At 37.2% G+C, this 144,179-nt stretch overlaps 3 protein-coding genes across 9 annotated transcripts; all 3 read left to right on the top strand.

Moving 5' to 3' along the window:
* Positions 1–18,392: 18,392 nt before the first annotated feature.
* On the top strand, positions 18,393–30,865 carry KERA (keratocan). 4 transcript variants are annotated; one of them, XM_001492740.5, is made up of 4 exons: positions 18,393–18,557; positions 23,684–23,734; positions 25,012–25,905; positions 29,873–30,865. In XM_001492740.5, exons 1-4 carry the CDS (start codon positions 18,506–18,508, stop codon positions 30,043–30,045), a joined length of 1,170 nt encoding a protein of 389 aa, XP_001492790.3. In that variant the 5' UTR covers positions 18,393–18,505; the 3' UTR covers positions 30,046–30,865. The 4 variants fall into 4 exon arrangements, with proteins under 4 accessions (XP_001492790.3, XP_023487130.1, XP_014592227.1 ...); XM_023631362.2 differs by having other exon boundaries at positions 18,399–18,723; XM_014736741.3 differs by lacking the exon at positions 18,393–18,557 and adding an exon at positions 23,179–23,520.
* Positions 30,866–56,225: 25,360 nt separating this feature from the next.
* On the top strand, positions 56,226–109,107 carry EPYC (epiphycan). Of its 2 annotated transcripts, XM_023631350.2 has the most exons (9): positions 56,226–56,436; positions 68,519–68,651; positions 72,478–72,567; positions 74,911–75,088; positions 96,784–96,958; positions 102,398–102,556; positions 103,405–103,607; positions 104,878–104,973; positions 108,584–109,107. In XM_023631350.2, the coding sequence occupies exons 4-9, from the start codon at positions 74,924–74,926 to the stop codon at positions 108,752–108,754; spliced, it is 969 nt and encodes a 322-aa protein (XP_023487118.1). In that variant the 5' UTR covers positions 56,226–56,436; positions 68,519–68,651; positions 72,478–72,567; positions 74,911–74,923; the 3' UTR covers positions 108,755–109,107. The 2 variants fall into 2 exon arrangements, with proteins under 2 accessions (XP_023487118.1, XP_070110664.1); XM_070254563.1 differs by lacking the exons at positions 56,226–56,436; positions 68,519–68,651 and having other exon boundaries at positions 72,503–72,567; positions 74,916–75,088.
* Positions 109,108–118,629: 9,522 nt separating this feature from the next.
* CCER1 (coiled-coil glutamate rich protein 1) lies at positions 118,630–127,296 on the top strand. 3 transcript variants are annotated; one of them, XR_011433789.1, is made up of 4 exons: positions 118,683–120,354; positions 120,964–121,104; positions 122,507–122,623; positions 125,575–127,296. XR_011433789.1 is itself a non-coding variant. In XM_023631349.2 (1 exon), exon 1 carries the CDS (start codon positions 119,176–119,178, stop codon positions 120,373–120,375), a length of 1,200 nt encoding a protein of 399 aa, XP_023487117.1. In that variant the 5' UTR covers positions 118,630–119,175; the 3' UTR covers positions 120,376–120,527. The 3 variants fall into 3 exon arrangements, 1 of the variants encoding a protein (XP_023487117.1); XR_011433788.1 differs by lacking the exon at positions 122,507–122,623 and having other exon boundaries at positions 125,575–126,364; XM_023631349.2 differs by lacking the exons at positions 120,964–121,104; positions 122,507–122,623; positions 125,575–127,296 and having other exon boundaries at positions 118,630–120,527.
* Positions 127,297–144,179: the final 16,883 nt, after the last annotated feature.

The following is a 144,179-nucleotide window of genomic DNA, read 5'->3' as shown; positions in this document are numbered from 1 at the left end:
GCACTCATTGGGGAATAAAGAGGCCTGGGTTACAGTTGTGGTTATGTCACTGAGTATCTGGCTGAGTGATTACTTCTTTGATCTTTGGCTATCCTCATGTATAAGTGAAGAAGACTGGACTAAATGAGCCACAGTCCTTTGAGCTCTAAGATTCTGTGCTTTTTAACTGATTCAAGGCCACAGAGCCATACATAGAGATCACCAGGGGTGCCTTACTGAGTATTCTAACTATTGGGCCCCCTTGATGAGCAGGAAACAGAGAGACAGGTAATCCAGGAAATTGTAGAGAGCAGGGCTAGACATACACTATCCTGCAAAGAAAGTAAAGCCGGCCTTTGACTCACCCTAGGTTGTCACCTGTTTCACCATCTCTCTATAACCTATGGTCTCCAGACTGTCCACTTAATCTCTAGTAGCCTTATCCTTCCTGAAGGCTGCTCAGAGACACTAAGAGGGACACCTTAGGCAGAAAATAACCTCCTAGGCTCTTCTCCATTTTTGTATTCTTAAGAAGAAACAGGTTACTCAATTTTGTAAATACAAATGGGTTACTCTCTTTCCTTAATTCAAAGTCTTAGTCCATATTACTTTCCCTTTTCCAATGACCTCACCCCTACAGAATCTCCTCACCCCCATAATATACTTCATTGGCTTCACCTGGTCATAGTTGATTTTATTATGACCTGAGATGAGTCAATAATTTTCTCTCCCCTAGGAATATGAAAATTCCAAGGAGACAGAGAGATGAATGTGGTCATCCCAAGGCAATGAACTAAATATGAAGTCCATCAACTCCTGGGGCAAAGCCCATGAGCATCTCTTTGGTAGTTTCCTTCTAAAACTGTGAAGTACTTGTTATTTTTGTTTTTGGTGTTTGTTACATATTTACTTGTTTGTTTTCTCTTCCTTACTTATGCAAGTAAACCGGTATCTTTCTAATGAATCTTCCTCTATGTTTACATTATCCAGAGTTGATTTTGGTTGTAACTCAAAGACTCTAAATTGATTCAGGATGGTTTGCCTCCTTCAGATCCTTATAAAATATCACCTTGCTCAGACTCCTTTATTAACTTTTGAAACATATCCTATCCCACTCTCCCACACTTGTCACTTCCTAACACATACATTTTACTTATTTACATTCTCTTATTATTGTTTTACCCTTAATAGAATAAAAGTTCCTTGGAGGCAGATCTTTTAGGCTTTTGTCTCCAATGCTCACTCTTCAGGGCCTAGAATAGATCCTGGCACATACAAGTCATTTAGTGAATATTTATTCGATGCGTGGATGTTCATGGGACTAAAGTGATGGGGTATGGTTTATCTCTCTCACTCAGGAGTTTGAATCTTCTAATAAACTCTCCTCTCTTCTCTTTTCTTCCCTTCTCTTTCTCTGTCTCTCCCTCTTTCTTTCTCTGTCTCTGTCTCCTTTCTACAAAGCCATTTTTGCTTGTTAGTTTGCATTTTTGCTGACTGACAGATTTGTAGGATGACACGGGGTAAACTTTTCCTTGCCAGAAAGGAAGGGCTACACGTAGGGCTCACCATTCTCACCTTTATAATAATATAGATTAGAAAAATAAAGATTTGGGTGTTGGCCTGGGGAAAACTCGGGCTGCCTTCAGTGTTGTTGGCTTCTGATGTCTGACTCTAATCTAGGAAAAGGGCTTCTTCCAGGTGGACCAATGTTGTCATGGAGTAACATTGAGGAGAAACAAAGTCTTAAAGAAATTTTGTTTGTATGGCCTTGATTTTGTGCATTTATTGACCAGATGCCTGTGGTGGAAACGAGGAGTGGAATGCAGGACATGACAGAGATGTGGCGAGCCCTTTGTCTTTGCCATCACTCAATATCTTTTACTCCTTGCATATGGGATATTGAAAAGTTAAGAGAATAAACAAATGTCAAGGAATTACAATAAACAGAAATAGCTTGCTGGAGGCCAGATTCCTTATTCCACGTGTAATCCATCAGGATTTCTCACATTATTGAAAAAAGGCACTCTAGAAGTTTCATCCAAAGAAAGAAAATAAGTTTCCTGTAAATTAAATATGCACGAATTCTAGAAGATGACATAAAACTTTTTCTTTTGTTTGGGAGATCCTCTGTAATGATTTTTTTTCCTTAAGTTGCTCTGGATTTATTTCAAGAATTTTAAGTCAAAGAAAAACATACAATTCTAAAGGAATAAGAATTTAGTTAACACAAAATCTTAAAAATAAGCTGAGAAGTTACTGATCAGTTATAGCACTATTGCACATGATTCCTTTGACATTTATCTTTTTTTAACTTGGGTCACATTAGTTTATAACATTATATAAATTTCAGGTGTACATTATTATATTTCAACTTTTGTATAGAGAACATCATGTTCACCACTAAAAGTCTAGTTGCCATCCATCACCATATAAATGTGCCCCTTCACCCTTTTTGCTCTCCCCCTGCCCCCTTCCCCTCTGCCAACCAGCAATCATTCTCTTTATGTATGTGTGTGTTTGTTTGTTTATCTACCACATATGAGTGAAGTCATTTGGTAACTGTCTTTCTCCGTCAGATTTATTTCACCCAGCATGATACTCTCAAGGCCCATCATTTTCCTTGTGTTTCCATCTGCCATTTCAGTTTGGTGGTTTTCTGTGATGTGGTTCTCAGTTTCCTCTTTTTTATGTTTTACAACTCTGTTCTAAGTTTTTGTTTTGTGGTTACCATGAAGTTTGTATAAAAGATCTCATAGATGAGACAGTCTTTTTTTTTGCTGATAGCCTCTTATCTCCATTTGCCCATGCAGGTTCTGTCCTTTTCTGCCTCTTCTGTGTTTCTGTTGTCACAAATTCTCCTTCTTTGTATTGTGGGTTTGTTACTAAATTGAAGTGGTTACAGTCATTTTTAATGCTTTCTTTCCCTTTAGGCTTTGTGTTATAATTGCTGACTAACTTATTCTGATATAGAGTCTCAATTTTCTGATTCTATTTATTATCTTGTTCAAAGCTTTGTATACTTTTGCCTTTTCGTTTCAGGTAGGAGGGCTCCTTTCAACACTTCTTGTAAGGCAGACCTAGTGGCAATGACTTCCCCCAGCTTTTGTTTATCTGGAAAAGCCTTTATTTTTCCTTCATATCTGGAGGATAACTTTGCTGGATAGAGTATTCTTGGCTGACATTGTTTTCATCTTTCAATATTTTGACTATATCATTCCACTCTCTCCTAGCCTGTAGAGTTTCTGCTGAGAAACCCTCTGACAGCCTAATGGGGCTTCCTTTGAGAGTTATTTTCTTCTCTCTGGCCACTCTTAATATTCTTTCTTTGTTGTGGACTTTTGACAGTTTTGTACAACATGCCATTGAGAAGGTCTTTCTGTGTTGAGATAATCATGTGTCTTATTAGCTTCATGTACTTGTATATCCAGTTCTTTCCCCAGGTTTGGGAAGTTCTCAGCTATTATTTCTTTAAATAAGCTCTCTGCTCCTTTCTCCCTCTCTTCTCCTTCTGGGATACCCATTATTGTTATGTTGTTTTTCTAATTGAGTCAGGTATTTCTTGTAGAATTTGTCCGTTTTAAAATAAAAATCTTAGTTCTCTCTCCTCTTCCACCTGAATCATTTCCAGATTTTTATCTTTGAGCTTGCTAATTCTCCCTTCCATATTGTCTGCTCGCTTTCCAATGCTTTCTACTTTATTCTTTATCTCATTTATTATGTTCCTCCTCTCCAGAATTTCTGTTCGGTTTCTTTTTAGAGTTTCAATCTCTTTGGTGAAGTACTCCTGTTCATTAATTTTTTTCTTTTCTTTTTTTTTTTTTGAGGAAGATTAGCCCTGAGCTAACTGCTGCCAGTCCTCCTCTTTTTGCTGAGGAAGCCTGGCCCTGAGCTAACATCTGTGCCCATCTTCCTCTACTTTATATGTGGGATACTTACCACAGCATGGCATGCCAAGCGTTGCCATGTCCACACCTGGGATCTGAACGAGCAAATCCCAGGCCACCAAGAAGCGGAACACGTGAACTTAACTACTGCGCCACCAGTCTGGCCCCTTCTGTTCATTAATTTTATTCTTGAGCTCATTGAACTGTCTTTCTGAGTTTTCTTGTAACTTGCTGAATTTCTTCATGGCAGCTAGTTTGAATTGTCTATCAGATCATAATCTTCTGTGACTTCAAGTTTGGCTTCTGGAGAGTTGTCATTTTCTTTTTGTGCTACCATGTTACTGTATCAACTGTATCATCTTCATGATGCTTGATGAACTGATCCTCTGCTGGCACATTGTAGTAAACACCTTTCTTATTTGGGTCAGGCTTTGTTTACTTTGATTCTGAGCTGCTGATGATTTTATTTGAGATCCTGCACTTTTCACCCTCCACTACCTCTGCTAGAGGCGTCATCAGTGCTCCCATTGTACTGCTTGTGCTTCTGAGGTTGGATGCCTTGCTGCTTACACTGTCACTACACTTGTGAGTGTTGCCACTGGGGTCATCAGGCTATGAGCACTTCTGCTGATTCCAGGGTCACCAGTTCCCTTACTGCAGTGAAGGGGACAGGGAGAGTGGGGCAGGAGCTGGGGTCACAGGTACTTCCACCACATCCAGGTTTGTTGGGTCTGCAGGCACTGCTGCTATGAATGGAGGGGCCAAAGTTGCAGGTGTCTCTGAGACTGCGGGGACTGGGATGATGGGCTCTGCTGTCACTGTGACCTGGCTTTCCATGGGTTCCCCATGGGCCTGGGTGCTGCTGCTGCCTGCACTGCTGCTCCTAGGTTATCTGAGTGTGATGGCAATACCACTGCCATGGGCACTGGGTTCAGGGATGTCACCATTGCTTGGGGCCTAGGGTCTTGTAGGCATCCCCTACTGCTGGCAGAGCTTGTGTAGAGGGCGCCACTGCTGGGGGCTGGGTATCAGGCACTGCTGGGGCTCCTGAAGCCTCACATCACAGGCACCACCTGCCAATGCTGGAGGAGGGAGAAGAACTGAGCTGTGAATGCAGCTGCAGTTCTATAGCCTCTGGTCTTCGGTGCTAGCCAATTCCTGGAGTCTCAGGTCATGGGCACCGCCGCTACCAGGGCTGTCCACACCTTGGATGCATCCTCACTGCTGGAAGGGCTGGTGTCTGAGGTGCTACCATTGGGGCAGAGGGAGTGGGTTGAGTCACAAGTATCAGCAGGGTTCCCAGAGTCTCCCATTGTGGGCCACAGTGATTCCTGGTGCCTCTAAGAGTATGGGCTGCCTGGATTCCTGGGGTCTCTGTGGGTGTTACCACAGTTCCTGCAACCTCTTGTCTTAGGAGCTGCTGCCATTGCTACACTTGTTCCACTGACTTCCAGGGGTCCAATCCACTCACGTTCAGATGTATAGATGCCTGGATCTCTCAGGCATTCTGGTATGCTGGGCAAATGGTTGTTGATCTATGGATTACCTACTGGTTGTAACTTAGAGGGGAGAGACAAAGGGAGCAAGTCACTCCACCATGGTGTTCACTTTTTTCTTTCTTACAGGAATCACAATAGAATCAGTAAATTGTGAAATCAAATAAGATGTGTTTCCCTTTCCTGAAAGCTAAACTATAACTGAAGAGGAGGAAAATGTAACACCTGCAAAATCTCTTCTAAAAGACTTCCTTTTTGGAGATTAGCCTTGGCTTGCTTTTTATGTTTTTGACTTGAGAGCAAAGAAAACTTTGTGACTTAGCATCTTAGATGATTAGGTAGGAGAAATATGAGAAGTAAGTTTAAATGTTACCAAGGGCCCATTGTTTCTTACAAGTATTTTTCTGATCTCAGGAGCATTTCTTATCATTAGTTTACTCCTTCTGAACTGAAATCTTTGCTTTCTTAGCTCTACATCCCCATTCTGCATCCCAGCACTCCCTCTACTCCCCGTGGACTTGATCCTTGTAGAATCTTCCTAGAAGGTGGAAATACTGTTGGAAGAAATTTGATGGAAACATGAAAAGTGTTTGAAATCATCTACTTAGATTGTAAAATGTGACACAGTTCTAATTGTTCTCAGATAATGTAAAGATTGCACATTTTTGATCAAGATCAACATTATTGACAAAGATAAACTTTGAGTGTCATCTCATGAAAAAACCTACAACAGCCAAGAAATTTGAGTCCTTGTCATTACCTACTCCAAAACATAAAAGAAAGAAGAGTTTGCCTTTTATAATAAACTCCAAAGTTGCTCAATGCAAGCTGCTTTGTTTACTACTCTCTAGCTCTGTCCAACTCATATTTCATGCCCTCGATAACCTCTTCTTGGCTAAATACAGATTAACCAAAGACAGTATCTGGTGAGATGTTCCTTAGCAATAATTCTAGCACCACTCCCTTAAAGACCCAGTCTGACGACTCACTGCTCTTAATACATCACACTTTCCCACACCTGTGTCCAAATTGCTTTGGGGGGCTGCAAATGCCATTTGTTCTGTAAAGTCCTTGTTGTCTGCCACCATGAAATCAAATCACTCGCTCTTTCCATGAAAGTCTTCCTTCCCTCTCTCCCTCTCTATTTCTTTCTTTTTTCCTTCATCTGAGCCCTGACATTACAGCTATCGCAAGCCGCACACTCCTTTGTATCTTGCGTTAAGCTTATTTACACACCTCTTAACCACTCATTTAGAGTTCTGTAGAAGAGGAATTTACCTCCATTTATTCAAATGATTACTGAGGATCACACTTTTGCCAAGAAGTGTGCTAGGCTTGGGGGGCAAAAAGTGGCTCCCCACCTGTAACTGAAGTCTGCTGAATGTGCCAAAGCATCTGTTGTACTAGACCAGTTGGGAAAAGAGTAAAGTTTCCTTTTTCTATGCCCAGGGAATAAGTTCATGCTAACAAATAAATTAGGAAAATGAATTAACAGTAAAGACTAATTAATGCCATTTGCACTGACGTTCATAAGTTTCCCAAGAGATAGATGCAATACCTAGAAATAGGGATGCTGTCAACACTAGAACTGACAGTTTGTCTACAGCACACCCCACCCAGCCCAAGGGGCTTTTAAAGTGGATTGCTATGATAGATTCCATCTGGGGAAAATGGAAAGAAAATGATGCAGGTTTTTCATTTCAGTCCCTACATTGGCATAGCAGCCAACTGGCAGAGTGTTAATCCAATGTTTCTCCATTTTTATCTCCCTTCTCATAGGCTATGGAAAGTTCTAAATTTTAAAGGGCAACAAGACTATATTTCGGAGGTGACAGAGTGAAATTCTGTGTTGTTCTCTCCACTTCAAGCTGAAGTAACTTCTTAACAATAGATTACGATATAGCTAAAAAACTGCCTGGCTTTGAATACCTCTGCCATCGGTCTTTCTCTCCTAGGAAGTACAAGGGAAAAGAAAATGGTTGAGGGTAAGTATTACAATTTAAGAAAAAATATAAGCACATTTGCTCAGAGTGTTACGCATGGGCAATCTGAATCGGCATACCCTGGAGACACGATAAAAGTGCAGCTTCCTGGGCTCCATCTCAAACCTACTGAATCAGAATCTCTGAAACTAGGGCTTAGGAACATCACATTTTTGACAAACTCCCTGGATAATTCTAAATTTTAAGAGTCCTTTAGGTAAGAGTATTGAAAGGATAGTGAAAGAATTTAGAAAGAATTTCATTTAAAAATGTGTTTCTTTTTTATCTTTTTGGATTATTTATAGAAGATATTATTTTTAAAATCTGAATTTAGATCATTGTTCTTCTAAGAATTTAGAAATGGGTAGGGAGTATATTTAAAATTACTTTAGGACACTTTCCTTAATATTCATAGAATGAATATGTTAAAAGCAATGCAATTAGTTGGCCATTAAAGAACTTAAAATCATAAGAATTCACATACTCTTGCATAAAGTTTATGAATTTCAGCTAAAATCCTAGAAATGAGTGTAGGGAGTGAGTTGTCAACTTATGAGGCCAATAGGTTGGAGGCTTTTTGAGCAGTTGAAAATGAATTTAACAGTGAAAATATTCATTGTCCATTGGCTGAAAATACTATGTGGAATTAAATTGTTTGGCTTGGGAGAAATCTGTGAAATGTATAGTGGATTATGTGGCCAGTTCTTTTTAAATTTCCAATATTTCAAACAAAATCTGCAATTCTCTACCTAAGGGAAAAAATGCTTGGTGGCAAGTACTCCTGGCTAAATCACTTAAGATTCCAATAGCTTTGCTTTACTTTACAAGAATTCTTTTCTATAAAATGTGTATGCTTGCTCAATTTTCCCCATGTTTTTTTTCTCTCTAACAATTCTCTTTAGCTAAATACCAAGCAGATGTAAAAATAGCTTTGACTATAACGGAAAATATACAATGGTGAAAATAGGAACAAAATCGTGTCATTTTGGTTATGGATCTCTTTCTAAACAAAATGCTTGAGCTCACTACAAAATTTCAGCTAAATGTGAAGAAAATATTTTGTAGTTTGGGGAGGCAAGCAAAAAGATATTTTGAGAAATTCAATGTCTATCCATCCTTCAGTTAAGGTGTGAAGCTTGATTTCAGTGTTCAAAGACTGTATCAAAGGGCTTCAGATAGAAATTTGATACTGTGCTATCTCACGTGGCCCAAGTGATCATGTGTCCCCAGGCAGAACTGGAAAATGTAAGCTTTTATAAAATTTTAATTTCATACTGGTCTTTCCCTTCTGGTTTAGCAAGGTAAATCCATCTTTAGGAATAGCAATGCCTCTCACTCTCTTTCTCTTATACACACACACACACACACACACACACACAGACTGAAATGTTAAGGATAACAGAAATAAGATTTTCAGAATCAACAGACAGTTAAAATGATGTGATAGATATCATTCCATGGATCTTCATAATATAAAACTCAAATAGGAGAAAACACAACTATTCAGATTGGATTTGGGGAAAAGTTTTGGTTATGTGACATTTCACTTACAAAGTCTAAGAACTGTCTCAGGGAAGATTTCTTCCAAGCTCTTTTAACACCGTAGCACACAATTTTTATTTATGCCTGTAATTATTTCAAAATAGTTTGAAATACAAATTATGGCACAGAGACTTTGAGTGGGTTTATTAGAGTGAAAGAGTTTTTGGGAGACTAGATAACTGGCAAATGGATGAGGAAGTAGTTTGACACCTGAGTTCTTAGGGATTCTGGATAGACTATCTCTTCTATATCACTCATATCTTTTATAGCACTTAGCAACGCATATCATGGCTATGTGTGAATGATTGTTAACTTGAGCGGATATTGATCTAGAACTGAAATACTGTGACATTCCTCTGCTTGAAAACATGCTCCCATGGCCACACACTGAAAACCGTTCCCCATTATTATTCTTGATTCAAATCTTTCATGCTGTTTTTCTCCACGAAATAACAGCTTATGTTAAGGTCATCAGTTATTGCCATCAAATTCTAAATTAATTGCAAACAAAGTAAGTGACGAAAGACAATGACCATTTCAAAAGCTTTATCTTCCTTAAACTTGCTGAAGCATTGAACACCGATAGGTAATTGGTATTAAAATATCAATAAATTAAAATTCCTTTTTTTCTTGAACCTCACTCACACAAGTTCTTTCTTCTGTTTGTTCTTTGGTTTGTGTAAATACTACTTCATTTGTATTTTCACTGGGAACAAAAAGTTAATTACACTGTACGAAATTGTAAAAACCAGTTTGATCCTGAGAGGCAAAAAAGCAGTGATAAGATATTTTTAAATGTAAAACAATAGTTAATAACTTTTCCCTCATGCTACTAGCAAGTGTCTTTGGAAAAAAAATTGGATAAAGAACAAAAGGCATCAAACTGAGGCTTTCACAATACATTTGCAATCATGTTATTGCTGCTTCCCTGATTCAGCAGAGAGAGGGTGGAGGAAAGTTGGCTGTATTACCGACAGTGCAGTTTATTTCTTCAGATTCAATAAATGAAATTCACAGTGCTTTCTGGAATCTCCATTACTATACACTGGCACCAAACTCAGAATAACAAACACATATTTTATTTGGTTTTACTCGAGAATTACACATCAGAAAAGTAGGTTTGTGTTACACTTCCTCAGTACTTCAGCCGTCGTGGCCTTACTCTAGCATCAAACATTTTTTCTTTATAGTTTCCTAGATAACTTCTCTCTTGATGCCTCAATTAGGAATTATATCCTTTTAATAGAAAAAGAAAAGAAAAAGCATTTTATCCAAAATTATGCATACGGAAAATATGGAAGTGGTCTCTAGCCAGGAACATGCATTACCATTCCAACAAGAAAATGAAAAGAACATTGTTATACAACATCTTAGCTGTTTCTCAAAGAAGATCTCCTAAAGAAAACGTCAAGTTCTTGATCAGAAGTAGCGGACAAGATGTACACATTGTAAAGTTGAATCATAAAAATAAATTGCTGGTTAAAAAAATAAGAAACAATGAGCTGTAACCAGTAACATTTATATAAATTAAAAATGCATTCCTACAAAGAATACACATTTTACAGGAACAAATAAAACAAAAAAGTTTGTGTTAGTTATGTTAAAAGTATTGTGCATGAGGAAAGGCACAAGAAAGGTGAATGGTAAAAAATACAAAATATCAGTAAAACACAAGAGGCCTTTATGGACTATTAACACAATCATTACATTTGAAGTCTGGCTAAATAAACAAACAGAATGCCAATTTCCTGATTTCATTAAGATGTGTTTGAGGGACATTTCGTGACCCAGTTTTTCATTCCGACTCCAGTTAGATCTCTTGGTTCTAGCATTCTGACTCTCCAATTCCTTCTGACAGGAGTGATATTAAAAGCTAACCTTTGATGATTGCCTATGTTCTAAATATTTTACTTCTTGAATTTTGCCTAATCTTCAGAACAACCAATGAGTTCAGTGTCATCATTGCCTCTCTTTTACTAATGAATAAGATTAGGTGAACCATTGAAAATCACAGCTAGTTAGGCATGTGACTTGAGCCCCACCTGGCCACCATACTCCAGCTCCCACTGAAATCTTGGGTATAATTGAAGTCAGTGTTAAAATTTAATTACATACTATCTTTAGTTGTCCTATTAAAAAAACCTAATTTTACTTTCTAAAGAGGCAATTACTATAACGATGTTTGTATTTAAAACTATTTCGTTCCAATAAATTTAAATTTTGAGGAAAATATATGAAAGCCCTATTCAGAGATGATTTTTATTCTAAAAGTTTTAAGAAGTTGAAGTGTTTGGCAAAAAAAGGAAAAATCTATCCATAGGGAAATAATTAACTACGGTATCCAACCCCACAGAGTAGTTATAATCAGTGAAACAAAATTCCTATTGAAATAAAGGATAAATAAGCTAATCATTAATAATACGGAAGAACCTCTTTTTCAGCAGTTTCACTTTCTGTGGTTTTAGTTATCTGTGGTCAACCAAGTTCGGAAAATATTAAATGGAAAATTCCATAAATAAATAATTCATAAATTTTAAATTGCATGCCATTCTGAGTAGCATGATGAAATCTCGTACTGTCCTGCTCCATTCTGCCCAGAATCATCCCTTTGTCCAGCGTAGCCATGCTACCCACCCATTAGTCACTTAGTAGCCGTACCCATCAGATCAACTGTCTTGCGTCACAACCTAGTATCATAGTTCTTGTGTTCAAGTAATCCTTATTTTACTTAATAATGGCCTCCAAAGTGCGGGAGTAATGATACTGGCAATTTGGATATGCGAAAGAGAAGTTATTGTTGTTATTCTCTTACTGTGCCTAATTTATAAATTAAATTTTATCATAAGTATGTATGTATAGAAAAATCACAGAATATATGTGTAGGGTTTGGTACTGTCTGTGGTTTTAGGTATCCACTGGGGGTCTTGAGATATATCTCCCATGGAGAAGGGAGGAGTACTATATTAAATAAGTTTTCTTCATAGCCAATACTCACAGTGGAGAAAAGAGTTAAGAATTAGAGGTTTAAAATTCAAGGGAACAGGGGCTGGCCCCGTGGCCGAGTGGATAAGTTCTCGTGCTCCGCTGCAGGCAGCCCAGTGTTTCGTTGATTTGAGTCCTGGGTGTGGACATGGCACTGCTCATTGAGCCATGCTGAGGCGGCATCCCACATGCCACAACTGGAAGGACCCACAAGAAAGAATATACAACTATGTACTGGGGGCTTTGGGGAGAAAAAGGGAAAAAAAAATCTTCAAAAAACAAAATTCAAGGGAACAGGTCACTTAAAATTATTTTATTGGGGAGTTAAAGGTTGACTAAGAGGGCTATGAGAGCTATTGACCAAATTTAATTCCTCTTCCTCATCACACAATCATCTATTGAGTGCCCATGATATGTCAGCACAATGCTAGTCAAGGAAACAAAAAGCAAGAAAAAATTGCCTGGTTTTAAGAAGCTTATACCCTAAAAGACAGATATAGAAACAACCACAGGTTGTTTTAGTTGGAACTGAGTCTATGTTGGTATGGTAGTTTCTTACAGGATCGTGGACTTTTTCTATCGGTGAGGGACAGGAGATATGAATGTCTTCCCAGAGGAAGTAGTGCTGCATTTGAGTGTGTGTTCTATGGACAGACGGGTGGTAAGAATTCTGGTAAAGGAAGCATCACAAGCAAGGCTTGGACTAAAGATATAACAGATGGTTCAGAAAACTGCAAACTCTGGGTAAGGCTACAGCAGAGTGCCTGTGGATGCAGGATGGGGGTCTCATTAAGAGACACTCCTTGGGTAAGCAAGGGACAAACCATGGAGAAGACTCTTATGACAGAAAAAGTCTAGTTTATGCTTTTAACTAGGCAATTATATATTCCTAGGCAAAAGACAGTCACTTCTCCATCTGTCCCAGCTCTGAACTCTTTTCCTATATGTAGAGAGCTGCTCTTGATTGTAATCTTAGTGGGGTTCAGTAGCCCTAAGTATCTATTCTGTCTCTATTCTTGTAAAGGCAGGGTGCAGCTTGTGACAGGCTTAGCAGAGTAGATGCTTGTTCTTGCTTGGAATTCATCTGCAATGGCCACCAGTGAAGGCCCCCAGTGAAGACTGTCTGTGGGACCCTCTGGTTCCAGTGATGTTTAGCAGCAAATGCAATGGCTTCCTGGCTAGATTATTTCTATCTATTTTTTTAGGAGTCTCATTATCTTTGGTCTGTTTTCCAAGCTCAGTCTTTCAGCCTCTTCTCATTTATGTGCTTCTACCTATCACCTTCAAGGCAACCCTGTTTTTTGGTTAAAACACGCAGAGTTGCTATCTGTTGCTTATAGCTTAGGAGTCTGGTACACAAAGACATCAATAGCAGAAATCCATTATTGACATCAGATTGCTGAGAAATGTGGGGAACTTATGATTGGTTATTTGCTAGCCTAGGTAAAAGGGAGTCAAAACCCTGAAATTATTCAGGGAGGAGAGACTGGAAGACAATGACCCATAAAAATGGGACATATCATCTGTAGTTACCTGAAAATGACACATCTCCTGAGGGTGAGGCTTTGAAAGATCATATAGCTATTGTTATAAGAAAGTATGAAGGGCATAAAACAGGATTTAAGGGCAGAGTGGCTGCTTCTAAAAGCCCACAGAGCATCTGGAAAAGAAAGAATTGCAGGCTCAACTCCCCAAATTCTCTGCTCAAGTTTAGTGCTTGAAATATAGATGCTTTATAAAATTATTTTTAAAACATAAAGATGTTATTTCTTTCCATCGCAGGATGAGACAGCTAAAACAAAATGCATTCTGAATGGGAATTAATGCACTATTCATCTTGTCTCTTTCTAAAAAGTTAGAGCATTGATCTGGAAACAAAGAGCCCCCCAAGAATTGGACTAGGGATTATACAATAAGATCCAGATGAGTGGGAGTGCCTATGAACCCCAAGCCCACTGAATCCCCTTTCCTCCCCAATAGAGCCCCACTTTCCTTGACTTGTAAAGCAATTCCTACCTGTTTGAAGATGCTGCTACTTCCTCAACACAGGACATTAATTTTAAGAGAAATTTCATTCTTTTTGTTAATGCTCCATTCCCCTTAATCTTCAGTGATTCCCCATGTATAATAAAAGGTATCAACTGGAAGGTGAAAGCTAGGGATGAAAATATTACTCTAAACAAACTGAAGGAATTTCCTCACTTTGGCCAGCTTGGCTAAACATGAGGGAAGATAGATAGATTCTCAGGGTACTCAATCAAGGAGGGAGAATGATAATATTAGAACAGGCTGAATTTAGTTATATGAGTGTACTTCCAGAGATTTTAGATTCATTACATAAGTGTAAGCAGTTGGGAGTCTGTCTGTTATTTTGCTGAAAAACTTACCACAAAACGGAACTCAGTGGAAGCGTACATTAAATGAAGTTCATTCCTTGGTATATTATGGAGGCACAAATCAAAACTTCTAAAAAATAGAACTCTGCATCTTTTCACAAAATGCAACTCTCATATTCTATGATAAAATGGATTTGTCATGTATAATCCATCCATCCATCTTCATCAAGCATTGAGAAATACATTGGGGATAGGAGTATCAGTATCTTTAAAAAGACTTCAGTGATGCCTGTAGTTTGCTGGTGGAAGGCATAGCAGTGAAATTTGATTCCTTGATTTCTATGAGCGAGGGCAAATCTGGAGTAGAAAAGATCAAGTAGTGTCTGTTCACTGCCAATGAGTAAAACAGATATATTTTCCATTACTAGACATTGGGATCAACACAAAATTAGAATGGTCTGATCCAAAAAGAACTTAATAATGGCCAATTAAGAATCAGATTTCCAGGAATGAAAGAGATGTGAAGTACTCTGTGAAGCTATTTTATTTTTAAAACAAAAACCCTGCAGAACTGCTCATCAGAGCCTTGGATGAGCCAATATGACAGATAATGCAGAATTTCTGCCTTTTACTGAATTTCTAAATCTTATTTAAATCATGGACCTAAGCTACCAGAATGAAAGAGAGGGTATCTTGTCTTCAAAAAGTACTGCACCTTGGGGCCAGCCCAGTGGCACAGCGGTTAAGTCCGCACATTCCACTTCAGTGGCCCAGGCTTCGCCAATTTGGATCCCAGGTGTGGACATGGCACTGCTTGGCAAACCATGCTGTGTCAGGCGTCCCACATATAAAGTAGAGGAAGATGGGCATGGATGTTAGCTCAGGGCCAGTCTTCGTCAGCAAAAAGAGGAGGATTGGCAGCAGTTAGCTCAGGGTTAATCTTCCTCAAAAACAAAAGAAAGAAAGAAAAGTACTGTACCTTGATTGATGTCACAAGTGTGTGCTACTATTTTTTTTTTTTTTTTTTTACCTAGGCTTCCCCTAAAAGAACCAGAGGTCATTACCAGAGTAATGTGCCCCGAGGAAGAAAACATAATTTTGAAACAAAGCTAATTCCTGCGGGCATAGGACACTTCTGCAGTCCAGTAGTGAGGGTTTTTTGATGTTTAGATGACAAGTGGAGAAGTTTACTTTTATCCAGCCTATATCTTTTGCATATCTATTTCCCAAGTTCTTGGATGTATAGTTGGAACAGATGACCTCAGACACTGACAGTTTTCTCGCACTGGCTCTGTAACCCGTGAAAGAAAGACCATACTGTTTGGAAAGACCAAGCCAAACATTGCAGAGCTCTCCACCCCTACAAAAATATTAAATGAATAACAATACTATTTCAATAAAAGAGTCAGAAATATTAGTGCCACCTTCAATGACTTAAAAGTGCAGGGCTAATGATTCTCAGCACATTCTCATTTAAATCTAGCGTTTAGTGGTGGAAAGATAGTTTTAGAGGATAAAAATGGATTTTCCAAAGTTTAATTAGATGGCAACTACTGTTGTAACGGCTGTTCCATATGTAATCCAAATCATTATAGCTCTTAGTACCTTGTATGAAGCAACTCATCTGAATTATGTCTTTTTCCTCTATTCCAATTAACAAAATTACAAAAGCAGTCTGTTTTCTTTCACCAAACAGGAACAGCAATATAATCTTGCTCTACTGTTCCGGGATTGTGTTAACTCCTTGGCTTTGTACCACGTTTTAGTCTGCAGAAATACCATCTCACAAAACATCATGGCATACAATCTAGAGGGTAAACTTTATTAGCTAGATACATTGGTTAGACACTTGAATGCCGGAACGTGGAAGGCAAGCATAATGGAAGACCAATGGTTGCCAAGTCATTGACTTATTACTGGGATTTAGAGGTCTGAGGAAAGTTGGACTACATCTCCAAACTGAAGACAATTTTGTGAACCATGTATCCACTACCACTAACAACATGGATAATCTCTGAATTTTGAAGGCCAAATATTATTCCACTTGAGTTCAGTACTGAGAAGTGTAAGATAGAGAAATCTTCACAGATAGTTGAGGTCACAGTGATCCTGCTATTTATCACTTAGATTAAATATTATTTAGAGAGTGTAAGACAGGTCAGGTCATTATAAGGAGCATGTAGTAAGCCTTACTAAGAGAATTAAACCCCTACCTTGCCAAAGCAAGATTATGTTCTATTGAGTAAATAATTATTATCCTTTTGAGAAACTAAACCCAAGGAGAGGCTGAACAACAATTTGACATTTGCTTCCCATGAACTCAGTATTATCTGATTTATCTAGCCTAATCTGAATTGCCCAACAGTGCTTATTTAGCAAGTACATGATACAAATGGGAATGGGTTCAAATAGGTCCTAGTCCTGTGGCATAGCACTGCTGTCCCTCCCTTCAGTCACACTTATGATCTCACAAGGGCTTTCTCTATGACCAGCTGACTGAGAAGAGTATAAATACAATCAAACTATAATTGATGCTATATGATATGAGGGAGCCAACTGAGAGTGGACTGCTGCAACAATATAGCTCTGATGGGCATGGCCTGGAAGGGCAGTTTGATAAGAAGCTAAGGATAACAAGCATACAGAATTATGATTCAATGAATCTCCTCAAGATTACCAGAGACATTATGAATCTGGTAGTATTTTCTCAACATTCTGACGAAATGTTGTCATGGAGGAGACCTCTTCCGAAGTGCTACGGAGATGAGCTTTAAGCTAATTGGCTTTCAGACCGCTCACCTCCTGTTATCTTAGCATTCTCTGAAGGCCAGTGGTGCTAAAGCTAACTTGGTAGAAACAGAAAGGGCTTAAAAGCTGGAAGAAAGTGACTCTAGAGCAGAGTGGCTCTGGGTAGTTGGTAACAGAGCTCACCCAAGAATCTCAGAGCTGTTTTTATTTTTATTTTTTGATGAGATAATGAAAGTCTTCTAGTAGTCTTGGAGCAACGGGTACCAGAGAGAGTCATAGGTATCAAAGTTGAATCAAAACATAAATCGCTTATAAGTGACAGGGTTTATTGCTAGTTTCAGTTCAGTTTTAGACAACATAGCCTCAGGATGCACCAGGTGCAAAGGCTAAACTATGAATAGAAGGTTATTTGCTATCTATTCACAAGAGAAAAACCTGCGTGCTAGCAGTATTGATAAAAAATCATAGTTATGAAAATACACTGACTAAGCATTGACTTTTTCAATTTATACCCAACACACACACACGTGTCTGTACATATGTATATGTATAAATATATATATGTGGAGAGAGAGGGAAAGAATACCTGGTCATTAGCCAACAAGTGCTATCGATTCTCATGGGTCTTCCAATAAGATTATTAGTGCTTTCTTCTTAAGCATCAAAGTTCAGCAAAGCATCATTACATATGTGAGGAAAACCTCCAATATGAAACACCTCTAATAGCCCAAATCAAACCAGGAAAAAAGAAATCAAAGAAAATAAAATTATTGCAGGGAGCAAAAATAACTCACAATACTACAAAGATCTTATAGTTTTTCATCTCATTTTGAATGCAATAAGAGAAGTTAACAGTTACATAAAACAAAAGAATGCTTTAGAAAAGGAACAACCAGAGGACAGATTCCCAAAGTGAATATATGATATATGATATAGAAATGTTAAAGGTCAGGAGAGAAAATTAAGGAAATCTGTCAGAAAGCATAAAAATCTTTTGAGGGGGGAAGTGGAAAAGAAGAGCTAAGAGAATTAGACAGCCTCACCAGGGGGTGCCCTATCTAAGATTCACAAAAAGAGGAAGTAGAAAAAATTGACTGAATACATGGACATCAAGTTCCAAATTGAAAGGACTTGTTGAGTACCTGGTGGGTGAGTCAAATACATCTCTATGTTGTAAAAGTTCAGAAACTTAAGATCAAAAGGAAATCCCAAAAGTTTTCAGAGAGCAAAAAGAAAAGGTCACATTCTGAAAACTGAAAATCACGATTTTATCAAGTTTTTTAATTTCAACTCCAAAAGCAACAAGACAATCGCTTATTCAAATACCTTCAAAATTTGAAAGGAACATTATTTCAGATTAGAATTCTATCCAGTCAAAGTATCAGTTAAGTGGGTGGGCTGAATGAACACATTTTTATACATGTGAGTTCACACACAAAAAAGTATCTCAGATGCACAGGAAGTGATCCAAGGCTGCACTCTGCCAAGACTGTGGAGTTAACCAAGAAAGAACAGAACACAAGATCCAGGAAGTAACAAGGGATCTAGCACAGGAGATGAGTGAAAGAAGTCCAGGACACGACAATCTCAGAGGCTCAGAGAACAAAGGTTGTATTATCCTTAATATACTTTAAAAGATAGTACTTCAGCAGAGACAGTGCGATTTTTGTGTGTTTTAATTTACATCTTAGTAAACTTAGTTAATGCTGAAAGAAACATAATGAAGATTCAGCACGAATTTTTTTAGTGCCTGTTGCAAATAATTGCCTCTTAGGTAAGATACAACTGTGCTTACTTTCATCAAACATAACACCTCTGTGTAGGTTGAAAAGGAGGAATCCTGTAGCCGTCATTAACTATCAGACAACTGAAATGTGCCACAAAAAACCTGAAGATTATAGTCTGCCAGATTTGCAAATCTAGGCTTGCAACAGCATGCAAACTAGATTGAAGTAGGAGAATATAGAATTTCAGGGAAAATACCTCCCAGGAGAAAAAAGTGTACCTAATATGTCTAATTTTACTTCTCAACACTTTTATCACGTCCTAAGTGCTTTAGAAAATTAACTCATTTAATTTTTACAACAGCCCTATGAGGGGGTATTATTGCTATTACTGTTATTATTATCCTCATTATTATTATCCTTAATTTACAGGTGAGGAGACTAAGGCAAAGATAAATAATTGTTCAAGGTCTCACAGTTAGTAAATGGCAGAAATTTACTCAAACCCAAGCAAATCTGGCTTTTAACCAGCACACTCTGTTGCTCCTACTCACTGAGTGCAACAAGTTTTTCAAAGTAATTTTACAGTTCTGTTTGAGATTTTAGAACATATTAGTGAAATAGTTGTATATGTATATAGAGCATACTACATATAGTTACATATATATGATTATAGCAAATAAACGTGGTACAACGAAGGAATTAAAATAATTTTGCAATGATTATTTTAGCAGTAAATAATATTTATACTGCATAATTTAACTTTTTTCACTATGAAATTGTATGCAGACAATATTTACTTAATCAAAGTTGGTGATATTCATGTATTAGGAGTTACTGAAGGGAATCATGGCTTCAGGTGGGATAAGGAGTGGGACTGGGAAAATGTGCTCAATCCTTATCTGACAAGAAAATACTTGACGTTTAAAATTAAGAAGTCAAACAAGAGAATACAAACAAGACTATTAAAGTAAATACTAAAGGAAATCCATGATAAAGTTGAAAGTAATGGCCTCTTGGGAATAGGACTTATGTTGTGTGTGGGGTTGGGGATTGTTATCTTCATTATCAGTTTTGTAGTAGTTTTGACCTTTAAAATGTATCATTACTAATACAGTAATTAATGTTATTATAATAATATTTAATATATTAAATGTATTATTTTGACAAAGTTTTTCAATAATATATGTATATGCTTATGTGTCAGCTATATACTTTAGTGGATTTCTTTTATATTTTTAAATCTTTTGACAGAGTTTAGTCACACAAAGCTAAAATCAATCTATTAAGAGAAAATTATTTCTCCTAGTAAAAGTCCAGTCAACTGTACGAAAACAAAGCTCCTGGGATCACAGAAGTAGTCCAACATTGCTAACATTGATGTGGAGACACACACGCCAACAAAGTTGAAATCCTGCTAGAGTTTCACATCTTTTATACCCTCACACATTGCCTTCTCTTTTAAAATGTCAATGGTCTTCAGGAAAGCCGAGATGCCGACTGTCACACTTTCTGCTGAAAGAAATTTCTGGGCCTCATTCTCCTCATAGGTAAAAGGAAGGAGTTTGAAGAGATGATTTGTGAGTTCTCCTTGAGCTTTAGCTTTTTTCTCTATGAAATTTTCCTACACTCATCTGACATGTTCACCTTCTTCGTCTCATGTAATTCTCAAACACCACTTTGTAGTAGTCACAGCAGATGCAGTCTGGGTAGACATAGGCGTATAGTGGTTAAATAGCCTGTGCGCACTCAAACAACTAGTAAGTTGCAAAAGGAAAACTGTTCTTTCATTTTACTTTATATTATTTTTACCATATATATAAGGCTCTCCAATAGGTTTCTATTTACATAGTTTATCTGATAAAAAAACTCATGGCTATCAAAGAGGTACATCTGCCTTGTGTATTTATTTGTTCATTCACTCAATCAGAAAATATTTACTAAATACCTACTATGTCCAAAGCCCCAAGGGCTTCTAAAATATCAACCTGTCATTAGAGAGACAATGCCAAATCCACATCACTACACCTTAGGCTTCTGCTGTCTCTCTTAGCAGAGTCAGATCAGACTGGGCAGAATCCTTCATTAATTCTTGGAACAGCTGACATGACTCAGACATTCTCACAACCTTCTTAATTTAATTTACTGAACTTGCACTTAAGCAATTCCAACGAAGGGTTTAAGTCCTCGTCCTCCAGGCATCACTCATCAAACGAGGGTAGATTGGATCGTTACAGGAAAAATCAAGATATAGACAGACAGAGATTATACCAACAGTGGAAAACATCCTGTATTTTTAGTCTAGAAACAACGATACCAAATCTAGCAAGCATGGTAGATGTTTATTTTTATTTATATCACGTCTTTCAGGATCCTTCAAATGCGATTGCTATCATATGCTCACAAAATGAGAGGGAAGAGTTAAGAATGATTTCCAGATTTCTGGTTTAGGAGACTGAATAAGATGATGGTGTCACTCGAAAGTATAAAATGATGAGAACAGTTAGAAGTACAGAGAGAGAGTGAATTTCATTTTAGATATATGTCTTTGAGGCATGCAACAGGAAATTTCTACAAAGTAGGTATATACACACACCGGAGTCCAGGTTTTCTTCCAGAGGCTGGGCTGGAGAGACAGACTCAGGAGTCATCATCCCAGAGGAGTGGTTAAAACCTCAGTCTCTCACAGGACCTGTGCATAGAGCGAGAACAACACAGAACACAGGACAGAATCTCAAAGGGCTCTAAAGGTTAAAAGCATTTTTAAAAAAATGTTAGAGGAAACAGAGAGTTTCAGGATATAGACAGAAAGAAGTCAATAGAAAAGGGGGGCAAAAACTAGGAGAGAATCATGTCAGAGAAACTAAGAGAAACATTTAAGAAAAAGGATAGGTCAGAATTGTCAAAAGACAAGTCAAGTGAGCTAAACACTAAAAGACTTCAATAGATTAGTAAATGCGACAATGATTGCTGAGTCTTGTCAGAGCAGTTTTAGGAAGGTGGAGGGATCAGAAGCCATATTTTGGTGGGTGGATCATGGGCGGAATGGCGAACAGAAGATGAAGACTTGAGGTGGCCAGGGTACTGCTCTGATGTTCCCACGATGAACACGTAGCAACATTTGTGTAATAGAATTAAGAAATGACTGAAATAAGTGGCTAAAAAAAGAAAATTAAGAAATAGGAGAGTAGCTGAAGGGAGCCACACAGATTTGAAGATCATCTGTTGTTTATATCCTGAGTGTTTAGAAAAAGAAGAGAAAACAAAAAAATGCAGAAGAGAGAGATCATTGTTGTGAGAAAGCAAACAACACTTGCTTTTTTTCTTAAACTATGATGTGAGTGTCCCTGTAAAGCTACTAAGGGATCATGTCTGAATCAGCTCCTGGTCTATAAAAGCCGGCCAGTGGCGTAGCAGTTAAATTCAGGGTTCCCTGGTTCAGATTCCTGGCGCAGGCCTAGCACTGCTTATCAAGCCATGCTGTGGCAGCCTTCCCACATATAAAATAGAGGAAGATAGGCACAGACATTAGCTCAGGGCCAATCTTCCTCAGCAAAAAAGGGAGGATTGGAGGCAGATGTTAGCTCAGGGCTAATCTTCCTCAAAATAAAACAAAATAAAAATATAAAAGCTCTATTAAACTCAAATGAATTTTCGAGTTGAGAGTGTAAAGACAATATCCAGTGCCCCCTCCTCTTCCCTCTGTTCTATCTTTGGTAATGCTTCTTCTTTTTTTCTTTTTTAACATCATGCCCATCTTCCTCTACTTTATATGTGGGACACCTACCACAGCATGGCGTGCCAAGCAGTGCCATGTCTGCACCCAGGATCTGAACCGGCACAGCCCAGGCCCTAAAGCGGAACATGCGCACTTAACCTCTGCACCACCGGGCCTGCCCCTTGGTAATACTTCTGTGAGCACTGTTCAACGAGTCATATCAATTAAACTTCTTGATCCCAGAATAAGACAGATTTTGAAAAACAAAATGATTACAATCAATCAACAGAATAATGTCTGAAAGTGAGATTATTTTTACATCTTTACTCAAAAGGCACAATAATTACTTTTTCAAATATAAGACAGAAGACACATTATCTTAGACTTATATGTTAAAGTAAAAAAATTAGCAGTGCAACAGAATGCCTTGCAATGGACTAAATGCAAAACATCTGTTATAATGAGAAAAAAAATCTCATTTTAATAATTACTTGGAATAAAGCTCCCAGTCAAAAATAGAGAAACAAAATCAATTTTGTTAAAAAAAAGCGTAACACCATATTTAGTGCCAACATAAGGTATAGCTTCCCAGATTTCATTTTTAAATTCTTCAAATATATTTTTCAATCTCTTTTCCCCTTAATCAAATACATTATATCTAAATAGAATTCTGGCATCTGTTTTATATGAGAAATGAACTAAATATTTCCCTATAAACAGAGGACATTGACCTTTATTTCTTTGTATTCAATTTTTTAAAAACAGATCATCTGGAGTAAAACACTTTAAAATCCTTTTTTTTATATACTTGAAATCAAAACCACCTTCAGCTTCCTTCTGGTAGATGAGTTTTAGGTATCAGTACATTAGAACATTTTTGGAACTGTGAATTCAGAGTGAAAATTGCCCTGAATTTTTGCTATAGGTTTTTGAGATTAAGTCAATTTCCTGTGTTGGGCTGCCTAGGTACTGAGATGCTGTGGTTGTTGGAGGAGTTAAAGTTGGCACCACAGATGCATTTATATTAGGGTGGATTCATAAAAATACGACAGTGGAGCCTGGGACAATCCATTACTGTGATTGAGCAGGGACCAATAGAAAGGGAGGAAGAAGATCCAAGAAGATTGAGGTAAGCGGTCTTCTGAAGCCCTGTCAAAGTGGAAACAATAGATCAAAAGGTGCTCATGGTGACTGGGCAGAGTAGGTTTTATTTTTTCTCATACACAGGAGGCTTGACAGCATAATCGCATTAGTCAAACTGTTTTTTTTTTTTTTTCTTAACCGATTTTTAGCAAACTTCAGATCCAGATACAGGACTCAACGGTATATTCCTGGACAGCAAGGTAAACTATTTTGCACTTTTAAAAACTCTTAAAGTTAAGATTGCAAAGTTCTGATTCATCAGAGGCAGGGTTACAGCTTCAATAGCTAAAGCAAAGCCCTATTCTGAAAAAAAGAATGTTTTAACGTGTCTCAATTGGAAGGTGACCAGAGCAGAATTCTGCAATCGTAGGAAATTTGACAGCTTGCGGAAACAGCTCTGCACTTGTCATTTCCCTCAATTTAGCGGCACAATTGAAAGATCAGCATTTCATAAATGACACTAATTTGATCATTTTCTAAGGGATCAGTAAAATTTATTCCGTCTTTATTATCAAGTGGTTGAACTAAATGTACATTGATCAGAAAGCTGCTGTTATATATATGTATTTTCTTTCCTGTTAGAATAGTTCATTGTACCTGTAACCTTGTTGATTCAATGGGGAGGGTTTATGTCTTATACGTATCGTGTATCAGCAAGTTTAACCTGTTCTTTCTTAGCAGCCATACTGAAAATATGGAGCTCTACTTGTATCCTAAACATGTTGCTTCTTATCAACCATAGAAATGCCATAGTTGAATATATTACCTACCTAATTGTGATACATACTTATATAGAGAGAGAGAGTTTATAATCTAAATTTCTTGGCTGAATAACTTTATTGTGTACCTATAATATTAGAAGTCTTTCCCTATATCCCCAAATAAAACTTACCTGAGAAGCTGAGCAACAGAGAAAGAGATTAATCACACACTTTTCTTCAGATCTTAGAACCTTCCTTCACAACAAACTGCTAAAATGTTCTTTGATCTCTCTGTTTCTTTGGCTCTAGGGCCAAAGAGCCTGGGAAATCTCATCCAGATGGTTTGCTCATTTAGGAGTAAAAGTAAAAGCATATGCCTACTTCTTAGGAACAACACAGACTCTCCGTTTGAGTTATTAAAAGATCACTTTTTTGTACTCTTGCATTCAACTCTGAGTTTCAGTAAACGTCCTTGCATTAAATTGCTTGAAATGGAAAAGCACTTAGAGCTCCTAAAATTTGCTTTCCATTTCTCAGTTTTCATTGTGATTGGGTTAAAACCAGAAAGCTACACGTTGGTGAGTCAGTTTCAGTGTTTGCAAAATGCTTTGCTATAGAGATTACTAAATAGATGTGTATTAACTGATATCTATGAATAAAATTTTAACGTTTTTACCTTCCTTCCAAAGAAGTAATGTTTACTAACCATTTTGGTGCATACAATTATCTAAAGGTCAAGATCTCCAAACATTTAACAGTTGTATCCTTTATTCTAGGTACTATAATGGCAACCACAATCTGTTTCATCATCTGGGTATTATTCATAACAGATACTGCATGGACTCGAAGTGTGAGACAGGTCTATGAGGTAAATGAGCCAGAGGATTGGACTATGCATGACTTCGATTGTCCCAGAGAGTGTTTCTGCCCACCCAGTTTCCCTACTGCTTTATACTGTGAAAATCGAGGTCTCAAAGAAATCCCTGCTATTCCTTCAAGGATCTGGTATCTTTATCTTGAGAACAACCTGATAGAAACCATTCCTGAGAAGCCATTCGAGAATGCCACCCAGCTGAGATGGATAAATTTAAACAAGAACAAAATCACCAACTATGGAATTGAAAAAGGAGCCCTGAGCCAACTAAAGAAGCTGCTTTTCTTATTTCTGGAAGATAATGAGCTAGAGGAGGTACCTTCTCCATTGCCAAGAAGTTTAGAACAATTACAATTAGCTAGAAACAAGGTGTCCAGAATTCCTCAAGGGACCTTCAGCAATCTAGAGAATCTGACCCTTCTTGACCTGCAGCACAATAAATTATTAGACAATGCCTTTCAAAGAGACACCTTTAAGGGACTCAAGAACCTCATGCAGCTAAATATGGCCAAAAATGCCCTGAGGAACATGCCACCAAGATTACCAGCCAATACAATGCAACTATATTTAGACAACAATTCTATTGAAGGAATACCAGAGAATTATTTTAATGTGATTCCTAAAGTGGCCTTCCTGAGGCTAAACCACAACAAATTATCAGATGCAGGCCTCCCTTCAAGTGGTTTTAATGTGTCATCAATTCTAGATCTTCAACTGTCGCACAATCAACTCACAAAGGTTCCCCGAATCAGTGCTCATCTGCAGCATCTTCACCTTGATCATAACAAAATTAAAAGTAAGTAACCATCAGCGTGTGTCTTTAACTAAAATGCGCATGGGCATTAAATTTACCCTATCTCTTCTTTGAAAGTAGCAATGGTGTTGGTTTTTTACCCCCAACTAATGTGCCCTTAGATATGTTTTAGTTTATTTTCGATTTTCAGCATTGTTTTGTCTATTCACAGATAGTGTTAATGAACCAAAAAGTTCAAATTGTCACTTGCTGATTAAAAAGTGGACTTTAATAATCTGCAGAAGGCTATTTCCTATTGGAGAAATTAAATGTCTCTATTTCCTTTTACTCCAAGGATATTCCAATATTTCTGAGTCACTAGGTAGATTTATTTAACAAAGTGTACCAGGTACAAACAACCTCATGAATAGTAATAGAAGGAATATGATTTAGGAGGTATCAGGAAGGCACCTCTGTCCTAAAAACTGTAGGACAGCTCATGCCCAAGACCAGCCTCATTGGAGTCTCTGCTTTAGATCAGTGGGTTTCTCCAACTTCGGAGTGCATAGATTGATGACACCACCCCAGAGTTTCTGACTGAGTAGGACTGGATGGGGCCTGAGACTTTTCATTTCTAACAAGTTCCCAGGTGATGCTGAGACTGCTGCTCTGGGGACCATGCATTTGGGAACCAATACTGTAGTTTCAGGCTTTGCTCAATTGAAATGGAAACAAATGCCCCTGGAGGTTGGCATCTCCTTAGGACTAATGGCAATCAACAAGGTAGAATACCTGCTCCATTTGGAAACTAACTTTGATAAGGGAGAGACAGATGAGTGCAAAGTGCATTGGAGGCAGAGGTACCAGCAAGAAAATTAGTGGGTACAGAAAGAAGAGGCTGGAGACATTCAAAGCAAACTTGGTATCTTCACAACTGAGACCAGGCTGAACCTAGTGTAGAAGTGGACAATATCTTGGTCCAGCCACAGGGGTATTGCTACCAGCCTGGCATCTATCCATGCATCCTTGACACCAGCACAAGCCCTTTAGGAGTATAATCTTGAGGATACTCCTCCTGAATAACCCTATAAAATACATTCCTAAAGTGAGAATCAGTCAGATGGTTTGTAGGAAAATAACACACATAATTGTCAGAAGGTTGTGCTGCCCAGTTATTACTCACTAAAGTTTCATTTAAGCAAATAATCACATAAACATCCTGTTTATAACAATAGCCTATTTTCCCACTGAGTACTCTTCAGTTATTCAAGGTACTTTTTGGTTTTTCTAACAGCCTACTTGAGCATAAAGTCCAAGAACTAACAAGGAGGCTGCTGCCACAGCAATTATTTTTCCATGGTGATGAGACATCTTGTTTAATCCTGTTGTCAAAAGCAAAAGATGCAGCAGGAAAAAAATGATAATAGCTGAATCTGTTTCACTGAAACAAATAGGACAACAAACAATATTGACCCAAACATATGCAATATTTTTCCTGATGAAAGTTCTGTGCTTTAACAGGTACATTCCTTATCTGGGAACAAAAGCCTCATGGACATTTGATGTGGGAAGTTAATTTAAAGGAATTCCACATAGATCCCTGTTTGAGAATTAGGGATTCCCCTGAGAATTTGAGAATAAGTGTGTTTAAGAGTGAGGTAGCAAAATTCAAAACACATTTGGGCACATATGCTGGACACTTAAATTCTGATACAAGGTACACAATAAAACTATTCTTCCTCTACTCACATTTTAGAGTTTTCAAAGTGTTTCCTCATATATTTCTATTTTTTAATTGTTTTTATATCTTAGTGTGCATCAGAGTCACCTGGAAGGCTTGTAAAACACAGGATGCTGGGACCTACTTCCAGAGTTCTGACACAGCAGGTCCAGGGTGAGCCTAATAATTTAGTTCCCAGCTAGTATTGATGCTGCCGGTCAAGGGACCACACTTTGAGAACCACTAATTAATCCTCACAAGCACCTTGTGTGCTATTATTAGGGATTTCTGAAGGAAGAGAAACTGAGGCTCAAGTAGGTGAGGATATTTGCCTGAGGACAAAGAGTAAATGTAATAGCCCAGACCTCAGCCCAGCCATTCTCATTTTAAATGTTTTTTTTCCCACTCAGAAAGTATAATCATAGCACATTATTCTTCAATCCCCACAATGCAAGACTTTAGAAAACATTTTATCAGTAGAGGTATGCTAAGATAATAATATTAGAATAATTTTAATAGCAACAACATCAACAAAGAAAGATTGATTTGTTTGGTTCTTAATGTAGATACCAAGCACGGTCATTTCTATATTCCAAAAATATAAATGTAAAATAAAAATTTTCCTGGCTAGAATTATTGGCTCACCATTATATCACACTGTGTTATAATAACCGTTAAAATACTTAGTTCTTCTGGCCACATAATCTATTCTACTTGTTAATAAAGTGGTCTCCAAAAAACATACATTTTATATGAAGAGTTCTCAGAACTTACTGGACTGTGAACTTTTCTTATGAAAAATGATGGAAATATTTATTTCTTCTGAACAACTTAAGGGACTTTACATTTGGCAAAAATGCTATCTATTCAAATAAGTCGCTGCTTGGTGCTCTTTAAGAAACACCAGAGTTAATTCGTGAAAATATAATTAAATAGAACACTTGTTTCTCATATTTCATTTATTGAGACATGCATTGATTATGGGGCATGAGGGTGATAAGAATAATGAGATAGCACATCGAAAGGGAAATGACCTCTCCAGTAGACATGGGACCCAGTAGGAAAAGGACCAGGCTGGGACTCAGTCTGCCACTTGCCTGTTGAAATACCTTGTGTGCATTGCCTTACCTCTCTGGACCACTATTCCTGTAATGCTCAGGTTGAGAGAAAAAGAGGGTGTATGATGATAAAGTGATAATATATGTGGAGAAAAATAACTTGATGAGAACAAAACTGCTATATAAATATGAATTATTATTTTTAGCTGGTAGAATTCACAAAATGGCATAAGATCAGAGCAAAGCAACTTCTCAGTAAGCACAAAATCCTTCAATACAACATAAATCCGTATGCATCAATAGGACACAAAGGAAGGCCATTGCCAAAGTTAGGTGGGTCTTATCTTCTAAGGAAAGATCTCTTGCTCAAAACATCTTCAAAATGAGATTTAAAGGCAATATACAGATTCATGGTTGAGATCAGCTAATACACATCTTTCTTTGAGTTTTGCTAGTTTAACAGGCCTTCTCTCCTGAATGCTCCTAAATCTCAGTATAGTCATGCATGCCAAGGGCTCTCATCCAAGGCAGGTGCATGATTTCTCACATCCTAACCATGTGAAAAGGCTGATGGGATGTTTCCTGGCTTGAATACTTTGTAATTCAATTCTTGGCAAATGTTTCCTTTCCAATTAAACACACTCATGGATGGAGATTCCAGGTTGTTTTCTAACTATTATATATGCAAACTTATGTTAAATGTACTTTTTAAAAAACTATCATCATACACTATTAATGTGAAATTTGCATTTTAAGGTAATTTTCAAGCACTTTCTCTAGTGATAGACTGAGTTTCCACCTACACATCCATCTATCCATCCACCTACCCATTCTTTCAGTACCAGATCTGAACTGCTGTCTCCACCTCTAATACCCTAAATACTACCTGTCTCACCCTATAGTAATCTAAGCATGGCTTATCTCACCGGCAAGCTTAGAAGACAAGTGATATCTCTTATTCACCTTTGTTTCCACCACAGCTTTTAGTGATACGTCCTTTCTAGTGCTCTGTTCTAAATATCACTGAATTTGGAGTGAGATAACTATACACATGCTGCACATATCTTCAGGGTTACTCTTATAAAACAGATATTCACGATCCCCAACTTATACAAAAATAGTTCATGTCTCTGCCACTTTCATAGATCAGGCCACTAGGCCCTCCATTGGACCATTGCAATACTTCTTGGTCTTCCCATGCCTAGTGTCTTGTGTTCCAATTCATTCATTCATGCTTTCTTTGTCTCCGTAGATGTGAATGTCTCCGTAATATGTCCTACCACTACTACACTGCCTGCAGAGCAAGACATCTTCAGTTATGGACCTCATCTTCGCTATCTCCGTCTGGATGGAAATGAAATCAAACCACCAATCCCAATGGATTTAATGACCTGCTTCAGGCTCCTTCAGGCTGTCGTTATTTAAACACATCTTCAACAATCTAAAATTGGTTTAATGAGCTAATATTTCAGACATGAAATTTGGTTACCATTCATAAGTTTAAGTCAAAAACCACATTTCCAATTGTTCTTGGTCATCACTTTCATTTGTGCAGCTTAGTTTTTCTATCCAAAGATGCTTCCGCCAGTTATATGTAGCATAGCCTGCTTTTCTTTAATTAATAAAACAGACACAGAGTTAAGATAGTTTATCAACTCAAAGATAGTTTTTTTGGTCTCTTTCACAGCTTACTAATACCAAATAAAGGAACTACATTGTTATGCGATAGAAAACACGTATTTGTTTATGTTCAAAATTACTTATGCATATACTATATTTACAGTATAAATACAGTAATCTAATAGGAGGCAGTAAGATCTGAAGAAAATGAAAAAATGAGATATTTCTTTACCATAATTATAAAGAAATTATTAAATTCAGATTGCTAAGTAGCTTTTGTAGGTATAAGTTTGCTATTTAGTTCAAGAACGGATATGAAATGCATCAAATACTTTATAACAATAGAGTTCTAGTCATTTAATACCAAATAACAGAGCAACAGTCAGTTTTAGATCATTACTATTTCCTACAGCTGCTGTTCCTAGATATAGTGCAATGTACTCTAGCAACTAAACATCTTAAGTTTCACATTTATTATAACATATTTCTAACAGAATCTTAGTGTTTTAACACTTGAAATACACTTGAATTGCAAATTATTCAGCTCTCATATTTGCCAATGTTTTTTGGATTTTTTAAATAAAAAGAGTGAATGCTTTCTAATAAAACAGAAGTAAAATATTTATTTCTGATGCATTATTCGCAAGTTTCGTTAATAACATATTTTAATAAAAAGTGTTATTGTAACAGTTATTTCCATTTTTCTGACTTGAATATATGCACATATGTTTTCCCCTTACCTTATTTTTCCTTTCTTTCCAGTAAATATAAGAAAAAAATTATACTCTAATCAATTAACATAATACACCTGTTTCTCATGAGTTAGAAAGATAACCCAGGATTTCATTAAGTAACGAAGTGTGGTTTACTTTAGACTTCTGATTTTGTAAGACATATGCTATAAACAATAAATATTCCATAAAGATTAACACATAACTCCATATATTTTTTCCAGATAGTATTCCAAAAAACTCTATAAAATTTGATATATTTTCCTAGCACAAGATCATATAAATTTGTGAAACACTAGATTAAAGAAAGTCCAACATGATACTTTACTCCAAACCTTCTTAGAAACTTAATATGTTATTCTATAATGTGTATTCCCAAGAAGAGAATATAATGTGTGGTGTTGCTTACCTATTTTCACACCAAAGCTTATGTGTGGGTGGGAGGGAAAAACCAGTGAATGTGCTTTGAGTATAACTTTAAAAATGCTGGCTGAAGGCAAGAAATCAAATTACTATCATGTAAAAAAATTATATCATATATAATTGTGTCATAAAAATATAGGTAATCAGATATCCCCATGCTGGGGACAAAGAATGTGTTGAGAGAAATATAATAATTTTAAATACTTGAAAACTTGCCATGTGAAAAGGGGATAAAATTTATTCGAGGAAGCTCCAAAGTGAAGAGTAGAACACACGGGTGAAATGTATAACGAGCCATGTTTTAGCTCCACCTAAAGAAGAATTTTCTAATAGTTATTCAGAATCACAGAACAATGGAAGCAACTTTTCTTGAAATAGAATTACCCACCGCTGGAACTGTTCAAACAGAGAATGAAGAGACTGAGTGATGATTCAAGAGAAAGGATATAAAAAGGATTCCTGTTCTGGAAGCAAAGTCGTGAAATGTTCCTCTTAGACTTTTCCAACTCTAAAATTTCTAATTCTTCCTTCTTTCCTTTCTTCCTTCCTTCCTTCCATCTTTTTTTTTTTATTCCAGAAAATATATATTGAGTACCATATATATACCAGACTATACTACACATTGAGGATATAATAGTGCATACACTTTATACAATAGTGGATGAGACATAACTTAGCTGAGTAATCACAAAACTTACGTAAAACTTTATCTGTGATAAGTGCTAATAACAGAGAGCTCTATGGTGCAAAAGGATTACTAATAATGATTTGATAGAAGAATTCCCTAGAGAAATAATGGTTAAGGAAATGCGTAAAAAATAATAGGTATTTGACAACACAGGTTGGGAGGGAAGACTATTCTAAGTAGCATTTAAAGACTCTGTAGTCCCCAGGAACAATTTGGAAGTCACTGAAGAGTTTTAAGTCAGAAGGGATTAGATTCATTAAGGGTTAATATCGTGTGGCGGTAAAGAACATTAACACTGAAGCTAAAATTACTAAGTTCAAATCTCAGCTTCACCACCATGTGGTCCTGGGCAGAATCTTTAAATTCTCTCTGCCTCACTTTCTCCTTATTTATATGCGGACAATTAATAGCACCTACCTTATGGTAAGAATTCAATAAGTTAGAATGTGTAAATGCTTCGAATAGTGCCTGACACATGGTAGGTGCTGAATAAGCGTTAATTATTATTATTGTGTGCATATGTATGTGATATATATATAGGTAGATGAAGATATATACTAGATACATACGATATATACATATACACAAAAGTTTCTTCTTGGTGCAGTGAGCAAAACAATTTGGAGGAAACCAAGACTGGATGTGAGGAGATTGGGTAGGATTTTAATCTTACAGTACAAATCAGGGGGAAAAAAAGGTAGTTTGGAATATAAGGGCACTGTGGTGGTGGTAGAAATAGAAAGAAGTGGACAAATGTGAGAGAATTCAGAGGAAAATTGTCAGGATTCAGTGGTTGACTGGATAGATGGGAGTGAGAGCAAGGAGAGTGTTAAGGTTTCTGTTTGCATAATTGAATAGATGGCAGTACATTTTCTAAGAGAGACTCAATTAGAAGAGAAGATCATGAGTTTGTTTTTAGACATGGTTAATTTGAAACTGTTTGATTCATCCAAGAGAAGATGTGTAAGTTGTTGAATGAGGACTAGAGTTAAAAGGAGAGGTCTGGGTAGATGTATAAACATGTAGGTGAAATTTTCTAGATTTTAGTAATATTTCCAATAATTTTGGAAGACTTCTAGATTTAAATCATTAAATATTCATACTCCTAGGAGATAAGACTGAGTCAGGGACAGGGGATGGATCAGGAGAAGCAAGGACAACTCTAAGTATTGACAAATAAGCTATGAGGAATAGAATGAGCTTTCTATTAGCAATTCTTTTTTTTCTTGATTATACTCACAAAGTTACTATAAGCCTCTAAAATTTACAAGTAATCTGCTGTTCTCTTTCTTGATGTTGTATATATTTTGACTACTACCAAAGAAATCATGAAAAAAATAACTAGGAGACAAGCTCAAGCCATTATTGTAGTAATGTGATCTTAATAAATGCTCAATCCCTCATTTTATGGCCCTAACTAAAACACAAAACAAAACAAAACATTAGCCATGACTACTCCACGTAAATATCATGAAATTAATTCATACGAAAGAAAAAAGGGCAGAGATCAAAGAAAAGGCAGTCTCCTATGATAGTGAGGAATGTATTCCCAAATGATAATTTTTTTTAAAAAAAAGAAATGGACTTTTGTTGGTAAAAACACTGTAACAGATTGTTTTATTTGATTTCTCTAAACTTTCTTGAAAAAAACAAAAAAAAACTAGACAAAACTGGCATCTTGAAGAAAATTCCCGATGACATCTTTGATAAGATTGGTATCAAAAAATCCAATGAACTCCACAAAAACAATTGAATGTAAATGTGCATGTGTGGTGGGGGGGCAGTTATTAACAGACAGATAACAGATGGTTATAGAGATATTTAAAATTTAAAGTGTTCTAAAAACTATGCATTGGCCAGGAGAAGTGTAAAGTTTATTGATTAGAGTTAATATTGTATGTCAAACAGGAAGGATGAATTTTTTTTCAAAGTTAACCACAACATATAGGTAAAGAATGCATAACTGGCAAACTAATAAAGAGAAAAACAGAATAACAAAAAAAGATTTATTAAGTCCAAAAGAAGGCAAGAAGAGAAAGTAAAAAAAAAGCAACAGTAGAACACATACAATGAAATAATACATTTGAAGCCACATATTGGTAATTACATGGTACAGTGGTTAGGAACTTGTGCTTTAGAGAGAAAAGATTGAGTTTCAAATCCAGCCTGTGTCATTTACTAACTCTTTGATCTAGAATGTCTTAACATTTCTAAGCATTGGATCCTCCACTGCAAAATAGGGAACAATATCAGCTATCTTACACAGTTGCTGTGAGGATAAGAGAAAGAACAAATCTGCACTTCTTATTATACAACACATAGAAAGTACCCAATAACTAGTAGCTTTGAATCTTATTGCTAGCAGAGACTCCAATACACATAATTACACAAATTTTCTCTAGACTAGACCATTTTTCAAATAAGGAACTGAGACAAATGAATGGCGGAACTGATCCAAGTTAAAGGTTTTAATTTCTGGTGCAATGGAAGGATAAACAATCAACTGGAATCGAGAGTTACGGAATGGGGCCAATGAGCCACGAGCATGAAACTGGATAGTGAAAGAAATGAAATTAGGAGGGGATAGATAAATTGGGAGAAAAAGACTGAAGATTCCCTGGGATGAAATACAGGTTTGAAAGGAATTAGAGCGCACAACCTGGAAGGAAGAGAGATCTGAGCCCAGAAGGCTACAGTTTCAAATGTCTTAAGTAGCTCAGTGCTGAGAAATGAAAAGGTAATGCATGTGACCATGTGAAGGAATTGCCAAAATAAATAAGAAGTGAACGTTACCAAGATAAAAAAGGTCAAGGAACTATGACTTAGTAAGAATCTCAGACGTAAGTGCTTATGGCACCCTGGAAAGAAGACTCAGCACAAAAATCCTAAAACTTTTAAACAATACAGATAGCTTCAGTATCTAGTTCAGTGTCATGTAGCTGTTGGATGACAGACACAGGATTCAAACCCAGGTCGTCTGGCTTCAGTGTTCATGCCTGAAATACTAGGTTATACCATCTTTCATGATTAAGTATGCCATTATAGCTGAAAAAATTTAACAAAATTGTTCTAGGATAATACGTATACATCCACAGCAATTGATTATTAAAATGCTAGTTTAAAAATTATTCTGTCCCATGGAATGATATTTTGCACAATATCTGAAGTATTGGATATATTGATGGTAATTTATGATTTAGCAAAACAGTGAAATGTCACATTTAGCAAAAACTATAGAAAATTTTTCTTCTTTATGCATCTGAGACAGATCTCAGAAATAACTTGCTCACAATATTTCTTTACTGGGAAAAGAAGGAAAGTGATATATAAGCATATTGTAGAATTCAAAACTATTAAGTGAATATAACACATAATTTGCAAAATCACAGGATTATTATCTTGATGTTTGAATTTATTGTTCTACCTTTGGAAAAATATCACTTCCCTTGTGACATCCAGCTGAATAAGCAAGCTTCAAGTTTAGAAAGAGACTCATTGTCTGAATTCTTAAAGGTTTCTGAAGACAAGTTAAAACTGTCCTGGAAAAAGATCAGAACAGTAAAATGACTAGCAGGAATGTCTTTTGCAAAATCCATCTGAAAAGCTGTCCATAGGGTATGTTATGGCGCCAGGATTTGTTTCCAGCAGGGCAAAAGCCCTGCCATATATTCCATTTGCTGGCCTCCCATTTACGTTAAAGGCGACATAACAAAGCTGTTGGTTAGTGGGAATATAGCTGGGAATACAGTCCAGGTGGAAAAGTAGAAAAATTGCCTTCCGAGAAATGGAAAGAGAGATGGAACAAATATTTTTCCTACACAAGATTAGCAAATAATTGTATGCACTATATATGTTTTTATATAGTTAGGAGGAAAGGGAGAAAGTGGTTTGGGAGACCTAGTAGTTACTGATGTATTAAAATCGAAGATGGTGAGATGTAGTAATAAAAGCACTGAGGATGTAGAATCCAATACAAATAAATCTGAATCCTTGATCTGCTAAGGGAAACAGCAAATTACTCAAATTCTTTGATTATTGGTTCTTTAATTATAGTAGACAGAGAATAATATGTACTTTATATGATAGATCTCTGAGGACAAGAATTAGTATATTTAAGATGCCTAGAATATCATAGAAGCTCAATAAATAAGATTATTATCATTAATATTATTGGTATTATTATTATTTGAGGTTCTTTTTTTTTTCTTTCTTTTTGAGGAAAACTAGCCCTGAGCTAACTGCTGCCAATCCTCCTCTTTTTGCTGAGGAAGACTGGCCATGAGCTAACATCCACACCCATTTGCCTCCGCTTTATATGTGGGACACCTGCCACAGCACGGCTTGTCAAGCGGTGCCATGTCTGCCTGCGAGATCTGAACCTGCGAACCTCGGGCCATCGAAGCAGAACGTGCACACTTAACAGCTGCACCACCAGGCCAGCCCCATATTTGAGGTTCTTAAACAAAGATGTTCTAAAGAAAATTTTTGTTGTTAGTGCCTTTGAGTTGATTCCAACTAGCACCCCTGTATACAGCAGACCAGAGCCTGCCTGGTCGTTTTGCACCATCCCATCACCTTCTGGAGCTGTATCAGACAATGCTCCGATGCCATTCATGGAGTTCTCACGGCTAATTTTTTCAGAAGTGGATGGCCAGGTCTTTCTTCCTAGTCTGTCTTGGTCTGGAAGATTCCACTGAAACCTGTCCACCATGGGTGACCCTGCTGGTATTTAAAATACCGATGGCATAGCTTTCAGCATCTCAGCAACACACAGCTGCCACAGTATGGCAACCGACAGACAGGTGGTGTGGTTCCCTGACCCAGAAATGAGACCGGGCTGCGGTGATGAGAGTGCTGAATCTTAATCACTAGACCACCAGAGCTGGCTAAAGAAAAGTCAGACAGTAATATATCTGGAAGAAATAAGTGATAAAGTAAGAATAGTAAAATGTTAATGTTAGAGTCTAGCAGTTCGGTGTATAGGTATTCACTGCAAGATTCTTTCAATTTTGTTGTTTGAAAAACTTTATACTAAAATTTTAGATAAAATATCTAGAGACAGAAAAAGGGTTTCATAATTTATTAGTTCTTTTTAACTTACAATATCCTAGTGGTTTATTGAGGCTCCAAAATACTAATCAAGGTACTAAACGTATCTAAAATCTTTAAATGCAAGTTTTATTTTTATGGAGAGGTCCAATGTTCACCTATAGCTTTTCTTCTCTTTGTGGGTACACTGAAGGATTAAATTTTCCTGTCCCCTTGAAAGAAAGCAGAGAACCCATAAGACAATTTCTGGCCACTGTGCAATGATTGGAAGTGACAAGTATCACTCAAGGCCAAAGGATTTCATTGCTGGTGTGCAGCCTTCTTTTTGCATCCCACCACTGTGACGAGGGGAAAATTGCAAATGCTCCCTGGTCCAGGTGGTAGTGGTTCTGTCACTGTCAGCTCTCTGTGTGTCTCTCTGAGGGAATTATATGGGCCAGAGCTGCCCCTGCTAACTGGTATAGGGACAGATAGCGTTTGAGAGAACCAAGCTTTTGGTTTTGCATGAAGCCAGTGAATGTGTGGTATTTGTTATTAAAGCATAACAGTCTATCCTTAATATTTCATTCGTATTTTGCATATGTTTTCAGTGATGTGAACTGATAAATTCTCAAAACTTAGTGTTATATAACCAGTATGATATTTACAATTTAATTTTTATCTAAATGATACGTGAGCTTGACAAAAATCAAATAGATAAGAAAAACTTCCAATGAAAATGATTTCCTGCACCATCCTTTCCACTCCAGTCCAATTCTCTAGAAACAACACTTTAAATGTTTACCAGTTTTATTTTTCTTGTGGTTATCTCCATATTGCTAATAACACATGTTCTTATCTCTCTTGATTTAGCAACTTTAAGCAACCTGTATGAACTCTGTTGTAGAAGATTATTTAGCATCCTCAGCCCTATCCATTCCCTTCTTCCTATATTTTGATAGCTATCTTATTATTTGTATTTCTTAACTTAGACAGTAAACTTGAATAAAAAAACTCACTTGTATTTATAATTTCAACAACTCTCAAAGACCATCTCAGGTTTTCTCTATGTGAGATGAGGTTATTAACATCCTAATCCCTCCCTTTCTTTTGTTTTCATCTTCTCAGATATACATTTAATTTCATGGTGAAAGTTGTTCAAGTTTGCACTTTCTTAAATGTTAGCAATGTCTTCCATGCATTGCCTATAAATTGATTCTAAAATATGAAAGTTAAAAAGACAGTTTACATTTTTTCTTGAACTGCAATAAGAGACAGGCTACTCCTTTTCTGTATCTATCCCTTTGCAAATGTTGAACCATAACTTTGTCCTCTTTGTTTCACCAGTCAACACATTCATCTTCTTTCCGCTCTCATCCAAAGAGATGTTGAAATTCGCCATCCACAGTTGGCTTCCTCCTCAATTCTCTTTGCTGTAATGCATTTAGTCCTTTTTTAAATTCTGCACAATGATTTCAATGGGATCTTAAGAGGAATGTGAGACAAATATGCTTAGACAGCATGTTCTCTGTCTGTCATCACCCCACTAAAGATGTGATGTCATGTAGCTGTTTGAGGTCTTCTACCTGGAATATGTACTTGAGTCCTGGGGTGAGGTAAATGTTAGCATAGGAAGGAGAAGTGTGTAAGACAGTGTCAAGAAGCGGGATGCTAAAGGTACAGATGCATGGAGCAGAGTGATGGAAAGGCACTACATAGGAAGGGAAGGAAATTATGCAAGGTCCCCCGGGTCACTTGATGGAGGTGACTAAATCTGAAAGATCTCTGACTACATCTGAGCTTGCAAGTGTAGAGGCAGGGACTCATTTCACTTTGGGAGGTCGGTGCCCTGCAGTGACTATTATTGTTTACACCCTTAGTGAAATCGCAATGCTCCATTTGGTCCACGGAAGCAACTTTGCTCAAATGCGCTACTGATGATAATCCAACCAACCCTCTGCATGCCCTCCTCACACACTTTCACTCCCTATATGTCTAATATTAGTAGGATTCCTCTTGCCTCAAACTACAAGATTTTATTCTTTGGTTAAATATTAAAATTACAGTGCAGTTTCCTGCTCTTTTTCCTTCCAATTTATGGAACGCCGAACAACATATATTTGATTATCACTCTTTCCAAATGTATGGTTAAATGTGCTTCTCTTTTTAAAACATTAAAATCTATATATTCCTGGAATTGGTAGATGTCTTAGTCTGTTGGACTGCTGCAAGAAAATACCACAGACTGGAGAGTTTTAGACAAGAAAAATCTGTTTTCTTAGCATTCTGGAGGCTGGAAGTCCAAGACCAAGGTGTCAGCAGGTTTGGTTTCGCCTGAGGCCTCCCTCCATGGCATGCAAATGGTGCCTTCTCTCTGCGTCCTCACACAGTCCTTCCTCTGTGCACACGATACCCTGGTGTCACTCAGTGTGTTCAAATGTCCTCTTCTTATATGAGTCACATTAGATGAGGATTCACTTTTTAAAAAACCCACAAAACTCATTTTAACTTAATCACCATTTTAAAGGCCTTGTCTCCAAATACAGCCCATTCTGAGGTACTAGGGAGTAGGACTTCAGCACACAAATTTTGGGGAGCACAATTCAGTCCATAATAGTCATCTGAAAATTTTTCTTTTTTCCTTAAAGATTGGCACCTAAGCTAACATCTGTTGCCAATCTTGCTTTTGTTTTCTTCGTCTTCTCCCAAAGCCCCCGAGTAAGTAGTTATATATTCTACTTGTAGGTCTTTCTGGTTGTGCTATGTGGGATGCCACCTCAGCATGGCTTGATGAGTGGTGCCATGTCGGTGCCCAGGATCCAAACCAGCGAAACAGGGCGGCCGAAGTGGAGCGTGCGAACTTAACCACTCGGCCATGGGGCAGGCCCCTCATTTGAAAATTTAATGTTCCATTTTCTTAACTGTTTAAGTATTTTATTTAGTAACTAGTAAAGGTGCACAATAATAGATTATGTGTTTTTCCCACATTTTGGCAGAGTAACCATTACTATTCACTATTACACACGGGTGTATCTCCTAGGTGCTTTTAGTGTTCAGAGCAGAATCTGATTGCATTAATTGCTGTGGCTGTAAGATTGATCCAATTGGTTCCTCAAACAAGTTTAAATTCCAGACAGCCCAGAAAAAGGGGAAAACACCAATCACTATTAGATTCAACGCTCAGTTATCAGCCCTACAAAATACATTAAACTTTAAACATAAACATACATAATTTCTGATAGAAATAAATCTAATTAGTGAAGTATTGTCTAAAATCAGTTGATTGATTAGGAAAAAGAAAATTTTTACTCTCAGAATCTATGCAAATAAACTTTAAAAAGAATGAATGCTCAATCTAAATTATCAACTATATCAAATAGCCAAGGTAGTTCAGAAATTTCTAAGTTATCTGACAGAATCTTTTGGTCCTAAGGAATAATTTCAAATGTTTGGGGAAAGATCTCAATAGAATAAAATGACAATTGCCACGTCAAATCTTCCGTGTTTATAAAAGAAACAGCTGTGACTGAGGGCAATAAATTAATATTCCAAGTTATCTTTCTGGAATAGAGTTATGAATTTGAACATGTTCACAAGAAAATAGAATAAGCCCACACCCATTTGAAATGATCTTTACAGATGCCACGTAAATATGTACCAAACCACTTTGCAATTAAATGCCACATAATTAGCTCAGGGACTTCAAGCCAAAAGTATGTTGTAAATCTACTAAATTTAAATTGTGCACAGTGGTAAATGAGAATAAATATTCCAAAATGATAGCTCATTTAGCGTGCTCTCACACACTCACGCCCACACACACACACAACAGAATCAAACCGATGCGAATCTGGAAATAATTACATCATCTCTTTATTGGCAAACCCAAAGGAAAAGTTCACTAGAAAACTAGTTTTACATTTAATTTCTCATATTTCATGCACACAAGGAAAAATAAATGATGGCCAAAAAAATGGTTTCTATGCATCTTTTGCTACAATCAAAAGATTGCTTATTCTATGAACATATTGTAAAGATGTCCAAATGTTCTCTTTTTATCTACTTTGCTAAATGATAAGGATTTTAATACCAGATGGTACATATTACACCATATCATTCATCTAAAGTTGTGTGATTCCAAGCACATAAAATTCTTTTCAAAAAAGTAACTGCTCCAGAGTTCCTTTCTTTATTTCTTGCTTCTTTTTCTTTCTCCTCTCCCTCTTTTTGTAAGGGGTGGTGGTATTAATTTCTGGTAATGTGACATCTAACAGTATCTTTGAAAAACAACAAAGATTCAGACACCACTAATATTCTTTTCTAAGTGGAGAGTTAGCTTGTACTCATGATTCTTTTAATAAACATTTCTTGAGCTATGTTCTTTGTCTAGGGAACTCTGCAAGGCTATGCAACAGAGTGGCTAAAATTAAAAAATAGCCAACATGCCAGAGATAGCAAAGAAACTAATCAGTCTAGTTTGAGTAGAAGATAATGTGTCAAAAACGTTATGTTATGTCTATACGAAAATTTTTTAAAAAATCAGAAACTAGAATTAGAAGTCCTACCAGAGTCCTAGGTCCTAGTAGAATCAGTTTCCTGTAATCAGTTAGCCCATTGTCTAAGAGAGGACAATGTAGTCACTGAGGTTATGGCTGAGATGAAGAAGAAACATACACCTAGAGAAACAAATGGCTGCTGTTTTAAACCACCAAAAGTAAATTGCTAAATATATATTGATAACATTATGAATACACAGTATCTAATGCACGTTGAGTAGGACATAGTAGAATTTTCAGCTGCACAAACAAATCAGTAAAATTTATAATAAGTCAAAAATCAAAGATGTTCTGTTTCAGTCTGGAAAGCAAGGAAAAGAGATTGCAAAATCAGTCAAGGCTAAAGAAGTTCAGTCCACTTGTATTTCTGGTTTACGCCAGCCCCGAGGAATGTGCTCTCACATCCTGTAGTTGGTGGCAAGTAAATAACAGATTATGTTTGTCAGACACACTACTGACTTGTATGATTTCAGGCAACTTCAATATATCTAGACTGATAGTGAGCCAATGAGATACTGTCTCCACTCAGCCACTGAAAAGCCACTATGGCCAACTCTCAATTCCTCCAGGACTTTTTGTTTACAATCGCCCTCCCAACTTCCTCTTTCTCTCTATAAAAGAGTTTCCCATCCCCTTGTTGCTCAAGCTTTGCACATGGCTCTCCATGCTTGTAGACCCCAAATTGCAATTCTTTGCTGATCTCGAATAAACCCATTTTTTGCCGGGGAAATAACTGGCAATCTATTTGTTTAAGGTCAACAGATTAATAATAGTTGCTATAGCAGAGATGTTGGTTGGCTATGCCAAAAGCCATTGCCAAGTCTCATTTTCTATTTCCCACTTCTCTATAGAGACTGGACAGGCTAAACACTTACTTTCCACTTCTCTCATTGTCCTGATGTCAGTTATCCCTAAAGCAGATTCTGAGACAAGGATTGGGATGTCAATAGGAAAGAAAAGAAAAGGAGGGGCCGATTGGGTGATGTAGTGGTTAAGTTCGCATGCTTTGCTTCAGGGGCCGGGGATTCACAGGTTCTGATCCCGGGATCAGACGTATGCACTGCTTATCAGGCCAAGCTGTGGCATCCTGCATGTAAGATAGAGGAAGAGAGGCACAGATGTTAGCTCAGGGCCAATCTTCCTCAGCAAAAAGAGGAGGATTGGTGACAGATGTTAACTCAGGGCTAATGTTCAAAGAAAGAAAGCAAAAAGAAAAGGAAAGAATTTAGGGGTAAGAGTGAGGCAGGAAAGCCAATAAGGGATGTGTTAATGAGCAATTACCATGGTGGGCAACTGGGAATCATATATTATGGGGATTCTGAGAGACTATGGAGAAGACCTCTCAGAATTACCCCGTGAAGGGTGAGGAAGTGGGATTTTTGTATAACTACTCCCATTCTTACCAATTCAGTTGTTCAGCTCTGTAGAATGAGCAACTGAACGTGACTGCATCATGAGTAATTGGAGATATAGGCATAGTTTTAAAAAGTCATGTTAAAAATATGTGCTTGTGCAGTATTGCAAATTCGTCTTAGTAGTAGAAAGAGTACAGAATTTGATCAGAAGATCTGGGTTTTATCTCATCCTGGCTTGCCACTAGCAGATAACAAAATGGAACAGTCTCTCTGTCTGGGTCGTGGAGATTTATCATTTGAGAAATGATGAGCTCGCATTATTGAAGAAACTTTTTCCAGTTTTAAGTCCCAAGAATCTTTGATTAAATACATTTTTATTATGTTTACAATAACTTTGCTCTTTGTTAGGCTCTGAAAACTTCTGATGCCCCATTTATCATTTTTCGTTAAATAGAAAATAGAATGCTTTTCCAATGTGAGAAAGCCATCTGTAAAACGAGTAAATTAGCATGGCTAAAACAAAATCTCTCTACGGGAGAAATCAAATTATCTGTTAAAGTAATTGGACATAGCTCATACAATTTTTCATGATAGTCAGTGAAGTACAAGCAATGTTATTTCAATACTTGAAGCTAGCCAATGTTTAATTTTGAATTTTAAAGAGAATGACACCATGTGTAAGTAATAAAGCTAGAATCGCCAAACAAACCAAATCCTCAAAAAAAGAATGCTTATGATTAAAATTGTCCTAAACTATCATATAATTAATGCCAGATGTTAATCATGAAAACAGAAGATAAAGAATTCATGCAGCAAGAAAGTTCCATTTTAAACAGTAGGATGGTAACTTATGAAAATAAGGAGTCACTGTAAGTCCGGTTAGCCAATAAGCCTTCTGTAGCATATTAAAACATTTTTCCATTAACCAGAGTTTATATAGTCAAAGTCCTTTTTGCTGGATCAAATACCTAATTTCTTGGATAAAAGTCAAACTGCTAGAGGTTAGCAGCCATGTGATAAATGCAAAAGAATTTGCATCTTTCAAGATTTTCGGGGAGCTTTTCCTTTTTTTGCATTTTACTTTTCTGCAATGAGATTATAGACTGAGCTCTGATTTGTAGCTCTGTGTCCAAATCTTGCTTTTCTCTTATAATCCAAGTCCGCATTTCACAGCTTTTGTAACATTTTTACCTGATTGCTCCTTTAGCACCACAAGCTTAGTATGCCCAAACTTCTTTTCCCTAAAAGATCTTTCCTTCCGTTGATTCCCCTTTGATTCAGCAATGCATTCTTTCATTCAATCATTCTTTCATTCATTTATCATCTCTTCACTCAAAGAACGTTTAAGTGCCTACCAGGAGGTAACTATATTGGTGGGAGCTAAGGCAAATACAAAGAACAATAAAATATAGTGCCTGCTCTTCAGGGTCTAGCAGAGGATTAGCACGGAGAACAGTTATAATGAACTGGAGTAACGCTTTCATTGCTGTTAATGGAACCCAGACCACTTCTTTACTTGGCAAATTTTTGAGAAGCTGCCTCAGATTGAAGTACTTCACTTGAATCTTGAACACTGAGTGAAATTTTCCAGGGTACAGAGAAGGGCAGGGGTACAGCGTAACCAGCCTCGAAGAGATGGGGGAAATGACGAGAGGTGTTGCATGTCTGAACTTTAGATTTGTATTTCTGAGTATAGTTGCATTTATTCCTCATCTTTTGTGTTGTTGTTATCATATATATTACATCTACATATGTTAGAGTTCCCATAAAATAGTTTTATGATTTCTGCATTAAAGTCATATACAATTTTTAAAAATAAAGGTAATAATATTTTGTTTGTCTAAATATTTAATATTTCTAATGTTCCACATTTCTTCCTTCAGCTTCAAAATTTTCCTTCAGCCTAAGAACTTTTGTACTTTTTTTTTTATATTTCCTGACATTTGCATAGCTTTTTTTTTTTTGAGGTATGCTTTTATTTTTGGTGAGGAAGATTGGCCCTGAGTTAACATCTGTTGCCAATCTTCCTTTTTTTTCTCCTCAAAGCCCCAGTACATAGTTGGATATCCTAGTTACAGGTTCTTCTAGTTCTTCTTTGTGGGATGCCACCACAGCATGGCCTGATGAGTGGTGTGTAAGTCCACGCCCAGGATCTGCACCTGCGAGCTCCAGCCAGGCCAGTGAAGCGCAGTGCACGAATTTAACCACTTAGCCGTGGGGACGGCCTCCTTTGTACTTCTTGTGGTGCAGTTCTGCTGGATACAGATGCTCATATTTTTCATTTCTTGACAATGTCTTTGCTTTACTTTTCATTTTGAACTCCTTTTTCTGCATATAAACTTCATGGTAGACATCCTTTCAGTACTCTAAAGATGTCACTGCACTGTCACCTGACCTCCATTGTTTTTGATGAGAAGTCAGCTGTCATTTATATTGCTAATCTGCTGAGGGTAATGCATTCTTTTTCTCTGCCTAATTTTCAGGTGTTCTCTTTAGTTTTGATTTTCCAGTTTTATCATAAGACTAGCTGTCTTGCTTGGAGTTTTCTGAGAATTTTAGATGTTAGTAGATAATTATTACTACCTTTGGGAAAATTTTGCCTATTGTTCCTCTGCTATGGACTGAATGGTGTCCCCCCAAAATTTGTATGTTGAAGTCCTAACCCCCAACATGACTATATTTGGAGATGAGGACTATCAGGAGGTTAATAGAGATCAAATGAGGTCATAAGGGTGAGGATTTAATTCCACAGGACTGGTGTCCTTATAGGAAGAGAGAGACACTGGATCTCCCTGTCTGTGTGCCCACAGGGGAAAGCCCATGCGGACACAGTAAGAAGTCAGTTGTCTACAAGCCAGGAAGAGAGGTCTCACAGGAAACTACTCATGATGGGAGCTTGATCTTGGTCTTGCCTCTAGAACCGTGAGAAAATAAATTTCTGTTGTTTAGGCCCACAGTCTGTGATATTCTGTTACGGCAGCCAAAAAAGACTAATAAGTCTTCCAAATATATATATATTTTTAATTTCCCTTCTTTCTCTCCTCTCCTTCATGTACCCCAGTTATATATATCTTGGACCTCTTGAGATAATCTCATGGATCACTGAGGATCCACTGATTTGTTTCAACTATTCTCTCTGCTCTCTATTAAAATTGGACATTTTCTATTGATCTATCCTCAAGCTTAGTAACTACTTATTTTACCACATAAGAAGACATTTTTTAATAATATAGATTGTTTTGCTTGGTTCTAGAACGTCCATTGGGTTATTTTCTAGAGTTTCCATTTCTTTCTGAGATCCCCTATCTGCCTATTCGTTATGACCATATTTTACTTCAAGTTCCTAAACTTATTTATAATTGTTTGTTTAAAGTCCTTGTATTCTAATTTCAATATCCAGGGTTTTCTATGATTGGTTTCTGTTGGCTGGTTTTTCTCTTGACTGTGGATCATAATTTTCTGTTTCTTCTCATTGTATAATAATTTTTTTATTGAACATTGTAGATACTGTGGATGATACACTGTAGAGACTGGATTCTGTTATCTCTTTCTGAAGATGACTGATTTTTATTCTAGTAGGCAATTAAATTGGCTTGACTCAAACTCAGACTTCTGGCTCAACTGACGTCGGCATCAGCTGAAACTACTCATTTGTCTCAGTCTTCTAGCTATTGCTTTTCTTTGAGAATTCTGAACTTTTCCCTGTGTATGTGCAGTTCAGTAGTTACCAAAGGATTTAGGTAGAGCTTATGTAAGATTTGGGGCTCTCCCCTCTCTTTTTCTCTCCATTATAGGATCTCCTTCCTTACTCTCCTCAACCCAGTAAAATTCCAGCTTGTGTACTAACTTGAGTGTACCCTCAGGTGTAAAGCTAGTGTAGCTCCTTCTTTCATGGGTCATCTCCCTCCAGTTTCTGTCTGCTTTGGTCACTCTATTTCTTCACATATTTTATCCAGTGTTTATAATTTTTATCTGAATGAGGGTTAACCATATACAACCTACTCTACCATTATGGGAATAAGAATTTGTAGGAAGGGTTTTAATTACAGATTACATTTTTAAAATAAATGTTGGACACATCATAGTTTCTTTTCTTTTCTCTCCTTTTTTAACTTTTGGCCATTTCTGATAATTTGTCTTTTTTAAGTACTTGTTTATTTCATATACTTTTGTGAAATTTTTTGGCAGAGACCCTGGTTTTTGATTATATTCTTGAGTGACATATCATAGGGTCTGGTGCCTGTCCTGCCTCTGGACTTTGAGTTGTGAATTACGTATTATTACCTTATAGTATTATGAATTTGATTCAGATTTTTTTTTTGTTTCTTCTCTGAAAGCATCTTGACTAAAGAGTACATATAAAATAAATGTTGATATGAATTAAATTGCTAAGATCCAGAATTTTTACATTAAAAATTCACTTTGTTTATACATTGCCAGCAAATAAAACCTGTTAGATAAAAATGGCAATTTCTCTATTTTAAATGTTTCCATAACTGGCACCAATCTATGGTGGTGAAGGAGGAGTATGGGAAATTTGAGTATTTCATTAAAAAGCTTAAAATAATTTGTTTTATTTAGTCCCTTGTGGATGCAAGTACAACAAAATTATTCAAGTTATTACCAGATAATGGGAGCTTATTGTAAGGATAAAAGTGGACATAAGGGAGTATGACACTCAGGCATGCAACCAGGTCTGAGGAATAACGGAATAAGAGCAGTACCCAGTATCACAAAGGCTGGAACAGAATCCTAAGCAGCTCTCGGTAATTCAGTAGTGACCAGCTTTTAATGCATTTTTACAAACCTCCAAACATCTGCTTTTCATTCTTTTCCCCCAAACAATCTATTTCCTCATAGTTTTTGCTCCCTCATAACTTTGATTTCCTTGTGATTCCTCAGGCTTCTCTCTGCCTTATGGATGGCCTCTATCTCTGTTTCTATGAAGCTTCAGATTTCTTTGCCTATGAATAAATTTTTCTCTGTATTAACTGGGATACTTTCACTTACAATTAATAGAAATCTAAAACAAATTACCATCCACATAAAACGTAATTTATTGGTGTACAGAACTGAGACGTAAAGGTTTACCATTGAATTCAAGAATGGTTGATACAGGGGCTCAAATAATATTCCTCGCCCTCTCTTTCCCTTGCTCTCTCACTCTATCGCAGAGCAGATTTCTCCATGTGATGGGCCAGATTGACATTACCAGTCCTAGAGTTACATCATATCATCTTCGTGACCTGGGTGGAAAAGAGTATATATTCCAGTATCTCCAAACTGATATCCGCAAGGAGTACTCTGATGGACTCTGATTGACATAACTTATATTACGTGCCCATCTCTGAACCAATCTTTGTGTATTACCCATGACAGTGTCAACCCATCCTGAACTATATCCAATAGATTTCTTGTAAGTAAGATTACTATATTCCTAGAAGAAATGTGGAAAGAATTATTGGATATAAACACAAAGAAGGCCAGCAAACTCTATAGTTCCTAGTTCAGATTTCTGACAATGATTATGTCACCATTCAGAGCACTTTCCACCAGGCACTCCCATGGTCTGGCATGGATACGCTTTTCTTGGATGCAGCGTCCGGTCATAGTCTAGTAACAGGTACTTATAGAGTGGAATCACATTGTACAAAACCAGATGTACAGAGCAATGCTGTAATAAGAGCACTGAGTAGATTTATTTTTCCTGTAGAAGTGTTTGTGGACTTGGAAGATATCATAATTGCCATATCTAGTTAAATAACTATTGTTTTAGATGAAGAAATTCAGTTGTTACAATTCTTTTATAAATTCCAAATTTCACCGTTATTCTCTTAATTTCTATTGAATATGTCTATAAGTATATGCCTTATTACAATGACAAATATCATAAAAAGTTAGCGTTTTTGTAAATATGCTGGCATATGCTGTATTTGATTAGATTTGATATTTAGGTGGACCAAAGAGGCAAGAAGAGAGTTGTAATCAGCAAATCGTCTCTTATAAAAGAACTATTTGAAGCCCTAAATTGGTTGTTATTCATTCTATTAAATTAAACAATTCCAGAAGTTATAAATCTTTATTGAAGCCAAAGAAAATATTTATGTAAAAGTGATCATTTAGCCATGGAAAAGGGTAGAACAAGTTTCATCCAGAAAGGTTTCTATATTATTGTTTGCATTAAACCACACTGTGAGCTTAAATTCTGAGTGACCTTATAACTTAATATTTTAGTGTTCAAAGCAAAATGTGTCGAGAAAAAATGCATACAAAATTTAAGTAAGGAGAAAAAACACTATATGTAATTCATTTTAATATAAATAGAATGCTAACCGGGCAAATTATGCTTCATATCTTTAAGTATTTTCAGTAAAACAACTAGGTGATACATGATTTGAATACCAAGCAGTATAAAAAGTAATATTTCATTCAGAAAACAAAACACAAAATGGAATGAATGTTCCTTTCCTTTCTATCTCTCAACCCAGGAAAAGGCTTAACTTTGAAATGTAAATTCTAAATTAAGTATTCAATAATTCTAAAAGTTTCTCAGTAAAATTAAAAGGAAATTCTCTTTCCTCATGTGAAAATTCCTTATGCATTCCTCACAATAAGATATGGTTGGACTCATCTACTTACTTATCATAAACACTTGTGTAAACACAATTTTTCATGAAGTTCATAAAAGGTTTATCCTACTTCCCAATCCAACTCCACATGTTTGAAATACTCCACAACCCTTACCTTCATTGAGAAATAGCAACGGGAGAATCAGACTGTCACTAAAAACTATCTCCCAGTGCTCTTAACTTTGCTGTATTTGATACAAGTCTTTCAAAACAACAACCATAGTGCAAAATTCATCACATGGTTTCTTAGGTACAATATTTGCAAAGTACTCATCTAGGCTTCCACAAATGAGAAATAAAAAGGAATTCCAGGATAGACCACGTTCCTCTGAGTAAAAGGTAGGCCAGTGGTCATTGCAGTTTTGGAGTTCTCAAATGTAACATTTGTGGTAGCTTTGTTTTCAGCTAACCATGATCTTGTACATCACGTCATTTTATGAGATTCTTTCTTTAATTTTAAAATTTGCGGAATATGAGATCTTGCAACTCATCATGAACGTCTCTCTATAGAAACATTTATATTCATATTCATGTTCATATTTAGGAAGATGTGTATAGAAATATATATTTAAGAATTTGGAACAAGCAAATTTTAATTCAAAATTTTGTAAACTTAAAGAAAGTTAGTAAAATTAAACCATTGCATTTCTGTCTGAGTGTGTAGTGTTTAAAATTCATCCTGTACTCCAGACTTTCTTTAGCTACTCTTTCCTTTAGGGTCAAATGTCATGAAAATTTTGTCCTCACACCCTGTTTCCACTTCTTCACTTCCTGTCACCTCCAGTTACCCTAGTTTGCATCCTGATCCTACTATATCACTGAAACTGTTTTTACCAGTGTCACCAGGGACATGCTTGCTAAGTTCAATCATTGATTTAACCCCTGAGGCAGTGTTAGTTCCCTACCCAACATCCGTTCTTTCCTTCCGTACTAACAAAATAGGAATTTTCTTTGTCCTGTCAAACATACATACACACACACACACACAAATACTCACATGCATACATACACACCGAGACATAACTACATTTTCTGGCTCTCCATGAAGCAATATTTACCCATTTGACAAGTCTGCCCAATGAGATGTAAATTGAAGACACAGGAGATTTTGGGGTATATTTCTATTAACAGATAGAGGCTCCATATCCACTGCTGGGTTGCTTCCATCTCTTCTTTCTGCTGGTGTAATGGACAGAAATTGAAGGTGGAGAGCCCTTTTGTGACTATAGCTTGCCAGAAAGGAAATTTTTTGCATATAGTGTAATGTAATCCTTCACTGAAGCAAATTCTTTGCTGCCGTTATCGTTCACAAAGTCTTTTTTAGGGAATCAGTAACTTTTCTTGGTTTTGTGACACATTAATACTCGTGTTTTTCTCATTCTTCTCTGTCCCTTTTTGTTATTTAGATTATCTATTTGTTTTACTTTGTGTTGCTTTCACTTTGTCTTCATTTATGCACTAATTTTATTTTATTTTCACTTCCCCTGAGTTCTACCAAATCATGTTTCAGCTTCTCTGTTGTCTTGCTATTTTTCTTTAAGTGCTTTTATCTTTGCCTCACTGTGGGAATTAGGGCAAATTCTTTAAACTCCCTATCCCTCAGTTTTCTCACTTTTAAGGTAGGAATAATAAAAATACCTACCTTGTAGCATTTTTGTGAGAATTAAATGATAAAGTATTTCAGTCAGAACAATTGTTGGCACAAAAATCAAAATTCAGTATTTCATAGTTATTATTAATTTATTAAGCTGATTACTTCATTGCTTTTTAACATTTTTATGTCTAACATTTTAAGTGTAACCACATACAGAAAAGTATTAAGCTTAATGAATGACAAAAGATGTAAACAAAATTTATTGACATAAATTTTCTCAAGATATCTTCATTTAGGTGTTTAATGTCTGTGGGATTGTAATGAGTTTTTCTTTTTCATTCCTCATATTAGGTCTGGTCTCCTCTTTTTCCCTTAACTAGATTCATAAGAAATTTATTAATTTTATCAGTTTTTTTCAAATACTAAATTTTGGTTTTCTTGATCCTTTCTATTATTTTTGTTTTCTCTTTATTTTAAATTTATGTTTTTATTTTAACCCTTCTTTCAGTTCAAGTTTCTGTCTTATATCTAAATTTTAAATAAATATTTAAATCATTGATATTTGATCTTTTCTTCAGGTTTAATACATATATCTTGGGCTACAAATTTCCCTCTGTGAAACACTTTAGCTGCATCCCATAGGTTTTGATCTGCAGTATTTTTATTGTCCTTGAGGTCAAAATGTTTTCTAATTTCCATTGTGATTTCTTCTTTGACCCCTGGGTTATTTGGAAATATATTTCTTAATTTCTAATTGCCTTTGTAATTGTTTTGTTATTGATTTGTAGCTTACTTCTTCTGGTCAGAGAATATACTCCATATGATTTTAGTCCTTTGAAATGTGCTGAGATATGCCTAATAGCTCAGCCTATAATCCATTTTTATAACACTGTTATGAAACTAAAATACCTTCTGCTGTTTGAGACCACCATGTTGCATACTTGTGTTTGTAGTAGATTCTGTAATTAGCCCCATGCAATGGCATCACTGTGAGTAAAATGTATTTCCTGGTCCTTTTGGACTTGGCCATGTGATGTGCTTTGCCCAATGGCATGTGGTCAGAAGTGACAGTATGCCAGTTTGGAGTATAAGCCTTTAAAGGGCTCATGAGTTTCCACCTGCTTCTTGCACATTTTCCACTGGAATGAGACACACAGACCCCTGCTCTCCTATTGGTGCCCCGGGGAGCAGAGCCACCATACTTAGAGCAACCTGAAGCAGAGTTGCCTCAGGCAACCTCAGATCTATGAGGATAAACAACTGATAGTTTAAGCTGCTGAATTCTCAGATGATTTGCTTTTTTAATTAGAAAAAACATCAATATTTTTCAAAGAAATGTGTTCCAAACAGTGACTTTTCCTAAAGAAGTGATTTTTTTTAAATGAAAAAGAAATTTTCGTCCATGAAATATCAAAGGCTCATTTAACAGATAACGTACACTGTATTTATGATTTAACAGAGTACAAACAAGGGCCATAGATTTCACTTTAATTAGGACTGAAAGATCAAGATAAATACCAATGGTTGGTGGGTAGGAGAGTGTTTTATACCCCAAACTCCAAAATTCCAGCTCTATGTCCTGTCCTGCTCCTAAATTTATAAAAATCTTAATGATGCAGTGATAGGAGTTTTTGTAACTTCAGTGATGTGTCAGAGGGCGATGAGTCTTGGTTTGAAAAATCTCTTGTATCCAAAGGCAGGAATAGTACTCGACCATGATGATTAAACACATAAAATGACTCTTTAATGTGTCAAATAGCTTATTTTTAGTTCTAAAGAGGCATTTCCGTCTTTAAACTCCTCTGCAATACGAAATATACCAGAACTGCAAAGGTCAGAAGTGTCTGAAGAACTGTACCTATTGGCAGTGATTTATCTCTTTTTAAAATATATATATATGTTTATTTATTTTTATAATGCAGAGCATATTTATTTGATTGCACAACAAGGATTAGGAGACTAGATAGAAGGAAATCAGTCTTCAGGCAAATGGAGATGATCAAGACTTTTAAGCAGCTGACTTTGGGACCTGCTATAATGGGAAGACGCTGTGCTGCCTTCAGAAGCTAGGTTTCTTCACCTGATGCCTCAGCAGGCTTTTCAAACAGGTCTTCCCACTAGATCAGTTCTTCTGTTGCCTCCTGGTTGGCAATTTGGTATTCCTGACAGTCTATGTTCTTCATCTGCTTACCCAGGAACTCTCCTAGGAAATCTAAGAGATCAGTTTAACTTGTTCTCAGAAGCCAAGATCTTCAGGTCCTTCAGGACCTTGCTTAGCACCTTCTCCAACTGCAGAGCAGACTTCAGGGTGTATACACCACTTCCTCAGTTCTCTATCAGGCCTCTGAATAATGAAAGGCAGACACTACCTTCATGTTTTCTTAAATATCTTAGGAATTGCTTTCCGCATTCCCTCTTCATCTCAGCCTGCTCCTTGAACAATATGGCAAAAGAGGTGTTTCCATCTCTTTGTCATAATAACCGGCCACTGATAAGTAAGCCTTACTTACACACAGCTCATTCGATGATGCTCAGTTAATAGCAGCCTTACACTCTTCAGGGAGGGGGCCCTGGATGTGGGATTCAGGTGGTTTGTTATTGTGGCAATAGCTAGCCCTTGCAATTATGTTTTTCAAATCTTCTATATCCTTACTATTATTTGTCTTTTTTTCCTATCAATTTAGTTCACAGAAATGCATTTTGTCACTGCATTTATCAATGTGTCAAAATATTATCTTTCTATAGATTTTATGTTGGCTCAACTGTGTTTCAACATTGTTACAAAAATTTTCAGACATACTGGAAAGTTGAACGAAATTTACATTGAACACTCATATACTCACCACCATGATCCCATAATTAACATTCTAATCTGCTTGTATTTCTGATGTATTTATCATATATAAACTCTTCCAGCCATCCATCACCCATTTATGATTTGACACTTCTCAAAATAATTTGCAGATATCAGTATACTTTTTCCTAAGTGTTTCAATATCTAGAGTTCAATATTTATTTTCTTTTCATAAAAAATTTACATACAGTGAAATATATAAACCTTTAGTGTACATTTGCTGAGTTTTAATAAACACGTACACCTATAACAAACTATTACCAAGATATAGAACATGGATATCAGTCCAGAATGTCAGCTCCTGACCTCACCCTCCTACAAACACTCACTGTTCTGATCCATCATAGATTCATTTGCCCATTCTAGAACTTGATATGAAAGAAATCATAGAGTATATATCTTTTGTACCAAGCTGCTTGCACTCAGAATAATGTTTCTGAGACTCATCCCTATTGTGGGTATACCAATAGTCCATTCCTTTTCGTTGCTATATAGTATTACGTTCTTTTTTATCTTTTTGATAAACTTTGCCTTTGTTTTTTATTTGTTTGTGAAGTTTGCTAGCATTTAATGGAATTATTGATATTCACAGTTTTGGGTCTATCATTTTACCATGCATTTTCTGTTTCTGCTCTCTGTTGTTTGATGCTCTATTCCATTTTTTCTCTTTTTTTTGGATTAGTTGAGTGTGTTTTAGAATTCTATCTTAACTTATATATTTACCTTTAGTTATATATCATTTTGTTATATTTTTAGAGATTACTCTAGGGATTAAAATATGCATTCTGGAATTTTCTTAGTCGAATTAGATTTTGTATTGTTGCTGGTTCCATTTCAATAACCCATGTTTGAATAAAATGATTTTTTCTAGCCTAATTTTTTGAGTGAGGTTTTCCTGAAGGATGGGCCAATGTTATATTCCAGGCTGGAGAAAAATATTTTTGTGCCCTAGATTGGTGTGTGTGAGAAGTTTATTAGCTTTTACTTATCCAAAAATATTAAAGTTAGCAACTGGCAGGCAGCTCACAATGACGTGAACGTGAAGGGCCTCGCATCTCTCCTTGGACTAACCTGAAGTATAGGATGTCTGTGTGATTTCTCATTCATCCTTCTCCATCTTTTCCTTTAAACAGAGCCAGGCCTAAGGAAGCTCCTGCATCAGTCCAGGCACCCTGTTACCATTTCTGCAAATAAGAAACTATTGCTTTTGAATCTTAGAATTGCCCCATCCACTTAAGAATAAGCAGTGTTTATGGCTTTCTAAATTGAATTCTGCAACCAAGAGGATCCTTTGTCTATATCCCCACTGGTCTTCCTTGTTTAGACAATCTTCTCTCCTATTGAATAATTCAGAGTTGCTTGCTGATACGCCTGAGGTTTTATTTATCTATTTTATAATGGACTTTATGTTTATATTTCTTTCCCTCTTTGTTGCTTCTGGATGTTTGCCAAGAAAAAGAGGAAGATTATACTCAGCCACACTAAATACAAAATTCACCCTCTCAGTAACTTTCATTCCTCTTAACTTGTTTTATTTTCTTGATAACATGTATCGGTATTTAAAATTTATTTATTTTTATTTGTCTGTCACCCCTACTTGAAAGTAAACTCAACGAAAGCAGCACTTTTGACTGCCTTGATTATTTCTACATCCACAGTGCAAGGAGCAGCTCCTGAAACTATAATTAATAAATATTTGTGGAAATAATAGGAGTTCAGGAAATATCTGTTTAAAACCTATATTTTCACCTACATATAGCTAATTTTTCCTAAAAACATAATGCACTTCCGATTGGTTGTATGAGCTATAGATTTAAGCAGTTTATATAGGCAGTTTTAAAGTTTATTTTCAATATCATACACACATAACAACAATGAAAACTCACATGATTTCTGTAATTGCTGTGAATTCAGAGAAATCATGAGACAGCAGAAGGCTAACCTTTTAAAGGAATCAAGTTGCGTTTGGTTTAATAAAAATATTAAGTAATGGAATGGGTTTATACAGGTATGATGAAACTCATTAAAGTGGTCTGGGAATAATGGAAGTTTGCAAAATACTGCATTGATTCATATATTTAAACAAGACATTACTAGGCCATACCAGCCTGGGACTGGAAATCAAGTGATCTTTTCTTAATCATTGGAATTGCGATGACTTCAGTCTCCTACCTGCCCTGACAGCCTTTGCTCATGACTTCTCTCTCCAGAGATCCCTGAGGAGCCCAGTCTCTGCAGTTGTTTACCTACTGCCCCAGCCAGGAGGATAGGAACTCACATGGGCTCTTAAAGCAGCTTCGCATTGTCAACCAAAAGGTGTGCTTGAAGAAAATGGCAGGTATTGTGTTTGTTTTAATTGGGTTTGGTTTCTTTTTAAAGGGAATGGTAGGCTTGAGAAAGGTCCCCAGACATGAGCTGGGTTTTTAATATGTTTCTAATTTTTTTCCCCTGCTTTCCCTTCAGGTATGGATTTTTTTCTCATGATGAGACTTGCTCTCAGATATCTCTGCTAGGACATGCTCTTGAAGCTTCTCCCACACTTTATTCCACACCCCCTCCCTCTCCCCGCCAGGATAAATTGTTTATCTGAATAGTCACATTTCAGGATATACTGATTATCTAAAAGGCTTACCAAAGAGCTCTGCCTTAAGGTGTTGAGAAGACCAGTTAATAATAAAGATATACTTAATGTCTTACTTCTTGATGTTCCCTGTATGTGGAGCTCCCTTAGAAAACCTCCAGGAAGGGGAATAGTGGTCAAGGTAGAATGTCAGCATTGCTTGGATATCCAGCTAAATAATCTAGAAAGCAACATTAATTCTAATAAAACTCATGGCGAGTTATTGAATAAGAAGAATAACTATCATAGTAAACAAAATTACTATTTATTGAATGCTTCCTGTGTGTTGGAAATTGTGCTGTACACTTTTACATGCATTACATCATTTAAATACACAATTCTTATGTTAACCCTGTGAGGGTATTATTTTTCCTGGTTTATAGGACAGTAATCTGAGGTAAAGAGAGATTAAACGAGTCTTTCAAGGTTACATAGCTATGAACGTTGAACTCAGGGGTCATCTAACTTCAAAGCTGAGGTTCTTCACGCTGTGTTAGGAATGAAATGCTTTGAAACCTTTAAATGAATATCAGTTATAAGGGTGTCTGACAGTTAATTTTATGTGTCAACTTAGGCCATGGTGCCCAGTTGTTTGGTCAAACACTAGTCTAGACATTGCTGTGAAGATATCTGTAGATGTGATTAACATCTACAATCATTGACTTTAAGTGAAAGAACTTACCCTTGATAATGTGGTTGGGGCTCATCCAATCAGTTGAAGGCCTTTAGAGGGGAAAATGAGGTTTCCAGGAGAAGAAGAAATTCAGCCTCAAGGCTGGAATATAGAAATCCAGCTTGAGTTTCTAGCTTACTGTCCTGCCTTACAAATTTCATACTCAAAGCCACAACATCGACTACTGCCTGAATTTCCTACTTGCTAGCCTGCCCTAGGAATTTCAGACCTGCCAGCCCCCACAACTGTGTGAACCAGTTCCTGAAAATAATTGGCACAGGACACATACATATATTCTATTGGTTTTGTTTCTATGGAGAACACAGACTAATATAGGGGGCATTCACACCTACCCTAACTTACATCTTATGCATAGCTAGCATTTAAGACAAGGTGTAGATCAAAAACCTGTTTGGAATAGGTTGCTATAACAGAACCCGTAAACAATATCTTCTTATGTGACATGCTGATTCATGCTGGCCATTGCAAACTAAAGAAAATTCTTCACATGTACTTTCGGAAATCCTAGGCTCTGCTATGCCATGAAACTACACAGGCCTTTAAGATTTTAGGCAACTTCAAGGATATCACCTTAGATTTCAAAGGGTAAATAAACCTCCGGGGCCCGCTCCCACTACCCCAAGACTCCACACACATGCTCCCAAATTCTTCTTGATTGAGGTAGATTCAGTTGTCGTCAATGAAACCTCATTTGAATACGCCATGAGAGGGATTTAAGTATTGTACATTTTACTTTCCTAGATGACCTTTAAATTCCCTGTCCTTCTAGAGATTCTGAGGATCTATGAGGAATCTTTGTAATGATTTGTTGGGGTTTGAAGAACTCCCTTCTTCTTTTCTTCTTCTCAAGTTCTGAGCTAATTAAGGTTGGCTGTAAAATACAGGGCACTCAGTTCATTTCCATTTCAGGTGAACAAAGAGTGAATATTTTTAGTATAAATGTCCTGAATATTGCATGAGATATACTATATCTTAAAAAATTGTCTTTTTATTTGAAATTCAAATTTCACTGTGTTTGCTGTATTTTTATTTCCTGAATCTGGCAACACTTACTAGTAATTGACAGGTATAATTACAGAGCAAATCAAACAGGAGATAAAATATCACATTTGCTATTGATACACTGACCAATAATATTGATAAGATAATAATTGCCAAGTTTTGACTTTAATTTTGATAATAATATTATAATAAATTATAATTATAAAAACTGATTTAAAGCGCTTTGACTTTTCCAGGTAGCATAGTTCAGTAGACATTTTACCCAGAGCTGGTGGGGGTTGATGACAGATAACAATTCCCTAATTTAAGAAATAATAATTTTGAAAAATGGTAAGTGTATAGAACATAAAAAAATGGTACCACCTGTAATTTTCACACACATAGATAAACATTATTAATATCTTGGTATATTTCCCTCTAGCCTTATATGTGTAGGTGTGCGTGTGTGCACAGGTGTATGTATGTACGTTTACACAGATTGGAATATAGTTTTGCATAAGGAGAGTGAAGAATTGTATCATATTACCTGTGTTTCCTTCTGTTAACCTCTTCTGCTCTAAAGTTTATCATGTTTATTAATTTTTATTCTCTACTACCCATGAGTTACTGGCATATCAGGACTTAATAAAAAAACTTCTTGAATGAAGGAAGGACAGGCTCTTATGAAATGTTGAGTCAGAGAAAAGTTAGGAAAACTCAACAATAATCAGCATCTGAGTGGCTAGAACGCTGCTTCACACAACTGTGTTCGGTAAGCGGAACCAGCTCAAGGGCCAATGTAAGATGTACTGAATAATCACCAGTACCAAGTACTGTTTCCACCAATAGACACTCTGACTGTATGAAGAAACAATGATCCAAGCCGTCTTCCTGCGTTTTACTTGGATCTGATATATTTCTATACCAATTCAACTCAGTGAAACTGAATGGCCTGAAGGGCCACACAATATAAATTTTGAAACTATGTGTTTTTTATTCAACAAACATTGATTAGAGGCCTCCTTTGTTCCAGAGACAGAGCTGGACAGTGGGTATGCAAAGGTGGAAAAATAAAACATGATTTTTGCCACCATGGAATTCCAGTTTTGTGGAAATTAAATTTGATAATAAATAAAAAATATTCAAGAAGAAATATGGAAAACTAAAGCAGGATGCTATGGAGAATAATGATAAGAATTTTAGTGTAGGGGAGTCAGACAGGCCTCCCTGAGACGCACGTGATTACTGGTGGTGTTTTGAGAGAGAGAGAGTAAAGTATATATAAGACAAAAGGGGGGCTGGCCCCGTGGCTGAGTGGTTGAGTTCGCACGCTCCGCTGCAGGTGGGCCAGTGTTTCGTTGGTTCAAATCCTGGGCGTGGACATGGCACTGCTCGTCAAACCATGCTGAGGCAGCGTCCCACATGCCACAACTAGAAGGACCCCCAACAAAGAATATACAACTATGTACTGGGGGGCTTTGGGGAGAAAAAGGAAAAAATAAAATCTTAAAAAAAAAAGAAAAAAAAGACAAAAGGGAACAAGAGAGGTGAAGAACCAGAAACGGGAAAGAATGTGGTATGTTGGAGGCAGTGAAGACTAATGTGACTGAATCTTTGGTGAGGAAGGAATATGGTGGGGTAAGATAATGTTGGAAAGGCACGAGGCTATATCAGAAACATATTTCAGCTACATTACTGATCTTTTATTTAAATCTATGCACAAGAAAGAGTCATTGCTTTTTTGTAGATATCAACAATGTTTCAGAAGATTTTTTAAAATAACAACAGTATGAAATAATGCACTACAGATCGTTTAAAGAAACTCAGACCAATGCATTAAGTAGAAATATAAATTCTATAGTCCTTTACATGGAAAACTTCCCCAGTTATAGTAAACAGATTGTCTATATTTTCTCTTGTAAAAGGGAAGCATTTCCGATTCTTTGAGGCATTTACTTGGCATTTTAAATCCTAATAAAAAGACTACATAGAATTAAATCTTTAGGTTTGGTATTCATGTTATGCAATATGCCATTTAGTCTCTTTTATAAATATTTCATCTATCATTAATAAACTTACTAAAATTTCATTTTAACTCCTTCTTTAGGTGTATTTATCTTCCTTTTTATAATCTAACTATCTTTCTGTTAATGCTTTTGGCAATTATATATTAAAAACCTGAAGTCTTAAAAGTGATTATAAGTATAGAAACTCATGAGACAAGGAGAGAAAAATTTAGTAGCAACTTATAAAAGCTCTATTGAATGCTATCTCTAGCTTTAAACTCCAGAGTAACATTAATGTGTGAGACGTAGAAAGAGTGGAAGTTGGATGATGTTTTGGGATTGGAATCAGGCTTGGAGCAAAAGGCCTATTCACCTACACCAGCTGTGAAGGCCAAGATGGAAAACATATCATCTTGTAAACAAGTACATGAATTAACTTATTCAATTCAGAACAAGTGATTTAACCAAGTTAGACAACATAAAGTAACTTCAGCCAAGGGAAGACTAGATATTAATTGTAACAGAGCCAACAAACATCAGCCAAGTTAGAAAACTTGGGAGCAAAGTGTTAAGACTGCTGGCATTTATATGCATGTGTAGACTTTAAAAGTTAGAACTTAGAAAATATTCTGTAATAAGAACACCATAAATGTACCGTGTAATACAGTTCCCTGCTTTGATAAAAGACTCTTTTGATTTCAAATGTTTTCCTCTAGCAAATATTTGCTAAAGGAGACCGAATTTCTTGAATACGTATATAATGTACACAGTGTGTGGGTATCCTTACAAATTAATGCAGGAACCATCCATAACTAGAAGTTGTAATCCTGGGAGTGGTAGTACCCATAATAATATCTACCTCATTTTAAAACATGGTCTATCTTTAATTCAGCATAATACTGTATATTTAGTCTACGGTCTTACTATATCAGGAGAATTCCATAAAGGCATATACCCCAAGTACAGTGCCTGGGATATTGTAGGTACAAAAAAATAAGGCAAATTAGTGAGTAAATTAATACATTAATTTTTTTATTGATGTGAAATGAAAAGACTGAATATTTATTTTTTAGAACAGTTTTAGATTTACAGAAAAATTGATCAGATGGTACAGAGATTCCCATGTTACCCTCTTCCATCCCACCAACATTTGCTCTATTATTAATATGTTGCACTAATGTGGATTATTTGTTATACTAATGAACCAATAGTAATATATTATTATTAAAGTCTGTTAAAGTTTACATTAAAATTCACTATTTTGCTTTCCAGGGTTTTGACAAATGCATAATGTCATGTGTCTATCATTACAGTATCAAACAGAGTGTTTTCCTGGCCCTAAAGATCTCCTGTCCTTCACCCATTCACCCCGAGCCACTCTCTCTAAACTCTTGGGAACCAATGATCTTTTTACTGTTTCTGTAATTTTGCCATTTCCAGAATGTCTTATGGTTGGAATCATACAGTTAGTAGACTTTTGAGATTGGCTTCTTTTACCTAGCAATATGTGTTTAACTTTCCTCCAAGTTTTTTATGGATTGAGAGCTCATTTTTAAAGATTTTTGAAAAATGCTCCATTGTATGGATATACCACTGTTTATCCATTCACCTTTGAAGGATATCTTTATTGCCTGGAGATTTTGATGATTATGAATAAAACCGTTATAAACAGAGTATTCCCAACTCCTCCATCCTATCCCTTATCACACTGCTGTCATTCATTTTACTTGTCCATTTGCTATAATCACCTAAAACATTATTGCTATTACTATTTTGAACAAACCATTATCTATTAAGTAAATTAAGAATAAGAGAAATAAAAGATTTTATTTTATTTTCATTTATTCCTTGTCTTATGCTCTTCTTTTCTTTACGTAGATCCAAGTTTCTGACCTATATCATTCTTCTCTCTAAAGAACTTCTTTTAACATTTCCTAAGGTTATGTTTTTCTGAAAATGTCTTTATTTCTCCTTCACTTTTTAAAGATATATTCAATGAACCTGTAATTCTAGGATTTAGAGTTTTTTCCCCCCAACATTTTAAATATTTCACTCCATTCTCTCCTTGCTTGCATGGTTTCTGACTAGAAGTCTAAAGTAATTCTTATTCTTGTTCCTCTAAAGGTAAATTTCCTCCACCACTTAAGAATTATTATAAGATTTTCTCTTTGTCTTTGCTTTTCTGCAGTTTGCATATGATATACCTATGTAAAGTTTTTTTTGTTGTTGTTCTTATTCATCTTACTTGTTTTTCTCTAAGTTTCCTGGATCTGTCATGTGGTGTCTGTCAATAATTTTGGAAAATTCTGTCATTGTTACTTCAAATATTTCTTCCATTCCCTTTTGTTTTTCTTCTCCTTCCTGTGTTTTCATTATACATATGTTGCACCTTTTTTAATTCTTCCACATTTCTTGTATATTCTGTTTCTTTAAAAATTTTTTTTCACTCTTTTCTTTTCATTTTTGGAAGTTTCTATTGACATATCTTCAGGCTCATCAGTTCTTTCTTTGGCCAGCTTTAGTAGACTGTTGAGTCCATCAAAAGCATTATCCATTTATATTACAGGGTTTCTTATTCCTAGAATTTCTTTTTGATGCTTTCTTGGAGTGTCTATCTCTTTGCTTATATTAACCATCTGTTCTCACAAGTTGTCCACTTTTTCCAATAGAGTCTTTAACATATTAATCATAATTGTTGTAAATACTCTATCTGATAACTCTAAATTCTATATCGTATCTGAGTCATCTTCTGATACTTGCTTTGTCTCTTCAGACTGTGCTTTTCCTGTCTTTTAGCATGCCTTTTAATTTCTTGTTGAAAACTGGGCATGACATATTGGGTAATAGTCACTTTAGGCTTTTAGTGTGAGATTTTATGTTAATCTGGCTAGAAATTGGGTTGTATTTAATGTTTGCCCATAGCTGTAGTGCCAGAGCTTCAGTTTTCTCTAGTTTCCTTGATGGGCCTTTTTCTTTCCTTTGCCTCTGGGTTTCCCTAAGAACTCCTTCTTAAATAGAATCTGTGTCCTGAAGCTCTCTCAGTTGTAATCTGTTCTCTTTACATTTAAACCATGTTGATGTGGTGGTAAGGTGTTTGAGAGGGTAAGCATTCCATACTCTTTCAATTAAATCTCAGATTTTTAGTAGACCTTAGTCCCTGGGACTTGATCTTCAGAAACCTTCCTTAGCCCCTTTTTTTCCCCTCTCTCTTTATCTGAGACAAAATGGCTAGCAGGGGCTGCAGTTGGTTGATTACCCTTCCTTCAGGTCAGCTAGGGCTCTGGTAAGAGTAACTTCTCATTGGGCAGGCCTTTGATAATTTTCCTTTGGGCATATTGCAAAATATTTACTAAAAACAGTAGAAGAGTGGCAGGATTAAGAAAATACACATAAAGAGTAAAATCATAACATTGACTAGAGTGAAAAATGATGGTGATAGAAAAAAGCAAAATGAATTTCAATTCACTGTAATTATTATTTCAGAAAAATGATTACAATGGATTCAACAGAAATAAAAATTTAAAGGTATGAAGAGATTTATGCTGAAATTAACAACAGTGAAAAATGTACCTTCTTCTTCTGGAAAGATTGATGTGGAACCATAAAGGCCAAAACATCATTTGGTGATGTTACCAAAGTTCAAGGTTTAGAAAACATATTATGAGCCACCAGAGAGGAAAAGTAAGTGACCTAAAGAGTGGAAAATAATTAAGCTGGCTTCAGTCTTTTCCACTGCAACTTTTAGTGCCAGAAGACAATGAAGCAATGTCTCAATGTTCTAAGAAAAATGTGACCTAAGAATATCCTACCAAAAAATTTATCCTTAGAGTAAAAAGTTCACAATCATTTTCAAACTTGCAAGAATTTAGGGAATATAGTACATATGAGATTTTTGGGGGAAACAATCTAGAAGCGATCAAGGCTAAAAAAGAGTTGTATCAAAATTGTACATTCAAAAATGAGGCAGATGTAGAACAAAAGAATAGATCATTGGTATTAATACCATTGTATCTATATCTGAGGTCAAAGTTCAGGAACACAGTATTGTATAATAGGACAAAGAGAATGATCTGGGTCCAGATCCTTACCTTATATTATAATTTCAGCTCTAACATATTTTAGGTGTTTAATCTTGGGCAAATTAATAATTGTAAATATTTCATAAGGTTGTTGTGAAGATTAAATGTGTTATAGTACGTAAAAAAAGTACAGGATACATTAGAACCCCTTGAAATATTTAAGCTAAAGTTACCTAATAAGCAGTATGTATTCAGATAATAAGAAAAATTGTTAATCACTGCAAAGTAAAAACATAACAAAGTTAGACAGTGAGGAGAAATATAAATGTAAATAAGTACATATAAATTTGAAACACTTTAAAATAATTTAGCTCAATGTTTTTTGTAATTATTAATTTTTAAATAGATAATTTTGAACTAATATTTTTTGTGATAAAATCTTTATCTTTCCCCAATTCCTTCACTTACAGTTCAGTGAATTTTTCTCATATTAAATATAAATAGAATTAAATATTTTAAATAAAATATATCATATCTTATATCACATTTTGTAATATTATTTATATCTCTATCTATATCTTCTGTTTTAATCTGTAGAGATGCAGAGATAATAAAATTTTAGGTGGTAAGCATTTGTATGATTATTTTCCTTTTTTCTCAAAACTTAATTATAGTCCTTGAATTTTTATAATGATGAATATGTATAACTTATGCCAAAATAATAAGCTTTGTAAAAAGATGCAACTTAAAAACTAGTAAAATGTAACAATTCACAGACCAAATTATGAAAAAATAAGCATTAACAGTGCCTAATTGTTATTTTAATTATTACTGATTAAGCATGAGTAATGTGAAAATGATATGGAAAACATGGTACATGAGAAGCTATACATGAAACAGAGATTTAATTATACCATCTTGTTTATCAAAGATTTTTTGATATCTTACACACAATTCACTTGGAAAACAGATAAGAATCAGAAGTTTAGCAAAAGAAGCTTCAGCTCAGCCGAAATAGATTTCAGAATGTCCCTGCACTAAAGTTCAAAGACTTTTGCTACTCATGAGCCATTCGCTCTTCTTTTACCATTCTCTGCTGGAAACCATTCTCTACTCCTTTTTCAGTCCACTGCAGCCTCAAGGGTAAATCATTTGGCCAAAGGCCTGAGTCAGTTCATTATCTTATTCAACAAATATTTATTGAATGCCTACTATGTGCTATGCACTAGAAACACAGCAACAAACAAAATGGATAAACCAAGTTTCTGTGCAGATAACATTCTGGTGGAGAAAATAAATAAAATAATAATTTATCCAACAACGTCAGGTAGTTATAAGTGTTCAGAAGTCAGTCCTCTTTAAATGGAGTGGTCAGAGAAGGAGTAACTGAAGAGGTAAAATTTGAGCAAAGCCTCAAATGAGGTGAGGATTTAGCCAAACAGACATTGAATTCTCAACTCCATTGTTTTTTAGTTTTTGGGCTTTTTTGAGTGTTGACCACGTGATTTGATCAGAGTCAACAGCACAAAGGGAAATATTTTCTTGGGTAACTTGAACAAAGAGTTCCCCTCTTCCTCTCTGGATTTTAATCTGAAAACATGTAAGATATGGAGCAGATGTAGCCAGCTCCTTGGTTTGGAAGCCAAGTGAGAAGGGCATCAACCAAAGGAAGTACTCTGGAAAGAGAGAAACTTGTGCTTTCCAGTTACCTGGTCAATGAATTTCCTTTTTCCTAAGTTATTTTGGTATTTACTTTTCTATACTTCTATACAGAAGGAGTCCTAAATGGTATGGAAACTCAGATTCTCATCAAAAGTCTGTACCATACATCTTTGTATGTGAAACAAAAAAAGTCTTAGTAGCTTGCTACAACAGGCCCATGGACAATGGCTTGAAAAATGTCACTAGATAGCTCAGCAGTTAGCTAGAACAGAAAAATATAAAAAATGTAATAAAAAAATAGAGAAAGGACTTAATTTAGCATGTTAACCAAGAACCAGTTATCATAAGTGCAAATAACCCTATATATCTTAATTAGACTAGCCCAAGCAAATCATAATAATTTAGTAATTATTTATTACTTTGAATTATTATGCATTTGAGTCATGCAGTCAATCATTAATTGATTCATTCCTCCAAAAAACACTGAGCACAAATTGTGGGCCAAGGACTATATTAGACACTAAGGATACAACTGTGAATATAACCAGGAAAGTTTATGCATCATGGAGGTAATAGCCACCTGGGAGACACATATATAAGAACTGAAAAATATAACAGATTGTGGCAAGTTCTATGAAAAAACAAGTGTGATGAGGCATTATAGTGTAATGGGAAGGAAGAGGGTCTCCTCTGATGGGGAGGGGGCCAGAGAAAGCTCCTTTGGGGTGATATTCATGCAGAAATGTAAACAATTTAAAAAGCAAGGCTTCATTTAAAATGAGGTTCAACAATAGCTAGTGCAACTCTTTGGGGAAACAATGACTTGGCGTGATCCAAGAACAGAAAGGTCCTCCATGTGACTGTAGAGAGTGACTGAGGGAGATCATTTGATCTGAGCTTGGAGAAGAAGGTAGGTTCTAGCTGGCGAGGAGTCTTTTGGGATACGGTTTAGGAGTTTTAATTTTATTTAAAGAGAAATATGAAGCTATGGCATTTTTTTAATGAAAAAAATGTATAGACTTTTATGTAGTATTTCCAGTTTAAATGATCCCTGGCTGGTGTTTGGAGAGTGAATGATAGAAGCACAAAAGAGGAAGCAAAGACACCTGAGAGCATGCCTGTTGGTCGTCCAGGTGAGGGGATGGTAGAAGGAGATCTATTTGAAGTAGACTTGACTTGATAGATTAATTGGGGGGGTGGGAATTAGAGAAATGGTAGAAGTCTACAATAATTTTAAGGTTTTGGGCTGGAGCCGACTAGAGAGGTGATCTCATTTAATAAAACTCAGAGTATAAGAGTAAAATTTAAGGTGGGTCCAAGGCTACTATTTTAGGAATATTGTGATTTTCCAATGAGATGTCCAAGTGAAGATGTCAAGTTCTAAGTATTCAATGGCATATAAGCATCTCCAGCTCAGAAAGAACAGTGAGGACTGGAGATGTGAAGCCGGAAGACAAGCAGAAGGCGGTGGCTGAGTGTTGTGGTTAAGAACTTGGGCTCTGCTGCCAGATTCCTTCAGCTTTGATTTTGGCTCTGCCTCTTACTAGCTGAAGTCATTTAACCTCCCTGGACTTTAACTTCCTCTCTCATAAGTGAGAATCATAAACAATGCCAGGTGCACAGTGAGCATCAAAATGTTAGTTATTATTAAAATTATTCTTATTTTTGTTGTAATTATAGCATAGAAACAGACGAGTTTGCCCAAGGGGAAAGGATAAATAGAGAAAAGATGAATCATTAGACTAAAACCTGAGGCACTCTAAAATTTAGAGGCTGGGTGGAAAAAGAGGTGGCTGACAAAGACACTGAGAAGGCTTAGCCCATTGGGTAGGAGAAAAACCACATTGAAACCAAGTAGGCTGCTAGGACAGCAATTAAGACAAAGCCAGAAAATTACTCATCCAGCTCCCAAACTGCAGTGGAATGAAGAGAGAATAGGAACAGAGCAAGAAGAAACAGCCAATGCATACCATTTGTTTGAGAAATTTTGCTATAAAAGGAGACATTGAAATGGGACAGTAGTAGAATGAAAATGTGAAGTCTGAAGACTATTATTGTAAAGATGCATAATTTCAGAAGTCAAAATTGAAGGATTTGTAGAATGAATCACGTCTGCAGATACATATTTGGAGTGTGCAGTGTTTTAAAATAATTTGATTTTGAATTTCTTTAGACTTAGCATGTGTTCTCACAGACACTACAGTAGCCATCGCTTTCTATTGACATTCATTCAGGTCACTAGTGTTGCGTAGAAGGCCTGCCTGACTTCTGCCCGGGCATGTGTGTGTGTACTTGGAATTGACCTAGTAGAGAGGAGAGATATTGAGAGGGAGGAGGTAGTTAAAGAAACTCGGACCTTAAAAAGAGGAAAGGGGGGCTGTCCCGATGGCATAGTGGTTAAGTTCAAACACTTTGTTTCTGTGGCCCGGGGTTCGCAGGTTTGGATCCTGGGTGTGTACTGAGCACCACTTGCCAAGCCACGATGTGGCGGCATCCCACATAAAATAGAAGAAGACTGGCACAGATGTCAGCTCAGCGACAACCTTCCTCACAAAGACAAAACGAAAAGAGGTAAGGGAATAAGATCCTAGGCAACATTTGGAGAATTTACTTGTAACTTCTTGCTCTGTCACAGAAGGGAAAACAGAGAAGATGCATGTGAGTGCAGGTGGATATGATAGCAAAAGTTAATTGAATATTTCTCTGATGACTTCTACCATCACTCTGATGACTTTCAGTGTGGAGAAAAGGAACATAGAAGAGTTGAGGACAAAGGAAATATGATAAAGTAGTCATCTTAGAATGCTAGAAAGAGAAGCAACATCTGAAACACAGTAGATCTCCTGGCCAGGGTGGAAGCTTATCTTTAAGAATTTAAAGTGACACCAATCATCTTTGTGTGTGATTTTCACTAGTAATATACAGCTCAGATGTATGAAAGGAGAGAGTTGAGAGTTGCGTTCAACCAAAGCTGAGGTTTTCCCAGGTGAGTATGACAGAAGAAAAAAAGAAAAAAAAAGGAGCAGAAAGTGCTTGAAAGGGAGTCAATATGATAATGGTCCATTAAATCTAAAGGTAAGGAAAGATGTGAAGATAAGAGATTTAATGAATAGTGAAAAAGTGATGGAGCCAATAGAATGAAGTTCTCATAAGACAAAAATAATAATAATAATAGTAACAGTACTCCACTAGTAGGGTTATGTAATACTTAATAATGACAAACTAGAGGGTATGTCAATGATGGTGGGAATGTGTAACTTTACTATACAGGAGAAGACATAGTAACTACCAGGTCACCATGATAGACATCGAGGTTGGCATCGCTGAGAATGATGACAGGGGTATGAGTAGAGGGTATGAGCAAGCCAGCAAAGAACGCCATCAACTATGAGAGGCTTAATTAGGAGATGAAGCAGTTGATGACAGGGAGGAGGTTGTAGATAAGTAAGCCAATTGTCTTGAGTTCCAGAATGGATGAAGTTTCTGAAAGAGTAGAGAGAAGAGATCATTTGGAAGAGAGAATGTAGAGCAAGAAAAATTCCTCAGTCTTTCAGTTATGTAAGCAAAGAAGAAACAGTAACCTCCACTTTAAAGGCATGGAGTGGAGACAGCCAGATTCTTTTAAGGTAAAGGAAGAAAAGGGAAATTTTCCAAAAGAAAGTGAGGACAAAGGAGAGATTGAAGATGGCAGATGAAGCTTGAAAGATTCTGGAAGAGGAGCTGGGATAGCGTTAGGGGGTACAGGTTTATGGTGGTGCCGGAAGACCTAGAGTTTTGGAGTTGCACTGATGAGTAAGGTCTCTGAGGCAACAAGGGAATTCTTCATAGGAAGTTAGGTAATCATTTCAGACAATAGTTTTATTCCTTATAATTGTTGGAATGGGATATCTATACCCTCCTGCACCTCTTACTGATGTGGCCTTTTGGGGCTGGGGACAAGGGCAGGCAGCAGTGGAGTGTCCTTAGAGTGACTAGCCCTCTCTGCTCATCCCTGCTACAGAACAGAGAGAAGGCAATCGTTAAGATAAGACCATTCTCTTTCAAATTAATTCTATTTAAGCAAGCAGGATGGTAGTTAATTAATTTTGTAGCGTTGTAGCCAAAAGAATTTGTAAAATGTTTCAGGGCTTAAAGGAATAAGCCATAGAGCCTCAGTTACTAGATAGAGCAGCTAGTTGTGATAACTGATCCCCTGAGGGTGTCTCATAAGCAACAAGCTCAGACTCTATTAAGAAAATTATCATGAAACTAGAAGATATTTACCAAGGATAAGAAAGGCTGGAACTGGTAATTAATCCTTGCTCACTGCTCAATGGAGATTAGGTCCTCACGAGATTGTGACAAATTTGAGCTCCCACAGTGCAAGATAGACTTTGAAATGTTGGAGAGGGTCCAAATAAGACCAAGAGAAATTCCTTTAAAGATTGTCCATTTTCATATGGAAAGGTGAAAGGGTTATCTATTTGGAAGAAGACTCAAGAATGATAATTTCTGCTTTCAATTCTATATTACGACAAGTATTTGGTTATTAAATTGTCATTAAACAACTGAATGAGTAGGCAGTGTTCTGAAGCCTGAGGAAGACGTCACTCAAACACCAATAACCCAAAAAAGGATAGTGTGAAAATGTTATTCCTGGAAATAGAGTCTTACAGGTTCAGCCAGAGACTTCTAGAAAGCAAAGACCGGGTAGATCCCACTTCTTTGTCACCTGACAATGTGTGCAGAGTACCAGATTAAATAATACAGGAAGAGAAAGAAATCTTAGCTATTTTCATGGATATTCGATTCATCTATTTTTATTCTAAAGCATCTGAAAGAGCCTAAAACTAGTGATGGATAAACAGCCTTAGAATCTAAGGAACTGAGACCCACCACTGCCTTTTTACCGTCACGAATATCCCTCAGCCAAGCTCAGTAACATCTGGGAAATTGACCCAATTTGGTTTTCTCTTTGTTTGTGTCACATATGACAATGGATAATTTAACATCTGAGTGTCAGTTTACCCATCTGTGAATGGTGATATTCACTCTGATTGAGAATGTGGTAAGAGAATTAACAATATATAAGGTCATCTAACACACAATGTGGGACATTGCTGCTAAAAGAGAGCCAGCTGGGAACTCAGATTCAGGCCTTATTTCAAAAATGCCTCCGAAAGTAGCCTCTATATGATGTGAGTCTGCGAGGATTCCAGGAAGAAGTTCTTGTCTCCAAGATGGGCTCTCTACCGTTTGAGAGGTCTTCGTAGATGTCCGTACTTTACCCAGTATCACTGTTTCGATCACAAATAAAACTGGTCCCAAGAAAAATAATGTACACTGAGAACAAATCATTTGGAAGCAGGTCTGGAAGATGGGGATAATGACTGAGAATGCCCTGAGGAGACTGGCAAAGAGGTTTTGGGGAGAGGAAAGGCAAGAGTGAAGACAGAAAGGGGAGTGAGAGACCTGAAGACAAACCTTCTTCTCCTTCATCAGTTTGCCCAGAATCAAACCGGCTTTCAAAATTCAATACAGCTATTCACGTCTGGTCACGGAGGAAAGATTCTCGATGCACAGGTTAGACACAGACTCCTAGATTTATGTAAAGCATACCAGAACACAAGATGCAAGTTTCATCTTTTTCTAGAATTTTTGCAGAGTGAATGAAACTAAAAAATGGAAATTTAATACAAATATATTTTCCCTCCAAACTTGTAATAAAACTCAGTTTCACAAACCATGACAGGCACCAAGACCCTAAAACAAATCTTGCATTCTGGGGGAAATTTTTTCTTATGTAATTTGATTTGTTTGGCTCTGATAGATAAAAGAGAGAAAAAGGAGACTTTTAGAAAAACACTCAGATCATATTTATGCATTACTTCTGGACATAATTTTTGAATAAATGTTCACACAAAAGGTTCATTGTTTCATTGCTCTCAAAGCATTCCAAGCAATCAAAATAACTTGGAAATTTCTTTTTTTACTCACCTAACACTAAACAGATAAGGCTTTTGCAACATTTACTGAATTTCAGTTAACATTAATGAAACATGAAGAAAGCAATTCAAGACAGGCAAGATTTAGGAAAATGATTTCTTATTAGAATGTTTCTGAACTATCCATCTATAGTATCACCATATATATTAACTTTTTTTCTTAGTTGGTGAATTTGGTATAGATCAGATATGTTAAAACCAACTTTTTCCACTTAAAAATCTCAAAGCGACACACTGGCAATTACAATTCTTTTAACATAATTTTAAGAGCTTTATATACTATGTAATTTGGATTTTACTGTTTAATTTGAGTGACTATAAAGTAATTTGGGTCTTTTAAAGACTGAGAAGCATTTCTCAAGGTTAGCTTTTCCAAACAGAAAATTGAGTGTTATAAATTCCACCTCCCACAGACCAGAATTCACAACCATTGGTCAGGGGCAAATAGCACTGGCTCTGCATCCTCAGTCACTTCATGCCACTTCATCAAGTAGGAGCCAAAGGTAAGTTTTTACACTTGTTTTCTTCTTGGGTTAGAGATTTTTTTTTCCTACTCTAACAACCTTTAAAAAAATAATTCAACTTGCCTTAATATCTCATGGTGAACTGTGACTCAATGGATTTGATTTAACTTTGCTATTTTTATATTTACATTATTCTTAGAAGATCCAAAATTCTGAATTAGCTTAGGAATTAATAACATACAACAAAATAGTTGATCTTAATGGTCATGACATATGCCAATCAAACTTTAGTAGTTTCCAATATATTCCTTACATCAAGTGCCCTGACACAGATCACATTCTTTGCTAGTATAGACAGGCACTATTGATTGATATTGATTGATATGATGCAAAAGAAGCAAATGGTGAGATTGCAGGTGTTTAAAAATAAACTGATGATCATATGGAAACATGCATTAGGATGTCTTTTGAAGCTATACATTTTAAAGCTTTATATAAGCATACATTTTTAAAACATAATGAAATGGTATAAAATGGACGAGAAATTAAAAGTTTCAACAAAGACTACATTAAATACTAATATAATTACTTAAAGGAAGGAATTTTTTTTTTAACCAAACATAGATAGATGTTCTCCGTATTTCTAAGGTTCACACAGATTGCCCTTTTGCTGATAGCTTTAATGGATATGCCAAATGCAAGTAAACTCTAATATGTAGACAGTTATAATCAAATATAGAGATGAAGTGAGAAAGAGAATCAGCAAGTGCACAATTTCTTTGAACACTGAAAGGTGCCAGAAATGTACAAGGGAAATATTTTTTCTAGGTTAGCAGTGGCCACTATTAATACTTCCCACTTGCGTGTGGGAGAATGTTTTCTGGAAGATTTGCAAATCACACAGTTTTATTAAGTAAAACTTTGTTGGTAATTGCGTAGAACAGTTCCAAATCTGCCATCCTGCAAAGACTTGTGCAAAGGTGAGTAAAGTAGCGGCTTAGTGTATCCAGAGGGAATAAAAAATTTATTTGAAGAAAGCATAGGAAGGGATAAAAAGGAGCTCCTTGTACTGCTGCTTATTCTCAGGGGAATTTCATATCCTTCTGCCTAAACCTGCTTCACAAAGACTCTCTTTCAAGTAGCTGAAGGTCGTTTTGTCTGTCAGTGCATTCAAGTTTAAAAGTAATATTTACCATGAATTCCCTTTTATATGTGTGCATAGGTACAAACACCACATGCACTGTTTTTAAAGTAAATGCCAGAGATATGTCCACCTTACAAAACCTTTAATGTTAGACACGCTTGATAAAACTTTTACAAATACTTTGCTTCCTCAATAAATGACCACCAGGTATCGTTTTTGATAGGCTCAACTTAAATGTTTAAATTAAAAATGAGAGGGGTTTTTTTCCTAAAGTAAAATGTATTTAAAAGAGTATATACAGACCTAAAATAATTAAAATTATAAGATCTTGATGGAAACCCAAAAAAGCATGCTGCTATCATGGAAAATAAGAATTGTGCCTTTTAAAGAATTATGAAAGATTGCTCTAATCCCACGTCTGTGCAAACCCTCCCCTAAAGGAATCTTGCCAAATAGTGGCTTTTAGACATGTATTCCTGTCGATTTTGAGTTTAAACCTTAGATAGCTATCAAGAATTGAAATAAAACAATAAGGACTAAAGGAAAAATATTTTTCTTTTCTGCTCAATTTAGTTAAGAACATATTTTTTAAAATAGTGTATTAAATATTAATATTTAATATACATATTAAATTATGGATGTATTAATGATATCTAGAGGCAACAGAAAAGTAAAAGGAAGAAAAAAACTTCATTACTTTGTCTGGAAAAAGCCCCAGGCTTGAATGTACAAGAAACATTATGAGTCCTAGTTATATTACTAGCCGACTTTTGTTGGTTTCCTCATCTCTAAAACGGTGTGACAGTTACAGTGATCATCGTCAACATCATCATCGTCATCATTATCATTCCTACATCCGAGAGTTGATGAAAGAAACTTAATACTTAGGAAATGGTAAAGTTCTTAGATAATGTAAAGGCTTTTGTGAATAAGTGTATCACAATCTTTCTGCATCTCATTTTCTTCATGTTTCTCTATAAAATGAAATCAGTTTCACTGTAATTACAATATCTACTGTGAAAATGTGGATAGGTTTGTAAATTACTTTGAACATCTGGTATCAATGGTCCTCAGAAGCCATACAATTTCATGTGTTATGTTTATAAATTATCCATGTAAAGAAAGCTACCAACTTGAGTTTCTCAGTGTTGACATTGATTTATCATTTCTATTTGGTGCAAACTATTCATAAGTTAAAATCAATTAAATATTTATGCTTTTTAATATTTTATGATAAGGAAAGTTTGAAAAATGAAAACATTAGCAAGACTCGTTCTGGGACTTGTCATCCTTGATGCTGCTGTGACTGCTCCAACTCTAGAGCCCATCCACTATGACTCAGAAACCTACGATGCCACCTTGGAAGACCTGGACAATTTATACAACTATGAAAACATACCTATTGGTCAAGCTGAGGTAATTCATTCCCCCCCACTCTGCACCCACCCCTTCCCGCTTCAGACTTTTAAAAGCTTTCTATCAGGAGTTACTGGGGTTTGTTCTCTTCAAATAGATTTTTGTGTGTTTATAATTAGAGATGTTCTATCAATAATTTCACATGAACCTTTTCTCCAGAACACATTCAATCTGTGGGAGGTTAACATCGTAACACTCTTTTGCTTTCTTATAGTACGTCATTTTCTTTATATTGCCTCACAAAATTGAAAAGAAAAAGAGTTTCTATGAAGTTAGAATAGAGAAAATTAGAGGAAAAGGAAAACAATTAGAGGAACATCAATAAGGAAAAGAAGAATTAAAATAATACACATGCAATAATGAGGAAGTTTGGGATAAAGGAAAAAGATTAACATAAATTTGGAGAAAATACAAAGAATTCAGAGAAAGGACAATGGTTTGGAACTCCACTATGTTCCAAGAGGGAGTGTGTTTTCCTAGGTGACTGATTATCTCTCAGCAGTAATGTAGGCATTGACAAGGTTATAGCCCATTACATAAATCTGATATGACATGTTTCTAATTAAATGCTAGGCTTTTTACATAAACAAAAGATGCAGCCTAATTTTTTTGAATCAGAAAACAAACAGACCTTGAAATGCTGGAGTGTAATTAATGTACAACATTGACAAAAACTAATTAAGTATAAGTAAACCAAAAGGGAAATTACATCACCTTTACAGGATCATAACATGTTTTGGGCAGGCTTTCAAGTGTAAATCTTCTTAGAATAACTGATTTTGATAATCAGGGAAATGAAATATTTAGACAAAAGTATATATTTAAATTGTATGGAACTTGGATATATCTTATTAAGATAGTAAACATTCTCATCCTTGTTTATGTTGCCTTATAAAATACCAGAAGCAGATTTTCAGAATATAATAATTTTCACGTCTTCTCCCCTGCCCTATTTTTCTTTCCCTGTCTTTCTCTCTTTCTCCCTCACCTTCTAGCTACCCCCCCACTCCCTCTATGTGCTCCCCTCTCTGAGTCTCCCTTTTTAGTAAAGTTTCTCGCTTGATAGCAGATAACTTTTCCTTGGCACATTTGGTTGTGACTCTGCTTTCTAAGTCTTTGTGAATGTTCACTATCTGATTCATTTCACTCTATGGCTTCTGATATGTTAAGGGGATTTTCTGTTGAGAATTTGTAGTCGTTAACACCAGTCTCGCTCTATGTGACCTATGTATCTCCAACCTAATGTATCAATGGAGAGTCTAAGAAGGAAGTTTTCCAGTGCTTAACCCATCTCCCCTGCTCCTTTTTTCACCTTGCATAAATATAAAAAACAACTCAGTGTATATGTCTACCAAATTATCTACCAAATTAAATATTTTAAACTTATTTGTCATTCCTTCAAAAAATATTTTATAAGATTGAAGAGGTTTGATAATTACCATAACTGAATCCTCTATTTTGAGCCAAGCTAGTGAATGGATTCAAGGGGCCATTTTTTGCCTTCAGAAGACCAAAAGAACATTAGAAAGAATACTGTTGAGACCAAGCTGTGCTAGGGGAAATTGTGAAGGGTGTGAGCTTTGTGTGCAGCTGTCTTTTAAGCCATTCCTTGCTGTCATGATCTTTTTTACTTCCCAGGAGGCCCTGGACATTCTCATGAGATTCTAAAGTTTTCCCCGGCATCAAGAAATTTAAGCTAATGAATACGTCTATTTAAAGATCATTTAGGGAGGCTGGCCCGGTGGCCTGATTGTTAAGTTTGGCATGCTCGACTTCAGCAGCCCAGGTTCACAGGTTCGGATCCCAGGTGTAGACCTATGCTGCTCTTCAGCCATGCTGTGACAGCGACCCATATACAAAAATACAGGAAGATCAACACAGACGTTAGCTCAAGATGAACCTTCCTCAAGCAAAAACGAAAAGATGATTTAGTATACAATCTTCCCTCAGTATTTCCATTTTCTGGAACACCAACCTTTCTGCAAGGTACCAAACACAATTCATTATATCCTATACACCCGGCCTTTACTACATGCAAACATCTCTAATTTTCCACAGAACTCTTTCAAACTGCCTAGCCAAACTCAAATCCTTAATAACTGAGGGCTCCAGAGAGCCACAAATAATCCCTTGTGATTGATTGAAATGTATGTCATCTCTGATTTAACAATCTTTTATGACGAAGTCATCATCTGGAAAACAATTTATAGATAAGTGATAGATATAGATATACATATACATGTGCTATAATAAAAAAATAGCACATCTGAAAACATAAACTATGCATAATTTAAAAAAATATTTACAAGGTTGGTCCAGTAGCAAAAAGCAATTAACCAACTCGCTCACCCACCACCTATGCAAATAGAAATCCAAAAACAATATGACAGAGTTAATAAGATGACACGAGGAACAAAATTCAAAAGAACTTTAGGTCTGATCTTCATAAATTATTACTATAAATTGCTTTACAAACAAATAAACAAAGAACCAGTATATAATTCTATTGGAGGATATGAAATAAAGCCAGTAGATCCAGTCACGTGAATGGATTCCAGAACATAGTTACTCATGACATGAATTTCTTGAATGCAGTCTTGAAAGTTCAGAGTCTGGTGAGTCCTGGTGAGCTTAGTTATCTCATCTTTATAAATTAAGGTCAGTTGTTCCAGATATTTTTTATCCCGTATGACATTTTCTGAGTGAACACTGACAGCACACCCATACAGAGTAGTTGACGAAAAAATTCATGGTAAATGAAGCACAAAGAGAATGGTGGGATCAGATTCTTCAGTTTTCTTATTCTCAATGCCAAGAGCATGGTTGTGCCTGATTTAGAATTTATTTCCTCTATAGAAAAGACAACCTTATATTTTAAAATTATAAATTTATGGGCTAACTGAACAATGCTTCAAAAATATATGTCAATTTCTGTCTTATAAACTCCAAGACTTGGCATCTCATGCCAATATAGTAGACCCTTTGGTCTAGGCTTTGACTGATTAATCCTCAAGGCTTTTGACATATGCAGTAGGCATAATTCTAAGATATCTCCTAAGGGACCCATCCCTGTGGTTTGTCCATTACCTTTATAATCCTTAACATCATGAACATATTGGGATTTCGTTCTTGTAATTAAGTTATGTTATATGACACAGCTGGAATTTAAAAAGGGAGATGAGCCTGACCTAGACTCATGAGCCCTTTAATCAGCACGTTGAGGTCCAGGACAAAACTTGAAGCATGAGAGAAATTCAACATAAGGGGAACTGTCTGTTGCTGGCTTTAAAGATGGATAGGTCCATGTAGCAAGGAGTGCAAGAAGCGCCTACTTCCTGGGAGAAGCTGACAGCCAGCAAACATCTGGAAACCTTGGTCCTATAGACATAAGAAATCTCAAGCTTCACATGATTTCACAGCCCTGGCCATCACCTTGATTGGCCTTGTGAGACCCTGAGCAGAGAACCCAGTCAGACCATCCCTGGGCCTCTGACCCACAGAAACTGTGAGCTAAAAAATGCCTATAGTTTTGAGCTGCTAAGTTTATGGCAGTTTGTTATGCAGCAGGAGAAAACTAATACAGTATGTAACAATTTAAACTTTTTTCTGAAAACCAAATTTGAGTTACAATGCTGCAAGGCTTGCATTTGTGAGTCCAGTGATTTATCTAGTTAATGAGCCAGATCGCCCACCATCCCCAGGGTAAGAATCTCAATAGAGCTTTGTTGATTCCTACTGGCGGTAGTATATTCATTATCTCCTTGGTGGTTGGAAAAGGTCATGAAATATTTCTGGTTTTGAAAGTTATATGCAGTAATAATCTTCCAGAGTGATGACTTATGTGATTTCTAATGATCTAGAATATCCAGGATCCACTGGATTCTATGTTAGGAGCAGATTTTAGGCCCAGCAAGTCCATCACAGTGCTCTATATTACCCAGCAGATAAATTTATTGGTAAAATTTGAAGACCAAAATATAGGCTATAAGACCAAAATATAGACGTTTTTCTTCCTAGTGAATAATGGCTAACCTTAATCGAGGACTTATTACATGTTGGATACTGTTCTAGACATATCATATGTATTATCTCATTTGTTTCTCACAACAAAGCTATGAAGTACCATTGTTATTTCCATTGACTAGATGAGGATATTGAGACAAGGAGCAACTAAGTAACTTGGCTAAAATTACACAGTTATTAATGGTATATAATCATAATGATGTCATCTCACATCAAAAAATAATTTTCAACAGGTTGAGATAATATTGTATTACCCTTCCTCCATTTTTTACCATTCTCAAAATTGGCCTTTTAACTTATATCAATTTTAGTTGAACTGAATGCCAGGTGCTCCAACACTCCTAAAAGAGAAAGAAAAGCATTCTCCTATGGGTGAATAACGTGAACCAGAAGTAACCTTTATAGACAACTGACTGTTATCTAATTATTGTGTGAAAGAATGACTTAAGACGAACTACCTCAAAGAATAATTACGGATAGGCACTCTCCAACATTTGTCCACGTTATGGGCAACGTGTATGTATCTCACATATCTGGTGGTCCAGTATCCAGGGAAGTATTTTCCCTTAAAGAGTTCATCAGAAAACTACATAGCTCAGAATTTGGTATTCTTTGAGTGGCTTAAATTGAGACTGTGTTGTTGATAAGATCTGTTTTCACGGTATAGTTTTTAGATTGTTGATTGTTCATTTCTCTCAGGTCTAAGAAAAACATTGACCTGTCCATGAGTAATTTCCTTTGTCCAGAAGAGTACTCAGTGTCTGTATTAATATTTATGGAGGCTCTAGTGAAGGATATGAACTTCCATTCCTCTGGTAAAATGTCCTCAGCTCCATTTAGACAATTAGGCTTCTCCTTGTCTATACCAACTGATTTTAGTCTTACATAATTAGTTTTACTTAATTGCATCTGCAATGTCCCTGCATCTTTAGTAAACACCAAGAATGTTATACTACAGAGCCCTGTGGAGCACTTGATTGTATTTACTGTAGGATGATGTGAAGGTCATTGTAAATGCTCTTCATGAAGATGTGGAGGAGAAATTTCTCTCAGGTGTCAGTGTCAGAATGGGTTGCAACTTTTAAGAAATGTGCTTATTTTCTGTGCTCTACATCTTGTAATTAATTGTGTTTTTCATTTTACTCAGAAACCTGGAGCCTAATTTTTTGCCTCATTCTTGCCTCATTTCATATTATCTCCCCCACCTTTATTTTCCTGTTGTCCTAATCTCCTCATGTCAATTGTTTGAAGTATTACCATACATGCTTTTAAAACCACCGCATATTGTTTCTGGAATAAGTTGGGATATGCATTCATAAGTAGAAAGCAATAACAACTAATAAAGAAGTAAAAGTAATAATTGACCAATAGGAAATTTCTTGAATGAAGGATGCCTCCCTTGCTATTACTCTTCATTGATCTTAAAATTAAGGCCAATTTTTCTCTTTCATAGAGAGAACAAGTAAACCACATTGTTTAAAATCATTCCTGATTTTAAAATCAGCTTGAAGATAGCTTTTAGAGATGAAGACACTATAAGATTCATCAAAGGAATGAACATTAAATTTAGTGGAGTTCTAGGAATGGGAGAGAACTCATTGAAGGCAGTTGCATCAAGTAACAATTGAGCGATGGTTTCTTTTCACTTGTCATCATGATAACATGGCATCATGCAAAATCATTTTAGACTATACACTGATGTCCCTCAGACCAGAAACTGCTGAAGTAGAATTAAACTAATTTTGGACTACTTATATAATCACTATCTAATTTAGATAACGATATATAAAAAGAATTTTTATTTAGGTTATCTGAATATAATAAATTGATATAGAACTTTCTTAATGATGATGGGTAATGTCTCAAAAATCATCTTTGTATTTTCTGAACAAAAAGTAATTAAATTAGTAATATTTCTAGCATTTTTTCCTCCAGTAACAAAAGACATGCAATACTTTTATCTTTATATTTGCAATTATCTCTCACTTTGGCCAATTTATACAATATGTTTTAAAGTTTCAAACATATGGTTTGCATATAAAACCCTTTTTATTGGAAGAACTTTAACTCAGTCAGTCTGAATTAAATATTCTTTTCAGGATTTGGCAAAAAATAAAAGCTAATCTTCATTTTCCCTCTTCACTGAAGATGCTCTGGAGGGAGGGAGGGAAGAATCTGCCTGATGAGCTTTTAATATGGTTGTTGATCGACTTTCCATATGCTTCTTTTAAAAACAGTGTGAAAGCATTTGATTCTGATTTTAAGCTATTTGAAAATCTTAAAAAAATGAAGCAACAAAAATATACAATTATGTAGGCTCACAGGAAACCAAGAGAACACTGATAGCCTTTGCCAGTGACTTATTTGTATTTGTACTATGCATTATTTATGAGACCACAGATGTAAGTTAATTCCCATAACTATCCCTTGAAATAAGATATTATTCCATTATTACTATTATTATTAATGGAAACAACTGAGGATCAGAATTTTGTCCAAGGTTACTCAGCTAGTAAGTTTCAGAGTAAAATTTAAACCAGATTCTTTTAATGCCAAACCAAAGAAACTTTGGCACTAAAAGCCTCCATTATTTTCTTGCTTCTTCTCTTTCATCTTTATTTCTTTGAGTAAATATTGGGTCCAATATTGGGTTTTCATTCTCCTGAAATTAAGTAGTTTGACAATTAGGAATTAGAAAATTAAGAATTTTCAAGTGATTACAATTGACACAATATTTAAGCATCTCTCTTAGCTGTCAAAGTATTTAAGGGAGTGAGAGGTAAGATGATCCTTCTGAACTGAAAGCTGCTTTGTGAGAAATATGGGGATTGAGCAATCTTTGCCAAACACATTTCTTCTTCATCCATTTTCAAGATAAAATAGAAAAGAAGATACAGCTTTCATTGCCAGTGTTCATGGTCAAATTCTTTTAGATAATTAATACGGATCGCTTAAATCAATTTGAGTAACAGACTAATCTTTAGAACAGAATTCCATTGTGCTTAACATATCAACATGCCAGTATGTGAAACTCAAAGGAATTTTCTTTAGTAACCCAGGCTGAACAGCTAGGAGCCTTTTAACACCTTTGGAAACCAACTGTTGACATAATAGTAACAAAGAATAGCTTCAAGAGTTATTATCAACCTTGTAAGACAATTTGGGAGAAAGATAAATTTAAAATTCTGTTTTAAACAAAGGTTTAACAAAAACCTTAGGTTGTGCTTAGAGTAAAAATCCAAATAACATTCTGGATTTCAAATATCTTTTTTAAAAAATGGGAGAGAAATCAATAACTTAAATACTATCTGCTGAAGAACTAGGCTTACTGGTTAGGAACTGACTGGCACAGCGGGATCCTACACTAAGCAAATAAATGGGTGAGGACCTTTACTTCCAAGTCTGGCTTTGCCTGAGTACTTAAACCATAAACACTCACTCTACAAAGCATGGTAGGAGAACCCATCAGCTTTGGGTGTTGCTCATGTATACACCTGTTACATTCTTGGGAGGTGGTTTGTCACAATGTTCAGTGACATGGGCTCTGGAGTCAGACTCCCTGTGTCTGAGTCCCAGATCTGTCACACCAACTGTATGGCCTTGGACAGTCATACAATTCCTCTGAGCTTCAGCTTCCTATTTATAAGATACTTTGTGAGGATTAAATGAGAAAAACTTGTTAACTGTTTAACTTAAGGCCTAGCACATAGCAAGTGTTCAATAAGTGTTAGCTTTACCATCAAATCATTCATTCAATCAACAGCCACTGAAGCTTATGCACTGGTGATCAGGGGAGCCTTTGTGGAAAGGATGGGATTGGAGCTGAAATGAAGGCTAAACCCATTGGGCATGAGTGCGTTTTAGATCCACTTACCAATCTTTTGATGAGAGCCAGGAATTGGGGTAGGTAAATTATACCAAGTTCCCCGCCATCCCTCAGTACCTCCCAGTCTAGTCATCTTATAAATACACAATTTCAACACAATAGAAGAAGTGAAAATAGGTAAATATAAACAAGATCTGTAGTTATCTATTGGGATATAAGGTATCTATGAGTTCAGTCACAAAATACATATGCTGAGAAATTACATTCCCAAATCTGTCATCAGCTTTAGAGCTGACAGTAAACCTGAGATATAAGTTATTTTACTTGTGAGCTTATCTGCCACCTTTTCTGAACAGTATTTAAGTGAATAAATGCTATAATGTGTACAGAAATAGATATATGTAATAAATATAAATATAGATAAAAATATAATCTGTTTAATAGTATTACCTTGTAAAATAACTTACAAAAATATATAATATAGAGTACATTGTCTTATATTATCCATAATATCACATCTTATATCTTATTATTTTTGTGTTATGTTACATTATGGTATGAAAAATGTAAATAGAAAGTGAGACAAAGAAAAAAATAAGAGTTTAGAACATAATATGAAGCCAGGAGTCAGGTACATAGATGAGAATGTATATTATTTTGTATTATAACACATACAGATACATATAATATTGAAGTTTTTCTAGGCAATAAGTGTTAGATTTTAAGGAATCTAATACGTGCTCCTCCTATGCCCTACCTAACTTCAGAATCAGTTGAGAGACAGAAATGGGACTCACACAAATAGAGCTCAAAATACCCCCTTTACTACTGAGAAAGGTTAAGTTGAAATATATGACTTAGGTGTGAAGCAACTATAGGCTTCCTAATACAAAGTTCCAGAAATAGACTATGCCATCAGTCTCAGGCAATGGTGGTTGACGACAGGCCTCAGAACAGCACCTGATTCAGGAAATCTTAGCACATGGAGGGACAAAACAGAATGTATGCTCTTGACAGACAGGCAATTCCTCTCAAGGGGAAAATAAACCACCTAGACCTAGTCCCATCTCCCGATCAGATCACCAATTAGCCCTGTCATTCTTCCTCCCTTGGGAGGAGGGAGTAAAGGAGCAGACAGCAGAGGCGCCCTCTCAGGATGGCGGGCTTTCAAGCCATTAGGCTTAACCATTAAGTTCAACATAGCTCTCTCTTTCAAGAGACACAATCAGTCCATTTTAAAGACAATTGTGTTCCCACCTTCATGAGACCTATCCTCATGCCAACCACCACTCTTAGGTGTGCTCTGGCAGAATGTAGATTTTGACCCTAGAAGCTCTGAAATGGATCCAAGACCATTAATGAATTTATCTCAAAGGCCTCTCTGTACTTGAGACTGAAATTTCACTCTCAGTTCTTTGTTCTACCTCAGCTTATATCAAAGCACATTATCTAAGAATAGAGCTGCTGAAAAGTTCTGCAATGAAATTAAATGCTAAGTAAATATACTCCGATGATACAATTCCAGAAACATAAAGATGACATAATGTTGTATATAGCTCCCCAACTTCTATGAAGTTTTTGAGAAAAAATAAAAGACTACGCATTGACTTCTCCTGCAAACTAAAGTCTAAACTTGTTTAAATCCAAAGAGATTATAGTACAAAATCAAAATTACTTGCTTTGTGATTTAAAAGTCCAAAGAATATGCAGTCTAAAATTTCCCTTTCTCAATTACTTTGACCTCATCTCGGCTGGATGGATTCTGAGCGCCTAGGTCAAGCTGGATTCTTTCAGTAACTACAACCTGAGTGGACTCCTCCAAATACAGATACAGTTTCTTCAGAGGCACATAAATTATTAATTCATTGCCAAGTGTTCCATGACCTTGATATTTAAAGAGAATGAAGCATTAATTGCACACACAATATTATTACAACACTGACGCCAACTCCCATCAAATTTAAAGAACAAGTTCATCCTGAGTCTCTAAAATAGTTATTCTAAGTAAAAGTATATTCCCCAAACCAGTACATAGTCTTGCCAGAGACTTAAGAAGAGACTTGGTATCTGAGAAGTCAGAAGACGAAAGAGATCCTGGTTTAGCCTCATCCAGATGTAGACAGGCTGGTGTTCATAGTCTCCAGTCTGCAAACTTTGAGCTCAAACACAATTTGGAGAAATCTACCACGAGGAGTTAAATTCTGGCACTGTTTTACCATTATTAGAGCAGCTGTTCTCAAAGTGTAGTTCCTGAACTGGCAGCATGAGTATCACTAGGGAGCTGGTCGGGAATGCAAATTCTCAGGTCCCACTCCAGACCTAATGAATCAGAAACTCCAGAGGGAGACCCAGCGATCAGTCATTTAACAAACTCTCCAGGTCATTCTGATGCTTCTGTGGTATAAGCAGCACTGAACTAGGAAACATCTCTCCTCTCAGAGTAGCATTTGAGATATTCCTGTTTTCTAGCAAAGTTTGCAAACATACAATGGTGGCAGGCCCAGTCACCAGGTCTACCCGAAGCTTCTTTCTCTTTCTTTCTGCATATTCAAGGCTTTTGAATTCCCATTTTCCTGCCAACCCTTGAGTTTCTGGCACCAGATGCTTCATTGAGCGTGTGTTCCGTCAGGAGACAGAATTTCTTGTAAGTGAGAATTTTCATCCAGCGGGGTTCTCCAGCCTGGAAGCTATGCCCCCAGTGGCTTCTACCCTCACTTCCTGCTAAGGAATTCAAGAAATCAGCCTCCTTAGAGAGTTTTCCCCTCTTCCCCATTTTTTTTTTTTTTCCAGTTGGAGAATCAATCTCAGCAGATTCCTGAACTAAAGCTGCTGTTGATGATTCTGAAGCCTGTGGTCCCTGGGAACCCAGTGAAAAGCAATCCTTCTACCCTCTTCTGATTGAGATGTTACTCAACATTCCAAAGTTCCAGGACTTACTAGCATTACTGTCTCCTACATCCTGTTCTGCAGAATAAGTTTCCTCTGTAATGTGGTGGTTCGCAACTTGACCATATATTTGAACCACCTCTAGAGTTTTTAAAAACCCTAATTCCTGAGCCACACCCCATACTATTGAAATCAGAATCTCTGTGGGTGGGACCCAGATTTGGTATTTGACTTCCCTCAGCTATTCTTTCAGTGTGAGTCAGTTACTATTTCTGTTTAACCAGTTTAATATGCTTTTTAATTTGGTTGCTTTACTTCTCCAGTACTCTGTGCTACATAAGTGACTTTTTCTTTTCTGGTTCAGACTTTTGTTTTTCTAGCATAGTCCTCTAGATTTTATCTTGTGGCATATTCCATGAAGATAGATAAAAAGTCAGTAACATATAAATCCACCAAAAGTAACAGTGTCCAAAAAAATTTGGGGAAATCTTCATATTTCTGAGTTGGATGATCCTACACTGGACATGTTCTCCCCTCATACTAATTTCTAACCCAGGATTGGACTTGACCTGTTTTTGTCCTGCTTTGTCCTCCTTTAATATGCCTAATTTTCACTAGATCTTCCCTAATTCCACAAATTTCTCATTCTAACTCTCCTAGGGCAAATTGTGGTAAACTCTGTCTTGAGTTTGCTAGGAGCAGAGAGACTCACACTATGTTTATTAAGGTTCACGCACACGGAGGCATTGGAATAGTTCAAGAATTATTGTTTAGTAAACCTGTCATCCACCACATTGTACAAATATTGGCTTGTGATGTCAATGACTCGGTGTAAGATGCAGATAAGTGGGCTCTAGAGGGTAATCACAATGACATCATCCCAATCTCTTCGCTAACATCCAGTGTGGGCTTTAAAGAGGTAAATGATATGCATGCAGATATACATTATACACTCCATTTCTTAATACTTACAACAAAGAAAATATATCTAAATGATACTGAGGCTGGATCAAATCTTTCATGTTTGTTCTCTTTGAAGTTATGACATAAAAATGATTAAAGACATAAATATGCAAGAAATCAAATCCAGGACACTTCAGATAAAAATCCTTCTACTATAACTATATTGAAACTATAATATATATAGAATGGAGATTGAAAGGGATTGGTACATTTTGGTAGGGAGAGAAAAAAGATCATAGAGTGGAATATTGTCAAAGCCAGTTAACTACTATTCAGCAGCCTTCTCCTAGTGGCAGGATGATTTCTGTAATGCTAGTGACTGCAAAAACTTATGATAATCAACAGATTTAAAGATTTTGATCCCTTGGAAAACAGCCATTCATTTTCCTTGTGCTATTATAGAGCTGACTTACTAAAGTCCTTTGTTCTGGTTCTATGGTCATCAACGATCTTTTGATTATAATTAGTATCTCAAATGAGACTACAGAGAGTACAGAGAATATATTGGGAGCAATAAGAGGATTCAAGTCAGCATGCTGGTTTAGTACAGTCTTTGAATTTGTTTAAAGTAATTCTGCCCCAAGAGATAAAGTCAGGCTTCCAAATTTGTAAAATTTTGCACGGCTTTACCACTGATACTGGATAGTAGAAACAATTTTAATGTAATAATTGTCTCTTTCAAAGGCAATTGTCTAGTAGCTGGTCCTGGAACATCCTCTGTAAGTGCACAGACTTTCCTGTTCAAAATGTCTGTAATTTCTGTTTGGTGATACGTACATCATCATCATCATCACCATGAGCGCATAGCACATTTATGCAGAGCGGTTCTCCATGTTAAAAGGCATGGCTTATTCTTCTTTGTGCCTCAATAAAGTATGTGTTAGGAGGAACAATTTGCTGTGTGTTAGGATGGGACAGGCTGAAACTAGAAAAAATTACTAAATTACTCCATCATAAAATAGAGAGCTAGAGTTTGGAAGATTCCAAATATCTTGGTTTTCAGTCCAACTTCTTTGTTTTCAATTACTGTGACTGACTCTCTCCTCCTACCCCCATCCTCATGAGATTACTGATTTCAGCCCACACTAAATTGTCCTTTTGGCAACCTTACTTGGGGAACAAGGGCAGTGAGGGAAAAGGGAATATGAACTGACTTTGCCATTAGTGGATGTTTCTAAAGCCTTTGCCAAAGTTCCCTGCAATATTATTTGGAGACACTCAATTAGAACTAGATGATACATTTTGTAAGAACTAAGATACTGGAAACCTATTAAGTTTCTGGAGCCTAAGGGGACAATGGTGAATGGAGTCCTGAATAAACTAGGATAAAACTGAGGCAAAAAATCCTTCTGGCAACTACAAGTGGAATATTGTCATTTTCTGACAACAAGAAAAGGAAATGAGAAAATAAACACATGAACAAAGAAAAAAAATGCTGAGGTCCCAGAAGAGACATAAACTAGAGAGGGTATGAGTAAATGAAACCTTCAACTCTTCAGCTCTTGTTTCTCTTGCATTGAATTTTTCACTTAAACATTGCATTGAATACAAAGAAGCATTACCATTTAGAGTTATGAATTTATGAAGAATAACCATCCATTAAGATTGATTTTTTAAAAACTAAGAAAGCAGAGGGCTGGCCCGGTGGCACAGAGGTTAAGTGTGCACATTCTGCTTCGGCAGCCTGGGGTTCGCTGGTTCAGATCCCAGGTGTGGACATGGCACCTCTTGACACACCGTGCTGTGGTAGGTGTCCCACATATAAAGTAGAGGAAGATGGGCATGGAAGTTAGCTCAGAGCCAGACCTCCTTTTTGCAGAGGAGGAGTTAGCTCAGGGCTAATCTTCCTCAAAAAGAAAAAAAACTAAGGAAGGAAGCATTATATTTTTCATAGGTGGGTATATACATCCGAGCAAGTCAATATCAAATGTTATGATTATTTTATGCTATTTTGATGTAAAAAAGTAGCCATTGACTAGTTTTGATATTTGACTGGCAGACATTTATTCATTATATAGATTTACTAATTTTGGCTTTTTTTTTTTTTTTTTTTTTGGTGAGGAAGATTGCCCATGAGTTAACGTCTGTGCCAATCTTCCTCTACTTTGTATATGGGATGCCACCACAGCATGGTTTGATGAGCAGTGTGTAGATCTGCACCTAGGATCCAATCTGGTGAACCCTGGGCTGCCAAAGCCGAGTGTGAGAACTTAACCACTATGCCACCAGGCCGGCCCCAATTTTGACTAAATTAAGTTAATAAAATATTGAGATTTAAAAACAAATTAATTAAAATAATGGTGAATTCACTCAAATTTGGTGGTGTAATATTTCCGTAAGTACTACAGCAGATAACCAAGATCAAAGGACAGCTGTTTGTAAAAGAGAAATCAGAAGGCCAGAGAGACAAAAGAAAGTGCATTTACTTTTTTCTAATGTCAATGATATGTGCCCATAACAATGTTAAAAATTATTCCCTTAGTATAATTAAGAAATGGATAAGAGAAAACAAAAATTGAAAATGTCTATATTAGGGCAACCTACATTAGCACTTGCAACACACAACTCCAAAATCCCAGTGGCTTAACACACAAAAGAATTTATGTCTTGCTGACATGACTTCTCATGCAGGTCAACAGGTTTGCTGGCCTCCAAGTAGTATTCAGGGATTCAAACTTCTTTCATGCTAGAAGTTCACCATCTTCATGTTGGGAGTTCAAGGTCACACTGGTATCTTGTGTTGACAAACGTAGAGAAGAGAAATAATGTGGAGAAAGTCTACTTGCCCTTCACTGATTCAGACCAGATGTGGCACATTACTTCCTCTCCCATTCAATTGGCTAGAACTAGCCACATGATCTAATCTAGATTCAAAGAAAATGGAAAATGTATTTTAGCTGAATGCCCAGGAGGAAAATGAAACAATGTGGTGAATACATGAATTGTCTTAACCATCATGTTTAACGAGGCTAAAGTTTCATTCTGATATAATACTTATTACTCACAAAAGTGAGAGAAAATTATTATAAATGCTGCTTGGATTTTACAATCCAACTACATCAATGTTATGTGATATTCTTCATACCTGCCAATTTCAGGAAAAGATTAAAAGATTAATTGACTGCCAAGTGCTCCCATGGGCCTAGATGGCGTTGGTACAGTCTTCAGCCTTCAGGTTCAGCAACTGACAAACAATCATTCATGATCAGATCAGACTGTGGGCTGATGAATGATGCCAAGCGAAAATCACATGAGGCTTACAATATGAACAAGAAAGTCCATTAATGAGTTTGTAATGTGAATAGTCATTTCCCAGTGATGCGAATGCTCACTCTCCCTATCCGTACCCCCTTTCACTCAGAATGAAGGTGCCTAAGGAGTTAGATTACTCAGCAGAATTTTATACGGCTGTGTAGAGAATTAAAGCTAAGGAAGTTGAGCAGTCCTTTGGCAGGGCTGATTAGATCCTAGCCTTACCACTTAGCTGTGTAACCTCAGCAATTTACTTAGTCCTCCCGCCTCCCATCCTCCATTTACAAGTTTATCAAATGTGCACGATGATTATACTTTCTGCATAGGGTTGTTCTGAGAATGACATGAGAATCAATGAAGAGCATAGCAGGTTCTCATAGATGGTGAGTATTCAATCCATCCCTGTTATTTTCATCTAGCCCATGATAAGATCCAGTAAAATCTCTCTTCCCCATGTTAGAGATGATCTGTTTAGTGACTGTGTTGTTTATGCTCAACAATTTTAATATTTCTCTCCTCCAAACAATGCTGGCCACAATAACCTACTATTCTCCCCTGAACTCAATTGTCTAGGCTATCTTCTTCAGTTTACTTTTCTTTCTTTAGCTGTATTATCATCACTAACGAGTCAAGAGTCAAGGAGATGCTCCTGAGGGCTTGGGAGAAGTTGTTTGTCTCATTGTGCATTTTTAAGATCAGTTTTACATCATGAGAACTATCTAATGTAACTTCAGTTTCTTGAGTGGGGACGTCACTATGACTATCCCCAACTCTATGTATATCTACACTAAAATCTGCATTATTTTTCCTATCCTAATAGAAATAATTATATCTTCATTCTTCAATGAAAATAAATGCGTCAACAAGGATCTCAGTATATACATACTTTCTCTGTCTTCGGAGATTTAGTGTACTGTCCTTTTTCTCAACTGCACACATAAGCAAAGAAAAGATTAGTAAAATATTTTCCCATCTCTGCCTAAGTTGGGATGCTTTGTCAAATTGTAGGGAGTATACATAAAGAGGATATGAAGAAAATTAAGGGAAACTTGGGTGTCAGGACTGATTAACTGATGACTTAGCGTTAACATGTACTCAGGCAGTGTCATCACATTCTGTAATCCAGGGAGAACCATTCACATGCAATGCCAAATAAATAGTGCCTCTAGGAGTTATGCAATGGAGTGGCTCTGACTTTGGGTGTATAATTCCATCATTCTCTCAAATATAGACCGCGCTTAACCAACATCTTTGGATCAGCAGTAGATTCAAAACCAGTTTCATCAAATGAAGTCAAAGCACATCTCCTTTAGTTTCCTTTGACAATATGTTTGCATCTACAATGAAGGTCTATTGGCAGACATGGAGATGTCTGAGCCATAACTAATCTCTTTTTATACCTGCTCTCTCATGCATGTTTAGAATGTTAAGATATCTTGTTACTCTGATATCCAAAACAATAGCTTAAAATATCAAAAGTTGCCATTATTTACCTGTACTGATGCAACAGTATTGATCAGGAGGCCTCTTAATTGCTAGGCACACTACTCCATGTGTTCTTTCATCTTCCAACAGGCTGGCCCCAGCTTGTTCATATGACAAAGGAGCAGGGTTCCTAGAGAGCAAATGGAAACAAGCAATGTTCCCGGAGAACTACCCACAAAACTGACACAACATCAATATATTCTGCTGACTAAAACAAATCAGAAGGCCAGTCTAAATTTAAAATTCAAGGGATGAGAAATTAAGCCTCTACTTATTGATTATAGGAGCTGAAAAGTCATTTTGCAAAGGGGCATGGATCTAAGGAAGGGAATAATTGCAACAATTAAAAAAAAATGTACCACAAATGCAACAGTAGATGTGCCAACAAAAAGTACACAATGCTCTGAGAGCCACCAAACACGTTTGTCTAAGTCAGATAGATCATGAGACACTTCTCCAAGGATGTAAGACTTCAACTTGATATGAGGGAAAAAAGAAACCGTTAGTTACAAGGAAACTTTGGGAGGTGTTGGATATGTCTATTACCTTAATTGTGGTGATGGCACCACAGATGTTTGCATATATCCACACTCATCAAATTGTACACATTAAATATGTGCAGTTTTTTGTATATCAATTATACCTTCAGTAGAGTTGTTTAAAAATCAAATGAATTTGGAAAAAAAAATATGGGGAATGGAAGGAGTTCCAAGCAGAATGACTAGTTCATGCAATTGTCCTACAGAAGAAGAGCATAATAAACTAAAGATGGCCAGTGCAGCAAAAGAGCACAATTGGTATGAGATGGAGGAAGAGGACACCAGAAGGGCCAAACCATGAGGAGGACCCTATAAGTAAAAAAGTTTTGCATTTATTCTAAAAATAGTAGTAAACATTTCCATGGCACTTACTATGTGTGGACATTATTCTAAGTGTTTTGTGGGTATTAACATTTTCATCCTAACACAGCTGTGCTATTTATAAGAGGATTTTACAAACAGAGAATCTGGGTTCAGGGAGGTAAAGTAACGTGCCCAAGGTCTCACAGCTAGGCTAGATTCCGACTCATCTAGTCTGAATCCTTCCTCCTACCCAATATGTTACAGCACTTCTGCTAGGCCATTGTTCTTGTGGTTATTAAGAACAAAAAAAGCCATTAAAGGATTTTAAGAGGGGTTGACATGATCAATTTCATCCTTTTAAGAGTTTATTCTCACTGCAGAGTGAATGCAGACCAGAGGAGATTCCAACTTCCTGTAAGTAGACTACTGTCGTATTTCAGGCAAGAGAGGATAGTAACTTAGATTATGGTAATGGTGGTAGACAGGGAGAAAAAATAACGGCATTGACAGATGTTTAGAAAATAATAAGGACAAATAAAATGGACAGGGGATCATAACTTAAGTGTAATGCTTGACATAGACATTCAGCCTCGTTGATTAGATAACTGTAAAAACTGGTAAACCTTCCATCATTTACAAATTCTTACATTCGTTTCCTGATCCTCTCACTCATTCATAAAGGTAGGAATCAAATCTGAGTAACTTGAATTCTTTCATAGGATTCTTTCCATCACACATATATTACATCTTCATTGAGTTCCTCACTGGAAACTTAGCTGCAGATTAAGTGCTGAGAATAAAAACTATTAAAATACCAAAAAATAAAACACATTGTTGTATTGATTGAAACACAATGCTTAACAGTAGCAGATGATTCGTGACTGCCCTAAACAAGTATGATGTGCCTGTTTGACAAGAAGTTTGTACTGAAGGGATTCAGTGGCAAATGAGGCAATCAGGAGGAAGCATGACTGTTGTTTCTGAACACACTAATTTTTCATTTTTTTACCCTAAAATTAAGACAAATAAAATAAGTAGACTTAACGGTAGCAACATGGTTACATTGATCATTTAGATGGGTTTTTTGCTAAATAATACATGGATTTCATTAAAATTACTTTTAACCAAATGTTATTGTCACTTACAATGGTGCTGAGTACTTTTACAGAAAGATTCTTCTATGGACAGCTCTGCCGATTATCGGAGAATGAAGGTCTCAGATATTTTGCAGCGTTATTAATAACAATAGAAATATCGCCAGTAAAAGTCTCAGTACACATAATCTGGGACAAGAAATGTAACTGAATTATTTCCTGCTGAGAGGCCTTATTTCTCCAGGGAGCAGAAACTTTGAGACACTTCAGGGTCATTTCAGTCTCCTTTACCCCAAGATTGTATTGAGGTGCTGGGTTGTCTACACGGAGTCAAGGCTGTGCAGGGTGCAGAGGCTGAGGCAGGCCTGAGGACTCCTTTCTTTGCACTATTATCTTTCCAGGCTGACATCTGCTGAGACCTCACTCTATTCAGGTCTCCCTCTGTGGCCTACTCATTTGTCATCTCTGGTATAGGTACGCCCTTGCAAGGACATGGAAGGTACTAGCAAGCACAGTCTGCCATGATGTAAATTATCTATAGTTCTAGGACCAGGTAATTAAGAGACTAGAAATGGACAACTTACTGCAAACCAATCAACTCAGAAACGTACCCTGCTGGTACTAGGTCTAAGAAGATATTCAAGTACAGTAGTGACTAAGCTCAAGGTCATATGTAGGAGTGACACTTTGTATTGTGTTTTTAAACTTTAGGGAAATATCATGAACAGATTAAAAAGTCAATTCGGTAGGAAGCAAGTCAAAGTAAAATAAGAAGGTAAAAGGAAAAAGAATGGAGGAAAACTTCGAAAGAATTAATATTTATATCAGAGGCTCAGTTATATTTGCATTTGAGTGTTACCAATTGTAGCTTGAGAAAAGAGGCAGGAATGTTTTCTGGCAATTTGTGTTTATGCCCAAATTTAGGTTTCTGCAGCATAAGCACAAAAGGCTGCCACAAGGAGAGCCAGGCGGCCCTGTTTCCCTGGCTGCATGTCTTTGCATGCATTGCCTCCAAACATATCACAGTATGAAATTTGTTAAAAGAGGAAAAAAGACGGAAAGCTAAATCACTTCATTCAACAGTGCGAATAAATATGTCTGCAATGCAAAAGGCTGTCCACGCACAGTACTCTGAGGTTATAGATCTGCAATTTTGCTGAACTGAGAAGGCATTTCTCCCCGTTGATTTTAAAAGTTTTTCAGCATTCACATTTTATTAGCAAGTAAGCATGAACAGAACAGTTTCTGGTAAACACAAAAGCTGTTTTGCCTCATTATACTGGATGACACGTGAGATCTTACAGCTTCACATCAAATCAGTGGAAAAACAATGATCTGTAAAAAGTATGTGCAAACATTTTTCCTGCAAAGCTAAAGATTCAAGGCAACGTGTCTGGAATGTGTTTCTCCCTTTAGGCTGCCTCCATTCCATGAAACATCTGTCTTAATTTCCGCTCTTCCTGGAGCCTCCTTTTGGTCTCTCTGCAAATCCATTCCTTTTGAATCTACCTCATTCTGACCCTACAGATGGAAACCGTATGTCTCTCTCTTTAAGGAAGTGTGCCCAATCTTCTCAAGTGGAGATTTCTAGCCAACTTTTATAATATCTTCACTTTGGCTTCCTAATGCACAAATGCAGTATGATTTGCTTTTGGTTTGATTTTATGCTTTCAATGCATTAAAGTAAGCATTAACATGCTCATTGATTCTTCCCAGCAAAATCTCTAAAGTAAGCATAGAGCTGTGAATTAGATATATTTTGGACAAGCAAATTTGTTTTTTCTATACTTCAATAAGTACTTGTTGATTGCCTATTATGCTACAGCCTTGAGGTACAAAGACAAGAGACACAACTCAGAGTACACCACCTAGTAGGCTTGGAAAGGTAGAAGACTGATGGAAGCAACACAACACAGTGTAGGAAGGGCCCAAACGGAGAGACTACAAAAGCACAGGAGAAACAATTCAGACTGACAAAAGAAAGTGTAGTGTTTCTTTAAAAGGGTAATTTTCATTTGCGAAGCACTGTATTCAAAATGATCAAAAATGACATTAAATAATGTGTATCTTTAAAATGTTATGGTTATCTGAGACATCTATTTAAAATGTCCAGAAAATATCTGGCCCAATTAAGGTGCCTATTTTATACGGGAGAGTAGTAGTTGGCGTGTCATTTTGACATTAAATAAGTTAGAAAGTAATTTGTGCATTATTTTGCTTTTTTAGTGAAAATGTTTCGCTTTATTTAAAGAAGTGGGTGGAAAGGGGCAAAAGCTCCTTTCAGAGTGGTCAGAGGAGAATCTGGGATTTCTGGGGAAGGCCATGAAGAAACTAGGCCCCAAAGGGTGGGTCCTGCTTCTTGCCCAGCCAATTGTCTTGAGCAGATTTCCTGTCCAAACTTACACGGTTGTCAAATAGCTAATAGAAGGAATAGACATCGAGACAAAAGAAGAGATGGGAGAGTGAGGGGTTATTCTAAATGCAAACAGCCCTCTTAGAAGCAACAACCTCATTATTCAAAATATGCAAATAAGGACAAAAGCAAGTGTAATCTAAAACATAATTTCTGAAAACATCTTTGAGAATTTTTTCAAACTTATGAATGCCTCCTATTGTAAAAGCTCTCAAAAAGGTCCATTTTAACATGCCCAAATATTGTTGGTAATACTTGTTATTTAAAATAATATTGAAAATATATGAGAAATGGCATGTTATAATAAAATCATAAAGCTTTTATGTCTCCATAAATTTTATTTTAGTAGAAAGGATACTTTTCAGTAAAATACAATTAGAAGAAGTATGAGTTTTCACAAAGGAACAGAATATTTGAACCTAGAAGACCAAAGATTGAAAGGACTGGAACATACACGTCAATCTCTAACTGGTCATTGTCTTCAACAGGAGTAGAATTAGCACTGCAGGCTGAAGGGGACTTTTGGATTTTATTTTGCACATTTCTGGATTAATCTGAATCTTTCACAAAAATAATGCATTCTTGTAAGGCTATATATTTAGAAAATAATAAATAAGTTTTTTTTAAAACCTATGAAATAAACATACCAGGATGTTTAAAAGAGCAAAAAGACAAAAGAAAAAAGGCATTGGAAACTATTACTAAGATTTGAGAAACCAAATTAATTAAAAACAACAATAGCTGTAATTAGAACCACATGTGCCCTCCCAGGCAAGCAAACCATACCGTGTTGAACTTCAGAACACGAATGACCTCTTGTGGCAAAGATGGGAACATTTTTAAGTTGTGTCACTGCCACACAGGGTGATTGAGAAGGTTGCCTGATGGAATGAATTCTGCTTCTTTTTCAGACTGAAGTAGTGACAGTGATGCCTTCGGGGAACAGAGAGCTCCTGACCCCACCCCCACAGCCAGAGGAGGCCCAGGAGGAGGAGGAGGAGGAGGAGTCCACCCCCAGGCTGATTGATGGCTCTTCCCCACAGGAGCCTGAATTTCCCGGGGTTCTGGGCCCACACACCAATGAAGGTCAGGTCCATCCAAGCTGAATTGTAACTACATCCACTTGTTCCTTCCTTGAAACTGCCAAGCTCCAACTCCATAGGGAGCCCTCACGACCCAAGGAGAAAGTTTTGGAATAGGCTAGGTTTAAAGGAGGAGATACACATGTATTTTGTATTCAAATATAAAACAGTTTTAATAATTAGGTTTTGGTCTGATGGGAGTGATCAAATAACCAAAGATTTGGGATGGAAATATTTGTCTGGCTTCATTACTCAAAACCTTCATGGGAGAATGCATTTGTAGAACAAATGATACTCTGTTAGCAAAATTAGAATCTGTGTCTGAGAGATCAGACCATAGTAATTCAAAGTGATAAGGTGATGATGATGATGACGATGATGACAGTAACAGTAATAATAACATTTTACATTGATTGAGCTATCTGTGGGCCATAATGCTCAGCACTTCATATTACCTCATTTGACTATTACAACCTCCCCAGAAGGTGTTACTATTATTCTTTTCATTGTTACCAAGGAAAACTGGCTCAGAAAGGGTAGGAACTTCCCAGAGATCACATATCTACTAGTTTCACACACTGGATTCGAAGCGAGCCTGTTCTGATTCTTGTCTGTGTACTTATTGGAAAACAGGCTTGTTCTCATTCAGTCCTAGGATGAAGCAGAGAGAGGAAAAGAGAAGAAAGCGTTCCGTATCATTGGACTTCATCTCACATGGCCTGAAGGTGGTCTAAAACCAGAATCGTTTAGTTAATGAGAAGGAATTCCTAGTGCTAAATGAGTTTCTATATTTGTCTATATTTCTTCTTAGAATTTGTCACTGTCCATCTTTAGGAAGCTCAAGCAGACTGACACAGAATAGTTTTACACAAACGGAGAATGGCACAATGAGGTGGTGTATTACAAATGAGTCGGCTTCCCATTGCAAAGGTCCAGTTACTATCGAGCATCTCTGTACTCTAAGTTCTGGACATACAATACTTATCTTAAAATAACTACTGTTCTCAAAGATATTTCTGTCTAGTACAAGGACACAGACGTGTAAACAAACTTAGAGGCAAGAATGTGGTACAGGTAATATGAGAAAAGTCTGTACAGAACATACTGAGGAAAGAAAGAGAGAGGAGAGCATTCAAATCCAGGCTTTGCAACTTGCTGGATAGAGTCTTGAGCGAGGTGGTCAATATTTTTTTTTGCCTTAGTTTCCTCATCTAAAAAACAGGATAATAAATAATAGATCTTACCTAATATAGTTGTTATAAGGATTAAATGAATGAATTTAGTGCCTGGCCCATAGTAAACATTATAAATGTTAGTTATTCTCATTATTCTGTTATTGGTAGAAGAGTTTATCCTTTTTTTTACTCTCAACGAAATTTTCAGAGTACAATACAATATTATTAGCTATAGGCACTATGCTGAACAGCAGATCTCTAGAACTTATTAATTTTTCATAACTGAAACTTTGTACCCATTGAACAACTCTCTATGTCCCCCTCTCCTGGTACAGCCCCTGGTAACCACCGATCTATTCTCTGCTGCTATAAGTTTTCAACTGTTCGCCAATAAGTAATATAAAAAGTCGGCATTTATGAAATGCTGCTGATAGGTCAGCCATAAAAGTGTTTTATGTACATTAACTCTTTGAAAAGTCACAACAATGCTATGTACTAGGTATTGTTATCTCCACTTTATAAATAGGAAAAGTGGAACTCCAAAGTACTATGAAGGTTGTCCAAGATCATGGAGGTGGATGTAGGGGTGCTGGAATGCAAGCAGAGACCACTCAATCTTGCCTTTCACGAGCACATCATATTCTTTCCACATAGTTAACTTTCTATGAAGTTGTAGAACATCTACAGAAAGAACCAGGGAGTTACACACACAATGAGAAGGAAATGTAAGTACCCAGCAGAAAGCCCTCAGATGGGGAAATTAAATAGCCCTAGAACATTACTTATTTTTAAGTAATTTCAGATCCTTCAAAAGTTGACTGATCTGGCATCAGTACATGTACTCGTGGTCTTTCAGCTGAGCCAGGAACAACAGAAAAGCATAATGTCCAATCTTTTTCAAAGCTTTAGTCAAAATCATGCTTCAACACTGTCAGTTTTGAAACAATATAAAAATATGAATTTTAAAAAAATTTTGTCTCTAAAGGTCCCTGGTTTGCTCAGCAATCAATTCATCCCAACTTAACTGAGACTGTCCTGGTTTTAGCACTGAAAGTCAGACTTGAGCATGGGTAACGAAGATAAAAGTTTAACTCACATTTTAGTTTCCAGAGAAACATCACCAGAAATTCTAAACTTTAAAATTAAATTTAAATCTTATACATTTATGAAAGTTAAATAGTTTGGAAATATTTAGAACGTTAAAAATCAAAATATCGTATTATTTTACTATGAATACAAATTTCTAAAAATAATATTCTGAAGCTGTATAAAGTATGCTTGAGTTATGAGGAAAAACTAGAATTAAATTACAACTGGTGTGAATATATATAATTGTCCTAAGCAATTACTGCTAAATTAGTACAGCCATGAATATATGAAAGAATCAAATGCCTTACGTTTAAAAAAAATTTATGATAAGTGGCAAACATTAATTTATAATGATTGGATAAATTAGCAAGTATTAAATATTTTACAGCTCCCTTAAAACTTTTTTGCGTAGATTTCCATTCCTAAAATAGTTTTCATTCCTGATGTTGTTATGGTAAATGATTTTCCTGTTTAAAGATAGCAATTAGACCTTAGCAGGTGCATCGCTAGTTCGTGATCACAAACCAGAAATGAATCTTTCATCTAAGCCGACCAACTGTCCCAGTTTGCCCGGCAGTGAGTGGTTCCCAAGATGGAGGACTTTCAGTGCTAAAACCAGGACAGTCTCAGTTAAGTTGGGATGAATTGATTGCTGAGCAAACCAGGGAAATTCTTCTATTACTTTCCTCTCTCCCTCTCTAGGCTGTTTCACTTTCTCCATTCATCTCACATCTCACAACCCTTGCTGCCTTCCTCCCTTTACTCCTCAAGCTCATCAGAGAGCTTAGCCTCCTACTTCACCATGAAAATGCATCTTCCTCTCGGCACCTCTTTGGTCTTTCTATTTTCAGACATATACTTCACCTACATCTCCATCGATGCACCTTATCTCCCTCTCCTCCTATTACAATGGAGGAACTGTCTGTCCTCCCACAAGTGGGATGTGAACCCTCCCCCTGTGCTTTGAGACGCATTTCCTACTGCCCTCTCAGGATCTGTTTTATATTCAACCTCTCCTCCTTCAGCTCCTTTTCCTCAAATCTCTCCCTCTTTAGTCAATTTCCCTCATCATACAAACCACCAATGTCTTCTTATAGTTATCATCATCTCTCCTTCCTCCTTCTTCATAGTCAGACATCTCAATAGCATTGCTTATATTTGCTGTTAACTATTTTCTCACCTCCAACTTGCCCCTTAATTGACTATAATCTGGCTTCCAGCCTCATCACTCCATAGCTCTGACTGAAGTCTCCTATAACCACCTCAATAATTAATCCAAGACACATTTTCAGTCCTGAACTTTCCTGACATTTCAGCAGCCTTAGATGGTTTTCTGTTCCCTTTTCCTCCAAACTCTCTCTCCACTTGGCCTCCATAATACTGCCTCATCTTATTTTCCTCCCTGCCTTCTGGTCATTGCTTCTCTATGTCCCTTAGAAGCTCAATGTCCTCTACATGACCACTAAACAGAAGGTGAAGGAGGGGTAGGGGTGTGTGTGTGTGTCTGTGTGTGTGTCTGTGTCTGCGTGTGTATGATAGAGAGAGATATGTTGGAATATAATCCAGCCTCCTAAATATCTTTTGGGTCTGTTGCCTTTTATATCACCATTTCCCTAGCCAAGCAACCATCACCTTTTATCTAGAAAACAACTCATTCCACTCTGCTCACTGGCCTCCTTCAATCTTCCACCACAACTTTAAGCACAGTGATATCCTTTGTTTGTTTTTTTGAGGAAGATCAACCCTGAACTGACATCGGCTGCCAATCCTCCTCTTTTTGCTGAGGAAGTCTAGCCCTGAGCTCAAATCCATGCCCATCTTCCTCTACTTTACTTGTAGGATGCCTACCACAGCATGGTTGCCAAGTGGTACCATGTCCACACCCAGGATCCGAACAGACAAACCCTGGGCCGCTGAAGCTGAACGTGCGAACTTAACTGGTGTGCCACTGGGCCGGCCCTCACAGTGATATTTTAACATGCAAATCAATCATGTAATACCCCTAGCTGTTCATCCTTGGGATAAGGAACAAAAACTATAACACAGCCTATAAGGCCCATGAATGTTATGTCCCACAGGTTCCAGTGCTCTCTGTGCTGTAGCTACATGGACCATCTTTCAGTCCCTCCAAAGCGAAGGAACTTGGCACACGCTGCTTCCACTGCCTGCATGCTCTTCCCTCCCACCTGCACAGTCAACTCCTTCTCCTCTTGTAGATCTTAACCCTTTCTCTTCTTGCAGCTCTCAGCTCAAGTGTCACCTCCTCAGAGAACCATGACTCTCAGATTGGATCAAATTCCTCTATTTTATACTTATGTCATATTTCATGACATTTATCACAGTCATCATTTTATTTATTTATGTAATTAACATTCATCTTACATAGCAGATCATAAAATAGACTGTGTCTCTTTGTGCCCACCACTGTTTCATCAGTTAGCACTGTACTATCTACATAAAAAGAGTTCAATAGGGGCCTGCCCGGTGGAGCAGTGGTTAAGTTCACACACTCCGCCTCCGTGGCCTCGGGTTCTCCAGTTCGGATCCCAGGCGTGGACCTAGGCATCGCTGCTCAAGCGATGCTGTGGTAGGCGTCACACATATAAAATAGAGGAAGATGGGCATGGATGTTAGCTCAGGGACAATCTTCCTCAGCAAAAAGTGGAGGATTGGCACTGGATGTTAGGTCAGGGCTAATCTTCCTAAAAAAAACCCAAAAGATTGAATAAATTACATATTGAGTGAATTAATATTAATAATTATTACCTTATCATTTTCTTGAAGCAGATTTTGGTTCAATGGGGTGTTTAAATATTGAACCAAAGACCTAATAAAAATATTATATGTGATGTTTTAAATTTATAAAAACCACAATCTTAAAATTTCCATTTGAAAATAGAATTTCTAATAAGTATAAAAGCAACAACCTTTCCATATTCACTCAGTAACTTAAAATAAAATTTTAAAACATTACAAAGAATATACTAATTATTGGGGTGGTTGTAATTGGTATATATGACTTTACTATTCCACACACAGAAAACTATATGAGAAAATATGAACTATACCAGGATGGTCTGTATGAGACTCTAACCTTGTTTACCAAACATTCCTAATTACATTATTTGTTAGAAATTGCTTTTGTTGCTTGCATGTAATTATTTGCCTCTATCTTTCAGACTTCCCAACCTGCCTTCTGTGTACTTGCATAAGCACCACCGTGTACTGTGATGACCATGAACTTGACGCCATTCCTCCACTGCCCAAGAACACCGCCTATTTCTATTCCCGCTTTAACAAAATTAAAAAGATCAACAAAAACGATTTCGCAAGCCTAAGTATGAATGACAGCACTATTGTCCTTCTCTTCTTTACAGACTTTCCTAAGATTTTTGCCCTGTAAAATGTTGGTACTGAAAATGAAACTTGAATATAAAATATGGCTCATAAATCAATTCTTTTTTCTTATTTAAATATTTGAAGGCTTGTTTTAATTATAACAAAAAATGACAAATAATGAAAGGTCATGATGAAACTATATCATTGTTGATATTTTCAAATAAACTATTTTTAGCTAAATAGAAATCATAAATATTGTATGTTATAAGCTAGAACTCATTATAATGTTATGACATTAAGAGTAAAATGTCATGGTCATATATTTACTAGGATTTGGCTTGTTTGAAGAGACTTCCACTCAAGTACGGTTGCTTTATGATGACGAATGGAAGCCAACATTCTGACTTTATAATGATTGTCAATTTGGAAGAATTTTGGTACTTCTCTTCATAAAGTGTTTTAATCACCTGACAAATTCTTAATGCTTTTATTTTAAGAAAAATGTATCTTTGACTTTTAGATAATACAACAATCTGCCATCACTGAGGAAAACATTTTAACTAGTAAAATTCAGAGAAAGTTTATGTATAATATAGGTCAAAGACTATTTTAAATATAACATGCCCATTTCTCTACTAAAGTTACACTTTCTTGTAAGTGCACAAATATGAATAGTATTAGGAGGAAACAATCAAATTTTATACAGTAGTTAGAAATCATTATTTCATTAGTTGCCCACTGCTAAATTCCTATTTAAATTTGCTTGCATGTGGGAAAATTTATATTCATATTTTTATGTGAGCAAAATATATTCAAGAATATTTAACCACTTCATTTTTTCTTCTAGATGATTTAAGAAGGATTGATCTGACATCAAATTTAATATCTGAGATTGATGAAGATGCATTCAGAAAGCTGCCTCAACTCCGAGAGCTTGTCCTCCGTGACAACAAAATAAGGCAGCTCCCAGAATTGCCAACTACGTTGACATTTATTGATATTAGCAACAACAGACTTGGAAGGAAAGGAATAAAGCAGGAAGCATTTAAAGTGAGTTTTAAGTGTGGTTATGAAAGACTTTCATCTTCCCATTCCATTTGCTGTCAATGACTAGCCTTTTTATTTCTATAAAGGGATTCAATATGATGAGACTTTTAACTCCTAAAATAAACTTCACAACACTGTTTTGGGAAATACTGTGTTCTGGTATGTTCTGAGGATGATCAATCACCAAGAACAGAAAGCAGAGCTCGCATAAGAAGTGGGTGGCTATCTGGAGCACCAATCTATAAATTGCACCTGGAAATGGTATAAGTCAGATAATTTGTATTTGCCAATAACTCCACTCAGGGAGAGCATTTTGTGTAGTTAAAAGGATAAATGCTTGTACAGGGAGTGGGTGGTGCCTTGAGGGTAGAAGTCTTCTAAAATACCTTGTAAAGAAGATGGATTCAGTTAATCTTAGGAACTTTGTTTTCTAAGTGAAGGAAGCAAGTTTGGGGCAGGAGTGACTTGCTTGGAATAACAACATAGAGTCTGGGAACAGTAACCAGCTGGCTTTCTTACCCACTCTTACTCTGAACAAGCTCCTTCTCTAAATATATGTTGAACAAACAAATTTAAAATACTGTTTGAAGGGACATCACATTACTCCATGGAGGCTACAGGGAGTCATGTGGACTTGTAAGGTAACACTGGAAAAGAATGAAAGTCTTCTCTCTCCACCAACCCTCCTGTGACACCGCCCTAGTGGGCAAGGGAATTAGTGCACCTCATTAAGTAAGGGTCAAAGTCTAGTCTCCCCACTCAGCATTTGTTGACATGGGTGTTGGTGAGTAACAGGTTGTGCTGTGGAATTTGGCTAGAATAGGCCTGTTATTGTCTCAATGTGTTCTGTCTTGCTAGGCTGCCCTTTTCCCTCTACTTAGGCTAGAGAGAGCAGGCTTTTGTTGGGGGAGAAATCCTCATTTCTCCACCCCTGTAACATGAAGGAAATTCTTGCTCTGCCTTACAAAATCCCATTGCAGAATGTCTTAAATGGAGTCACTGACTTGTTTAAATTGAGAAAGTTAGAGTGGACAGTTCTTAGAGATTGAGAAGCATGTTCCATTATCACCAAGAGATATCTGCTTGCCATCAGTTCTTCCAAAACTCATTTGAACTGTCTACTAACTTAGGAAACTAACCTGCCTCAACTTTACAAAACAAGACCTGAACAGGCATGAGTTATTTTACAAATAGTTGCATGAACAGGAAATGGAAAATACAACTAATGGCACCACTAATTTCTATTAAGTCCCTACATTTGGAATGTTTACAGGATATGTATGATCTCCATCATCTCTACCTCACTGATAACAACTTGGACCACATCCCTCTGCCACTCCCAGAAAATCTGCGGGCCCTTCACCTCCAGGTAGGCTTCTGCTAGTAAGGTATGCTCAACAGTTCCACAGAAAACAAAAGCCCAGGAAGAATTTGGGATGCGAAAAGCTGTTCATAATAGCATGTTGAGACACTGTGACAATTTTTCTTCTTTTTCCTCACTCTCTCATTCCTTCTCTCTCAATATGAGTACAAGGTATTTGTACCTTCATGACCCTATGTATACTGGTTTGTTTCTCATAACCTTAGTGTTTATTTTCATTCTTTGCCAAGCCATAATACATCTTTTTGACACACAAAGCTTCTTATGAAAATTGAAAGCTTCATCTGCTGAAGAAGTGTGTAAGGATTAGAAATAGAAAGGAAAAAGGGAAGGAAAAATCTAATTTGATTTCTAGTTCTCAGGGGGAAAAAATGTCTATTTTAGCTTTTATGTAGTGAATTAAATTCATGTTCTATAACATTCCTATCTACTGAGAGATGATAGATTTCAATCTCTCTGGATTAAGAAAATGCAGTTTTTTCTAAACCAACATATTTGAAAGTTTGCGTTACTTTGAATTCCATTAAGCTACATTTTATCTTTGAAGTAATAAATGAAAACATATTTTCAAAAATGCTATGATCTAATATTTGCTAAATATATTTCATTTAAATAGATTAAAAATATGCTCAATTAAAACAAACATTTTTGGTTATTAAAACAAAGAAAGATAAATTATTTCTTATTTCAGATGTGAGTAACTTTTGGTCTACAGCTGTAATCAACTTTCTGTACTAATTTCATCTGTTCTGTGGAATAAATCTGTAGACAACACATCCATTGTGTGCTCAAAGAAATAATACCATAGTGTAATATTACAGTTTTTTAGCAGAAAAAGTGCAAGCCGTCACAAGAAGTGATTTTGCTACGCTAGAGCAGGTCTCAGATTCCTGTGTTTTTCTCCGTGGATTCTGTAAATATTTACATCTGTGTCTTTTCTTTTATTCCTATTAATATATAACTTTCCATACTTTTTTTAAGTGTCTTTGTGTGTATATCTGTCTATGAGTCTTGGATATTTGTCTTTTTCGAGACGTTTTCTGGCTGTGTTTATTTCCTTAATATATATGTCCTTTCTAGTTCTCACTCTGTTTCTGAATGTTTCTCTCTTGGTCTCCGTTTTTCTGGGGGCAAGTTTCTATGTATATGAGGATTTCTGGCATTGTTTATGACTGGAAGGAGGATTTTCAAGGGAATCCTCGAGGAAATTTTGGAATGTGTTTTCCAATTCTGAGTTAAATCTTGTTACTATTGTCTGTGATGATATTGACTCTGCAAAGTAATGAGTCCTCTGATCTTATATTTAAACAGAATATGTTTGGATATACAATATGAGATATTTTTGAAGTAAATTAGCTTTACATTCTCTAGTCTAAGGTTTAAAAAGGCATTAAGTGTACCTTTTAAAATATTCCTCTTTCACAACCACCTCACCAATATTCAGCATAAAGTTTTTTATTTTACATTGTCTTCAATTTATATATGTCTCTAATGATTTTAATAAAAATTCTCTTTTTTGATTTCTTTGAAAAATGTTTGCTGACATATATTATAGTGATTAAGAATAACAGCCCCTTGGAGCTGGCCCAGTGGCATAGTGGTTAAGTTTGTGTGCTCTGCTTTGGTGGCCCGGGGTTTGCAGGTTCGGATCCCAGCCGCAGACCTAGCACCATTCATCAAGCCACACTGTAGCGGCATTCCACATAAAATAGAGGAAGATTGGCAGGGACGTTAGCTCAGTGACAATCTTCCTCAAGCAAAAAGAGGAAGATTGGCAACAGATGTTAGGTCAGGGCCACTCTTCGTCCCCCTCCAAAAAAAGAAAGAAAAGAATAGCAGCCCTGGCAAAAGCAGATTCCCTGAGCTACAATTCTACTCCCAACAATATTTAATGATTGGACAAATATCTGAACCTTCTTGTGTCTCAGTTTTAGTCAGAGGTAATTCACTAAACTATCTGAACTAATAAATGAATTCAGCAATGTGGCACATTATAAAATCAATATAAAATATTAACTGCATTTCTATGCACTAACAATGAACTAAACCACAATGGGATACCACTTCACACCCACTTGGTTGGCTAAAATAAAAGAGACAGACAATTGCAAGTGTTGCTTAGGATGAAGAGAAACTGGAACCATCGTACATTGTTGGAAGAAGGGTAAAATGGTGCAGCTACTTTGGAAAACAGTTTGACAGGTCCTCAGAATGTTAAACATAAAGTTACTGTATGACTCAGTAATTCAACCCCTAGGTATATACCTAAGAGAATTGAAAACACATGTCCAAACAAAGTTGCACACAAATGTTCATAGAAGCATTATTCATGAGAACCAAAGATTGGAAACAATTCAAATTCCTATTAACTGATGAATGGATAAACAAAAATGTGATATAGCTGTAAAGCCGAATATTATTGGGCAATAAAAAAGAAGGTGGGGGGCCAGCCCAGTGCCACAGTGGTTAAGTGGTCACATTTTGCTTTGGCGGCCTGGGGTTTGCTGGTTTGTATTCCGGGTGTGGACATGGCACTACTTGGCAAGCCATGCTGTGGTAGGCATCCCACATATAAAGTAGAGGAAGATGGGCATGGATGTTAGCTCAGGGCCAGACTTCCTCAGCAAAAAGAGGAGGATTGGCAGCAGAAGTTAGCTCAGGGCTAATCTTCTTCTTCAGAAAAGAAGGTGGTACTGATACATGCTAGAACATGTATGAACCTTGAAAATACAATTCTAAGTGGAAGAACCCAGTCACAAAAGATGACACATTGTATGATACCATTTATGTGAAATGTTCAGAAAAGGAAAATCCATAGAAAAAGAAAATAGTTTAGAAGTTGCCAGGGGCTAGAGGTAGGGGAAAATGGGGAGTTATTACTAATATCTTTGGCTAATATCTATGGGGTTTCTTTTGGGGATGTTTAAAATGTTCTCAAATTAAGTTGTGATGCTTATACAAGTCTGTGAATATATTGAAAATCACTGAACTATACGCTTAAAATGGCTGAATTTTATGGTAAGTGACATACACTCAATAAAACTATCTTTAAACATCTAGTTCTGGACCCAGCTTATCTTTCTGATATTTATTCACTGTCTCCCTCCCTTCACTTTAGCCATCTTGATTTTTTTCTCATTCTTGAACATTCCATGCTAATTACTCAGAATCTGAAGTTGGGTTCTCTCCACCTGGGATATTCTTACCTTGGCTCTTTCCATGGCCATGTCTTCTTGTCATTCCATTCTCAGTTCTATTGCTATCTCTTAAGACAACTTTTCACAATCACCATCCTTTCTTCATAGTTCTCATTGTTTTGGAAATAACTCTTTTCCTTTAAATTTGTTTTTCACCTCCTTATCTTATGTTCCCATTACTGAAGTATAAGCTCCATATGGGCAAGCATGTGTCTATTTGTTAATTGACTTATCCCCATTACCCAGAAAGTGCTTGATGCATAATAATCACATAACATGCCTTTTCGGATGAGAGAAGGAACAAAAGAATAGAAACGGAGGTGAAGCAAATGGATGACGTTATTAATCAATACTAAGGATACGTTATATCTTGTCTTATAAGATATTTCCATCTTTTTCAGAATAACAACATTCTGGAGATGCATGAAGACACCTTCTGCAATGTTAAAAATTTGACTTATATTCGAAAGGCCCTAGAGGACATTCGATTGGATGGAAACCCTATCAATCTCAGCAAAACTCCTCAAGCCTATCTGTGCCTACCTCGCTTGCCTATTGGGAGTCTTGTCTAATTTCAGATAGTGGTTAGCATTACGATGCTGGCCATAACAAACAATTCTCACTGCTCTCTTCATAAACAAAACTCAGCATGATACTTTCAAATTGTGTTCTTAATGATATATAATTCCATAAAATACAACTAAGACTTTTAAGATATGATGGCAACTTAGTAATCTAAGAAAAACACCAGAAGAAACAGGAATAAACCAAAAGATGTACAGAAAGAGCAAAACCAAATGATAAAAAATATTTCACAAATATTCTTATAAATCATATGTAACTTGCAACTTTTAAGGATTCATATCCTATATAACATCAAGTGAAGCATATAATAAAGAAAAATTAAAAATGAACACTTTAGGTATATTGCTAAGATTTAGATGTTTTTAATTAAACTTTTCTCTTCCTTTTTTCTTTCACTAAAGCATGTTTCTGTTTCTGAATTCATTAAAGAAAATGAAGAAAAGAATAAAAGTATTTGAAAATTTCAATGGCTTTGTGGGAAAATATTCATTATAATCACAGCATGCAAATAACTATAACAAGAATACATATAGCTTCAATTTTTCAATAATAAAATTTTATCATCTTAAAGACCTGTCAATTCATTTTAGACCTTTGCTAAATTGACCAGTTACTTGGTGTATTTCTGCACCTGTGAAAATAATAAAATATAGAAAAGGGAGCATATAGACAATGATAATGATAAGCACACTAGGGAAGAAGTTAAGGAATACCTTCTAAGGGAAGTGGATCTTTCTGAAATGTATAAACATAATATAGGCATATGGTTAAAAACTGAAAGATAATAAAAGAATATACAATGAAAGATGAGTTTCCTTCCAGCTGCAAACTCCAAGTTTTCACTCCCTAGAAATAACTATTCAATGGTTTCTTGCATGTCTCTGTGAATTTTCCATGAGAAAGAAAATCTTTTTTTTTTTTTTCTTTTTTGAGGAAGATTAGCCTTGAGCTAACTGCTACCAATCCTCCTCTTTTTGCTGAGGAAGACTGGCCCTGATCTAACATCCATGCCCATCTTCCTCTACTTTATATGTGGGACGCCTACCACAGCATGGCTTCTGTCACACGGTGTCATGTACGCACCTGGGATCTGAACCGGCGAACGCCAGGCCGCCGAAGCAGAATGTGTGCACTTAACCGCTGCGCCACTGGGCCGGCCCCAAGAAACAAAATCTTGCACATAATTTCCCCTTTTTTACACAAATATAGATGTGCATTGCTACGCGTCTATACATATCACCGTTACGTACGTATCTAAACACGTAAACATAGATTTTTAAGTACAAAAGATAATCAGGATTCTGAATCTTGCTTATTTCACTTAAAAATATTTCTTGGTGAATTTTCTATACCAGCACATACTGATTCTGAAAACCACACATCGGCACATTACATGGAAGTACATTTTATCTTTTGTATTTACACTAAAAATTGCAAAGAAAATCCTTGCATGAACATAAGTATCTTTGCGTTCATGTGAGAATAAGTTTATGGATAAATTCATAGAAGTGCAATTCTGGGTCAAAGGGTATATTCTTTTAAATTTTAATAAATGTTACTAAATTGCCCTTCAAAGATACTACAGCCACGTACACTTTCACCAACAATGTGGGAGAGCACATGATTCTCTACAGCTTCAGCGAGATGATTTAATAGCACACTTGTTCATCATTGCATACTCTATTTCTGAATTAATATATTAAAGTAAAAAAGTGGGACAATTAATTTCCAAGACATCTCCAAAATGTAAAAACATACAATATATATTTTTATTTGCAACTATCTCTTTCAGTTAAGTATATTTCCTCATCTAAATTATCTGAGTTTTTCCTCATTGCTTCATACCATTCATCATATGCCATTATTTGTAGACACTACAGCTAAATCTAGAATTTCTGCGGCGTAACAGTTAAAGGGAATTGTTTTAATGTGTCTCCATTTTAAATGCATAAGCATTTCCTAGCAGGGAAACCAATCATCATTTAGTCATAATTTGTATACCCTGAAGTTTAAAGGCTTAAAATAGAATAACCACCAAGCCATCAAGTGCTACAATCTGATGATATTTAAAAATTGATTGGGGCCCGCCTGCTGGCACAGCAGTTAAGTTTCGCTTCAGTGGTCCAGGGTTCACCAGTTCAGATCCCAGGTGCAGACCTACACACCGTTGGTTAAGCCATGCTGTGGCAGGCATCCCATATATAAAGTAGAGGAAAATGGGCATGGATGTTAGCATAGGGCCAGTCTTCCTCAGCAAAAAGAAGAGGATTGCTGGCAGATGTTAGCTCAGGGCTAATCTTACTTAAAAAAAAAAAAAAATGATTGCGGGGCTGGCCCTGTGGCCAAGGGTTAAGTTAGCATGCTCTGCTTCGGTGGCCCAGGGTTTCACATGTTCAAATCTTAAGCATGGACATGGAACCACTCATCAAGCCACGTTGAGGTGGCATCCCACATAGCACAACCAGAAGAACCTACAACTAGAATATACAACTGTGTACTGGGGGGCTTTGGGGAGAAGAAGAAGAAGAAAAAAAAAGAAGATTGACAAGAGATGTTAGCTCAGGTGACAATCTTCAAAAGAAATTGATTGAAAGAGTTCTTGTTCTGACTTTTTAGACATACTCTCTCATAAGTACATTACTGTGAATCAGACTAAAAGTAGACTTTAATTCTAGCATTGTATCTCTATATCAGTTTTCTATGACTGCCTAAAAATTAGTGCCAAAAATTAGGAGTTTAAACAACACCAGTTGATTATCTCACAGTTTGTGTAGGTCAGAAGTCCTTCATGACTCAACTGAATTCTCTGCTTAGGATTTCACAAGACCAACGTCAAAGTGCTGCTGTCGGGTTCTTCCTGGAAGATATGGGAAATAATCCACGTCCGAGCTCATTCAGTTTGTTGGAAGACTTTGGTCCTTGTGGTTATAGGACTAAAGTCCCCAATTCCTGACTGTTAGCCAAGGGCCTGTCTCATCTTCCAGAGGATGCACACATTCATCATACGGTCCCTTCCATCTTCAAAGCCAGCAATGGCGTGTTGACTCCTACTTGTACTTCTAATCTTGTTGATTTTCTCTTCTGCTGCTATCAAGAGAAAACCCTGCTTTTAAAGTGTATATTTGGTAGGGTCATGCCCACCTAGATAATCTCCATATTTTAAGTCACTGCTTTGGGACTTTAATTACTTCTGCAAAAGTTTTTAACAGCAGTAACAAGATGAGAGTTTGAATAACCAGAGAGCACAGATCTTGGAGAGTAATCTTTAAAATTCTCCCTACCCCTGTCCCTGAATCCTAGTAGTATTAAGCAAATGGTGACACACCACGGACTATGACCTTCTTTCTCTGCCCTTAAGTCTTCCTAGAAATACATAGAAAAAGTGGTTGCAGCATTGATAATAATAATGAAACATTACGAACACTAATGAAGCCATTTTACTATTATATTTCTAAAATGAAATGGTTATTCTCCATGTCGACAAAGACACAGACTAAGAGTGTCACTGACCTTTCTAGTTCTGTTATGCCAACGAGGCAGCCAAATGGATGATTTTATTTTAATTCATTTGCTATAGGTTAAGAAAAAGAACTGCATCAATCTTTAGCAAAATTCAAAATTTTAGCAAAATTTTCACTGCTAACACATTGCTAAGTTATTTTTAACATACAGATATTTTTTTTAGTCAAAATTATCTTCCAGTGTTACTTTTACTTGCATTTGTGGGAAATATAGGGGGAAGTAACATGGAAGAAAGAAAAACCATCTGCTAGATCTTATCATGTGTACATTTGAATGAGGTTAAATGAATAGCACTGACAGTAGACAAACTGGTAGCTCCCAGAATGTCTACACAGTTATTACAACAACTTTGTATGATGTTTAAACTAATTTATTATTTAACATAAATTAAATTTAAAATAAATTTATTTAAGCACTTCAGAGCACCATTGCTATAAAGTAGAAGACGATAAAAAACGAGAGACGATGAGAGAGCATATGTCAGCCAGTAGTGTCAGAAATCATCTTTAGGCTAGAGTTTAACTTTGAAGCATACTAAATGCTGTTTTAAAGTTAGTCCATAAATATACACACATTGTTATAATAGCAACCAATTCTGGGACACAAACGTCTATAAAGGTCTTCTGCAGGAATTAATTCACAACATTCCAGGAGTTGGGGATAGTAATGACTGTTCCAAGTGAGATCAGAGAGAGCGTTTAAACTACTTGTCCTGGGTTAAGGGCCGACTCCAATGTCTTGTTGGATTCCTCTCTACTGTTCTGCCTCTAATACCACAAATACGCCTTTTTCCTGTTTTGCGATATAAGAAAACGGTGTATAGGCTAGACCGAGAAGCTGTTATGGACTGAATGTTTGTGTCCCCTCAAAATTCATATGTTGAAGCCATAACCCTCAATGTGATGGTATTTGGGGATAGGGACTTTGGGATTTAGATGGGGCTATGAGGGTGGAGCCCTCATGATGGGATTAGAGGCCTTATAAGAAGAAAGAGATCTCACGCTGTGTGTGTGTGTGTGTGTGTGCACTGAAGAAAGGCCATGAAGGACATAACGAGAAGTCAGATCAGCTGAGAGCTTGATCTTGAACTCCCCAGCCTGCAGAACTGTGAGAAATAAAATTTTATTGTTTAAGCCACCATGCTATGGTATTTTGTTATGGCGGCCTGAACAGACTAATATAGATGCCAAGCTCAGTATTACCTTTTTGTATGGTACAGTGACTTCCAAATGGCCAAGAAAGTTTGAGACATGTTTGGAGAAATGTTTCTGGGGTCCAGACTAGTCTTGTAGATACCCAGCCTCCAGAAGATCAGCAGAAAGATGGATTGAGCTGCTCAGGGCCACTAGGGTTAAGGGAGATCCCTAGCAGGCAGAGCTGACTTACTCATTAGGCACAGTAGGCACAGTGCCCGGGGCCCATGATAACTGTAGGGAACTATGCAAATGTTTTCATTTCTTTTCAGTAAACAGCAAACATGATTATAATAATAATAAACATACAATAAAGAATCTAGCCTGAAATATATTAATCTTTACTGCAACAAGACATAAACTAAAATTGTTGGCTTTTTTGTGGAGGAAAGGGCACTATGAAAGTTATAACGCCCTGCCCACATTATCATTATTGATGATCTCAGATTTCCCCGCAAACAGCACAGAATTCTCTCTATCCTCCCAGCCTTCTCAGTACGCTATTACAAAAAAATCATGGAGGGGGTAGCCGGAGCAAAAAAATGAAATAAAATACTGGGAAGAAAATGGCATTATTATGCAAATTTTATGGGGCCAATTGACATTCTCATAGGCATTATGACTGCCTACTCACAAGGCTGCTTTGTACATGTAATTCACCATGAACTCCAGAAGGCCCAAGTGCTTACTATAACCCTGAAAATGCGATGATAACCTTTTATTATTCCTTCTAAACACATCCTATTTAAATGGCCATTTCAAATGATTCACATTCTCACTCTAAAGCTGTAATTCCAAAACTGACCTCTGATTAAACACAGTACTTTATTAACAGCCTGATATTTTTTCTCTATTCATTTGCGACACGTTTATTTTTCTCTAAATACTACAGGTTATTTTCCAAAGGAGAGAATACTGCATTCCATTGCCCCATAATATAGTTACTTTAAACTATTTATAAGCAAACATTTCCATGTTAAAATTCCTAACTGATCGTTACTGAGTACACGTGTTCTTTTTAACACATGAGTACAATATGTTGCACAAATCTTCTGAAAATCCTGAGTTGGTAGAGGATTAATAATACTTTCAAAGGGTGATGTTGAGTAATATCGACACATAGTACTATTACGAGTGTAAAATCCACATCCTCACTTCTTTTGAAATCTGCAGAAACATTGTCTTTGTAGTTTTCTCATTAGAAAGTGAACTCTTCATAATTTGCTTAAATTGTCATTCACAAATGGGAAAATACCACAGTGGTATTCCCTGATGCACCACATGCCTCACCAATTTGCAAACTAACCCCACAACTTCCCAAATTATCAAGAGAAAGCAGAGTAATTTTGAATCCCTTTGTCTAACTTTTGGAAAGACTTCATACCTTGTAGTTAGCCTCTTTGACCACTAGAAAGCGCCTGCCCTCCTGGTTTTCAGTTACTGTACCTGAATATCTTCAGGGTGGAAAAAGACAAGTCTTTGAGAATGCATAAAATTTAATCTATTTATGGTATCTTTTGTATCCCATAACAATGCACTAGTTACAAGGATCAATCTAAAAGTAATTTTTGTACTTCATTTCTCTGACCAAATATATCAGGCATATCAAACCTCTCTCCAAAGAATTTTACCTATCAGTTTAATGAGCTGAGGTTTGCTTTCTAAAAGCCAAGTGAAAAAGGCTGAAATCTAATACATATACCCAATTCCACTGCAGTAGAATAAATAGTAATTAATATTGGCAACCGGGAGTAGTTTAAATGTGGTATGTGTGATAAGATATAAAAAAGAAGGATTTGACTTTTCATAGTTTGTTTTGTATAGAGAGTCCTGCAGACTGAATTTTTGAATGAGTTACTACTGCCATCAAGTGTTAGAATTCATTCTTTTCAAGTCACACAAGTGCACAAAAACCAACGCCAAGATTGCAGTGCATCTTCAGCTTCACAGCATAATGCGCTGCATGACATATAGCATAGCATAACCTATGCTGTCATATGACACTTAGCAGAACTTCGAAATGCAACCACTCCATTAAAATCTCCTAAATAATGTTGCAACTAGTTAATATGAAGAACATATTTTACTAAATTTACTTGGTATACGTGGCAAACAGACTCTAGGGTGACCTTGGGTGATTTCCCCCCTCTTGGTGTTCACGCCTCTGTGTACTCTGCTCTCCTCTAGTGCTGGTAGGACCTGGGCCTTGCTTCTAACCAACAGATTATGGCAAAGGTGATGGATGTCAAGACCATAATTATCACACACACACACACACACACACATGTTCTTGTATTCATCCTGCTAGGAAGCACTAGGGAGATGCTCTTGGCTGGCTTGATGGAGAGCAGTCATGTTGAGGAGCCCACAGCAAGGATCCATGGGCTGTCTCCAGGAACTGCTGTTCTCCCCTAGGACCTGTGGGTGGCCTCTAAACCTGAAGGCATCCTCCAGCCAGCAGATAGCTAAAAGGCAGAACCCTCAGTTATACAGCCACAAGGAAACAAATTCTGCCAATAGCATGAATAATCTTGGGAGCAGACTTTCCCAAATCAAGCCCCAGGATGAGAATCTAAACAGCCAGATGCCTTGACCACAGCCTGGTCAGACCCTCAGCAGAGGACGTAAGCAAGCTGTTCCTGGACCCTCGACACTTGGAAACTTAGATAAATGTATATTGTTTTAAGTAAGTTTGTGGGAATTTGTATGCAGCAATAGAAAACTAAGACAATATAATGAAATGTGGTGTTTGTATTTTAATGTTGAATCAGAACATTTCATTTGGTAGTATTTAAAGAACATGGATCAATTAAAAAAAGTCTTTAAAAAATTCCTTAATTGCATTTCTGTTGGTTGTGTTTAACATGTTCTGGTGCTAATTTTCTCGGGTAACTAACCAGTACATGAACGATTTGTATTATAATGTCAATCTATTGAAAAAATTAAAAATCGTAAGTGGTCATTTGCTGCTTCTCTTAACAAGAAAAACAGTGGGGCAAGACAATACTGCATTAATGTTTTTTAGTAGGGAGAACAAATATGAAAGATATATATCTCACCATGGAAAAAGTGCATAAAGCCAGTACTATTTGTCTAAAGTTCACAGCAACTGATCAAAAAGGTGATGTCCTTAATTATCCATGAGTTAATCTTTCTTAAGACAAAGAAGAAATTGATGGGAGTTCCACTACAGCAACATGGTCAGTTTCTATAGCTCTCAATTAAGACCTGGTATCGTATACTACACATGTTCTTGGAAAAATAAATCTGGACTATTACCATTCCATTTTGAGTTAAGCAGAGCAGGGGAAGAGTAACTGCCAAATGTGTGAATCTACAGCCAGAAAGGGACACCAGAGGCGAACGTGGCAGCATTCTGCACTTGAAGTCAAGTCGGCTTGTCTTCAGCAAACCACAGAACAAATGAAATTGAATGAAGCCCATGGTGTCTACAGGTCCCATGGCCATGGCTGGAGTCCTGATCCAAGAACCCTCCATACTGTTCTCAATTTTCAACCAGGAATGCACAAATGACCTTTGCAAGCTTCAGGGCTTTCCCACATTTTCCTCCTCTGTCAGTTATGAAGGCGTGCATAGACTGGGGTTCCCAGTGGGCAGTGTTCCGTTTTGCACAATTCCTCTCACCACAGGAAGGTAATAGGGGGATATACTCTGGGACAATTTCTTTAGGATCAAGCCTCATAGTACTTCCCTGATGTTTCTAAAAAGTGGGACAAGAAATGGACACAAGGGTGGGATGCCTATTTTTGCATCAGGCACGGGGTTAATTATCTTTACATATACTGTATAAACTTCTTTAAAAGTCCTAAAGTATTTAAATATGAAAATGATAATAGTTAACAGTTACTGAGCGCTCAAGGTGTACCTGCACTAAGTACTTTAATGCAGTACCTTATTTAACCCTTAGTATGATCCTATGGAACAGGTACTATGACTAAGCTCATGGTATGGGTAAAGGGGCAGAGGCTTACAGAAGTTAACAATTGGTGAGTTGAAGCTGAAGCATATGTGGCTTTTTTTAACAGACTATTTTTTAAAGCAGTTTTAGGTTCACAGCAAAAGTGAACAGAAGGCACAGAGATTTCCCACATACTTCCTGTCCCCACACATGCATAGCCTACCTCATTATAAACATCCCCCACCAGAGTGGCACATTTGTTACAATTGATGAACCTACATTAACACATCATTGTCACCCAAAGTCCATAGTTCACATTAGGGTTCACTCTTGATGTTGTACATTCCATGGATTTTGATAAATGTATAATGACATGTATCCATCATATATCACAGTAGGTTCATGTCTACTTAAATCAAAACCTGTATTCATAACCATAATAGTACAAAAGCTCGCAAAGTACATGCTATCTGGTCAATAAAGGGACAAAAGGAAAGACATAACTGGCATATTTCTATTCTCAAAAGTCCATGGTACACATCCTGGTAACGTTCGCTTTATCAACAGATATTTGCATGGTATATTACAATCAGCAAAGTGCTTTCTCATACTGATTTCATTCCCTCATCACAAGAGTCCTATTTCAGGTAAACGGGCAGTATGGGATAGAACGCCATTAAGAATCTGGGCTCTAGGGTCAAACAGCCTAGTCATAAATACTAGCCCTGAAGTTCCTTAGCCCTACAACCTTGGGTAAATTAACCTCCCAGGTGCCTAATCTGCGAGACCTGCTAACAACGCCTACCTCACAGGGTAGGTGTGAGGACTGAGTGCCAGGAGCCCACGTGGCGCAGTAGGCACACGCAATAAAGGTGTGCAGTCTTGTTTTCATGTATGATGATCAACAGCTCCCGGGAGTTAGAAGACTAGGCATGGGCCACAAGGTAAGGAGTGGGGCCCAGTTTTCTGACTAGAGGATCTTCCTCTTTAACCCCTTCTGTCCCCTAAAGGTGTGAAGTTCTCACACCCCCCTCACCCCCCGGGGTTCTGCTTAAGGGCCATCTTCTGTATCCCCATGTCTCAAGGTGGTCCAAACAGTTCAAAGACACTGTCTCTAGCAGTTCCTTTGCCGGCCAGCACAAACCAGGCCTCAGGGCCCTTTGCCTCGCTCAAGAATTGCGTCACAAGCCCCCTACAAACGTTCACGAGGGTCCCCGGTTCCGGCAGGAACCCCATGTCCCCGCCCACGGCGAACGACCTCAACCCCCATTGGCTGTCGCCCTGGGCAACCAAGGACGCGGGGGGGGGGCGGGGCACGCTGGCGCTCTGGCCAGTATTTAAAGGCTGCCACTGCTTGCACCTCCTCAGTCCGGCCAGGACGGCGACGGTGAAGCACCTGGGTTGAGAGGGAGCCGCAGGGTAACGCGCCGCCTCGGCCTCCCCGTGCGTAGCGGCCTCCGCTGCGGCGGGTGTGTGCGGGCTCCGGGAGCAGGTCTCACTGCGCGTCGCCCACCAACGCCTTCCTCCCCCACCATCCTTACCCAGCCCCAGTCCCACCCAACCCACCTGGGCGGGCGAGACAACCCGAGTGCGAAGGACGAGAGATTCCGACGGAAGAGCGAATGAGCGAGGTCCTCCTGGAGAGAGAGGCGTGACCCCAGCGCCGGCACGTGGCGCCGTGCAGCGACCAGCCTCTTCACACCGTCGGATCTGGCCACACTTGACAACAGCTTCAGGGACGCTTCCATTTAGACCTGTCGGAGCTCCCTGAACCATGACCCAGACCCTCAACGAGAGGGAGGATCGTCTGAACGCGGGCGGTGGCTGGGCATCCTCGACGCCGTTACGCACCTGGTCTTCCTGCCACCGAAGGCGCAGAGGTGCTCCGATTTACAAGCGACGCCACCGCTACGGCCCCAAGGCCGAATATGAGCCCCCGAGGAAACAGCCGAAGCAACAGCACCGGCCGGGCCCTTGGTTTCAGCCACCCCCACGGCCTTATTGGGCTGTGTACTCTAACTGGGGCCTCTGGGGAGGGCCCTGGTGCCTCCCTCCGACGGGATTCCGGAAGCCCCCCTGCCGGGTGCAAGTGATCCGGGTGTACGGCCTGCACCCACTCTGCTTTTGCTGCTGCTCCTGCTGGCCCGGGCCCTGGAGCCCGGGCTGGGTGAGGCCCCCTGGCAGGAAGAAGCGCTGGGGCCGCCGGGGCCGGGGCCTGCGTCGCCCCCCTCGCAGGGCCTCGCCCAAGGGCCAGCCCGGGGAGCTGAACACCCTGCTGCGGCCGGTGAACCTGTACCGGTGGCGGGCGCCCGGCATGCGGGCGCCGCGGAACACCACCCAGTTCATCATGAACCAGATCTACGAGGACATGCGGCAGCAGGAGAAGCTGGAGCGCCAGCAGGAGGCGCTGCGGGCGCAGCAGGCCCGGGCGGGCAGCCCGGCCTACCCCGCGGCCTCCCCGGGAAACGACGCAGTCCCCCACGGCGATGAGGAAGACGCGGGGCTGCAGGATACTTTGTCCAGCTTTCTGCAGAATCCCCTTCTAGTCTTCACTCCTGACCCCAACGAGGAAAAACAGTCTCCCACCCCACAGCTGTTGGAGCAAGAAGAGGAGAAAAATGAGGAGGAGGGGGAGGAGTGTGACGAGGAGGATTGTGAGGAGAAGGAAGAGGAGGCCGAGGAGGCTGAGGATGAAGAAGAAGTTGAAGAGGCTGACTCTGTGGAGGAGGAGGAGGAAGCAGAAGAGGAGGAGGAAAAGGAAGAGGAGGAGGAGGAGGAGGAAGAGGAGAGGCTGGAGGAGGTTGAGCAGAGAGAAGAAGAGAATCATTTGCCTCTGAAAATGCCTTTATCAATCCTAGTGGGAGCTGAAGAAGAGAGAGAGAACTTTATAGACTGTCCTTATTTAAGCCCGAAACAGATAATTCCTGAAGTGCCCCAGGAAGCTCTCCTCATGGTACAGGACTTTAACTGTTAGACATCAGGAAGGGACTGAGGAATGGGATGGAACTGATTTGAGGCTAAAACGGATTAGCAGCCTATTAAAAACAAGTCTAAAAGCGAGTTCCATTAATAAACCTATCTATGTAAACCCCTTCTTTGGCCATTATAAAAATGTTTAAAAATTGATGTGTTTGTGTCTGATTATGGGTGGGGGAGAGGGAGCTTTCAAATATAATTTAATTGGAGATGATTAAAGGCCAAATATTTTATTACTACAGTTTGAATAGATAGGGGTGTTTTCCCCTCTTACCCATGAGATTTTTTTCTTTTTAATTTGGCAGTGCTGAAAAAATGTTTTTGTAGCAAATGTATTCAACTTGTCTACTTTATGAGCTTGGAATAAGCAGATAATTTGGCTATTACACGCTCAATAAGCACGTGGTGTGGTTATTGAATGTCTATCAGTGCTCTTAATAGGATAACCGAAACTATTTTAAAAGGTCTATTTTTTTTTTTTTTCAAGTAGTTTTCCACCTTCAGAGTTCATTTTTGAGGGTTGTATTTTGGTAGCCCGATTTGCAGTCTCTTCTGGCCTCACTCATTTATATTCCTTGTTCCACAGTGCTATGGATCTTCCTCAGAAGAACATGGAGTTGCTTCTGTGGAACTGGTTATCTGCCATGGCCTCAGCAATCCATAAATCCATGCGTGGAGAGGATTCCCATGGTCAGAAGTCAACTTGTACATCTAGTTAAAATCCAAGGTAACTGCAAACCCTGGAACATAGCTTAGATTTTGAAGCCTTGTTCTTGCAGATACTCCCTGTCATAAGTTTACAGGAACCATAAAAATAGATTTTGCAGATGGATTTTTTTAAAGATTATTGGCCTTTTGGGAGCGGAATGTCTTATTTTATTTCTTTTCCACTTTGTCTTTCTTGGAGAGTAAAATAAAGATGGGTAAGTGCAAGCCTGTGTGAGCTAGTTTCTAATGTCTAAACAGTTACCTATGGAGAATACAGCACTGAAAAGAATAGCTTTTATTCAAACATTTTTAGGAAGTAGTAATACATTTCCTCCTGGGCACTTAATTCTCATAATTTACTAAAAGGTTCCATCGATAGCATATGTCCAGAATATCCCTAGATGAAGAATTTGAAGCTGCCTTCTAAAAAATTACATCTTTTGACAAACTGTACTTCTGAGTATAGTTTAAACCATAATTTAGTATTTATTTGGTGACGAGAAGGCCTGGATATTGATTTTTATTCATATATCCCGGCGTATTGCAGCTTTCAGGGTGATAAGCTTAGCTGTTAAAACAATAAAAAATACAATGCTTAAAGTGTTAAATGAAAGTACCTTAGTTTCACTTCTTATTATTTAAATATCAGAAAAATCTATTCAGCAACACTTCAGTGGCCAACAGGATGAAACGAAGAAACACTAAAAACTGTAGGAATTTTAAGGTGACACTAAACACTCCAAACTACAGCAGTGAACAAGCAAACATTTCATTGTACTCTAAGAAGTTATTTTCTGCAAGATGCAATTCTGAGTGACCTATAAAAATAGTTTAAAATTGGCCACCCATATGTGTTTCTAATGTATATATGTAGGGGGAAGCCAAGAATCGTGCTCCTGATGTGGGTCAATAAATTCTTGCAAGTAGTAGCCCAAAAATACTTTACCCAAGACGCTCAAATAATGACTAAGTCTTAACTATGTTCTCTTTAAAGAAACCCTTTCATTTAGGATTGAATTTCTTCACAATCACATCTGGACAATTCTCAATTTATCCTTACAAAAGATTCTACTTTTACATTACAAAATTGAACACGTTAATTGCCTCCATATGCACAAGGCATTATCCATTAGTCATTGTGAGGGATGTAAACACAAGCAAGGCCTCAGGACTCATGAATTATTATTCAACAAATATTTACTGAACTACCAGGCGCCAAGCACTGTGAACAGAGATGAGGATACAATGGTAAAGTAGGAAAATCCGTATTCATTTGTATTGCTTATAGTTTAGTAGAAAAGACAGACATTAAGTGATGAGTTAGACAGATTAGTCACTGCAAGTATTCTGCAGGAAATGCACCACTATGAATGTATATGTCACAAGGGAACCCAAGAGTGAAGTTGGGGATGTTTCCTCAGGGCAGAGGGAGCTGTGAGTCTAAATGCTGAGAACTGGAAGGAGCTTGGTGCCTTTGAGGAACTGAGGGTGGAAGAACCAGAGTGTCCTGAAGGAGCTGCCAGTAAGAAGTGAGATAGGTAGGAAGAAGCCATATTATCTGTTCATTTGTTTGCTATTCATATCTTCTGAATAGATACCAGCAAAAATTAATGGAAGGGGAAAACAATTAGTCATTCTGTATATGAACTTATTTTTTTGTTAGCCAGATCTTGTGATGGTCCCTTTATTAATCCTGAAGGCTGATATAGAATGGGTAAATCATGTTGGGGGGTGGGGGGATTGGTCATCCCAGTGCACCTATTACACTTTTCAGAGACCTCCCCACCCACTCTTGTGTAACCATGGGGTCCTGAGGATTATTGCTCGGCTTCCATGGAGAGCGTCCGCAGAGTCATTCAGTACAACGCGATGATGGTTCGGTAGTATCAGTGTTAGTATGGCTCAGAATGAACAGTCTTTAGTTTTAGAGGTAAATGTACACTTGAAGAAAACACAATTTTCCAAAATAAGCTCATTATTATTCTTTAAGTCATTTCAAACTTAATGAGTGAACACAATGATAAGGGGGTGCCACTTAGCCATTTCTTTCACAAATGGAGTTATTTCCTTTGACAATTGTCAGAAATATAACATGATAAATCATAAGATTTGAAGGCTTAGGCTTGATAAGAATCTTTGCTGTCTATTCTTAGGTGTTTTTGCATGTAGAGATTCTGGTATTTTCCTTTCCTGGTGACTGGCAGCACTTTTTGACTTGTCTTTATTACTTTGTCTTCACAGTAACTTAAAGGGATTTTTTTTCTGTGAAAATATTAGACCTCTAAGAATAGTAAATACACCTGACATTTAGAGATCGACTCTGAATTCTGAGTATGGCTTCATAAAATTGTATAACATCTGCATATGAAGAAGACACTAATTCCAAAGTATTTAGTTCCATTAAAATAAACGCGAGGTGAAATAACCAGTCTCCTGCCAGCCACACCACACCTACAGAATCTGGGAAGAGAATGATACAAGTATCACCCCATAGGCAGTCTTGAGGCGAGGGAGTGCAGAGAATAAGAAAATAGCTTCATTAGTTTAATTTTGATCTTAGCAGCATAAAACAATGATATATGCAGTTATGTTGTTTGTATTTAGATAGATTCAAATTAATGTAATCACAATTGAAAATTACTCTTAATATTAATGCTTCCGAATCACTTTGGCCTTGATTATCTGTGTATTTAAAGCAAAATCAGCATGTGGCTGTGTCTTAGCTGTTCCAGTACCAGCAGTGTTCTGCAACTCTTTACTTTTAGCCAGTTAAAGGAACTTAGCCTGACATCAAGGTCAACTGAGGGAAGACAGGAGTTTGTGCATCTGTGTGTTGTCACTGCTGCCTAAGAGACCTGGGCTGGTAGCCATTTGCCTTGAGTCTCTGCTTCCTCAAACACACATGTCATTCTCCATTACCACTTGGGTCAAATATGAAGACCAATAACCCAATACTTCAGAATTGCATTATAGACTCTCAATCACTATTAATCATTACCACTAAACTACATTTAACAGTCAAAAATCATCATCTCAATTTCTGGACATTGGATCAGTCCAGATTCATTAACAAGGTTCAGGAAATGTCATCTCATTGCGATTCTGTTGGACTGAGATCTCCAGAGATTTTAGTTGTTACCACTGAACTAAGCATGAACCAACTTGTCCTGGAAATTCAGTTTTGGCTTCTGGTAAAATAGTGTTCAAGTTCAGTAGTTTGGTGCCTTGATAATGAAAGTGTGGTGCCTGGACCAGCAGTATTGGCACCACCTGAGAGCTTGTTAGAAATACCGATGCCCAGGCTCCACCTAGACCAACAGAGTTAGAACAAGACCTTTAAGTGATATGTATACACGTTAATGACCAGGAGACTGTGGTTTAGGGATTACATCCACTACAGAGCCCTCATGGGAATTTAATGATTAGGATTGTGGTTTGTGGGTTCAAACTTCTATTACAGTCACGAGTCACATAACGACATCTTGGTCAACAACGGGCCCCACATACAACCTGTGGTCCCATATAATTAGTACTGTGTAACCTAGGTGTGTAGTAGGCTATACCATCTAGGTTTGTGTAAGTACACTCTATGATGTTCACACAACGACGAAATCGCCTAACGATACATTTCTCAGAACATATCCCTGTCGTTAAACAGTGCATGACTGTATTTACTGCTTGTGTGACCTTAGGTATGTAACTGAAATTTTGGCTTCTCATTTTCCTCATCTGTAGTATCTACCTCGTGGGATTAAATAAAATTATGAAGATTAAATGGGTCAATACTTGCCAAGAACTCAAAACCTGTTCAATACCTACTAATTATAGTAATAAGTATTCAATAAGTACACAGATGAGACCATGGATATACTATTATGTGGTGTCTGAAAATCACTTGTTAGTAATTAGAGCAACTATAAATGTAAAATCTCACGAGATAATTAACAAAATGATACATTAACCATCTTGTTTTCTCTTGGATAACTGCAATCAGATACACTACTTTGAGCAGCACGTATAGTTGTGCAGGAAACCAATTATATCTCAACTATAGAAACCAATTAAATCTCTAGAGCTGGACTCATTCCCAAAGAACACTTTCTTTCCTTTATCTCCTCCCCCACACCAGGTCAATGATGTTTCTTTTCTTCTTATGGCTAACATTAATACCCTAATGACTGGTGCTAAGCATCACCCACTCAAGTCAAGATTGCTCTTTCCCACACCGGCAATGCACCTTCTCAAAATCAAAATGCATACATCATGATGCTTAAAGAAGAAGGTTCTGTCTTAGGCTACACATAAGATAGTGAAAATTCCAATAAATATTAAACACCTGCTGTAAGCCACCTTTGTAGAACGCTTAAGCTCTTCAGAACAGAGATCTAAGATTTCAAAGAATATTTGAGCCTATGCAAGATTCTTAACATATATTATCACATTTAAATGTATAACTACACTGAAATAATGCTTTGCTTTCATTTTACAGATGAAGGACCTGGAATTCAAAGAAGTAAATTGTTCTGGAACCCAAGTCTTCTATTTTGAGTTCAAACTTGTAGGTCCACCGTATTATCGGAACATGTCTTCCTGTTGTCTTATTTAAAACAACTTGTCTAGGAAGAAAATTTCCTTTAATAAGCTTCATCTGAGTTCCAAGGAGGATAGAAACAATTATAGTCTATTCAGTGTGGGGTTGATGATAGTGGCACCTAAAGAAGAGATACTGATACCCCGTCTCAATGACAATTCTTCAGTAGTTGTTTAATAATTTATATGTCATGTGATGACTGTTGAACAAATTGTTGATTTATATTTTTATGTATGTGAGTACAAATATACACATATTTGGTGGAAAAAAAAGCTGAGTGGAATAATTTAGTCTAAGAAGTTGTTGTGTTACTTCTCACCTACAATTAGAGTAAAAATTTTACTTCAGAAAAATATTTTCATAAGAATTTGTAGGTAATTTTATAGCTGTGTAAGATAACTGGATATCATTCATAATACTCCCACATTACTGAAGGTTCTGTCTTACACTACACCTAAAAAAACAACTATTAACATTGCATCTTCTGATGTTTTCATATGGCATTTGAACTTTTTATAATGATTGATACTTCTGTTATCATGAAATATTTGAGCATTCACTCCTATGAATATATTTAGATTTTTAATATGAAACTTGGTTCTCACGAAAATCACTATTAGATTAGACATTTCATATAACATTGGCCATTACATAGCACTACCAAATGCAAAGTTTTAATGCTGCTTTTTATACTTGTATATTTGTGTTATTTTCTGTTGATCGTAGCATTCCTTTGAGCTAAGAGATTACAATATAAAATGACAAGCTGAGGTCCAGAATAAGTGGATCTACATTCCTCCCTCCCAGTCGATTTTTCAAAGTCAATGTCCATCTTTCATTTTTTCTTAAAAAACTCCATAATTTCGTTTTCCTTTTTCTTAAAAAAAGTTTTATGAATTCCACACTATTTCTTGCAATAAACCCATGACCTCAAAGTATATACTAGCACAAATATTTAAATACAAAACAAAGTTAATAAAACTAACTTTTTTTTCTCTCTTTCACTCTCTATTTTGCCTTCTTATGCAAAGCGTATGCTCTGCAACTATTAATATGTAAGTGCCACCTAGTGGCAAAAGTAAAACATTTAAATGTGAACTAGTGATCATACTCTTCTATTGTATTTACAGACGCATTTTTGGGGACACAATACATTAATATATATAAAAGGAGTATTGTAAAGGTGTTGGCACAAGGAATCATATTAAGATAGTTATCGTTTATTTGAATGTCTGGCCATATGCCTTGGTTTTTAATAATCAGTATCTTTTTGATCTATGAGACTAACCCATAAACCTAAACCATCAAAGTTTATAAAGGAAAGAGGGAAAACATAGACCCACAAGAGTCCTTAGATGTCCATGGATTTTTGGTACAGTTATAATAACTTTATACTGTTAATACTGGTTTATCTAAAGGCATTACAGTGGTCCCCACTTATCTGCAGGGATACGTTCCAAGACCCCCAGTGGATGCCTGAAACTGCGGACAGTACCGAACCCTACATATATTGTGTTTTTTCCTATACATAAATACCTATGAGGAAGTTTAATTTATAAATTAGGCACAGTAAGGGGTTAACAACAACTAATAATAAAATAGAACCATTATAACAATAAACTCTAATAAAAGTTGTGTGAATGTGGTCTTTCTCTCTCAAAATATCTTATTGTACTGTACTTACCCTTCTTCTTGAGATGATGTGGGCATATACAGCGTGGATCCACTGGACAAAGGCTGAGTCACCTCCCTGGTAAGACAGCAGGATGGCAGAGAGTTCATGATGCTACTCAGAACAGCACGCAATTTAAAACTTGTGAATTGTTTATTTCTGGAATTTTTCATTGAATATTTTCAGAGTGCAGTTGACTGTGGGTAATTGAAACTTCAGAAAGCAACACCACGGATATGGGGGGACTACACTACTACAATAAATCTATTTTGAATTCCTTTTGATATTAACACCACTAATTAACATTAGCAATCTTCACTGACAGTATATTTGTTTTGCTTTTAATATCAACAGCAGAGAAGATGATTAACAAATTTGAAATTTATATTTATATGCTTAAATTTTAAATCCAAATTACTAAACTAAATAATACTTAATACTTTATTCCTGAGAAATAAAATGGGAATATATGTCTGTTGTCCTAGTTTTAAATGCAGGAGTTGTGATAATCAATCACCTCCTGGGACTTGAGCATAATTTAATTTATTAATGATCACAGCCACTAATTAGAGCACAACTTGTTAAGAAAAGAGACTGACCTGCTTATTTGTTGGTCTTGCATCCAGAGGATAATTTATATTTTTATTACTGCGCCATTTCCAGCTCACCCCAGCCGCTTCACCACTTCTACTAGGAGCATGAATCAGTGATAAGGATGGGCTCTGCCTTGGCCTGAGAGGCATTTTCCACATTTACAGCTTTCTTAGTAACGCCTTTGTCCATTGCTCCGAGCGCCTCTGGAAGGAGGAGATACTCCTGCCTTGTGCTTCCTTCACACTCCATCCCTAATTCCTTTACTCTTTGAAATCATAGTTTGTTGTCTGCAGTTTTCTTCTACCTAGAAAATCCTATTGGGCAAGGAACTGATTTTCTATTTCCTGTGCAGAGCCTTGCATACAAGAATACCCTCAATAAACATTTTTAATATTATGAAACAATAAAATGAAACTACATCTATGAAATAAACTCTGATTATTAGGTAGTTCTAACAAGGAAGTGCAGTGACTTATTCATGACATTTGTACTAAAACCACTTTCACAAGGAAAGCATAAACGAAGGAGCAAGGAAGGAGCTGTTAGAGGGGCAGGCACCACATCTCTGCCCCCTGAACTCTCTGTTATGCAGTAGACAGGTCCTCGTGGACGGGCAGGTCCTCGCAGGCACTGAACACAAAATCCTTTGATGTAACAGGAAAGCTCTCAGCTCCAACTTGCTGGACGACAGAATCTTGAGTATAAACCACCTTGGTAACGCTCCCAGCAACGATGCTCCTCTTCAAGCACACCGGAAAATACATTTTAAATGTATTATAATGCTACCATTTAGAATACCTAGTTTAGAAATTTAAAAGGCCGACACCTATTTTATTCCATATTTAAACTAACGTTTGCTGAGCCCTTACTGTGTGTCAGGGCCTGGGTGAAGCACATGTACTTAGCTTACCAATGAGAAAGCTGATGCTATTGATGAACTCACTCAAAGTTGCACAACTGATGGGTGACAGATGTTGGAAGCCGCACAGTCTGCTTCCTGATATCATTAACTCTGCTCTGTGAAATGGAGGGGAGTGCGATGAAATTTTAAATTGCATTCAGATTATTCAAAGACATAATTCTGAATCAATATCCAAAGTCAAACTTCCGCAGTCGTACTGCATATTGTAATACGGTCCTGGAAAAATGCTGAGTCTCAGTAATTGATGTCCAAAGGTTCTGTGATAAATTATTTATGGGATGAGAAGTTTCAAAGAGAGAAAAGAAGCAGAGTGCAAAACTGTGCTAGAATATTCACATCATTACAGCGATTTCCTGGCCCCGTTCCCCTTTCTTCTAAGGTGAAAGTACAAAGCTCATTCTGATTGCAGAGCTCTTAATTCTCTAAATTAGGAATGAGCTGTCACTAATGGAAGTGGGTGGAAATGAAAAATTGCTAGCTACTGGCAGGAGAAGAGCCTGAGCACTGCCACACGGCAGTCATGGTTAGGAAAAAAATTAAATACAGTATGAAGAAGAAAAGCAGTAGCCAATGTTAGCAGGTTGGTTGAAAGCATTTGGGTGTAATGTAAAAGCTGAGAAAGATTCACCACTGTAAGGAAAGTACCAGAAATTAGAGTAAGAATCTAAATAGGAAATGCCAATGAAACAATAGGAAATAAGAACTTAGCTAGAAATAATACCATGTGAAATATTACAACTCCTGTGTCAATAAGGTTACCATCAGGCACAGCTGGAAGTATGGGCAAAAGACAGGGAGTTTATATTTTGATGCACCTTAAAACATGGGTTTCTTCAAAATAGTTTCTGTTGGTCAATGGCATGTCCGTGCTCTCTCTAGCTTAAACCCACCACCTTAAGCCTCACCACTCCATTGGTTTCAGACAATTTTTTTCCTAATAAGTCAGCTATTGTATTCTGCATATATCAGCAGAGCGTTGGCAATTAATAATGCCCAAGGAATGTATTAGCATCAATGAGTTTATCTAGTTTAGCAAAGTTGTTGACCTGGAGGAAAAGAGGGCCTATAGGGAGTGGAATAGGATAAGATTTGATGGAGATTGAACCGTGGTGAGGCATTGTTGATTGAGGCTAGAGGGAGGAAGCTGATTGGTCTAGGTTACATACACAAGACAGATCCACCAGGATTTTGCTAAAATCCTTGAGGTCAAGTGTGTTTTAGAATGCAGAATTTTTCAATATTTAGGATATTCATTATTATTAGCCATTTTTATACAAAAACTATAGGACACTAAAGTTTAGACTCATAACAGCTACTTTGCAAACAGAAGATAATCAGTACTTGTTGAATTTAACATCACTTAGGAGAGTTACATGTGGATTGCCAAGCAATTTAAATAATTTTACTAGGGAGTGACCAACTGTCAAGTTTACTTATTGAAGTAGATAAATTCATAATTCATCTTAATGCATCCAAAAATCTTTTCCATCCTATTATCAAATATACTACTGATTCCTAAAATTCTCCCTCTCTATATATGTATATAAATTATACTAGTGAGCCCAGAAAGTGTTTGTGCACAACTTTATTTTTACTATATAATATTATATATATGTGTATCTACATATGAGAAAATAGTTCCCATTGGTGTGCCACTACCTACTGATTGCCTATGAGGAGGCTTAGGCTAGTGATAATCTAAAAAGGGATGAAAATAACTTATATTTCTCTTTGCCTTAAAATATTAATTATGCTTTCTAAAGTCGATTAACTTCTTAGTTATGTTTTTCTCTGTTTTTGTAAGAGAGTGGCACATTCCATAAATGTACACTCAAAGCAAGAGCCAGTCCAGTTTGCGAAGCCATTCATTCGTTGGGTTTTCCGTTCCTACTAAATGTCAGGCATCATTCTCAGTGGTGTAGTTACAGCTAATGGTCATATTTTAAATATTAACCACTGGCACTATGGGCACCAATTAATCACAACGGACACTGATCAAATAGCACCTTGGAAATGACTGTATATAAGACATAGTCTCTCTCCAGGGGGCTCACCATTTGGCAGAGGAAATTGATGCGTTAATAAGCAGTCACTACACAGTATGATAACTGATTTAATGAGCAAACACAGGACAATAAAACTTCTTCAAATAGTCCATAAATTTGTTTTCTCCTTACACTTGCCTATTCCATGATTCTTGATGCATTAAAAATTCGTAATCCAGAGGCATCTAATTAACCAAAAATTATCTTCAGAACATGTGATTTAATTTAAAATAATTTTTTAGGAACTAATTAAGAGAGTTAACTTTTTAAGCTAGTAGCTTTTTTAAAAACAGGAAATAAATCACCCAATTTAAACCTACATTAAAGATTTGTTACTTTCTTTCCAGTTCCAATATTTGTAGCATAGCATGTAAAGATTACTACGTGGATCATATTTCATGTTAAATATGCTTTCGTAAAATGCAGTGATTCTCTAAGACATTTATCAGAAACATCAGAAATTGAAGCAAACAAAAATAGCCCATTTTTTCCTGAATAACCTACTAAATTATCTCTCACTCCACTTGCTCTGATTTGGGACCTAGTCCGAAATACTCAGAAGAAATAAGTTTAAGGAGAAATTTTTGTTAATTTCTAAGACTTTTGAGATATAAAATGGCTTTCAGTGATAGTGTCTTAAACATTTTCAGGGCACTAATTAAAATTAATGATTATTTTCAAATTGAAGACTTTGCCAAAAAATGTAATTTTTATCCCTGTAATCAAATGTCAGGATATCTATCGTCAAAAAATATTTCTAGACGTGGAGGAAAAAATTACGCCAAGCCCTGTTTCATAAATGAGTTACATGCAGTTATAATATTACTTAGAAATAAAAATAAGATTGTGCGCACCTTCTAGGCCCACCAGGTAGCTTGTGATTCCTGAGTGGCCCACCTCATTTAACTGAAATCTGAGAACATTTTACATGTTTTTCTTCTGAAGTAAATCCTTACGTATTACGCGGTACGCGTGGTGCATTGCAGATGTTGCTTTGACTCTTAATTTCCACTAGGTGGCGCCATTTTCAAAGCAGCCCTGCACGCACCCCGGCCTGAGAAAATCGAGCGTCAGCACCTAATATTTATACCCTACTCTAGCTACTATTTTCGTGTTCACAGGGGGAAAAAATACAGTTTTGGCACACAATGTGATTTTAAATTCTGTCTTCAAAATCTCGCAAGATTGGAAAGATGGATGTTATCTACTTAAAAAATTTTAAGTACATATTTGAGAAAAGATATTTGAGAAACAGTTTGAATTAAGCTGGGGTTTTGATTAATTAAGGAGGTGACTGAAACCTTTTACTCAAATTTTACTCTGGACTGTCTAAATCTGCCTTTCTAAAGCTTTGACATTATTATTTAATGAAATGCTTCATTGATCTCTTTAGATAGGTAATTGTTTTTTTCCCACTGCCTATAGTTGCTCTTTTCTGGATATCCTACTGGTAAACAAGGGAAGGTGGGTATGTAGTGCTAAACTCACTTACATTTTAGATCCTTCCATTATAGATTGAAAAAGAGAAAGAGACAACAACATGAAAAAAGAATTAGGCTACTTGATGTAGATAAATGATGTAGAGTGAAAAATACTCTAAAATTCAGAAAAATGAGACCTTTTTCTTTCTCTGCCCACATTCTTCTTACCCTAATATATATCTTCTAAGACACACACTTGGCATTTGCATATACATATGTAGCTTTCCTCTGCTTTGAAACTTCACCTTTAGCTTTTGCTCTGTTCATGTTTAAATTTTTCATTGCTCCACCCTAAGATTCAACCTCCAAGAGACATGGGGCTGGCAATGATGAAGCGTGACTTCAGTGTCACTCTCCTAAATGCTATCACAGAGTAATTTGAAGTATCCTATAATCCTTCAAAAAAAAAAGGATATAGAACTATAGTACCAATTAATATTTTTGTAGCTATTTGAAAGGAAATTTACATTTATATATGCTTCGACACTTTTAACAACTCTGGGCAGTCAGAAAGCAGGAATTACCATCATCCCATTTTGCAGATAAACCTCAAAGAACTTAGTCTTTAATCAGGGTAAAGGGATAACAGAAAAGCCAGGACTCAAAGCCTTTTCTTTTCTCTTGTAATCTCAATAGGATTTGGCCATTTCCAGCTCTTTAAAATGAGCCCCAAATTCTGCCCCTACTACCTTCCCTGGGCCTTTACCTGCCCACACATGCATGAGTTTACTGCTGTGTTCAACAAGAGAAGCTGTTTCAAATTTGAAGTGAAGTTTCTCTGACTAAATAGCCCCTGGGAAAGGATTTATTGAACTAGCTTATAAGAACTCTCCACTTTTCTGTTTGGTACCTTGAGCCCTCTGAGGCCATCACAGCAGCAATAAAGCTAAGCATTGGAGTTCAGTGCACTCACACAAAAACTTTTGCCAGAGTTCCGTTTGGATCTTTGACAGAGTAATTTCCATGTTTCTTACAATTTCATCCTTGGCCACTGGTCAAACTGCAAAGTCCATCACCCCCGGTCACCTCAGTCTGTCACTCCATTCTCCCTTCAGTCTCGCTGATGTCTCATCTCTCTAATCCATCTTCTTATCATTGCCCTCCTCCTATCATCTTCCCCCTTTATCTTTGGAAACCTCAAATCAGGGCCAGCCACATAATTTGTGGGGCTCAGTGTAATGTAAATGTAGGGCCTCTTGGGTAAAAAGGAGGGGAAAAAGCTTTTCTTAAACCAGTCAGAGAGGTTTTTAAAAAATTGTTTAGGGGCTGGCCTGGAGGCGTGATGGTTAGGTTTGTGCACTCCTCTTCGGTGGCCTGGGGTTCGCTGGTTTGGATCCTGGGCGTGGACCTACACACCACTCCTCAAGCCATGCTGTGGCAGCATCCCACATAGAACAACTAGAAGGACTTACAACAAGGACATACAACTACGTACTGGGGCTTTGCAGAGAAAAAAAAAAGAGGAAGATTGGCAACAGATGTTAGCTCAGGGCCGCTCTTCCTCACCAAAAAGCCTACCTTAAAAAAAACATTTAATGTCATGCTCACTCACGTGAGGGGGCAAGTACAGCCTCTCACAGGAGCCTGGGGCGCACCCCACAACTTCCAGTGTGGGGCTTGCATTCCTGACCCCTCCTTCCTCCCCAAGCCCAGGCAGAGTTCCCCAGTTGGGGCAGGAGTTGCTGGGCAGTGGGATGGGGGATGGCAGGTAAGTAAAGCACAAATTCAAAGACAAAATTGATAAGAATTTCAAGGCAATATCCAATGTCCACCGAGCATTAATGCCCAAGAGTAGAGCCTCCTTTTGAGAGCAAGGCCCTGTGTGAGGGCACTAGGAGCAGACCCAGGAGGCCCAGCCGTCCCCACCGTGGTAAACAGCTTTCCTGGTATTCTTAACCTTTGCACAGACGGAGCCTTCTGTCTCCCTGAAATCTGGTGCTCCTCCTCCGAGGAACTTGGCTTCCTTTGCAGCTGCCTGAGCATGCACTTATTCTTGCCTGCTCATGGGAACGGGGGTGGGGGTGGGAGGCAAAACTCCCAGCTCCACAATGCTGCCTCACTTACAAACATTCCTCTTGAGACCTAATGTAAATGAGACGCACCTCATGACAGTAGCCCCTCTACACTTCTCCTCCTTTTGCTCCATCAGCCTCTTGTTCACTGTCCGTCTTCCACTGGTCATTTTATTGTCCCTAGAGCGCAGTCTTCCACTCCACCCCCAAACCCTGCCATCCCCCCAGCTAGGCTGGAAACCCACAGGACAATCGCTATTTCACAGGCCCTTGGCCTCAACCCCATCGGTCTTCAATTCTACCTTAGTCACTTAATTTTGTCGTCATAGCCTTGGTCTTTCCATAACTGGGAACTGCTGGACCAATGAAATCTTAAATTTTAACTCCCTGTTCTTTGGCAATTTTCTTTTCTTATTTTGTTCTCTAACCCCTTACTTACATAAAGAGTTACAGAACTTTTTAGAGGGGAGGAACAGATCCTTTGGATGCAGCAGAAATCGGTTTTTATTTTGTCTCCAGGGTTTTAAATTGTCCCATATCAAATTGCTCAGTGTCTTATGTTTCACAACTTTTGTAGTTGATGTCATGTACTTTTGATAGTGTTATCACATTTCCAACTATTTTATACACACACACACACACGCTCACATACACGCACATTTCCATTCCAGAAATTTGAGGAAAGGGAACACACTTTCTTCTCCACTCTCCATCCTGCCAACTCTCCGTGTTGGCTCACTATGCATTGTTCTTTGACTTCATTGAGACTCTCAGACCCTCCAACACTCATTTTTCTTTCACTCTGCCAAGTCCTTCCTGGCTTCATTTTAATCAGTAATATGCCTAAATTTTATGATCTATTACTTGAACTGCTTTCTTGAAAATATCCTCAAATTCTTTGTTTTTCCATTGAACCAGCCCAGAAAACCGTGAACTCTAGGTCAATAACAATGATCAAAAATGGTACTAAACATTGCACGCTTCCAATGTTTCATCTGGTTTTATCTATTGTAATCTTCAGAATGATCTTATGAGGTGAATATAATTATCTCCAGTTTACAGATAAGGAAACCCAGGATCAGTGAGGTTCAGTAACTTGTTCATGTTATTTCTGAAGCGAGAATTTGCAATTCTCAAATTTTCAGCGTTGCCTTCAAAGGTCTGGAATTCTCCACGCATTATAGGGAGTTTCACTCTTCCACAATTCCTAAATTTGCATGTTAACCTTATTTCACTGCACTCATATTATTCAAGTCCTCAGTGTATCTGAAAACCTCTGAAATGTTATATTCCGTTCCTCCTTTTTTTCCTTATGTCAGTAGCTGCTTTATTAGATGTAGACAGCTGGGATAGCATATGTTTCTTTAAAAGAAACCTTTAAAATTTAAAATTTGGAGAGCACACTTATAAAATCCACCAAAAAGTAGGGTGGATTTTGCTTCTTATGAGACTTATGAGAAATCTGGAAAGATTCAAACATCACCATGTAAGAATCCTCATTCGGCTCTTGAAGGTACACTCTAATAGGGGTTAAGTCCAGAGATGTTTTCATTAACTTTTGGTGAAGTTTCATCTAAATCACATAAATTAATAGCATTACATGTCTTCATTTATAAATCAAAGTTAATATTGCTTGCCCTGTTTACCTGAGAGTACATTTTTTAGGACCAAATGAAGTGATGAAGGTAAAAGCATGTTGATAAAGGTGGGAGACAAGAGAAAGGAGAAGAAGTAGTGTCAGTCATCCATTGCATTCTGGGCACTAAGCCAAGCACATCACATATAGTTTTTCATTTAATCCTCACAATCGGCTCAGGAGAGTAGACATATTGTCTCATATTTTAAGGAAAGGATACTAAGGCTCTAAGAAATTAAATAGCTTGCTTAAGGCCAAATATTAAGTTGTGGAGCCTTGATTAGCAAATTCTTTTGGTTCTACTTTTTAAATGTATCAAGAAACCCACCACTTCCCACCACCTCCTCTATTACCCCCCTGGTACAAGCTACCACCAACCTTGCCTGGACTACTGCAATAGCTTAACTCTTATCCTATTTTTGCCTTTGTCTCCCTACAGTCTGTTCTTAACACGTAAGAGGGAGACTTTTAAAATTTGTCAGGTCATTCACACCTCTGCTCAAAACCCTCAGAACTTCCTAACTCATTCCGAATAAATGTCAAAGTCCTTAATGAGTCATAGAGCCCCTGCGTTATCTTGGCTTGCATCATTTCTTTGGCTTTGATCTCTTATCATTCTGTTCTTTGCAGGCTGTGATCCAGCCACACTGGCCAGCTGCCCTCTTGCCTCCCCTTGCGGTTTCTCCAACGTTGCAGTCATGCTCATTCTTGGGGCTTTTGCATGGGACTGTTCGCTCCAAAAAAATTCTCTTTTCCTAACTGTCCTCCTGTAACTCCTCCTCATCTCTTTCAAATCTTTGCTCTAATGTCACCTTCTTAATGAAGCTTTACCTAAATTGCCTCATACCCAACCCTCACCCCGGAACACCCTCTCCCTGCCATAGGAAAAAAAGCTATTTTGACAGTTTCTTCCATTTTTCCCCTAGTAGATAAGCACCACAAGGGCAGGTTCTCTTATGTGTTTTTACACTGTGGTACTCCACTTGGGAGGGGCCCGAAGATGAGTCCCTTTGGATGTAAGGAATCTGACTCACCAAGACAAGTACCTTCCATGGGGGAAGCCCCTATTCAGTGGCTGGTGGTTGAGAATAAGAAGGCCCAGACCCCTTGCCGCAATCTGGGACAATTCTGAAGGGCCATCCAGCTCAAAAGTCCCAGGAGATAGGCTGAGCCCTTTTATGCAACCGTGTTACAATTCTTCTCCCTCTGCCCAATTTTGCTTCTTTCACTTCTTTCAAAATGTTCCTGAGAGCATGCCCCAATAATCTTCTGGGGAGCAAATCTCCATCTCAGACATTGTTTCCTTGGGAACGCAGGCTATGCCTCAGCACCAACAAAAGTCACGGCATACAGTAGGTGTTTCAATAAATATCTTTTGAATAAATAGATGAATGAATGAATGAATGAAGAGAATAGCATAATGGTTAAGAATTTGTGTTCTGGAGTCAGAAAGATTTGTATTTGAATCCCCGCTCTGCCTCTTAATTCCTGTGACTTAGAATTATTTACTCAACAATCCATTTTCCTCATCCATGAAGGAGATTATAATGGTACCTTTCTCAGATTATTTTTGTTAGGATTAAGTGAGATAAAGCATATAAAGCCCTCATTCTAGTGCTGGAACATTAACGTTCTTAATAGATACTATGACGATAATTACAGCTGTTACCATCTATGCAAGAGATGCAGGCAACTTCCTAAATCAAGAGTTATTCCTTCTATAGCTTGGTTCAAATCTATTACCAGGTGAGAATAAGAAAAAGGAAATAAATGGAGACACTTTTCTTCATCACTCCTAGGAAAATATATGTGAAAGTGAAAGTGAGAAATGAGAAAATAGTCATGATGGACACAGGTTAAATGGATTAAATAAGACTACAGTCATGGAATTCTAGATCAGAAAAATAATGTAAAGATATTGGTAAATATTATAATTCTCTTGGAATGGTTTAAAGGGAAGATAGTTCAGCCCTTGGTTTCTAGGCTGGACTTAATTCATTCAAAGCAGTTTATCATGTAAATGATTCTAATAGATATGTCTGAAGGAATATTTCAAGATCTCTCACTGGAGTGTGTTCCAGTGTTTAATCACTTGGTACCATCAAATTCTGCTTCAAATAACTTTTAATCTACTTCTAGAATTTTAATCTATTTCATCCAGTTTTGGCCACTATACTATTGCAGGACCACTGATCTCTGTCCTTTGAGCCTCAACTTCAGTACTTTAATTAATCAAGCTATTTACTGAGCTTTGTGCCAAGTCTTGGGCTGGGCTTGACGACAAGTTCTAATTCATGATCCTCATTGCAGTCCTCTGACCTCCTTGGAGTCCTGGAGTCCCTTTCATCTTTTCTAATAGTCTTATTTTCATTTTTCTTGATCTTTGAATGAGCTCCAGTTTCTCTACAACTTTCATAAATACTTCAGGAAAGGCTTGATTATTGCCAAATATGGCAGGAAGATTACTACTCAGGATAAGCTTGTCATACTTCTATTAATATACTCCAGCATAATCTTAGCTCTTTAAATAATTGCTTTATGCTGCTGAATCATCTGATTTCTGTTATATGATGTTTTAAGGCGTCATATAACCCTCAGTACTTGAGCACACAAGGTCTTTCTTAAATCAACTGAATTTGGTTTTTGTTCTTCACTATACTTTCATTTAAACTTATTAAATTTGGTCCTAGTTTTTTTAAGTTGTTTTCTTTTACATATTCAAGTTAAATTCTCATTCTTTTTTAAATTAGCAATTCTTACACCCTTCCTAGTTCAGTTCAATTCAACCCGATATTTGGCACCTATTTTGTGCCAGGCATTGTGCTAAATATTAAGGCTACAAAATGGTTGAACATGGGCTTTATTAAGAAGTTCTCAATATAGAGGTGACAGAAAATTCCAAGTGCAAGATAGACCATAATGCTTCCATTCAGAGGGAGGGTACTTGTTAGGCTTCTTGGTGGAGATGATGCTGACTTGAGCTGTAATGACTGAATGGAATTAAGAAGATATGAGTACTGCATTCCAGACAGAGGGAACTATACAATCAAAAGTTTAGAGGCCAATAATAGTAAATATTGGTGGGGGCTATAAACAGCTTCTCATCACTAGTATAAAATACAAGCTAAGGAATGGTGAGAAACTTAATAAACATCACTTTCAACCTCACTTAGGAACCAAAAAAATATTATATAGTCTTTAGCTGTCTGGTGGTTAATCATCCTTAGTACAGTTGATCCTAATTATTCACAGATTTCATATTTGTGAATTTGCCTACATGCTAAAATTTACCTGTAATCTCCAAATCAATACCTGAGTGCTTTTGTGGTCGTTTGGGGATATGCACAGACTGGTGAAAAATTTAAGTCACCCAACCTGCACATTCCCAGCTGAGGTCAAACAAGGCGACTCCTCTGCCTTCTTCTTTCAGCTCTCCTATTGTAAGCAAGTATCCATCCTGAGGTCTATTTATGCCATGTGGTTTTGCATTTTTGTGCCTTCTCTTGGTGATTTTGAAACTCAAAATGGCTCCAAAGCGTGGTGCTGAAGTGCTATCCAGTGTTCCTAAGCGCGAGAAGGCTGTGCTGTGCTTTATGGAGACGATACAGGGGTTAGATGAGCTTCACAATTAATAAGACTAAACGGTCAAGAAGTGAGTCCCATCTCCAAACAAAATCGTGGCAGTGCCTAAATTTTTACATTTCATCAATATGAAGGATAGCTGCAGCTATCTCATTTCATGATTTAAACGCATTGTCAGTATTGCCAAGCCCTGCTTAACTTTGACCATCACCACCAATGACGTCCTGGAGTGAAATGTGTTGACCACATACAGTTCTACAAAATTGGGCATACCTTACATGTGTAGACATTCAGTGGATCTTTATTTTATTTTATTTTATTTTTTAGATTTTTCTTTTGAAGATTGGCACTTGAGCTAACGTGTGTTGCCAATCTTCCTTTTTTTCCTTCCTCTCCCTGAAGCCCCCCAGTACATAGTTGTATATTCTAGTTGTGCTATGTGGGATGCCGCCTCAGTATGACTTGATGAGGGATGCTAAGTACACACCCAACCCGGGCCACCAAAGCAGAGCGTGTGAACTTAACCACTCAGCCACGCAGCTGGCCCCTCAATGGATCTTTATTGATGATGAATATACTGACGGTGATGTTGATGATGAAAGGTAGAAAGTTTTGGGAGCAAATGTTGTGCATTCACCTAAAATGGAACAGCTACACGTAGGATGGGGTAATACATGGTTTGAAGGTATGCTCAATACGATTAAATAAATCTGATGCTTAGTGAGCTGCTTCTGCATACACAGCTCTCTGCTGGGATAAATTAGGGAGAACACACCCTCTGTCCACAAGAAGTTTACAATACAGTAAGTTTTTAAGGATAAGATAGTTATTTACCATACTGTAAATTAAAGAGGTGTAAGGGGAGGGGATTTAAGTGCTATGGGATTTTAATGGTGATTGAGACCATACTTGGTAATGAGGAGAATATCAGAAAAAGCTTCATAAGGAAGATGATGTTCAGGGTAACCTCAGAAAGAACATGTCCAAAGTCAGGAAAACACAAGGCATGTCAAGGGAAGAAAGTATCCAATTTGCTTTGACTACAGACTGTATGAAGGTAAGAAGGAGAAAATGTGGCTAGAAAAGCAAGTTGTGCTCTTAAATGAGATTGTAGATTTTTGAGCACAGGAATAATATGTGGAGCACTCCACTTTAGAAGTTCCATCTTATGGCAGCATGCTGGAGGAGGCACATGGAACAGTTAAAGGCTTTTAGATGTAGGTCCTGAGAGAGATTTTGAGGCCTATGAAAAGGTGGTGGCAGGAGAAATGGAAAGAAGGACACACGTGTTAAGCTTTACAGAGGTTGCATATTTAGAGCAAGCCGCACAGCCTGAGTTACTAGAAGAATGGGTGAGCCGTTCATGGTCACAGGAAATTCAGGAGAAGGAACTGACTGAATTCCATTTCACACAGGTTGAATTTATTGTGTCAACAGACATTTATGTAGAAACATTCAAGTGGGTATTTGGTAAATTGGGTGTGAATCATTAGAGTAATTGAAATAGGGTTGACTATTTGGAAGACATCTGCTTAAAAACCAGTCTTAAATGCTATTAAGTGAAAATACTTTCATTATAAAGTGAAAGCAATCAAAATACATGTTGCAGATGTAGAAATGTGTATATCAAATATATATACATCTATGTTGCTATATATGTGTTCCAATGCATTGTTTCATTGAATTTCAGTGTAACCCTGTGGATCAGTTGCTATAGAAAGATAAAGAGGGAAAGAACTCTTTCATTTAGAAATCAGGGGGGCTGGCCCCATGGCCAAGTGGTTAAGTTTGCGTGCTCTACTTCAGCGGCCCAGGGTTTTGCCAGTTTGGATCCTGGGCGTGGACCTAGCACCAGTTATCAAGCCATGCTAAGGCAGCGTCCCATACAGAAGAACTAGAAGAACCTACAACTAGAATATACAACTATGTACTGGGGGGCTTTGGGGAGAAGAAGAAAAAAAAAAAAAAGATTGACAACAGACATTAGCTCAGGTCCAATCTTTACAAAAAAATAAAAGAGGAAGAAGAAAGAAAGAAATCAAGAAGGAAAAAAATGAAAAAATGTATCCCGCCCCCTAAAAAATGATAGAGAAGAATGAAAATGGGGCTGGAGGGTACTGGAAATGGCTGTTCAATTTCAAAGACTCTTTCCTTGCTTTGCTTTAGTCTAGGTGCTTATTGTTTCTTTTTTTTTTTTTAAAGATTGGCACCTGAGCTAACAACTGTTGCCAATCTTCTCTTTTTTTCTTTTCTGCTTTATCTCCCCAACCCCCCCCCCCCCCATACATAGTTGTATATCTTAGTTGCAGGTCCTTCTAGTTGTGGGATGTGGGACGTGACCTCAACGTGGCCTGACAAGCGTTGCCATGTCCCCGCCGAGGATCCGAGCCCTGGGCTGCCGCAGCCGAGCGTGTGAACTTAACCACGCGGCCATGGAGCCGGCCCCTACCTATTGTTTCTTATCTGAGTTGTTAGAATAGGATCCTAACTGGTTTCCCGCCTTTCAGTTCATCAATGCTCCATTCATCTGCCAGACTGATATTTAAAATTTCATCTATAATCTTTTGCCCCTCTGCCTAAACCCGTTCTGTGGCCCCTCCTTTCTTATCATAACATTAAAGTCCCCTCCGGTCTCATTCCCACCACCCTGAGCTCCAAGCTCACTGTGGGGTGGGGCACTCAGCATTTCCCAGACCTAGCAATGTGTGTTCAGATCTGTGAAACTTTTTTGGTGTGGCTATTTCTGCCCACAAGCTTACCTCCTCCCAAATACTCCTAGCTAAATCTTATTTAGCCTACAAGTTCCAGATCCAATGTAATGCTCTGAGCCCCTCTTCTGATTTCCATACTCCAAATGAATGTTCATTCCCGTGTTGCCCAAGTAGCCAGCCAAGGCTGATGTTGGATGAACAATTTCAGGTAAGTCTCTGTGCTCATGGCAGCTAGCCAGGACTGATTCTTTTGGAGGTATTGCATAAAATTTAGCAACCAGACATGGAATAACTCTGGGTCTATTTTTTGTTTGTTTTTAGTAAAAGTATTAGGACACTTGTAAATTTGAAGCCATGTCTATGTTAATATCATCGGAGTAAATTTAACTGAAACTTATGTTGGGTGTATATGGAACTTCCCAAAGTGTAACCAGTATTTTTTGCATTCTGTACAACCTAGGACTGCTCAGACATGAAGAATGTCATGAAAAATGGCATCTTAGGCAAACATTTGCTGCAAACCAAGCTCTGCATTAACGTCTGTCTGTTGTGGAAAAAATGGTAAAGTACGATCTTTCAGTCAGACCCTCTTGCTTATGTGTACACAATCAGATTATAAACATTACCTACAAAGTTATATTTGAGTTTAAATAACAACTATATGGATATGATTTTACAAAATAATAACAGTGTTTAGTTTGATTCTTTTGGGACATGACTCAATATGTTTTAAAAGCACAAATTGAACTTTTAATTATTACTCAGTGGGTGTGATCCTCAAGTCAGTTGGCTAACTGCCTGTCAATTGAATTCAGTAAACTGTGAAAGAGTGCTGTGTTAATGAAGACACAGTGGCGGCAAGAGAAATTTTTGGAGCTTCAGGCAATTAAAACTACATTTTCCTTTTGTCTTTTCTAAAGTTTATACAGGACTCAATATATACCATCTCACGTCAGAGTCAACATGACTTTGCAGGCCTTACTACCAAGCAAGAGTTTTATGCTGTGGGCAAATTGTAATGAAAATAGGTATTAAAAATAAACTACTGAAGATAATTTTCAGCTTGTACTTCCCAAGAATTTTTCCAAGATAGTTTCACTGTTGTTACAGCACTGGGCAAAATTAAGTAAATCTGATAGTTGGGGGAAATAAACTTTCCAAAAACCAAGTTAATTAAAATACTGGAGAACACTGAAGAAATTTCGATGAGCATTATTTCTGTATTAGAAAAAGGTCACAACTTCAGACTTAAATAAAAGTTCTGTCTCGTCTTTTGTTCTTGCCAGCGTTCAAACCTCCTCACCCTCTGTTCTGTGTAAAAGCATTTCCAGTCATCCCCATGATAACTGGTGCTTCTGTCTCATACTGCGTGTCCACCTTTCTGTTATAAGGATGAGCAGCTCCAATTATAACCTTACTGCTTAAATAACCCAGTCTGCAATGATTTATCTCACCATGTTCCTTTTCTCTCCTCTCTGTTATGGATAAAAAAAATTCATTTCTCCTAAAACTTTGTTTGAACCCCCTCCCTTTGTCATCTTTATCTATCTTTCAGATAGATTAATTGTCCTATTCTGCCATGCCCTTATTTTTTTTCTAATGCAAAACTGGAGGGTCTAGTGGAGTCAACTTTTTCTTTTCTTCTTAGGGCCATTCTTAAGGACATATATATGTATCTATCATATCAAGTCCAACACATTTTTTGGCAGCATTCTTTTAGAATCGCTATTGGTTCTATTCCCTCACATACATGTTTCTCCTTCAGCCTGTTCATTGCATCAATTTTACCTATTTTGGGATACAATTTCCTTAAGACTGCAGACCCCCACAGAACTGCCTTCTCCTGGC

This window comes from Equus caballus, chromosome 28 (assembly GCF_041296265.1).
Source record: "Equus caballus isolate H_3958 breed thoroughbred chromosome 28, TB-T2T, whole genome shotgun sequence".
Taxonomy (NCBI): domain Eukaryota; kingdom Metazoa; phylum Chordata; class Mammalia; order Perissodactyla; family Equidae; genus Equus; species Equus caballus.
This window is presented reverse-complemented; position numbering and strand designations above follow the sequence as displayed.

Excerpts from the sequence above, each read along its gene's own strand:
- KERA (XM_001492740.5), top strand. The coding sequence starts at position 18,506 with ATGAGTGAAAGAAGTCCAGGACACGACAATCTCAGAGGCTCAGAGAAC. Across the intron at positions 23,735-25,011 it reads GTATATTCCTGGACAGCAAG|GTACTATAATGGCAACCACA; the intron begins GTAAACTATTTT and ends CCTTTATTCTAG. Across the intron at positions 25,906-29,872 it reads TGATCATAACAAAATTAAAA|ATGTGAATGTCTCCGTAATA; the intron begins GTAAGTAACCAT and ends TTGTCTCCGTAG.
- EPYC (XM_023631350.2), top strand. The coding sequence starts at position 74,924 with ATGAAAACATTAGCAAGACTCGTTCTGGGACTTGTCATCCTTGATGCT. Across the intron at positions 75,089-96,783 it reads TACCTATTGGTCAAGCTGAG|ACTGAAGTAGTGACAGTGAT; the intron begins GTAATTCATTCC and ends CTTCTTTTTCAG. Across the intron at positions 103,608-104,877 it reads TAAAGCAGGAAGCATTTAAA|GATATGTATGATCTCCATCA; the intron begins GTGAGTTTTAAG and ends GAATGTTTACAG.
- CCER1 (XM_023631349.2), top strand. The coding sequence starts at position 119,176 with ATGACCCAGACCCTCAACGAGAGGGAGGATCGTCTGAACGCGGGCGGT.